Here is a 144179-nt window from a genome sequence, read left to right as displayed (position 1 = left end):
GGGCTACGTCCACACTGATTATGTATTTCTCTGAGAGTATGAGGGAGAGAACCTCTGAATATGAGAGGGGATGTGAGAGGGGTGAGAAGGCTCCATAAATGGCATCTTCTAATTGTGAGGGTAAGGGATCCTTTTATAGAATAATGACTCCTTACTTATTACATATTTGCCCCTTCCTTTATCACATAATTACATTTAAGTCCATTGAGTATTTGTACGAGATCTAAATACGAGGCCCTAAATATGGTATAAATAGTAGTCCCCCAAGTCTTCAATCAAGAGAGTCTTTTGGCTGGAGACTTGAAATTCAGTCCATGTGTGGGCTGAAGTAACTAGATGTTGTTTTGAACTGATGCTCGATATGAGGTGGTGTTCAATCTGAAATGATGCTCAACTAGAAGTAGCACATGCTGCGAGGTTGCTCAGCTCGTGGTTTATGTTGCCTTGGTTGGCTTGGCTTGTGGCGTTGAAGGTGAGGGAGTCTCTTTTATAGAATAAGGGCTCGCTCCTCAATACGTAAGTGATAGGCTAAGAGTTGATGCTCGTGGCGAGGCGGTTGCTCAGCTAGCGGCGATGCTCTTCAATGATGGTGAGGGAGTCCCTTTTATAGAATAAGGGCTCGTTCCTCAATACAAAAGTGATGGGTTAGGAGTGATGCTCGCGGCGAGGCGGTTGCTCAGCTGGCGGCGTTGCTCTATAATGAAAGTGAGGGAGTCCCTTTTTATAAAATAAAGGTTCGCTCCTCAATACATAAATAATGGGTGCTCTCTAATGAAAGTGAGAGATTCATTTTTATAGAATAAGGGCTCGCTCCTTAATACATAAATAATGGGCTAAGTCTCTCAAGTATATTTTATGAGGCCCAGTTGAGGCCCAATATATGGTACATAATGTAGTTCCCTAAGTCTTCGGTCAATAGAGTCTGTTGGCTGGAGACTTCAAATTGAATCCATGTATGGGCCGAAGTGGTGGTTGTTCGGAGGTGGTATTTGTATACCCTGCACTGAAGCTTTGTAAGTGAAGCTTTGCAAGTGAAGCTTTGAAGCTGGAGCTCTATAAATGAAGCTTTTAAAGCTAGAGCTTTTGTAAATGAAGCTTTTTAAGTTATTTGACATGAGTGATGCTCATGAATGTTTATGTTGATTGACATGAATGATGCTCATGGATGTTGTCATGAGTGATGCTCATGAATGTTAACATGAGTGATGTTCATGAATGATGACATGAATGTTTATGTATGATTGTCATGAGTGATGCTCATGAATGTTTATGTATGAATGACATGAGTAATGCTCATGTGTAATTTGGAGTATTGGGCATACTTTTGATCACCTGGTTGGTGGCATGAAGGAGAGTACGGGTTGTACATTTCATCACCTGGTTGGTGGCATGAATGGCTAGTTGCCAAATGATGTTAGAGTACGGGTTGTACATTTCATCACCTGGTTGGTGGAATGAATGGCTAGTTGCCAAATGATTTTAGAGTACGGGTAGTACATTTCATCACCTGGTTGGTGGTAATAGCGGCAGGTTGCCGAATGATTTTGGAGTACTAGGCGTACTTTTGATCACCTGGTTGGTGCTAATAGTGGTAGGTTGCCGAATAATTTTGGAGTATTGGGCGTACTTTTGGTCATCTGGTTGGTGCTATTTTGGGCTTATGGGCCTTCGCCCTCCACAACATACCAGCCCATTTATTTTAGGCTTTGCCATTTTTTTTTTACCCTCTGATGGGGTTTATACAGATGTCTCCGAAAGATAAGAAAAATAAATTACATCATTCATAAATAAGAAAAGTAAATCCCATCATTATGGTAGGGTGTTTATTCCTCACTTTTGCTTTCTCTTTTACTCTTTTCCTTTTACTTTCCACTACGTCTCTGTCTCTGTCTCTTGGCGAAACTGGAGGGCTAACTCCACTTGCTTTTCTTGGACAGCCTGGTCGTGCCCATCCATTCTCACTCATTTTTTCCTTTTTTCTTTTTCTTTTCTGTTCCCATTGCCTTTCTCTTTTGCTTTTGTTTTTGTTTCCCACTGCGCATCTCTCTGTCTCATCACCTGTTATTGGAGAAAGAAGAACTTGAATGCTTGATGGAACTTTGGAAGTGAGAAAAGATCCACATGCTAATGCCAAGGACGACGCCGTCTTAGACACAAGGCCAGCAAGCAAGGGAAGTAGTTAGCTATGCTCGTCCTTCTTAAGGCTGCCACAGACATTGCACTCCATGACATTCGAAGGACTTCCGTCATCTTTCGGGGGCAATGGGGCCAGGGTGCCTCAGCAATTAGTTCTGTTGCACATGAACCTGACAAAGAAATAGGTGTGTGGGAAATCGGCTTCCTCTTGGGCTTTGGCTTTGGCTTCTTCAATGTCAATCCCGGATTCGGGTTCTGATTCCAAGGATGCCTCCATTTCCTGGTCTTGGTCCTCATCCATACCCTTTGCTTCTTCCTCACCCTCTTCATTGTCAAACCAACTAGCTTCCACCTTGCAGCGATCACATTGACAAGCAAAACCGTAGTCCCTCGCCAAAGTCCTATGCCGGTTCGAATGACTCTGATTCACTGGGAAATAGCTCAGGCAGATCTCCCTCCATGCCGGGACATCATGAATCATCCTGATCACCATGTCCGTGTTGTGTTCGCTGTCTATTTCGATATAATCAAACCGGCAGGCATTGGGGAGGCAATCGTGGTTAAAGAACGAAGTTTTGGGATAAATGGCGTAGGCCCTGCTCGACCTCTACGATAATTCCGTGAAGGGTTCCATCAATCCAAAGGCGTTGAGCTTGTCCTTAGCTAGTAGAGCCGCCGAGAGCACCGCCGAAAACATCTGCTTCTATAGGAGAAATGGAAGAGAAGCACAGAGTGTTGAGATGAGACTGTGAAGAAACTGGGCAGCTGTGGTGGTGTCGGCACCGGTGGAGTCGTGCAGCTGGCCTTGGAGAGACAATAGAATCTGAAAATTGGAAAGGGAAACGACCGCGAGATTGTAGGCGGCAACCAAGAAACTGGCCTGGACCTGGCGATCAAGCGGTTGGGCGGAGAGAGGCGAAGAAGGGTCTTCGAGCCTCCTCCCTCGTCGTTATCTTCCATCTTAAAGGATTTGAAGCTTCAGGAAAACGTAAAGTGATTCGATCTAGAAAGTACGATCGGGGATCTTGTATGCAGAGATTTCTCGAGGAATAAAAGGGAGGGAGATGAAGAAGGAAACCGGTGGTTGCGGTAACGGTAAAGGGGTGGGGATCTTATATGCAGAGATTTCACACTGCAAATATCGAAGAGGCCCAAATGCCAAATTCAAAGCATTAACTGAAGTTGAAGAAACCATGGGGAGAGAGAGAGAGGCAGAGAGAGAATGGTGTTCCTGGTTTTTGTGATTTTGCAGATTCACGGTGGATGTGAAGAAATGAAAGAGAACAGACATAGTTTTTTGTGTCGATTCCCACAGACGGCGCCAAATGTTGATGCACAAAACCGGAGGTCTTGGAACAACGTAAATCCGACCGTGAATCTGCAAGAAATGTAAATAACACAAGATGTATCGTGGTTCACCCCAAGGTTTGGGCTACGTCCACACTGATTATGTATTTCTATGAGAGTATGAGGGAGATAACCTCTGAATATGAGAGGGGATGTGAGAAGGGTGAGAAGGCTCCAGAAATGGCATTCTCTAATTGTAATGGTGAGGGATCCTTTTATAGAATAAGGACTCCTCACTTATTACATATTTGCCCTTTCCTTTACCACATATTTACATTTAAGTCCCTCGAGTATTTATACGAGGCCCTAAATATGGTATAAACAGTATCCATTACCAATACCGTATCATGAAATTTCGGTACGGTACAATACCATACCATTATCGATTGGTAGAAAAAATTTGGCACAAAATCGGTGTGGCACAGTTGGCAATTCGGTTGGCATGGCAATTTAACAAAAAAATCCATCCCTAAGTACAATACATGCTCTAGCCAACTTATCGTTAGTAATTATTATTGTATTATTATTTTTGACACATACTCTATTAATGTTGGCTTCTTATAACTCCCTTAAATTAGAGAGCATGATTGGCCTAAAATTGTACAAGAGTTTCTATAATAACTTTACAGTTTTTTATTAGGGTGCTACTATTGCTACTCTGCATTCTTTCGGAAAAAAAATATATAAGAAAAATAATAGTAGGAGTGCATGATGACTTTTTGAAAGTGCTAATAATAATTTTCTTTAATTATTTTAACTTAAAAACTATGGAGCATGGTAGTATAATCTATGACCCTAAACCCTAATCCGTAATCTCTAAACACTAAACCCTAAATGTTAAAATCGTTCACATTTAAACTCGAAAAATCCTTATGTATGAAGGGCTAGTGGAGGATGGGAAAGTATGTAATTTTCGGAATGCCACAATCAAAACCGAATATTGAACAGAGAGTTAAAAACCTAGATCAACATGATAAAATAAAATGAATGGAAAATATTCTTTAGGCAACCAAAAAGCTTAGGTGTTGTGGGACTTTTATTAGGTCAAGGTGGACTTGAGCTTTGAGAATGTCCTTTTGTCTCCTTTGGTTCGGTTTCATACCAAATCCTGAAATTTCTTGAAAGAATTAGCATGTCTTAGGAAATATCCCGATAAGATCAATGACTTGAAGATAGGATGATTAAGCAAATAACTGCTTGCTCAAGTAAGGTGTGATGTGGAATGTGGATGCAAATTTCTACCTTTCTTTGATTGACGAATCTACACCTACAAAATAATAACACCTAAGATTAAGGCTAAAAGCCTCATGCGCCCACGACGAACCGGGGGGGGGGCTTTTGGCCGAAGAATCTTTGATGCCAAAGTTAGAATTCTAAAAAGAATGTGTTTAAGTGTTTGATGGAAGCAAAAAAGCCTCTTTTGGGGTAGCTAAAGCTTACTGAATTTCGGAGATAAAGGGGGTATTTATAGGAGAAAAATGGAGGAGATGGGTCAGTCCTCTAGGGTTTAGGGGTGGCCAGCCCTAGGCTTGTGTTTAAGTGAGAATATTCCAAGATATTTGTGTAATAAATATCTTGGAGTAATTAGGTAAATATCCTAAATAAATGGAATTAGGATTAATTACTTGAAGTAGGTTTTCTCTTATTAGGAATGTATTTATGATAAGAATAAGGGATTATTCTATCATAAATATCTTTGACTTTTCCTACGGGCAGGAGGGCCTTGAGCAGTCGTTGATCTCTACTTACTCTACCTCAGTTGAGCGTGGTGAATGAGACTGCTCCCTCCTAATTTGATAAGGGCAATCTTGTCTTTCTTGGGAAATAATCCATGTGTTAGATCCATGAATTTTGGCTCCACAAATGTCCCTACACCTACTGGGCTGCTCGTAAGAAAGGGTAAGAAGTGTAGGAATCCAAAGTTGCAATAGAGTTTGTGTCCCAATTTGATGTAGATTTCCTTTTTGATTTGGAATTTAAATTCTTCTAGGAAAGGGAATGTAATTACCACCAAAACCTATTTAAGTTTGTGTCAAGCAGGGGATTAAATAAATTTGGAGTGCAATTAAAACCCTGCAAGAAAGAGAGAAAGGCAGAGGATATTTGTTCCCCCACCCTTAGCAATCTTCTTCACTTGCCTGTGCAAAGAATTGTATTTTGTTGCTTCTTTTCTTCTCCAAGGTAAGAAAAAAATTAATTTTCTCTTCTTGATTTGTTCAAGTCTCAGAGCTTGAATTTTTGGCTCAACAGGGGTCGAGGAGGCGCCAAAAAATGGCAGCCGTGGGGCCGCCGTGCTGCTGCCGTGGTAGTTATGCCGCTGGGCTCGGTGTGCTAGTCTATGGAGAAGGAAGGATTGGGCCTTCCATGTGATGGCGTTGAGCTCGAGCCCATGCGCTGGACCTTAGCGATGGGGCGCGGGTCTTGGGTTATTGGGCTTGGGCTCGTGCAGTAAGGGAGACGTGAAAAAGAGAAATGGAGATGCGTGGGCGCCAGCCCCCTTCCATTTAGTTTAGGCCGTGATGGCTTATTGGGTTGCAAGGGGAAGAGAGGCAGTGCTAGGGCACTTGTCCCTTGCCATACAATCTGGGCTGTTACACCATTTGGGTTGAGGAAATGAGACTAGGCCATGGGGCATGGCTTGGCTACTGGTCTTCTGCGGTCTTGGTCTTAGAAATTTGTTTATTTTTTATTTCTTCTTCGAGTAGCCTTCTAACCATTTTTTCTTGCACTGTTGTAGGATTTTCGAACATATCTTCCTCAAGCTATAAAAATGATAAATTTATTCTACCATTGTATTGTCAAGGTGGATATGCAAGTAAGTTAGGCTACTTCAGGGCTGCTCACGTTAAGGTAGGTTCCGATGAACAGTTCAAAGACTTCCTCGAGATGTTTAAGTAAGCAATTCCATTTGGGGTTCGCATGAAGTGACTCAAAGATGGAGCAGTGAACTGTGTGGCTCTAGGAAAGCTATCAAGTTTCACCCCTACTATTTCGTGTTGGGGTTCCCTTTCCTATGCCTCGATTCTTCCAAGTGGTGATCTGCTCTATGAAGTGTGCTCCTGCTCAGTGGCCTTTGAGCGTGTCCATTTAATGGTGGGGTTCTACAACTTAAGCAAGTTCTTTGACTTGGACCTGATTGCCAATGAGTTTTGGTACTTCTTTAACATAGGCCACATCGATGGTGTTGGACAGCTAAGGACCTGCTATAGGCTATTCAATCATTCGAGCAAAGAGGATCATGACTTGTCTAGAGAGACCCTAAAGATCAGCGAAGAATGGGAATCCGACTTCTCGCTTGGGCTGCGCGTTCTGACTGCTTTCATCGATGGTAAGTAGGCTACTTAATCTCTAAGTTGCTTTACACTTTTGTTGAACTGTCTTCTTATTTTTTCTCCTCTATTTATGTAGATTCAGAATTCGGTTCAACTCCTAAAACTTCTCCAAACATGAAGAAGGTGCACATCGCTTTGAGGATCCCTACTGAATACCGCGAGTGGTGTTGGTTGCTCAGTCCTCTTCGTAGGAAGACATGTGAGCTGTCCCTATTAGAAGAGATTAGGAGGATCAAGGGTGAGGTGTTTGCTTGTTCGATCGTCATTGTGGAGCCCACTACAAGCGAAAGCGGGAGAAAAAGATCTTCATCGCCTATTTGAAAGCCTTTGGTGGAGAAAAAGTCGAAGACTTCCTCTACTACTTGCGAGGGTTCGTCTACTGCTGGGAGGCTCGTTATTGACTTGACTTTTTCAAAAGGGAAGAAAGAGGTTGTTGGATCTAAGCCTGTGAAACCTATTACTCCAATGATTGCTAGAACTATTGCTGACAGGATTGCACAGTGAAATAGTTCTGCTATGACTTATGTGCTTGGGTATATTTCAAAGCAGCTTTCTGTGCCCAAGTCCGATTTAACTTCAGAAGTGCGTGTAGCGGTGAAGAGGGAGGATGGCAATTCCACTATCAAGGTGATGCTAAGGTCAGTTTCTCCTGTTGAGAATGAAGCGTCTACCTGCATAAGCAATCATGATCAGCCTGCCAAACCAACCTTAGGGAAGTTTTTTGAGATCCATGCATTGTTGAAGCCCGATCTACTTGAGGACACGAAAGCATGTGCCAAGTTTGTTGATGGTGTGATCAAAGTTGGTGACTCTAGTTTCTTTGCAAGGTATGAAGCTTAGTCACGAAGGGGTTCTCTGCTTGATATGCTGTAAAAATCTGTGATCTTGGTAGTCGAGTACACTCATATGGAGCAGGATGACGCCAAAGTTGCTAGGGAGATAGCAACAACCATGGTAGCAGAGGCTTGCTCGGCTACTGATAAAATTAAAGAGTTGTTGTCCGAACTTGCCTTTTTTAAGGGATCTGATGTGTCTACCCTCACTGCTCAGCAACTTGAGACTTCTCGCTAAAAGATTAATAATTTGAAGGCTTAGCTTGATGATATCTAGGGGAAATATGGCGTTGTAGATAAGAAGATTGAAGTCCAAGCGTTGCTATGCAGGACCTTGAGTGTGCCATTTCAGAATTTCAGTCTTCTCGCGATGTTAAGGATGTAGAGTTGTTCGCTATGCATAATGGCGTTGTTTGATTTAAAAAGGTCGTCATTAGACTTGAGTCCAAGAAAGTAGAGCTGCAAGGAGTATTGTCTGCAAGTGAGAACCTGAAGAAGGAACTAGATGACTTGCAGAATGCTCGTATTGATCTGATTGAGGAACATAAGCAGCTAAGGAGCAAAAAGTCTAGTCCTGAGCTTATCATTACCCAATGTCAAGTTGACTTCTACAAGCTTGGTTACATAGATCATTTCTTTGGCATGTCATCCGACTACGCCACTCCGATAAAGTCCTCTGGCTTTTTGCTATTTCTTCCGAGGACCTCCTTAAGTTTTCCTTCGAGAGCGTTGTTGGTGGAGCAGTTGAGGATTAGGCTACGTAGATAGGTACGGCCGAAAGTGGTGCTGCCCAGTAGAGGTGGCTAATGACAATGCTACCCAAGATTGGGCAACTGTAGGTGAAGTGTGGGAGGTTGATGCTGCTGGGAGCAATGCAGCTGCTGAAGAGTAGTCTTTTTAGATACATTTTAGGATTTACTTTCTTTTCATTTCATGCTTTGTTTTTTCCTTTGCTTGAACTCTGTTGGCCTTCGTGTCGGTTTAGCAATTTGCTAGAAATTAATAAACTATTTTTCTTCGCCTTGCTTCATCCTTGTCTTTTTGCCTTGCTTCAAGGTTTTGTTGTAGAATGAACAATTGAGCAAGCTGCTTTGAACAAAGTAGTCAAGCCCATCTTTATTGTTTTAGGCCCCAACTTCGAGTTATCGGGTGTCAATCTTTGCTTGCTTGAGGCATCTTTCAAAACTTCTAACTTGCTGGGCCGAATGACCTCTGTAGTTGCATATTTTGTATCGGTGTTCCACTAGATCTTAAATCACAAGGTCATTAGTGAAGCGCGCTACTTTTCAATAAGCAGATAGGCTTGCATGACCTATATGATTGCCAATCTAGGCTTAGGACCTCTGCAAAGTTGTTAACCAGAGAGTCAGTGTAAATCCAAAGGGTTGTTCTGTGATAGGCAGTGCATGTTCGCATTAACCTGTTAACCTTTCACCAGATTGTACGGTTGTAGGTTATGCGGCTAACTGCTCAAAGGGTGTATCATAAACAGTCTTCCAGAAACCGTAGGTTGCTCATTGAATTGGCAACGACTTTAGGTTCCCAAGGATCTTCCAGAAACCGTAGGTTGCTCATCAAATGAGCTGCGCCTTTATGTTTTCCAAGGATACACAGAGATTGTTGGTTACATACAAAATGTTCAGCTTCTTATGCTAGCTAGTCACATCAAGGATGCTCAATCGCATGCACCCCACGCATGTAGGCAAAGCTAAAATTCTGTACCCTCGTGGAGATCACCTATGTATTGCACCGGGGATGCTTAGTTGCGAATGCTAGTTGGTCACATCGTGGATGCTCAAAAGGGATGTTCCTCTACTAGGTAGAGAGAATACTATTCTGTAACATAATAGGTGCATTATTTATCATATTTTCATACATTAGAAAATACAACCTTTAACATTGGCATGGTAATTGGATAGTAGTTGGCCATAGGAAAAGTAAATAGGATTGTTGTTGGTGTGTGTTTATTTTAATTAATTTTTTTTTTCTTGATAATTTTAGTCTTAATCAATTACTCAATTATTCAATTCAATCTATCCTTTGTTTGTTTAATTAAGTCTAGTGTGACTAATCGGTTAAATTGGCATTAAAGCAATCTATGTGGGATCGACCTTATATTTGCATATATTATTACAATTGATTCGTGCGCTTGTGTGTTTAATTTGGTTTAAATTAATATATTATTTAGGTTAGTTTAAATACACATCAAGTTTTTGGCGCCATTGCCGGGGATTGCCCCTTAATTCCAATTTGGCTTGTTAATTGCGCTTTTCTTAATTTTTCTAGATTAGTTTTCATAGTTTATTTTATTTTGAAAAAAAAACAAAAAGAAAAAAGTTGCGGGAGTTTGTTAGTTTTCAAACCCATTATAGGATTCTCTTTGTGGTGGAATTAAGTTCTTTCCCTTACTTTTCTATTTAATTTATGTTTATTATTTTCCTTTTCTATTGTTACTTTTTAATCCCGTTTCATTGTTTCCTGTAGGAGGAAAGAGATGGCTTATCAACAATTTCCAACAAAACCTTGGCTTTATAGTTCTCAATTTTCAGAGTTTATACAAAAAGCCACACCTGTGCACTAGTACAAAAAATAGTTTGTGCGATGCAGGTACCTTCGTCGTGCAAAGTAAAAAAACATTGCCAGAAAATTTGCCCAACAAAATCTTCGTCGTGTGCCAACCGTCACGCAAAGGCAGTGAAAGCAGGGTTTGTGCGACGAAGAGACAACCTGCGTCGCGCAAAAGGACCTTGCGTGACGGAAGAACTTGCCTCGTACAAAAGGTCTTTGCTCGATGATAGAACCTATGTTTGCATGACGATAGCACCTACATCGCGCAAAAGGTCTTTGCGAGACGACAGTACCTGCATCGCGCAAAAGGTCTTTGCGCGACGCAAGTTACTTATTCGTCGTGCAAACCCTTTTTTCTTTTTTCTTTTTTTGGACAAAATATTTTTTATTTAATTTTTTTATAAATATTGTAATTAAATTATAAACAATAATTAATAAACCAATGGAAATTGAGGCAAGAAATATATGGTTTTTGGTAAAATTTTCACTGACCGTTGTTTAAAGAATATTTTGTATTATCATTAATAAAAACAAACATATATAAGATCAATGTGGTAAAGCCAATACATTCATTACAAACCTAAGATATGTGTTTGAACTTATTAACACAAGTCCTTAAACTCTGAAAATACAAATTTGAATTCTTTTGAAGACGTGCAAATAAAAGTATCTTCCCTTTTGTACATACAGTGTATGTGGCTCTTTCATCACTCCTTCATATAGCTCCTTCATGTATCTCACTACTTCATACAGCTCGCTACAGTTTATGTAGCTCCTTCATCCCTCCTCATGTCTCACTACACCAAAACCACACAACCATAAGTTTAATTATGATACAAATATCATAACAATTCAAAGAATATATATGTGTGTATATGTGAACAAAAATGTCAAATTAAAGATGATAGGTTGCATGCCAGGCCTATCTTTGTCTCATGTCATTGTCTATGGAATGCATCAATTTTAGATCACAACTAGAAATATTGCCTGCACGTTGCTGCGGGATTAGATAAATCCCATGGATTTCAGGTTCTATCTTTCTTTTATTTTTATTTCTATGTGTAACTAAGGTTTTTCTAAGGTTTATGATGAAGCAATGACATGAATATTTGCGAAGTACTTTGTTAATTATTATCTGATTATATGCCATGTTATATTCTTAATCTTTGTGGGTATTTTATTCTAGATTCAGATTTCTAATGACTGATCACCTTTAGGAATTTTGCATCTAGATATTTAGATAAATCTATGTGGATGACCAATCAATTAGGTTTATTGGAACTCAGATTAAGAAGAGTAGACAAACTAGTGAGGATGACCAATATCAAGCTAGTCCTACTTGGTTGACACGATTCTTCTACACTTAATGGATTTTTATGTGTTTAATTGTATGCCTAACCAATAGGATATAATTATCATGTAGTTATACAAGAGTTGATGCCTGACCATAGATTAATTCATACATTAGAAAGAACAACCTTTAATATTGGCACGGTAATTGGATAGTAGTTGGCTCTAGGAAAAGTAAATAGGACTATTGTTGGTGGATTCATAACCTTAGGATTTCTTATGTTGTGTGTTTATTTTAATTAATTGTTTTTTTCTTGTTAATTTTAGTCTTACTCAATTACTCAATTATTCAATTCAATCTATCCTTAGTTTGTTTAATTAAGTCTAGAATGATTAATTGGTTAAATTGGTATTTAAGCAGTCACTGTGGGATCGACCTTGTATTTGCATATATTACCACAATTGATTCATGTGCTTGTGAGTTTAATTTGGTTTAAATTAATATATTATTTAGGTTAGTTTAAATATACATCATAACACAAGGATCTTTAGTTGGTCATATACAGAATGCTCAATTGGGGGTTGCCAGCAGTTGGTCACATCCTGGATGCTCAACTGCGGTCTATCTTCGTGGGCAGCCGTCCAAAGGGTAAGCTGCACAACGTGCCTTCTCCGGCTTTGAGGCCCGAGTCCCCGCGGATCAAGCTAATGTCCTAAAATCCTTTAATCTAGCTAAGCCTTGAAAATGACCATTGTGGCTACTTCTAGGGATGTTGATGCAGGCCATCGTGCTCTAGTTACACCAGCGCAGCGTGACCCATCCACGTCTGGATATTCGGAGTGCGTAGTTTACCTTCTTCCAAGAGGAGAGCAAGGTTAGTCTCCAGGGGGTGCAATGCCTACAGTGGGTCCCTGATTGGGCGCAATCTTTAATGAGAGCAGGAGTAGACAGTTGTTGTACATACGCAATCGAGCCAAATGATGAATAACTTGGGAAATGTTCATTGAAAAATGAAAGGAAGGCTATCAAACTTAGTTAAAAGGTAGAAACTGTGTAACAATTGGGTCGTCATCGGTTTGTGAGGTAATGCTCATCGAGCTACTTAAGTCTTCGAGCTTTATTTCGTCTAAGCAGCGCTCAGGGAAAAGTGGGAGATTATGCGTAGTACTTTCGTAGATTGTAGGCATTCCACTGTTTATCAATCTCTTTGTCGTTTATGGTGGTAATGGTGTAGCCATCCTTGTAGCCTGCTCTGCTGACTTTGTACGGACTTTCCCAGATTGGATTCATTTTTTGAAGCCTTCTCTTTAGGTAGTGACGAATGTTTTTCTTAGGACTAGATCTCCAGGTTGACACTGCCAGATTTTTGCCCTTTTGTTGTAGCTGGAAAGGAGATGCTGCTGGAAGGCTGCAATGCGAGTGATGACTTTCTCGCGTTCCTTTTCTGCCAAATCTAGATTTATGGCCATTTCTTTACTGTTCTACTCTAAAGTTGGTAGTATAATGATGATGCTCGGCATAATGACATTGGGAAGGATGATTGCTTTTGAACCAAATGCCAAGAAGAAAGAAGTTTAGTTGGTTACTTGTCGTTTGGTTGTGTGATACGCCCATAGGACACCAGGAATTTCGTCTGGTCACTTTCCTTGCTTGTCTATGAGGGATTTCTTAAGGCAGTCCAGGATTATCTTGTTAGATGCCTCCGTCTGCCCGTTGCCTTAGGGATATATAGACGTAGATATGTGCTGCTTGATGCTATGTTTCTGAAAGAATTTCGCCAAGTCTTTGCCCACGAATTGCGGGCTATTATTCGTCACGATAGATTAAGGGATACCGAATCGGCAGATGATGTTCCTCCATATGAAGTGCTCTATAATTGATTGAGTAGTGGTGGTCATAGGCTCGGCTTCTACCCATTTGGTGAAATAGTCGGTAACCACGATCATCATGCCCCCGCCCCTAGTAACGGGTGGATGAGCCCTACCAGGTCGATTGCCCATTGCATGAATAGCCATGGGCTTGTCTATGGGTGGAGTTTGTTGGCTAGCATTACGGGTACAGGCTTGAAGCGTTGGCAGCTATCGCACTTTTGAACAAATTCCTTAGTGTTTTGATGCATGGTGGGTCAATAATAGCCAGCATTAAAGACCTTATGTTTTAAGGATCAGCCTCATAAGTGGTTTCCATAAACTCATTCATGGATCGAGCTCATAACTTTCAAGTCATCAGGAAGCGTTAGGCAACGAAGATGTGGACTTGAAAATGATCTTCTGACGAGAATGCCGTCCCATATGTAGTAGCGTGCCACCTTTATTTGGAGCTTCCTAGCTTCCAATCTTTATGCATGGAGTATCCTATTGACTAGATAGTCAATGATGGGGTCTTGCCAACTTAGGTTTATGTTGACTTGTAACACCTCAGCTGTTGGTTCCTCTTCCTTGCTCGACTTTCCCAAATACTCGATCGGGATAAAGCGTCTAAACTAGTAGTCCAAAGTGGAGCCTAAGGCTACCAGGGCGTTTGTATGAGCGTTGTCTGCCTGTGGCACTTGTGTGAGGGTATAAGTTTGAAATGCCTCAAGCAACTATCGTACCTTCTCGACATATAGTGCCATCTTTTGATGCTTTGCTGCATACTTCTTGATAGTCTGGCTAGTGATGAGCTGAGAATCAGAATGGATTGCGAGCTTATTGACTACCAGATTTTGTGCCATTTAGAGGCCTGCCAATAAGGCCTCGTACTCTACTTTGTTGTTTGATGCCTTGAAGCCTAGAGTGACGAGAACTAAGCCTGCTTCAGAACCCTTATAGTTGGATGAATCGTCGATGTGCAGGCACTAAAAGTTCTTGTCAACAAGGGTTGGTGTGGTCAGGGCATGCTCGGCTGCTTCGAAGGTACCTCTGGGCTATGATGCTGTATCTTTTAGGCCGAAAGTGAGTTATGAAGTCTTCTAAGGCCTGAGCTTTTATCATGGTGTGGGGTCGGAAAACCAAACCATATTGGCCAAGTTCCAACGCCCACTTCATCACTAGTTAACAAGCGTCTGGACCATGTACGATAGATCGTAGAAGATATTAAGTCATAATGATGACCGTATGGGCCCGAAAGTATGGTCTGAGCTTCTAAGCTGCAACATTTAACGCCAAAATTAGCTTTTCAATCCTCGGGTATCTTGTTTCCTCATTGAGGAAAACTTTATAAGTGTATAATACTGGTAATTGGGCCTCCAGTTCTTCTCGTATGAGGGCAGAGCTTATTGCTACGTCTGAAACTACCAAATAGATGTATAATTCCTCGACTACTTTCGACTTGGATAGTATCGGATGTGATGTCAAGTATCTCTTCAAGTTTTGAAATGCTTTCTTACACTTGTCATCCCATTTGTCTCTCTACACTTTCTTAATAGTCCTGAAAAAGGGCTTACGTTGATCGGTTAAGCATGAGAGGAAACGGTTGAGCATAGTTGCTCGTCCGGTTAGAATTTGGATCTCCTTCAAAGTGTTGGGGATTTCATCTCTAAGATTACTTTGATCTACTTGGGATGTGCCTCGACTATTCGCTGAGTTACGAGGTACCTTAAGAATTGGCCTGATGAGACTACAAATGTGGATTTGGCAGGTTTGAGCTTCATCTTGTGCACCCTAAAGATACTGAATGTATCTGCCAAGTTTCTAAGTTAGTATGACCACTGCTTTCCTTTTACCATGATGTCGTCGACGTAGACCTCCATGGTAACCCCAATTTGCTTATTGAACATCATATTTACTAACCTTTGATAGGTAGCTTCTACATTCTTGAGGCCAAAAGGCATAACTTTGCAGCAATAGGTGCCTTGTTCTATCACGAACGCAGTTTTCTCTTTGTCGGGCTCAAATATGGTGATCTGATTGTAGCCAGAATATGCATCTAAGAAGTTGAGTAGTTAGTTCCTTACAGCTAAGTCCACCAGTAAATCAATTCATATGACAAGGAACATATCTTTCGGGCAAGCCTTGTTAAGGTCGGTGTAGTCTACACATACTCTCCACTTGCCCATTTCTTTCTTTGTAACCAGCACAACGTTGGTTAGCCATGTTGAATGCACCACCTCCTTCATGAATCCGGCTGGTGACAGGCTATCTTGGAGTGAAATGTCTATCTCTGGATCACCGGTTTGGCAGCGGGGTCGACATGTAGCTGGTGACAGGCTATCTTGGAATCAGTGTAGGGTATGTCGAAGGGTGACTATGCAAAGACATCACGGTTTTCCCAAAGAAAGGTCGTGAGTTCTTTTTTCTTTAGGCTTAATCGTGAGCCGATTCTAGCCGTCTTCTCCGGTTGCTCAGGATAAAAAATGATGTATTCGATGTCCTCTTCCGGCTTCCATCCTTTTTCCTCTGTCGGTGTGTCATCTTAAACGTCATTATCTTAATTTGCCTGTTGTAGTTGCTATTTGGTAGCAAGCTTGTTATTCTCAACCTCGGTAGCTCATATGGGGGTGAATGACTTCTTCTTTTACTCTTTCAGTATTTGCATCGTGCATAATTGGGATGTGGCCTGGTGAGACTTAATCTCTCCGACTCCTCATCTTGAGATGCGGAATTGAATTTTTTGGTACTCAACGAAGGTTACGGCGCCCAGTTTCACTAGTCAATGCATTCCTAGAATCCCGTTATAGAGAGACGGGTCGCTGACTATAATGAACGTCTACTTTGAGACTATTGGTTGTGTTTTCACATCGAGTGTTATGTTGCCAATAACAGTTGAGGTGTATTTGTTGAATCCGGTGAGTACATCTGCTTGGCGTATTATCGTGATTTCTAGGCACATCTTCTGAATGACAGATATCTAAAGTAGATTTACTGTGTTGCCGTTGTCCGCCATCATTCTGTCGACTATAGCGTGTACCAGTAACAGACACTACTAGAGTATCATCGTGTGCGAAATCAACTCCCTCAGCATCAAGCTTGGTAAAATCAATGATATGACCAGGTTTAGCATCAACTGCCTAAACTTGGAAGATTGCTATAGCCCGCTAGATCTTCCTTTCCTTGGAGTTGTTTGTGGCCCCTTAAGTATTCGAACTCGACAAAGATGTCGTTGATTTTGATAGTCTTGGCAACCGACTTCTTGTCTTTGTCTGCGTTCCTCCTAGGCTGCGCAGTTGGCTTATCTAGGTATATGTCACATTTACCCTCATTCACCAGCTTCTTTAGGTAATCCCTTCAGGTATATAGCAGTTGTCGGTCGTGTAACCAAGACCTCGATGGAACGCACAATACTTGGTGTGATCTAGCTTGGAGGTGCCTTATTTGGATTAGCTTGAACCAAGGCACATTCTTGAGGTTGTGGAAAATCTAGTTGATCGGGATCGAGAATTTGGTATAGTTCTTGGTGGCCTAACCTCCTCTTGCCTAGGATCGATCTTTACGCTTGGCCCTATGCTTGCCTCGGTTGTTGGACTTTTTCTTGTCCACTTTCTTCTAAGTCATCTCGGACTCCTTCTGAGACTGCTTAGGTGCCTTGTTTGCTTATCGGGCCTCGTCCCAAAGTGCATGTTTCTCTACTAGAGTAAATGAGACTCACTAAGGCGTCGTGAACTGCACGTGCCAATTCACCACTCTTGAATCAAATCCTTAAAGATCAAGCCACCAACGGTCCTTGAAGATATCACAAGCCCGATTCAAGATCAAGTGTCCACCACCCTGAATCAAATCCAGTTCAAGAATAAACCTATGGAAAGTTACTTCTTCAAAAGAAAAAGTATCTCATATCATCTCTTCTCATTTTTCTTCCCTTTATCCTTCATAATGCCTGCAAGATAGGGAGAATGAGAACAATCAGCCGGAACTCGAAATCATATATTTGATCTGGGACTGATTGCTTGGAGCTCTGATTGCTTACCTTGTCTATCACCTCTTTCGGCAGATCTCCTAGCTCGGCGACTTAGAGGACTCATACTACATGGTTTGTATCGCGTTTGACCAAGCTTAAAACTACAAGTAAGCTTCAAGTGAAAATGATACATTACCTTGTGCATCTCCACCGGTTAAAGACACCACCCCTGAATGGAGGAAGCGTACTTCCAGAGAAGATGCCACATCTACCTATGAGAAAGATAAGGCAAGTGAAGACGATACCACACCTCGGTACTTAGAAGTTTCGTGATTACTCAGCGGCTTGGATCTTGCAAGTCCCCAACCGAGGAGCTTCCCTCACTCGGGAACTTAGGGGAGCACTGTTTGTACCATACTTGACCAATCTCGAAACTACTGAGCACCGGTCAACGTTATACCGTTAAGGACCCAGAAGAGCTTCCCTTCAACCAGGAGGCCAATCACAATGCAACACGTGTCGACATCAGAAGTCAATCACAGCGCGACACGTGTCAACATCAGAAGCCAATCATAACACGACACGTGTCAATGTCAGAACAAAACTAGAAACTCTCTTCTATAAATAGGGATCATTCTCCCACAATAATCTCTAATGTCATTTTGTACTAAACTATTCACTAGAACTCACAAAAGGAGAGCTTGAACCTATGTATTTGTGTAAACCCTTCGCAATTAATGAGAACTCCTATACTCCGTGGACGTAGCCAATCTGGGTGAACCACGTATATCTTGTGTTTGCTTCTCTGTCTCTATTCATTTACATACTTATCCTCACTAGTGACTGAAGCAACCAAGCGAAGGTCACAAAACTTGACACTTTCTGTTGTACCAAAATCCTCACTGATTTTGTGCATCAACAGACACAATAGAGACATCGGACTCGTGGCTAGCAGATATATCCCTTGTAATTATACACTCATTATTATAATATTGATTTCACCACACAACGCCTTGATTGACTTAGCTAGTTAACTCTTCTCCAAATCTGTAAAATACAACATTGTAGATCAAGGTGACATTGTAGTAATGGTGGTGCTAGTTGCTAAACCAACTTTTAGCAGAAAGTAACCAAAATTCTTAATGAGTTTCGGTTGCTAGCTATGAATGTATACACAATTTTTTTTTTATGTCAAGTGATACACTTCGATTTGGATAACCAAGTGGATACTAAAATCGAAACATGTTGACCAACACTTAAAAGGTAATGAAGTCAAAATATGCAAATGATGGGACATTAACATAAGTGGGTGTGAGAAACCGCCAACGAACCCTCGCTCGCTGATGGGACAATTTCATATTATATATTTTACCATATTCTTAGTATGTTTTGTTCATTATTTTGGAAATTTTGACTGTCGAATCAGTGTTTTTAGAGGAAAAATCCTTGTACAAAGTTGTTGGGGACATCCAGATCTTTCTAACGCTACCTTTTGGGCAAGATTTGATGATGATATGGTCATAAAACGTGGAGATTTATTCGTTGCCTAGATTACCCGATTTGAATATGATTGAGTTTACTAGTTTTATTATTTTATTTGGTTTTTTGTATTTGTTGGGAGACCTAAATTAGTAGGATTCAGATTTCTAAGTCTATTTATATGTGATTTAGGAGCCCTAGAGGGCCAGAACATTGTTGGGGGGACTAGACCTCGGTTTAGAGAGCTTTGACAATTTGTTTCAAGAGTGTTCTCTATCTTTACTTCTTTATTAATATTTTTCTTTTTATTGTAATTGTGTGTAACTTATTTCTTTTGTTAGGACCAAGCTATGAGTCTTAACATGAATATGTGATTCTTATTAATTTTCATATGAATTGATGTTTTCTTGCTTTGAATTATTAATAACTATGTTTAAACTATCTAATATGACTGTCCACCATTAGGGTAATTATACAAGAAATTTAATACAATTTTTGTTGGAACGTCACCCTAAAATTAGGAGGGCTTCTTGTGATTAATAAATGTAATTTCACTTAAGGCGAGCATCACACTCTTAAAGGTTGCATGATTTTTCAAAGAGTTTTTCACAAAGCTTAATGAGTTTTTGCATGTTTATATTTGATCTGAACATCACACACAAATTGCATGTTAGATATACATTTTTGCTTGAACATTAGGAGGAAAATATGCATTAGCGAAACACTCCCGCTTGAACATCACTTAACCTTCAAATCATGTATACAAAAATTCATTAGTAATTGACAAAATTATATGGTATTGTTAATGGCAACGGCTGAATCCTAGTATGTCCCATAATTAATTGTCAATAAAATTTGTTTTGGGAATTGTTATTAGCACTCTAACAATCTCATTCTACACTCCTTAAAATTGTGTTTTTCTTTCTAATTATAGAAAATTTGGAGTGTAAAATGAGATTTTTGGAGTGACAATAACAATTCCCTTTGTTTTCTTAAGTTTTATTTTCCTGATATGTTTTCTTTAATTTAAAACTGTTTTGTTTCTTATTTTTCTTTTAAATTTAAATCTTAATTTTTTTTCTCAAATCTATTTTTAAATAGTTAATTAAGGATTAGTTTAATACAAATTATTCATATCAATTCATGTGGCGAACGATCTTGTTTGAGTCATTTATACTATAATTACTTTGTTCTCTTACATGTATTTTTATCCCACTTTTGAAATTTCTTGATTGGATTTTTGTCACTTACAAAAATAGGTATAAAAACACTTAAAAATACTTGCAAGAGAACAAAGTAATTATAGTATAAACAGTTCAAATAAAATTGTTCTCTATATGAATTTGTGGGCCCTATACTATATGTGTGTTACATGAGCAGACTACCATAATAATTTACAAAAATCCTAACAGAATGATCACATTAATTGTGTGGCAATGATTGACTCATAAATTAAAATGAGAAGTCAATTTCATTGACCATTTACAATAAAAAAGTCATTTCTTTATATTAAAATGATTCATGTAGTAAGACCTACTCTAATATAAAACTCAAATTTTAGGTTCTAAATCTATCCTAATTTGCTCTAACCCTTGGGCTAAATATGAGTTTTAACTCAAAACTCATTTTTGGGGCAAATTTAGCCTAGAATTTCACCTTGGTTAGTGGGTTGGCCCATCATATATGTGTATTTTTTTTTTGTTTTATATTTATAAATTCATTGAATCTATCGGCTAAAAATCTAATAAATCCAATAGTAAGAATAACAATCTAACGGTCCAAATTTAAATTCAACTACTTAATTAAAAAAAATTCTTTCATACACGAGTTTTATGGTGTTGGTTTAGCAATTTTTCAATATTTATTGAAATATAAATATATTTAGGTTAAAATGTTCTTAAAATTAAATTAGAATAGTCTACGTAATTGTTTTTGGAAAGTTACTTTAAGAAAAAATTATTCTAAATTCATAATCTTAGACTAAAAATTTAAGGGTAAATTAATTTTTTCTTTTTCACACATTTGCAGAAGTAAGTGGAAATTAATTAATTTTTTCTTATTTTTTCTGTTCACACTTTTGCACTTTGGATTGAGTTTGCCAAGTCATGACGGTGAGGTGGGAAAGAGACGAACAGAATGTATGTTGAAGAGTATATTGTAGCGATATAGTTCTTTAACTTTAATCAAATTGAATCCCTTAACTAAAAATTCATTACCATTAGTTTTTCAACTTATAAAATTGTGTAGCTATAGTCATTTTTATCAAAATTTTGTTAAAATAAGTTACATTGGAATGACCATTTATACAATTAGAGTCCCTTAACTCATCAAAGTGTGTAATTATGATCATTTTTGTGAACTACGTCAAAATTTTTGTTAAAACGAGTTATGTTGAAAGGACCATTGTTACAATTAGGTTAAAATTAAAAGATCATTTCTTCAGTTGAATTAAAATTGAGGATTAATGGTAATAAATTTTTAGTTGAGTAACATTGCTAGTAAGCAAGGTATAAAATATTGATGATATCGGAAATATCGGTAGTTCAAAAACACAGAAATTTCGATGGAAATATCGGAATATTATCGATATCGATAAAAATTGAATAAAAATCACGGAAATTGTAAGAAAAACTTGGAAATTTTTATTGAAACTTTGCAAGATGTTTATTTAGTTAATTATCTATTAGTTTATCACAAAAAATTGGAAGGAAATGTATTGCATGATAGATATAACTTATTTAAGTTAATTATATAGCGAACTGGCAAACATTGTAAGTATAGAAAATATGTAGTAATTAATGAAAGAAGTTTATACATACCATAATCATTTCTATATAATGAATTAGTATAATATTTTATACTTTATACATTGTATGGTAAGATACATGAGTGACGTACTAAGGTCTAAAATATTGATAATATCAGAAATATTGGTAATCTAAAAAAATATCGGTAATCTAATAACACAGAAATTTCGATGAATCTATCGGATATAATTGATATTTTAGATCATTCTCGTAAGTAACATAGCTGCAATTTACTCGTACATTGAAACCGGGAAGGGAGAGTTGTCCTCCATCGCGACCCAAATTGAACCGGCGGCGACCTGATTCCCGTTCAACAACGGCGACGCTTCAACAGTAGTGTCGGTCAACCTCCTGAATCTTATCCCTCCCCCGGTCCTTCCCTATCTCTGCTTCCTCTCGCACCCTCTCTCTCTCCTCTCCGCCACCACCAGCCTCGACGACTGCAGCCCAACCAGAAGGTAAATTATCTATCTTTTTTATTAGTTACTGATTGATTGGGGAACTAATGAGCTTGGCTTTAGCCTTTGGATTTTCATGAAACCAAACTCAATAGTATTTTTAAAACTGTTGTCCAACTTGCTTATCCAATGCAACACCAAACTCATGAAGGATTGGAGAAGGACAGGATCTAGCTCTCCATTTCTCTCAAATCCATTCCAATACTCTTTGATAACCATCTCCAGTCCTTTCCAATCATGTGTACCAAACGAGCCCTGTTTGTGTTTTTTTTTGTGATTGATTGCTTTGAAAATGTAGGAAAGGGAACTCATGAGACATTGGTTTTTTATTTGGATTAGGATTGCGGCTTTCAATTTAGAGGAAAGGATAAAATACATTGTAGGCGTAGAGGTGAAATGGTGGATGAAAAAGGTATTATATCTCTCCCTCACTACTATTCTGCAGTGAAATGTTTCAAATCCCAAATTAATAATATAATTAGAATTGGTATTATGGAATCAATTTTTTTGTTTGTGAAATTATGATAAGTTAATTTTGATGGAAGTGATATGAATCGTTCAAAGAAATATACCCGTGTAGGGTTGAAGCGATTGTGTGATACATATATTCCTTATATATGTACAGATTACAATTTACAATTAGACTGGTTATTAATTTTACATATTTTCAATACTGAGGGTTGAAGTGATTTTATGATACATAAACAAGGATTGTAGTGTGCCTTATAAGCCTCTTGTTAGAAGGGACTCCGTTTAATGAGATCCCCTCTGAGAAGAGGCTTGTAAGATATTGTACTATTTCTGAGCTAGGCTCTTCTTATTGCTGGTTTCTTTTTTATTTGTTCAGAAATTGTCAGCATATATAATGCTTTTGCTGCTTGAGTTTGAAAAGATTTGTGATCATGTCCATTTTATATTTTTTGCAATGCATTTACTGGTGGAATTGGTGCCAAAGGGATTTGTGATCATGTCCATTGTATATTTCAACACAACACCATTGTGTGTGTGTGTAATATATGTGTACACACTTTTGCGGCATTTAATTAATGGGTTTCTTGTCTTTCCTTGTGCAAACTGGTTATATCAAATCCTCATTAACTTGCTATCATGTTGTTTGAAGACTAATACAATTGATTATTAATTTATTATACACTATATAATTGTGAATTAGTTTTATTCTCTATTTTTTTTGTAGGATTTTGGGAAAACGATAGGAGGCTTGCGTGTTGTTCAGGATCATGTGAAGTCCCGCTAAGCTAGAAAAAATTGGGGTTACTTTTGTTTTATTTGGGTGGTGATGTTCTTCAGTAAGCTCAAACCCTTTCATATTGCTCCATCTTTGAGTTTCTCATCAGCCAAACTGCATCGTTCAATTCCCATGACCATTCAAAACCCACCAATGTCTTCTCCTTCCCATGTTCAAAGCTACAGTTCTTCCATCCCTCCATCCAAGACCCACCTCTACGCATCATTCTTCTGCACCCTTGTACACCTTTACTTGACATGTGGCAGATTTTCCAATGCTTCTGGTGCCTTCCGTTCTATGCGAAATCACGGCCTTGTTCCTGATTTGCCGCTTTGGAATCAACTTCTTTACCAATTCAATTCCTCAGGTTGGGTTTCTCAGGTATCTCTTCTTTACTCTGAGATGCTTTCTTGTGGGGTTATGCACAATATTTTCACCTGAAACATATTGATTCATTCTTTCTGCAAAGTGGGAAACTTGAGTTTTGCACTAGATTTCCTGAGAACTGGTGAAATTGATACTGTTTCCTATAATACTGTCATATGGGGTTTCTGTAAAAAAGGATTGGCTTATCAGGCTTTTGGGTTTTTGACTCAAATGGTGAAGAGGGATATACCAATCGATTCGTATACTTGCAATACACTAGTTAAAGGGTTTTGTCAAATTGGGTTGGTAGAGTACGCAGCACGGGTTATGGATAATTTGGTGGATGGTGGAATTCCACAGGATGTTGTAGGTTTTAACACCTTGATTGCTGGACATTGCAAAGCTGGACAAGTTAGTCAGGCACTTGAATTGATGGACAGAATGGGTGGGGAGAGTCTGTCTCCTGATATTATTACTTATAATACTCTGATTCATGGGTTTTGCAGCACGGGTGATTTTGCAAGGGCCAAGAGTCGTATAGATATGATGTTGAGATCTCAGACAAATGAAGAATGCCCTCATGATGAAAGAGATGATGGCTAAAATCAGACTGAAGATAAGAATTTGAAACCAAACCTTATAACACACACCACACTTATTAGTTCTTATAGTAAGCGGCAAGGACTTGAAGAAGCTCTGTCTTTGTTTGAGGAAATGGTTATGAATGCCATTTATCCAGATGTAGTTGCTTATAGATCCATTATAAATGGCATTTGCAAGTATGGGAGGCTATCAGAAGCCAAAGTGCTTTTAAGGGAGATGGAGGAAATGGGTGCGGATCCTAATCATATCTCCTATACTACCCTTGTGGATTTCTTGTTTAAGGCAGGCTCTTCCATGGAAGCTCTTGCCCTTCAAAGCCAAATGGTTGTTCGTGGCCTGCTTTTTGATTTGGTAATCTGTACTGCTTTAATTGTTGGGCTCTTTAAGGTTGGGAAAGCTGTTGACGCTAAAGACCGGTTTCGAACAATTTCAAAGCTTGGCCTTGTTCCAAACTCCATCACCTACTCTGCGTTCATACATGGACTTTGCAATTTAGGAGACATGAATGATGCAGAATCTGTACTTAAAGAAATGGAGAAGCGCCACATTCTCCCAAATATTATTACTTATTCTTCAATGATGAATGGCTTCGTGAAGGAAGGGAAGCTTGGGGAGGCCATGAGTTTATTAAGGGAGATGGTGCAAAAGAATATCCTGCCAAATGCTTTTGTGTATGCAACACTAATTGACGGGTGCTTTAAGGCAGGTAAACAAGAGCTCGCTCTTGATCTTTACAATGAAATGAAAATGGGAGGAGTGGAGGATAACAATTTCGTACTTGATACTTTTTTGAACAACATGAAAAGGCGCAGAAGGATGGAGGAAGCTGAAGGATTAATTATGGATATGACTTCTCGGGGTTTGTTTCTTGATCGCGTTAACTACACATCTCTAATGGATGGTTACTTTAAAGAGCGAAAGGAGTCAGTTGCTCTGAACTTGGCCCAAGAGATGATGGAGAAAAATATAGGGTTTGATGTTGTTGCATACAATGTCTTAATGAATGGTCTATTGAGGCTTGGGAAGTATGAAGCAATATCTGTTTGTACTGGAATGAAAAAGTTGGGTTTGGCACTTGACTATGCCACATACAATACCATGATTAATGCATTCTGTAGAGAGGGTGACGTTGAAAATGCTGTCAAGGGTTAATTCCAAACTCAAACACTTGTAACATTCTGATCCGAGGACTTTGCGATGCAAATGAGATTGAAAAAGCCATAGATGTCTTGAATGGAATGTTGTCTGTTGGTTCTCTCCCTACCTCATTTATTCATAGAATTCTGCTTGATGCATCTTCAAAGAGTAGAAGAGCTGATTCAATTTTGCAGATGCATCATAAGCTTGTATGTATGGGGCTTAACCTCAATCGGGATGTTTATAATAATCTCATCATTGTCTTGTGTAGGCTAGGTATGACCATGAAAGCCACTTTAGTGTTGAAAGAGATGACTGGAGGAGGATTTTTAGCAGATATTGATACTTACAATGCCTTTATATGTGGATATTGTAGAAGCAGCCATATGAAAAGGGCTTTTGCTACTTACTCGCAAATGTTGGCTGAGGGAGTTTCTCCAAATATTGAAACGTACAATCTTCTTTTAGGTGGACTTTCAAGTGCTGGTCTGATGACAGATGCGGAGGAGTTATTTGGTCAAATGAAGAACAGAGGTTTTGTTCCTAATGCTTCTACATATGATACTTTGGTTTCTGGTCATGGTAAGAAGGGAAATAAAAAGGAAGCTATAAGACTTTATTGTGAAATGGTAAGCAAGGGTTTTGTTCCCAAAACGAGCACTTACAATATCCTTATTAGTGATTTTGCTAAGGCGGGAAAGATGGGCCAAGCTAGGGAGCTTATGAATGAGATGCAGACAAGAGGGACCTCTCCTAACTCTTCAACTTACAACATACTAATTTGCAGCTGGTGTTGGCTATCAAAGCAGCCAGAGCTGGAGAGAAGTTTGAAAAAGTCATATCGGGCTGAGGCAAAAAGATTATTAACTGATATGAAAGACAAAGATTATGTTCCATGTGAAATTACCCTTCTATGCATCAGTTCTACCTTTGCTCGACCAGGAAAGAAGGCTGATGCTCAGAGGCTATTGAAGGAACTGTATAAGAAAAAGTCGTATGACCAAGAAATGATGGGAGTAAAATAATGACACTGCATCATCCTCTCTCTATGTTGCTGGCCCCTTCCCTCCCTGTCCTTAATATAGTTCAATAAATTAGGTATACAACACGTTATCAGCACGGTCTTGCCAAAAGCTAAGGAACTGAAGGTTCATGGAGGAGGCTCTTCCACACAATCAAAGGCTCAATTGTTTTCTACCAATCAGGTTCTTTTAAAATAAATTAAGATATTTGAAACGACCTTGAAGCATGAAAACATTCCCCATGATGCATGAACCCCCTATATTTATATTTTCCTTCCAATTATATATATTGCATATGTTTTGCATATATTTTGTCAATATATATACTTGTTCATACAATACACAATTATGCTATGTGGAATTTGTGACTCAAAGCGTCGAAATTAATTTAGAAGCAATTAGGATTTTTTAACCTTAGAATTCGAAAAAATAATGGTCAGGAGAGTTCAAAGGCAGCACAAAGCCTACATGAATTCCCTGAAGACCCCCGCAACATCTGAAGCCTCCAAAAATAAAAAATTGGAGAAAACATCATCTGGGGAAATAGTCAGCTCCGCTGGAGAAGTAAGAAAGGGGTGGAAAAAGCCAATAGCAAGACGGAAGGCGAGGGGAATCACGTGCCGCAGAGCCAGCACCCCGGGAAGTATCGGAGCTTGAGGAGAGCTCAAGAAGATCTGGTCATGGTGCCAACCCCCGGGTGGAAGCCAGAGCCTACTTGCGTTGGAGCTGTTTCATCTGAAAGGAGACCACCTTCTCTGCCCTTGGTGGATCCTTTTGGTGAAGTTCCAAGGCAAACGCTGTATGCGGGCATGAATCAACAGGAGGGGGCACCAGAACCACTACTTCCAGCCGATGCAATGGCCTGGTTGGACGAATTCATGGACCAGATTGGGGGGCAATAAAGAAGATCTGCCCGAGCCTAGTAATTTTCATATCAACATGGCATATGTATTATCCGCCATGTTTGGTGCCAGACCTGATTAGCCCGCTACTATGGAAGATGATTACTTGACAACTGAGCCAATGATTGCACATGTCAATGTGGAGGTAGTCGAAGAAAGAGAGTCGGGCAAAGCTGAATCCACTGAAGCATCCAAAGATAGTCCTTTCAGGATTTACACAGACGAAATGGTGTTTAGCCGCCCGAACAGCTCGTTAGTCAATCATCTGAAACCCATATATGTTGCTGCTCATTTAGAAGGTGTGCCCTTCAAAAGAATTCTAATTGATAGGGGAGCAGCTGTTAATGTGTTACCAGCCAAGCAAATGAGGAAAATGGGAAGAGGCACGGAGGATCTTATTCCCACAGACCTCACGGTCTCTAGCTTCTCAGGCGCTATCACCAAAACTCATGGGATATTGCCTTTAGAAGTTGATTTGGGATCTAAACAGATCATGCTGGCATTCTTTGTGGTGGACTGCACTTCCACTTATGGGGCCTTACTCGGAAGAGATTGGATCCATCAAAGCCTGGCCATACCCTCCACTCTTCATCAACAAGTGGCTGTTTACCATGAAGCGGGCACAGAAGGACCAGGCTTTTGGGAGATGGTAGAGGCCGAATCACGGCCATTTCTCCCCACAGCCAATGTTGCAGAAGCAAGTTTCTACAACCCCAACGTAGGAATCTTGAAGTGTTCAGGAGCTGATGAGAACGGCCGCCATTGGCACCGATGAACGCTGAACGCTAGCTGGCCTGCAGCCACGCTGTGCTTGGACGATGTTTGGACCACTATGTAGCAGTCCTTTGGGCTTGCTGCGCACATCGGACAGCCAGGCATTCGACCTGGTTAGGGTTTTGAAAAGGGCCTACAGCCCTAGCCCACTCCAGCAAAGCCTGAAGCTTGGCTGGGCTTATTCCCTTCATCTTTACCTGCCTGCAGCTGCTCCCTTGGGTGCTAGGCTCGCCACGCCACAGCCCACATACAAAGCCAGCCTTCGGCTGAGCTTTGTACCACACCAACCCAAGCCAGCAATTGCTGGGCTTGCTAGTGCCTCGGCCTGCAACCAAAAATCCAGCCCTTGTGGTGGAGCTTGCCTAGAATCGGCCAAAAAATTGAAGCCAATTCTCAGTTGGGCTTCGTGCGCACCCATCCAAGCCAGCCTCCATGATGGGCTTGTGCTCCCTGCGCCCTTTTATCCCACAAACCAGCAACTCTTGCTACTGGGCTTGTCCGAGATCTCGGCCCGTGGCCTGCAGCTATGATTAGGTTGCTTGTAGTCCTTCCCCGTGGCCCAAATAGGCTTGCAGCACCTACAAAGCCTTGTCCCGTACACGACAGCCATGCATTTTTTTTGACCCTGATGCCATGTTTTTGGCATCCTCGCTTAATAACCATAAACCTATAATTTTTGGGACGTTATTCGTTAACACTTATCAAGCTCTAGTTTTATTGTCGCATGGCCCGAAGCAAAAAATTCAAGCTAATGCTACTACGATCAAACCCGGATGGTTTTGATCTATTGAATTAATTAAAGTGACAAGCAATCCATTAATCTGACAAGACATCCAAAATTATTTGCCTGAAGCCTACTATTTGGCAATTAACGGTTCAATAAATTATTTCTTTTCTTTGAACTGTTGACTATCTTTCGTAGTCCCGATGCACTCACACTTAGGTTCCTGAAGTAATTCCCAAATTCACTACACTTAGTTGTATATTGTATTCTATGTTCTTGTAGGTACCCCTATATATGAACCGAAAGTTCATAACTAAATTGAAATGTAGTTTTGAATTTAGCGCGTTTGAAACCCGAAGTTTTCATTCAAAACTTACCTCATGACACCTGTAGGTTTCATGTTTAAATTAAACATAAACATGTCATTAGAACCCGAATGTTCTACAATGTATGTTTGGCCTTCCATATGACTAACCACGTTTTTGTTGTACCCTTTGTTTTAAGGACTTGTCGAACTTGAACAAGCTCGATTTCACCTCTTTGGAAGTATTTGGAAGAAACTACCTAAAGTGGGTTCAAGACGTGAAGCTTCATCTTACCGCAAAGAGTCTTCGAGCTACTATTAAGGAACCTACGAACGACCTGGTCGGCGAAGCTCCGAAAGCTACTGCTATGATCTTCATCCGAAGACACATCCATGATGTACTACAGATCAAGTACCTCGCTCAGGAGGACCCACGTACCCTTTGGCTCTATTTGGCCGATTGTTTCAATCACCAGAAAGATATTTATTTGCCTAAAGTAAGACATGACTAGCAACATCTTCGCTTCTAAAGTTCTAAGACTTTAAGCTGTGAATGAATACAACTTTAAAGTTTGTAGAATCTGATCATTGCTTAAGTTCTGTAAAGGGGACTTAACCAAACAGGATCTTCTGGAGAAGACCTATTTGACATTCAATGCCACCAATATTATCCTGCAGCAACAATAAAGTGCATAGAAGTTCACCAAATTTTCGAATTTGATCTCAGTTTTACTTCTGGCTGAAAAGCAGAACCAACTTTTGATGAAGAACCACCAAGCTCGACCCATTAGCTCGAACGTTCCGCCTGAAGCGCATGCTATTAATTCTAGCAGCCACAATCGACAGAAACCTCGTTATGGTCGTGGAAATGGGTGGTAGCCCAAGCCACGGGCCCAAGGTCAACAGAGTAGAGGTCCTGCCAAGGGAGGAAATTTGACCCATAAAAGCCAAACCCTTGCCCCAAAGGCCTCAAATTTCAAGAACAAGGGAAAAACTACCATTCAATCGGCTTTTACTGAATTGGACATGTGCTACCACTGTGGATCAAAGGATCATTGGTCACAAGCATACCGAGCTACCCCGAGGCTATTGCCAAGTATCATTCTTGTCGAGAGTCTAACTTTGAACATGTGGAAAATCCCGATGATACTACCACAACTACGGAGGTTTTAGATTTTCAGGAGGCATCCACTCCCATGGAAGAATAAAGTTTTATTTTTCTAGACATGTTAGGGTGTTTTCACCCTTAGTGGTTGAACCCACCAGGTGTGGTCGAACCTCCTATTTTTCTAGGTTGATGGTTTAATTTTTTGGATAATTTTTTTAAGTCTTTGGAATAATTTGTTTGGTTTTGGTTTAATTTGAATTATGGATATTATTTTCTTGATTAATTAATTGAATGAATGAAATTATATTTATGCATGTGACCGATTTAATTAATTTATTTCTAGGCATGACTAGTGGGGAAGTTAGTTGTCTGGCTGATAGTGCTACTACGCACACCATCTTGCGTGAGCGACACTATTTTACTAACTTCGTATAATGTCCAATGGTACCGAATTAATCATTAAACATGCACTTTATTCTCCCTGTTTCAGAAGAATGTTACTGAGTTTTGGAGATATTTGAGATAATCAATATCATGTTCAAAGGATTCACAACCTCGGAAGAGGAAAACAGCACAAACTATTGAACCTAGTCTAAATCCGACCATCGCTTACTCATCTGTTCCAATGCATGAGGTTATTCTAGATTACTGTGAAGTCTTAGATGAGACAAACCGACCTCCCGAGAATCGTGAGATTTTGGTCCATTACACAATATTAGATGAGGTTTGGAATTAGAATGAGATGATCGTCGTTGATGCATTTGCATACAGTAGCTACTGACATCATGCTTAGCGATGACATTGAATCACGTTCCGTTGATGAATGACAATGTAGAACCGATTGGTCAAAAGCAATCCAGGTTGAACTTGATTCGCTCGCGAAACGAAAGGTGTTTGGGCCTGTAGCTCCTACTCCACCACATATGAAGCTTGTGGGCTACAAGTGGGTTTTCGTGAGGAAGTGTAATGAAAAGAATGAAATAGTGCGGTACAAAGCACGCCTCGTATAGCACAAGGCTTCTCTTAACGCCCTAGAGGCGCAAGGCTTTTTTTCCGCTACCTTATTAGTTTGGTAGTTTCCGAAAAACTGAATATGTAGCTTATGGACGTGGTAACCGCGTATCTCTATGTGAATCTAGATACGGAAATTTACATGAAAGTTCCAGAAGGACTTCCTTTGACTGGTTCAAATAGTTTTAGACCACAGAACACCCTCTCAATTAGATTAAGGAGATCACTCTACTGATTGAAACAATCCGGGCGGATATGGTATAATCGTCTGAGTGAATATTTGACAAGTCAGGTTTATGTGAATAATGAACTATACCCATGCGTGTTAATCAAGAAGTCACATTTCGGATTTGCGATTGTTGCAGTTTATGTCGGCAACATAAACCTCATTGGAACTCTTGCAGAGCTTGAGGAAATTGCCATTCACTTAAAATCAAAATTGAGATGAAGGATATTGGGAAAACTCGATATTGTCTCGGCCTGGAGATTGAGAACTGTTCGGATGTAATCCTAGTACATCATTGAACTACACCCAGAAGGTGCTGCGACGTTTTAATGAGGATAAAGTGAAGCCTTCAAGTATTCCTATGGTCATTTAGACTCTAGATGCTAAATGAGATCCCTTCCGTCACGAGGAGTAGGGGTGGGTTCGGTTCAAATCGGTTCGGTTTTTTGCCAAAACCGAAACCGAACCGAAATTTCAATTCAGTTCGGTTCGGTTCAATTTTTTTTCGGTTCGGTTTTTTCCTGTTCGGTTTCGGTTTTTTTTTTTCAAAAAATGAAAAAAATTGAAATCTTAAATTTTAACATATCCAACAAAATCATAACATAAATATTCCGACTAGACTTAAAGATAATGAAAATAAACATTTAAAGTTCAACTAGAATTATAACATAAAGGTTTTTTTTTTAAAATATTTTGGGTTTAAAATTTAACTGTAAATAGATTTCTTTTTAGACGATGATGATGGAGTACGACCTTATTCATTCCTCTCTTTCTCTCAATCTCTCTCTCTCTCTCTCTCTCTATATATATATATATACATGTATTCTTCACTAGCAATAAGATAAACATTCTATAATATACTATTTATTTTGATTATTGTCTAGGCAACAATTTTTGATATTTTCTTTATCTTTATGGTCCAAATTTTTTTTATCCATATATGTGGTTACATAATATAATTTCTACATTCTGTGTTCAGCTTCTACCATCAGCAAATTTTGAATAGGTGTTCATCAATATTTTTGAATATATTGATATACTTTTCAAAATTGTTGGGCCACGGAAGCTACTATACTTGGCCATAGGTGAGAAAGTTTGAATTTTGTTTTTGATCTCGTAGTGTTTAATAAACTCATGAGACTTTTATACGCTGTTTGCTTTCCCTAATCAACTGCAGTGCAGTTGAGATATGTGTTCTTATATATGTGTTGCACTTAATGATATAAACTAGAAATATTGCATGTAATGGTATAAGTTCTAATTTTTGTTGTAGATGGAGAAGCTGAGAAGACAATTTGAATTGGAAAGCAAACAAGTCCTACCAAAGTAGCAGTCCGAAGTATCATATTATAATATAATAAAATCAAATAATTAAATAAATAAAATTAAAAATATTAATTTAATTATTTCCGTTCGGTTCGGTTTGGTTATGTTTCTAGACCACCAAAACCGAACCAAACCAAAAGTGTTCGGTTCGGTTTTTTCAATTCGGTTCGGTTTTTTCGTTCGGTTCAGTTTTTTCGATTTCGGTTCGGTTCGGTTTTCAGTTTTTTTCGGTTTTCGGTTTTTTGAACCCACCCCTACCGAGGAGGATGAAGGAAGAGATTTTGGAGCTTGAAGTTCCATACCTAAGTGCAATTGGTGCTTTGTTGTAGTTGGTTCAATGCACTGGACCCGACATCTCCTTCGTTGTTAATTTTTTGGCTAGATACAACAACGAGCCTACGCGCATACATTGGAATGGTATTAAAGACATTTTCTGTTACCTCAAGGGTATGATAGATTTGGGCTTGTTCTACACCCACGAATTAATCCTCGAGAGGAGCCGCCCCCTTCGGTCCTCGGGTTGATTCTCGCCTCGTTGGTTATGAAGATGCTGGTTATCTATCTAACCCACATAGGGCATGTTCTCAAACGGGTTATGTCTTTACCGTTAGAGACATTGCAATATCTTGGAGGTTTACGAAGCAAACGCTAGTTGTGACTTCTTCTAACCATGCTGAGATTCTCGCTTTTGCATGAAGCCTCGCGTGAGTGCTTTTGATTAAGAGCGGTCATGGAACATATTTGATGCACTAGTACGAGCAACTAAATAAGGGATACAACACCAAGAATATTGCGCCGAAGTTCTTTTACCCCAGCAACAACAACATCAGAACATTGAAGCCAAGCAAATCCGTTCCTAGGACAACATGGCTGATCTCTTCACCAAGTCATTGCCCAAGTCTACTTTTTAGAAGTTCGTCCAAGGAATCGGTATGCGTAAATTATCTAAGTTGAATTGCTTGTAGTTCTCTTATTTGGAAGTTATGTCTAACTCAGGGGGAGTATCCCGAAACATACTTACTTGATCTTAATGTATTCTTTTTCCTACGATTAGGAGCATTTTCCCTACTGAGTTTTTGCTATCTAAAGAGGTTTTGATGAGGCACCCATCCTGGGATGATCATACTCCATTGACTTCACTTTTTTCGTCTTGTATGACGTTTGTTTTAGACATTATGCATACTTCTCACTTTTCTCCTTAGTCTATGAGTTTTGTACCTATCGTAGGTTGTACCATAGCGAGGTTTTGTGAGTTTTACTACAAATGCATACTTTCTTTAATTTGAGACTCGTGTTCGCCCGTTGTGCCGAAGACTTCAATTGTTCTACTTCATTTGTTGAAGACCTGATGTGATGTTTTGTTTGAGTATTTACACACTCAAGGGGGAGTGTTGCAGTCCTAAAGTAATCCTATTAGGGTAAGGATTTAACCTTACTTACTACTATAAATAAAGGCACAATAGGATGAGATAATGCACACCTCACAAATACATATCCCTCTCTTCTCTTTGTGCCGCCGGCTCCTCTCTCCCTATCCTTAATACAGTTCAGTAAATTAGGCCTACTACAAGTTTACTTTTTATTATTTTTGTGTGCTAGTTTTTCATAAGATGTTAGATGAAAACCTCTATATAAAGATAAAAGAAGAAATCAATTAAGGAAGTTTCCCTTACTTCCTCTACTTCTGTATTTTTTAGAACTCTTGTGGGATAACTTATCAAAAGATAAGAAAAAAATATGTTATATGTTATGAATAGAAAAAAATAGGGTGGGGTGTAATTAAATTAGGATTTTATAAGATTTTAATAGATTTTGAAATTATGGTGTAGTCAAAATAGGTTTAAGAAGATTTTAAAAATACATCCAAATCTATGAGTAGTTAATTGAGATTTTAATGGATATAACAAGAGTGATTATAAATCTAGGTGTATTAAATAAAAAAAAAATTTGACAGTATTTCATTAAGTTGTGGATTTTGTTGGATTTGTGAGCACAAATATATATAACCAAGAGAAAATCAATCTCACCTCACCCCCTAAGGTTTCAAATCAAGCTTATGTTCTTCTAACCCTCTCTCCTCATTCCCGACTTCTCAAGCGTCACTTTTGTCTCCCATCTTCCCTCCAGTCCATTTCTCCCATGCTCGACCAATAGTGATCACTTGCCATTTGCCCGAAAGAAATAAGAATTTCATTGATTGCTTGGATAGATCAAATGAATTAAGGTTATAATTCTTGACAAAAAGATATCTTTTTATGGCTGCTCATAAGGTTTTTCCTACAGTTCGACTGCGTTTGGTTGGATTTTTTTTTGCATTATTTGACTTTTCAATTCAGGTTATTAGCTCCTCGATTTCTCATCATCACGGAACATATTGGGATTCAAATGAGAAAAGGAAAGGCATATTTGAATTTGTATTTTCTTATATATACATATATATATGCTGATATGTTCCTTTCAAATTGTGTATTTGGAAAGAAATTTATTTTATAGTTTAGAAGTCAACTAAATCCTAAGAAATTTATGAGAGAAGTCTATACAAACTCATATAAATCTATATAAATCTGCCAAAATTAATATAAAATTGTAAAATCTATTAAAAGATTTTGAAATTTGTCACTTAAAAAAACTATTAAAATCATCTGAAATCCAAATTGACTACACACTAGTTGGGTACTGCTGTGCTTTTTAAATTTTTTTTTTTTTTTTTTGCTGTTGAGTGTTTGGTAATAGTGTCTAAGTGTTTGGTAAACTTCTATATAAATTGCTGTGAATATATTAAATGATTAAAAATAATATAGTATTTAATGAGATATAATAATTGTCAAATAGAATAATGTAGGAGCAATGATTGTAATTTTATAAAATATGTGGGAATATACTTATCATTTGAAATTTTTATTAAATGAATTAAATAAGTACTGATTACTATACTTTAGAAGAACATTTTTTTTTAGAAACTTGATAGATCCTACTTATACCTTCTGGTTTGAGTTCTTCTGTTTTTTGTACTTCTATTTCAAGATTGAGTTACTTATTGTAGTGTGTACTTGTGCATTAATCTTTTTTTTTGTCAAAATCATGCTTTTTGACTAAATGTTATTTTATTTTTATCCCAATAAAAAAGAAAAAGAAAAGAGGGAGTGAGAAGAAAATTGCAGAAATAAGTAATAATGGAAAAGTGTTAAGTTCGTGTGGATTCTAACTTCGTTAGTGACTAATTTAACATCTAATCTAATAAAATTATGGATTGAAAAAAAAAATTTGCAGAAATTGAAGCACACACCGGCATACTGCTTGCGTGCGGTGTAACGCTTATCTTATTTACTTTCTTATAAGAATCTGAACACGGATCTTTGATTCCTCTGTCTACTGTTTCATTTCATCTTTTTCTCCCCCAGTTCTCTCTCTCTGTCTCTCACATACAAAGAAACTACATGGATTGAAGTTAATTGGGTTCTGAGGAATTGAAAAACCACAGAAAACAAAATTATGGGATCGTTGAAGAAGGAAGAGGAGGAGCTGGAACAATTGGGGGAGTACTCAAAAGAGGCCATACTGTATGTCAATGGAGTTCGTAGAGTTTTGCCTGATGGGTTGGCCCATTTGACCCTTCTCGAGTATCTCAGAGGTATGATTTTTGATCATTTCTTTTTATCTTTTTAATTGTAATTGCAACTTGGTTTTCCCAGTTTTGTTTGTTTGATTGCCAGGAAAAGTGGGAAGAGAAAAAGTTCAGATTAGTTTGGTCTTGTAATCTGTTTAGTTTGTTTTGTTGTTGTTACAAGATGCCATAGTTCTTGTATTCCTAGTTGTGTTTGTGTCTTTGGTTGTCTTTGGTCCTTTCCTTTGGCTTGAGATTTGGTTTTTCTTAAGAAACTTCAATCACTTTGGAATTGGAGATCACTGATGGATGAGTATTCGTGGAAATCAATGGATGGTTCTTCTGGCAGACTAGTCCAGTTCTGTTTTCACCCCTCTTGCGCAGTTTGGAAGGTCAATGGATGCCGAATATGTAGATTGCTTAATGCTCCGTTGATCCTGATGCCTACTGTTTGTGGATGATTAGGGGGTCGAGTTTGGGCAACCCCGGAATCTTTTAATGCATTACTTTGTGAGAAGCCTAAGTTTTATCCAAGGGAGGAAGGGGGAATGATGCATTGAAGATGGACTATCTTGGAGATATTTTGGGTTGTTTGGATGGAGAGTAATAGGAAATTTTTAGGCCACTAGGCGGGATGATGCATGCAGACCGTTTGTAGTACATACTTTGTTTCTGGACATTATTATGGACTTCATTTAATCATGTTTAATGTTGTGTATTAGTTTGTTCTTTTGTTTTGTTTTCATTTGGTGTCTTCTGCTTTGTCGTTCTTTAGTTGGGAACTCGGGCATGGTTTAGGGATTGCCTTGTCCCTTGTGTTGTAGTTTCTTTTATACAAGAAAGAAGAGTATTCTTGAACTACGGAGCTGATTGCTGTTAATAAATGTCAGAATGGTCAATATTTTTTTGTGCTGCATAGCATTTCTTACATTCTTAATTGCTGATTTCTTCCAGATTTTGTTGTCCATTTTGGTTCTTTATGTCAAAAAACATCTAATTAGGTTCGATTGCCTTTTTGGCAATACAGATATAGGTTTGACGGGGACAAAGCTTGGCTGTGGTGAAGGTGGTTGTGGTGCTTGCACTGTTATGGTTTCTCATTATGACAAAGAACTGAAGAAAAGTTTGTGAGTCTCCCTTTCTCTTAAATATACATTCGCTCACATACATTTGGATCAAACTGAAAATATTTTGTTTATTTTCTTTTGTAAAATCTTTTTGCAGCCACTATGCTGTGAATGCATGCTTGGCTCCTTTGTATTCTGTAGAGGGGATGCACGTAATTACTGTGGAAGGACTAGGGAGCCACAAGCAGGGCTTGCACCCAATTCAAGTAATATATGCTTCCTTTCTTTTTGCTCCCTGTCTCTGTTATTACTTTTAAGTTAATCAGAATGATACTGCATACATTACCTAGTTTAGCCTGTAGGATCTCTTGTTTCATACATGAGGCATGAGTTGTTTAAGTAGAGAAAGGCTATCTCTTACTGTGTACCATCGATCTGCAATGTGAAATCAAGGGGACCCTGGAGGAGCACCTGAGGTATTCCTCTGTTTAGTTAAATTGCGAAGAGGATTAAGCCTCGTGGGCATGTGATTTGTTTCACTAAGGTCAAACAACGACATTTAAGCTGGGGTTTTGATTTCGATTCTTTATTATTTTGTAGAAAATCAAATTCCTAGCTGCTGCTAAGTCTAGATCCCTCCAGGTCACTCTAAAACCTAATAAACGCCCGGCCCCTAACACACAACCCTCATAGATGGGATACTCAGTAGCTTGAAGGTGCATCCCACAACCGAGTTGCTGTCCTTATACATTCCCCTGTTGGCCTGCATTTTTTAAGTTCTGCCATTTATTTCTTCATCCATTCCCCTGCATGGTGGACTTTGCTTTGGTGAACAACTCTGAAGTACTCTTGCTGGGGATTATTTCAGTAATCAGCCATGCATAGGAAGGATTTTGATTGGAAGCATGCAAAAGAAATTGGAGGGAGAAAAAGGAAACTTAAGGTGCATATTTTGTAATCCCCAATTGGGTGAGGGCAGTTGTAGGCTTACATCACTTAGCATATTCTGTAATCAACAACTCAGGGAAGGTGTTTGAAGCCTTAAAATCACTTAGGTCGCACTCATGATCATGTACAGTTTCACAAAAGTTGTAAAGTTGAGTTCCATACAGTTTTGAAATTTTGATAGAACAGAAAAATTACAAACACTGGAGACCACCTCAGTGTAAGCAGTATCAATATGTGCTTTAAGAATTCCTAGCTGTAATTGTGTTGCGTAAGATAGGAATTCATCCTGTATACTGATATATACCACAAGATTGATAAGTAGATTGCCATTTCATGCTCCAGACTTTTTCTGATTTAGTCAATCTTTCTCGGGCGAAATAGATGATTTCTCAATCGTCAAAACACCATATGTTTTATCTGACAACTTTGTTATACTGAATTGCTTTTTTGAGATTAGGGAGGGTCTTGGGCAGGGGAGTCTGGAGTATGGCACCTCCATTAAAGTACGTAACCTGCCTAATTGAGATTCTAACCTATGCCTATTTTCCTTCATGTTATCTAGGAATCATTGGCACGATCTCATGGTTCACAATGTGGATTTTGCACCCCCGGTTTTATTATGTCCATCTATGCCTTGTTAAGGTCAAGTCAGAAACCACCTAGTGAGGAGCAGATTGAAGAATGTCTTGCAGGAAATTTGTGTAGATGCACAGGTTACAGACCTATTGTTGATGCTTTTCGTGTATTTGCCAAAACGGATGATACGCCATACATTAATACATCTACACTAAGCTCTGAAGGAGGTGAGTTTGTGTGCCCTTCAACTGGAAAGCCCTGTTCATGTGGATTGAAAAGTGAAAGTTCATGCACCACTCATGAAAGTGGTACTCATAGTAAGAGGTATGCACCTGTCTTGTACAGTGAAATTGATGGAAGCACATACACAGACAAGGAGTTTATTTTTCCTCCTGAGCTATTATTGAGAAAATCGACATATTTAAGTTTGACTGGTTTTGGTGGATTAAAGTGGTTCCGACCATTGAGGCTTAAACAAGTGCTAGAATTGAAGGAAAAATACCCTGGTGCAAAATTATTGGTAGGCAATACTGAGGTGGGAATTGAAACGAGGTTGAAGAAAATTCAATATAAGGTTTTGATTTTTGTTACGCATGTACCTGAACTCAGTAAATTGACTGTGAAGGATGATGGCATAGAGATAGGTTCAGCAGTAAGACTTTCTGAACTACTTAAAGTTTTAAGAACAGTCATAACAGAACGCACAGCTCATGAAACTTCTGCTTGTAAGGCCTTTGTTGAACAATTAAAATGGTTTGCTGGGGTGCAAATAAGAAATGTTGCGTCTGTGGGTGGAAATATCTGTACAGCCAGTCCAATATCAGACTTGAACCCTCTTTGGATGGCCTCTAGAGCAAAATTTCAGATTATTGATTGCAAAGGGAATATTAGAACAACGCTGGCAGAAAACTTTTTCTTGGGTTACCGAAAGGTGGATTTGACCAGTGGTGAAATTTTACTCTCTGTATTTTTACCTTGGACTAGGCCCTTTGAGTATGTGAAAGAGTATAAGCAAGCTCACAGAAGGGATGATGATATTGCAATTGTGAATGCTGGGATTCGTGTCCATCTTGAGGACAGAGGTGGTTGGGTTGTGTCTGATGCATCCATTGCTTATGGTGGAGTTGCTCCACTCTCTCTTTCTGCAATGAGAACGAAAATTTTTCTCATTGGAAAGAGTTGGAACCAGGAGGTGTTGCAGGGTGCCTTGAAAGTCCTGCAAGAAGATGTATTGCTCAAGGATGATGCTCCTGGTGGAATGGTGGAGTTTCGTAAGTCATTGAGTGTTAGCTTTTTCTTCAAATTTTTTCTTTGGGTTTCTTATCAAATGGAAAGGAAGAAATGCATTAAAGAGAGTGTACCATTATCTCATCTTTCTGCTGTACAATCATTTCACCGGTCATCTGTTATAGGAGCTCAAGATTATGAAGTTATAAAACGTGGGACAGCTGTTGGGTCTCCCGAGGTTCATTTATCAGCAAGACTTCAGGTATATTCTTGGATATACTGGCAAACTGTTTTTTTATTTTTTCTGATATACCAATTATTCAAATTTGTATTGTTTTGGGCCTATACTACCAAAGTTTGTAATTAACATTTGAGAGTTGGACGGTGCAATTATTTTATGTATTGCTTATGTGAAATTAAATGGTGTGAAGGTCCTTTTTTATTTGGAAATCGGTATAAATTTGTGCACAGTACATGAATTTTTTCTTGTAGAGAGTAGCAGTATGGTGTTGGTATTGATACGATAATTTCTACCAGGTTACAGGAGAGGCGGAATATGCCGATGACACACCATTGCCTCCTAATGGTTTACACGCTGCTTTAATACTCAGCAGAAAGCCTCACGCTCGTATACTTTCAATCGATGATTCTGGAGCAAAGTTATCACCTGGGTTTGCAGGCATATATTTAGCAAAGGACGTTCCAGCTGATAATAACATTGGACCAGTTGTTGAAGACGAGGAACTATTTGCTTCAGAATTTGTCACTTGTGTAGGTCAGGTATGATGGTTAAAATCTCTCTCTTTCTCTCTCTCTCTCTCTCTCTCTCTCTCTCTCTCTCTCTCTCTCTCTCTCTCTCTCTCTCCTGCATGAATCCAAGGCTATGTAGGATTTTTTCTTGCGTGGTACATTTGGTGCCATGCTACCCTGCTATCCTCTTTTAGGAATTTATCCTTGGTATTATTCAACATTTTATGCAGGTTATAGGAGTGGTAGTTGCTGATACAAATGAGAATGCAAAACTAGCAGCGAGGAAGGTTCATGTTGAGTATGAAGAGCTACCAGCCATCTTATCAATACAGGATGCCATCGATGCCAAAAATTTCCATCCTAATACGGAGAGGTGTTTTAGGAAAGGGGATGTGGATATTTGCTTTCAATCAAGTCAATGTGACCATGTCATAGAGGGGGAAGTTCGAGTCGGCGGACAGGAACACTTTTATTTGGAGCCAAATAGCAGTGTGGTATGGACAATGGATGGTGGCAATGAAGTTCATATGATCTCATCCGCTCAGGTATGTTAGAAACCCCCTGAAAGAATTGCTTCTTCAACCAATTTAGATATGACGGAAGTGGGAGTCTTAAGTTGTACCTTTTTCCTCCTTTAATAAAGTTTTATTTCTTATGAAAAAGAGGACATCCTGTTTTACTCAAGGGTGCTTTTAAAAGCGCTTGATCCTCAAATTGACAAAGCATAGCTCAACATTTCTTGTCTTCCATTGAATACTGCAAAGCGTCAATGGGTCAATTAAATTAGCCACATGTTTTGACATCCTTCCCCCACTTGGGTAAGAATGTGATGCTCCCGGCTGGGCAATTAATTCAGAATTACAGCAGAACAGCTCCCTAAAACCCAGTGCCCTATCTGCTGTCACCTTACCCTCACGTGTGCTAGTTGGCTTATGGTGCCATCACCTTGCCTATATCTTCACCCTACCCAAATCTTCCACTCTATCCTTGATATTGTTGAAGCAGGCACTTTTGGGTTCCAAAGTTAACCTGCAAGCCCAATTATTTCCCAAATCGATCCACCCTTCCCATCTTTAGCCAAGCAGCTAGAGTGTCCCTTTCTTCATGAGGAGGTGCTTAAGGACATAGTTGACTAGTGGAAATTGACCTCTTCTTGATACAACCATATGAATTTCTAAACTAGCAGACATGTGCATTGAAGTTATAGTACCGCCGATCCCATTCAACCTATTGGATAATACCATGGAGATGATTTGAGTTGCCACATTGCCGAGACTAATTAGCCAAATTGCATCATGTTCATTGGGTCTAAGACCGATGCTAGTGTGATTCAGCTTTTAAGTTGAATACCCTGGTGGAATAACCTTACACTTAGCCACCTTAACCACCTCCCAAACTCTAGAAAGATTTGCTGGACCTTTCTATTTTCCCAGTTACTTTGGTAGCGTTTTAACGCTCCATACTTAACTTTCCAGTCACTTTCTCTCTCCCTCCCCCCTTTCTTCAATTACTATTGTTCCTAAGTACTGGTTGTATGTATTACAAGTACTTATGTGTTGGAAAAAGTTTGTTAGGGACCAGTGTCAATTGAATGTCTATGACTTTATTTTAGTACTTAATTTTTTAATGCAATGTAAAATGAAATCATCAATCTGCAGGCCCCTCAGAAGCACCAGAAATACGTTTCTCATGTTCTTGGTCTTCCAATGTCGAAAGTCGTTTGTAAAACTAAGCGCATTGGTGGTGGTTTTGGCGGCAAGGAGACTAGGTCAGCTTTCATTGCTGCTGCAGCCGCTGTTCCAGCATATCTGTTAAATCGTCCAGTTAAAATTACATTAGACCGTGATACAGATATGATGATAACTGGACAACGCCATAGCTTTCTCGGAAAGTACAAGGTTTACTTCTGTTACTGTAATTGTATTTTCTGTTGGATCACCACATTTATGTCCTGCTCATAGGTTTTACAATCTGATGTTAGCAGTACCTCTTTTTCATTTGTTCAAATTGTTGGTTCCTTTTTCTTTTGTCAAATAAGTGACAACGGACAAGCGCTGCTATATAAAAGAAATTAAGAAAAGACTATTCATGCCACAAAATACACAGTGGGACCTTGGTATCAAGCAGTAACAATTTGGCCCCTTCTATGGTTCATTTACCATGTACAAAATTCTATTACCTGATTTAACTTTGATTAGGCGAAGAAAAATATTAAAGACTCCTTTAATTCAAGGAAAAAATGGAGAAGAAGAGGGAGAAGGTTTAGGGTTTAGCGTTTAGGTCAATTATTGTTTAGTTGGATTTCATTTTTTTCTTTGTTGAAGTTACATCACATGTGATAGAATGAAAGAAAAGTATTGATTTCATATATGCTTTTACACAGGTTGGATTTACAAATGAGGGCAAGGTGTTGGCACTGGATCTTGAAATCTACAATAATGGTGGAAATTCGCTCGATTTGTCTCTTTCCGTACTGGAACGTGCTATGTTTCACTCAGATAACGTCTATGAGATTCCAAATGTGAAGATTGTAGGAAGGGTTTGCTTCACTAACATTCCAAGTAACACTGCTTTTCGAGGATTTGGTAGTCCTCAAGGTATGATTATTGCGGAAAATTGGATTCAGAGGATTGCTGCAGAACTCAAAAAAAGCCCAGAAGAGATGAAAGTACTTTAAGAAATTTTATCATGTTGTATTCCTTATGTTGCACTTGCACCTTCAGTTCATAAGCACCACAGTCCTCTTAATTTGAGCTTGTTATATAAATTTGTTTCAGGAAATTAATTTTCAAGGTGAAGGATCAATATTGCATTATGGTCAACAACTTAAACACTGTACATTGGGTCCGCTCTGGAATCAACTGAAGTCATCTTGTGAATTTTCAAGGGCTCGCTACCAAGTTGACCAATTTAATATTCAAAATCGATGGCGGAAGCGTGGTATTGCCATGGTTCCAACAAAATTTGGCATAGGCTTTACGTTAAAGCATATGAACCAGGTAAGTTTTCATAAACCATGTTTTTTTCGCTATAAAACTGTTAGAAAAATAGAGGTTGGACAACAGGATTTTTTACTATCTTTTTTTTAGAACAATTTTATAAGGGGAGTGGGGAGGGTTTGAAAATATTACAATAATTAAGGGAAGGGAGGAGTTTCGAACCCGGGACGCATGAGCAGAAACCCAACACCCTATCCAATCTTTTGTCTATAATTGATTTTCATTTCTATATGCTATGCAATCATGCTATTAAAATCCTGATTAGGCGTTCTTGAATGACTCTTAGGCAGGTGCTCTTGTTCATGTCTACACAGACGGAACTGTTTTAGTCACACATGGAGGTGTAGAGATGGGGCAAGGTTTACATACAAAAGTTGCTCAGGTCGCTGCTTCCGCCTTCAATATCCCTCTCAGTTCTGTCTTTATTTCGGAGACAAGTAGTGACAAGGTAATTGACAGTGTTTCATTTCCTTATTGGGAACTTTGGTTTGGTGGTTAGATTTTGCACCTCGTTTATTCATCAAAGCTAAAGATAATGTAATAGATGTATCTATTTATTATATGTCATATGGGATGGAAACCTTGTGCACACTTTGGATCTCTTATTGCTGCCTAAAGGGCAAGGCGCTGTTCCCGTTTCTGCTGTTTTATGGGTCTTTAGGATACCTGTGATTGTCCTAAAGGGATTCTTAAGCTTTGTTAGAATTAGACCATCCAATTCAACCAATTGCAACGGATGGAGAGCGTCGGGACTTTATAGATTAATATGTAGTAGGGCTCATAACTCCCTATGTAGGATTCCACGTTCTCCACAAGTTTATTGCATTATTATATCAAGGAAGTTGCTGGAGTGCTGTTTCTGCAGTTAATGTTGAAATGTGTTTGATAATAGTAAAATTTACGAGAATGTGTGTACGAATTAGAGCCTGTAATTCTCTGTAGCACTTATGATTGGATAGCTTTTGAAATAAATATTTAAAAAAATTAATAGGTGTGAATAACTGGTTTAGATTCCCTTCCATTTCTGCTGTTTTATTTTTTCTATATGCCCTACAAAGCTGATGATCCCCATGCTCGTATTTTGTTGGATTAATAAACTAGGTTCCTAATGCATCGCCAACATCAGCTTCTGCAAGTTCTGACATGTATGGAGCTGCAGTTCTAGATGCATGTGAGAAAATTAAGGCACGTATGAAGCCTATTGCTTCACAGCAAAATTTCAGCTCTTTTGCTGAGGTACTCTTTCTGTCATAGTTTCTAAAGACTGTTCCATAATTTGGTAATCGTGTCTTTCATACAAGTTTATTTCCTTCGTTCTCTTGAGGAGCAAATGACTGTAGCATTTAGGACGCTTTGGCATTTACTCACAAGGAGCGTTCCAAAACAAAGAAGTTAATTATAATCCCAACGCAAAAAAGAGGAGAAAAACATTGTGCTTGATTAGAAGTAAATCAATAAAATTGTTAGGCCATCAATTATATATCCAAAAATAAACTGAAAATGACGGTCAGTAAGATTTAATTGTTCCAAGATAAAGTTTTTGTTGCATGGGTTATTAATTGCTTATACCTTAGGGTGATCTATAATATTTTATTGGTCACAAACTTCTGTGAACATTTTCCTCCCCTGAATCCTGAACCCTAAACCATACTTGGACTCGTATGTGAGCATTTTGCACTGAAAATTTCTAATGGTACAAAACTTATGTTAGCTTCATGTTTCATAATTATTGTCAGCTGGCAAGTGCATGCTATGTGGAACGGATAGATCTTTCTGCTCATGGGTTTTACATTACACCGGAAATTGACTTTGATTGGACAACTGGTAAAGGGAACCCATTCAACTACTTCACATATGGGGCTGCTTTTGCTGAGGTTGAAATTGATACATTGACGGGAGATTTTCACACTAGAGTGGCTAACGTATTCTTGGATCTTGGTTACTCTCTCAACCCCGCAATTGATGTTGGGCAGGTGTTTTTTCTTTCTCCATTTTTCTTTTTAGTATCATTATTTAATTTATCAGTAAAGATCCTCAAGATATGGAAAGTTTAGCACTATCTCAAACAATGCTTACTGAAGCCCATTTTTTAGGGATCTCTATGTTGCAAACTTGCAATGGGCTATATTTCATAAACAGAACTGCGTCTGGTATTCTTAAGTTATGTTTAGTAATCCCATGTTGGGTATGGTTTATTTCAATAGGAATAAATCGGGCTAGAACTGATGCTAAATGTTGCATAACTATAGATATACATAGACACATAAATACGAATATGTAAGAGTGAAAGAGAGATTGATTCTTGTCAGAATGTGTAGTCCAGATTCACAGTATGGCAACATAACCATTTGTCTGGCAAGAGACGAGGAAATAATCAATCTGATCTCTGGCCTACGTTTCATACAATATAGGCACTTGCCTAGAAAGAGAACATTTCCATTTTATGTGGTAAACTATTCAGTGTATTTGTGATCTGTTACTTTAGTCATCTAAATTAATGCAGATGCTAACAAACTCCTGGATCCCGATCTAGTTTCAGACTTCCAATCTTGCTGTTTTTTTAGTGTTGTTTATGAAATGGGGGAGGGGGTGGTTGAACTTGGTGATTTATTTCAATTCGACCGCAATAAATATTATGTTTCTTATGCAGATTGAAGGAGCATTTGTACAAGGTTTGGGATGGGTAGCTCTAGAAGAACTAAAGTGGGGCGATCCTGCTCATAAATGGATCTCACCCGGTTGCCTCTACACATCTGGGCCGGGAAATTACAAGATTCCTTCCATTAATGATGTCCCCTTCAAATTCAGCGTTTCACTTCTGAAGGTATGCTGATTACTTTAGAAGAGCATGTTATCCAATTAAAGGTTACTCTGGAAGGTAATTTGTCTACGAGTATTACGGGTGCGGTTCTAGATGTCAATGAATGTCCTTGGGTTAATTTGTCTATCATTAGCAAGTAGCTTGGGTTTTGTGGTTGGTGAATGTCCCTTGAACTACTTGAGGCTTCCATTGAGTGGTAACTCGTGTGCTTCGTGTTTTTGGGACGCAGTGATAGAAAAACTATGAAAATAGTTAGTTGGGTGGAGGAAAGGTTTCCTTTTGAGTCAGTTAATTGGATAGGATAGTTAGCTTCTGTTTGGAAAAGCTTTAATTCTTTGCTTAGCAATTGTATTTATCGAGATCGAATTTACTTGGCCACCCAGCGTAGGTTAATGATTCTTTCTGCTGACTTGTTTGTTGTTTCCTTTACTAATTGACAGGGCCATCCAAATGTGAAGGCCATCCACTCATCTAAGGCTGTTGGTGAGCCACCATTTTTCTTGGCATCAGCCGTCTTCTTCGGCATCAAAGACGCCATAAGAGCTGCAAGAGCAGAAGTAGGGTCTAATGAGTGGTTTCCACTTGATAATCCCGCGACACCTGAACGGATACGGATGGCCTGCTTAGACGAAATTATTGAACCATTTGTAAGCACAGATTTCCGCGCCAAGCTTAGCGTTTGATTGCTAATTTCTGCTTTCCTGTATTTCGTCTATACGACTGGTATCGGACTTGTGCTAGACTGTTCAGTCTCTCTCATGTTTTTAGCCAATTACAACAGATGCATGTAAACTGTAATTATTTTTGGCTTACATGAGATGTATACTCATTAGCCGACCCCACTTAGTGGGAAAAGGCTTTGTTGTTGTTGTTGTTGTTGTATGAGATGTATACTCATACAGAATTTTTAAGGAGACGATATTCAAATGGGTAATGATTTCCGCTTCTGCACTTATTCCGTTGTTTATGCCCGTTGATTCTTCTTTGATTAGCTTACAGAAATTACAGTTAAGCGTTACGTTTGTGTGCTACAACAGCTCCCATTGTAATCTACTCATATCATTTATCATGCATGACATTTTCCAATGAACATGTAGGCATTGGACTTTTCATGTTTCATTTATTAATATATAAACGAACTATGTGATATTATAGACAGCTACCTTATCTTCTTCCCAACAAAAACAAAAACTAGCTTATCTTGCTACATTACTTGAGACCCACGTTTATTTTGTTGATTTCTGTGGTCCAAATTTTGTATATAGCAGTTGTTATGATGCAAATGTAAAACCATGTTAATTAACCCATAAACTTGAATTCAAAAAGTAAATATAAAAAGTTAAAAAGTTTAGAGAATATAACTGCAGTGGTGTACTAAAAGATGTTGAACAAAAGTGATTATATTTTCTGATCATGCAGCCCTTCGATATTTCTTAACCAAGAAGGATGCAAAGCCCAGACTTCTAAGATGGATTCTACTAATGCAAGAGTTCGATCTTGATATTATAGATAAAAAAAAAGGGTTGAAAATGTTATGGTGGATCATTTTTCCAGATTGGTACATGGCAGGGATGCTGTTCTTATCAATGAATCATTCCCAGATGAGCAACTATTTTCCGTTGTAGAAATCCCATACTTGGCAAAGCAGTTTCTGTCGCTGGAATGGTCAAAACAACAAAGGAAGCGGTTTCTATTAACTGTGAAGCAATACTATTGGGATGATCCCTATTTATTCAAGCATTGTTCGGATCAGATCATAAGAAGGTGTGTGTCTCACTCTGAAGTTCATAGCATTCTCACTTTTTGTCATTCTCATGCTTGTGGAGGTCACTTTGGTGCAAAGAAGACATTGTTAAAGGTATTACAAAGTGGATTCTATTGGCCTATGTTATTTAAGGATGCATATGCTTTTTTCATTGCTTGTGATAGGTGCCAAAGAATGGGGAATATTTCTTCGAGAACACAGATGCCATTAACCAACATTTTGGAAGTTGAACTGTTTGATGTGTGGGGAATCGATTTCATGGGCCCGTTCCCTATGTCGAATGGATATTTGTACATCATTGTGGCAATAGATTATGTCTCTAAATAGGTGGAAGCAATGCCTACAAAAACTAACGATCATAGGGTTGTGTTAAACTTTTTGAAAGAGAACATCTTTACTTGATTTGGCACACCTAGAACGATCATTAGTGATGGTGGTTCTCACTTCATCAACAAGCCGTTTGAAGCTTTCATGAAGAAGTATAACATTACTCATAAAGTTGCTACTCCATACCATCCTCAAACAAGCGGACAAGTTGAAGTTTCAAATAAAGAAATAAAGCATATTCTCGAGAAGACAGTGAGTCAAAACCGCAAAGATTGGGCCAGTAAATTAAGTGATGTATGTTGGGCATATAGGACAACTTTTAAAACTCCCTTAGACATGCCTCCTTCTTGGCTTGTCTTCGGGAAAGCATGTCATCTTCCAGTGGAACTGGAACATCGAGTATTCTGGGCATTAAAGAAGTTGAATTCCGACATCAACCAAGCAAGGACTTTGCGAAAGGTTCAATTAAAAGAATTGGATGAATTGAGGAATGATAACACGTCCCAATCCCGATGTCTGAATAACAGCGGGATGGCCACATGCTGGCCGACACTCAAGGGTGACATTAGCCATTTAATGAATGCATATGCCAAGAACATGAGAAACATGCATATAAATTTCACGCGAACTACGCAATGTAATATTCAGATACAAACCTTACCAAAATTAAGTAATAATATTCAGCCGTTAATAAAATGATAGTGATAATGCATGACATGTTCAGAGCATACATCTAATTCATAATACAAGCGGAAGGTATAACAGAAAGTGTTATTACAAGAAATGTCAACAACGTAGAGGATGACACAGAATCACTGGTAGGGGAATGCCTCGTTCCTAGATCTTGAGGGGGCGCAAAACAAAACATGAGTAGACCAAGTTGATATCTAAGTAATACTAAAACAGTTAACTTCAACGTACTAACCCCAAAAGTTTATGAAAACCCGGTAACATAATATGTAATAGGTTTTCCAAAAACCCTAGCATGCCTTAAAACTTCAAAAAACATATATCATATATAGTGTGCTAAGCAGTGGTATCATAATCTCCCAAAGGCAGTATCATTCACCCGTAGGCCCTACATAACCTGACCGAAGCCAATTAATGATTTCATTTGCACGTAGGTAGGACCATATCTTCATTCGCCTGTAGGTAGGATCATTCGCCAGTAGGCAGTATCATTTGCCCGTAGGTAGATTGTATGAGTAACCACTAAATAAGCACAAAAATTATTGAACATAATATTTCCAGAATATAATATATATATCTCAACGGAGCTCAGCTCAAACATCAGATTTTAAATCATGTTCATAGTATATAATCATCATATATACCACAAAGAAAGTCAAGTTGATAAAGCGTGATAGTTCATAAAGCGTGAAACCAATTTACTTATAAACGTTTCATAAAACGCAACCATTCAATCATTTTTTTCATGTATGCATTTCTAATAGTAAAATCGTGCATTTTGGAAAAGGTCCACTCACAGATACTCCGTAGTCAAAGAACCATGCGAAATAGGAAGAACGGAAACACCACTAACAAACGCACCTAAACACATAAGGGTCCATTTAATAAAACTCTACTATAATGATTGAATTTCATAAAACAAACGTCATAAACAAATTCAAGACGTTGAAAAACATAAAGGGAGACCTTGGGTACCCCCACGCACTGCCGCCCTCACGTGATGCCACAGGGCGGCGGCCTGGACGGCCATGCGTCAATTTGGGTCACCGGAAAGTTGGCCGAAAAAGTCATCGGCGCCACCGTGGAAGGCAGCTAAGCACATTATCTCTGATGGAGGTGCGTATGCTCCATACGCAGGCCAAAGCAGGCACTTATGAGCAGGCTTACGTGCCGACTAGGTTCAAGGTTGGGTTGGTTCAGTTCTGGGTTTTTTGGGCTTGGTTTTGGTTTGGGTTTGGTGGCCTGGCCCAAGGGAATCTGGGTTGGGTTGCAAAGGTTTATGGGCTAGGCCTATTGAGCCGAAGGCTTGGGTTGCAGAAATGAGTTTAGGCTTGGTAGCCCGACGCAAAGGTTTGGATCGATTTCTGGGATGGGTTTGGATCCGAGTTTGAGGGTTTGGGTCGGGTCGATCCGGTTTCAGGCCAAGGGTTGTCCGGTTTCTGGGTAATGTTTCAAACGCTCATAACTTCTTCGATACTCAACCAAATCAAGTGATTCAAAAATGAAAGTTGTAGTACTCAACGAGATGAAGAGAATGGTACCTTGCACGACAACTAACTTGCCATGGTTTGGCTGGAAAACGCCTCAAAAGTTGCAGTGCTTGCCAAAAAACTAAACAAAGCTACTCTGAGCTATTTTCTTTGATTAACATGTATGTACAACTTAAAACAAGCTTTGATCTAACCTTAAAACACATCCCAAGAGTTTTTAGAAACTTACCTACGTCAGGAAATTTACAAAGTACGTCGAAGATCGTCAGGGGAGTATGCACTGTGACTATCACGGTGGAGTACCAACTTGGCCTGGGGTTTTCAAGGTCTCAAGTCTAGGTGGTGGTGGTGATTGTTGTGTGTTTGATTTTCAGAGAGGGGAGGGAGTTCTTGCAGAGAGCATTCGGGGGAGAGGGGAGAGAGTTAGAGAAAAATAGAGAATGTGATGGGGAGAGAGAGAGAGTTAATAAAGAAAAGAAAATCCATGAAGTGAGAGGGGGGGGGGGGAATCCGAATAGGGTGAAAGGGTAAGGGGACAAGAATCCCAAGTGGGTCCCCTTGTTTCGTAATTTAAGAATGTAAAAGACAAACTGCAAAATATTTGAAAACGATCAACGGTTCAAATGTAGAATCTTCGTTATACATCCGAATTTGAATCCGTTCGCATCTACATTCGTGATGATAAGTACATTAAGAATAATTTAATAAAATTAAAACTACACGTTTCGACGAGACAGTCAAACAAAGTCAACTCAAGGGCAAAATGGTAATTTCATAAGTCCGTTAATATGAAAATACATCAAATCTGGGACGGGGTTTCACAAATGAAGCTTATGAGAATGCTAACATTTATAAAGAAAAGGCAAAGATTGCTCATGACAAGGCTTTAATTCCCAAACATTTTGAGCCACATCAAAAGGTGTTATTGTTCAACTCAAGGCTTTGATTGTTTCCCGGGAAGCTGCATTCTAGATGGTCTGGCCCTTTTCTAGTTGTTCAAGTATTTCCACACAGAGCAGTAGAAATTCAAGACATAAAAACTGGTTCCATATTCAAAGTGAATGGGCATCATCTTAAACCATATTTAGAGAATCTAGAAACTTTGTCAAAGACCAAAACTATTGAGGTAGCATACCTTAATGATCCTCCATTCATTTGAAGGTTGCTGAGTCTGGCTGAAGACTTTAAATTTAGCACTTCTTAGGAGGCAACCCAAGCATTCGATGCATGAAGATGGAGCTGGTGTGTGCGGCAAGTCTCGTTTTAGCGATCACTTAGCCAGGGGAGTTCTAAAACTACTCTTTATGTTTCATATTATTTTTATTCAATTCTACTTTTCCTTGCTTGTTTAACTCATTGCATGCCTTGTATTTCACTTCACATTGAGGACAATGTGATATTCAAGTTTGGGAGAGGGATCTCATTTTGATAGTTTTTTAGTTAGTTAGTTAGGTTTTTTTTTTTTTTTTTTTTTGTCAATAAACGTAGGCTCTCTATTTTATTAAATTCTGGAACAATCTGTTGCCGTTTCTGAGTTTTGGTTTGCGTTCCGTTCTTTAATTTTTCATTCTGAATCCAACCATTTAAAGAACGTTGAATTCTGCCAACTAGTTTGCAAGATATATGTAAAAAACTGAACAGAGGTCAGAAATTGGTTATTACTAACATGAAGTCTTCGTTTTCAAGTCTTAAATTTTAGTTTTTGTTAGTTGTTCTATTGTGTCATTAGTGTCTAAAAAAATTCATAAAAACAGAAAAATTAAAAAAATATATATATATTTTTTCTCTTCTCTCAGTCGTGTTGGCTAGTCCTTTCCAAATTCAATGATAATAACTTGGTTGCTACTTAAATATGGTTCTAAGAAATCGATAAGCATTGTTTGTGTTCTTTGTTTGATTCTTGGGTTAGCTATGCTTTATATGATCACTCTTTACACCCTTTTCATGTACATAGCCAATGTTAATGCAATTGTTGCTTGCTTAGAGAATTATATGCGGATTAAGTAATTATAAAGATCTCAACGAACACTAGAACTTGCTTCAATATCTCTCGAGGTGAAATCCTAAGTCATGTAACATTGGGGAGACGATTTTGGCCATTTTTGGACTGTTTGATCCTTTCTATACCCAACCTTTTGTGTTATCCCTAGTTAGCCATTTGAAGCCAAACACATAGCTTTTTCTTCCATCACCACATTAAACCCTACCAATTGAACATGTATTAGCCATACCTTATAGCTTGAGATAATACCAAGATTATAAAAGAGATCAAGCCCGAGTTCTACATTTAAGAAGAGGCGTGTACCGAGGTACCATGTGTCATATTACTACTCAACTTAAAAAAAAAAAAAACAAAATGAAAAGTTTGAAATTGTTCCATTCCTACAACATGAGTCGTGGACGCCAAGACTCATATTTCAAAAGAGGCTCGACCAAATTACATATGAAGAAGTCTTGGTATATCTCAAGTTCTAGCCAATAACCTAGCCTAACGTTACAACCTTTGTAAAGTCCATTTGATCTTTGGTATTGCATTGATTTACATTAGTGGAGAGATGATATGAAGAGCAAGCCTATGAGGTTTGATACATTCATTATCCAGAGATCACTCATATCACACTTGTTTCCATATACCTATCCGAGTTGCAAGCGTTATGCTAATTATTGGCTAGTCATATACATAATGGAAGAATGGTTGTGTAAGGTGTTGTAACTTTTGAATCATGAGTAGAATCCTTACAATGTTTCTCTATTCTTTGAGCTATATTTTACAGAGGAATCTCTTTGGAAAGCTTATATATTTTGTGTTTGTAAAAAAATATATATATTTGGAGTCATTATTGTGTTTGCTTGAGGACAAGCAAAGTCTAAGTTTGGGGGTATTTGATATAATCATAATTGCATACATTTTCATTCCCCTTATTTTAGATTCTTGTTATGTTTTTGAGTGAATTTAGTTTGTTTCACTTAGTTTTATGTTTTTCTTAGATTTGAAGGGTGAAGATGAAGAAAGAAGAAAATGGAACACTTTTGCGATTGAAATGAGTTTGGCATGCTGGAACCAGAAGCTGTTTGTGCAGATCAGCCAACTTTACGAATTAAACTGTACTTCCTCAGAATGAACCATCTGTTCAGCCTTGTACCATTGGAAAGATATGGAAGTTAGCTTTCAGAGGAATTTTACGGTTCATGATTCCAAGTTTCCTAGAAGATGTTATAATGATTCTTGTACCGGACGTCTGCCAGCAATGCTTATGCGGGATTTTGCAAAGAGATTTCAGAGTTACAAATTTTAATAAAAGGAAACGTGCGGAGTAAAAGGAGAGCTATTAGAAGAGCTCAAGACTATCCTAAAAGGTTCATAGTTAATATATTTACTAGTTTGCTGTGCCACATCATCAATATTCCAATCCCAGTAAGAAGAGAATTAAAGAGTCCCATTTAAGTAAGGATTTCAGACTTTTATATAAAAAGGAGACAGAGGGATATTTTGGAGAAGGTTTGGGGAACGTGATTTTGGGAGTCCAAGGAGCAAATGAGAGATCACAGCCGCCAACCATCTTTCATATCCATCTTCATCGTTCGAAAGTTTTTCGTGTTTTTAAGATTTTTATTTATGTTTTCGTATTCTATGAGTAATTAAACTCTTTTTCTAGGGTTAGGATGATGCTCTAGCATGGATGTTGATGGTTTTTAATGTTATTCATTGGATTTCTAGTTTCTTTCAGATGAATGCTTAATCACTACTTGAATTGCTACTTTTTGTTTGAGTTCTCTGATTGATTACCTTAGAACTTTGCATCTAGTAAGATTGGAAGATGAATTTGAGGCTGAACTAGCAATATAATTCAATTAGCTTCTTGTTGTTTAGTGTGTTAAATTACAATATTGCTTGACAAAGAATAATGGTTCGCTTGGTTCCCTTGTTTTCTAAAGCGTAAAGAGTCATACTTGTTAAATTTATGCCATAATCAGGATAGACTGTATGTTAAGATATACAATCTCTGCCTGAATTTGGAGAGAATCATTCACTTAAGGAAAACTATGGTCTAATGTGCTTGACAAGGACTTAGATATGGGAATTATCATCTAAAGAATCGAACGATCCGTTGAATGCATTGAAACCTAAACCTGATTGCTTTTGGTTGATTCTGAATCCCTAGACTTTCTCCATTGTTTGTCAAATCTCAATTTTCAATGTTATCATCTCATACTACTTTCTGTTTACTTTTCTTTTTAATATTGTTTTCGTTTGCTTAAAATCAAATATTCATTATTCTCTACAATTTCATTGAAATATTTAGTTTAGATTGAGTCTGTCTAATTGGTGTTTGTTTAATTAGATTTTCTTTAGGTTATCAAATATAGATTAAGTAAGAATCTTTGTGGGAACCACACTTGGACTTGTAAGCCATTATATTCCGATATTCTTGTGCACTTGCAAGTTTACACCAGCCATGATAAAGTTTGTGTCTTTTGTATGTTTTGATTCACTATATGATTAGTTTTCTAAGGATTTGAAATGAACAAGGGAGATAAGGAATGTTACAAGTTTGTGATGGCTACAAGGCTATGCAAATGCATGAGCCATATTTTGATTTATATAGAGAATGTTTGCAGGGTTTTGGTACATTGTCAACTCACAAACTTATCTCTAAATGTGCTTGGAGACAAACATGTATTATGAATTACGAACCTAGATCCTCTCCGGATCTAAAAAAACTGAGCCTAAGGATCAAATGATCCGGGATGTTGAAATTTAATCCAATGGCTACAAATAGGGGGCCCTCTAAAAGTTATAATAATTATAGCCGTTGGATCAAATTTCAATGGCCCGGATCATTTGATCCTTAGGCTTATTTTTTTAGATCCAGAGAGGATCTGGGTTCATGAATTACACCAAACCTTCTCCAAATTTAATCATAGCCCTTCATTGAAATTTTTAAGTGATTTAAGCTGGAGTGTACATTTGCCCCTCATTTACACAAACAAAAGCTTTAAGAAAAACTAGTCGTTAGAGTCAAAACCCTTGTTCTTCCTCTTTCTTCTTCGATTATGCAGCAACTCATTACTTGGAGCTTCACTTGCTGCCTTCGATCCTTGGAAAAGCAATTTAGGTTCCAACAGTTTTCTACATAGCAGTTCCATTCAGTTTTCAAACCCCCCACGCCCTTTTGTCGTAAATTCTCCGCTTCATTTGTTCAGTTACAAAATCTTGATCTTTGTACATCACCCAAGGCCGGCTCCCAATTCGAGCACTCTTCTCCCCTCTAATTCTTCGTCTTCGTTTAGAATCAGGTTGCTCTGACTCAGCCACCCCCGCCAGTTCGGAACCGCCACCACCGCCCCTTGTACTAGAAGGACAGGAGAGATACGTTTTTCACCAAAGAAAGCATTTTGTATACGTCCTTTGGCATGCCCGATAAGGTTTCTCAAGTTCTCTACAACACCGGCCTCGGCCAACTGTCTCTGGTCAGGTGCCAAGTTCAGTCATAACCTTAATTTGTTCTTTCATTCCTCAATTTTCTCCGTCCAAGCAATGAAAAATCGAACTGGGTTTTAAGATTATTGATCCCAATTTGTGAAATCGCATCAAAGTTTGAATTTTTTAGTGATAAGTTTTGCGTTTTTGGGATTTTAGGCTGCTAGCATACGGTCTATACTTTCAGGGAAGGATTGTACCTTCAAGGAAGGATTGTTCTTTCAGGGAAGGATTGTTGCAGCTGAAACTGAATCACCACGTTCAGGGAAGGATGTTGTTTTGATCACTGATTCCCCTCATTGGGTTTTCATTGCAGTTCAGTTTTACAGTAAATGCAATTTCGATACCTAAAGCTTAAGAGAAGGTCGACAAGGTATGTTTATAGAGCTATATGTCGTGTTTCCTTTGAGTATGTGATTGGGCTTTTGTCTCTCTTCCATTTCAATCATCCGCTTCCCTTTCAATTTTCATGGAAAAAAAAAATTAAATATCAAATTTTTCCGGGCACAGGTTCATTTATAATCCCTCATATCTGTAATTGAAGTTTGTAGGGTTTATGCTTCGATTTATATGGCTGGAAATAAAGTTGTTGCGATGGAGACCTCCCTCACTCTCTAAAACCCTAAACGGAACGAAACAGAAATCCTTGCCTTCTCCTTTTCCATTGAAGAGTTTCAATGCTTACTTTTCCTACGTTTTTCTCATTGAATTTTCTTTCAATTGTAATTATTTAAATGGGATTCACACATTTACCGGAAATATGAAATTGGAAAATTTTTCAATACTGGGACTGTGTGACACAGTAGCCAATAGTCAAAAGGGCATAGATTGGATTTGTTGGACTCATTTTTTACTGCCTCACTGCAGAGAGTATGACTTCCCTCTCCAACTTTTTAGTGATCGCTGTCCACTTCGTCTAGTTATTTAATGCCTTAATCTTTTGAATGCTTCTTCTTCGCTTTTTGGTCCATTTTTCGATTTTTATACTGTATTATTTGTTCCCTATATATGACATTTTGTATTTTCTTGCAGCTTAAGTCAATAGGATTTTCATATGACTGGGATAGTGAAATTTCTACAACAGAACCAGAATATTATACATGGACCCTGTTATGCCTTGGCCTGTTCATCAGTGCAGAAGCAACATTCAGATTATCTCACCACCAATATACAGACCTATAATTGAACAGTTTAAAATACAAGACATAAAGACACCAAGAGAATTACGATGTTCGGCAAAATCCTGCCTACGTACGTCCCCAGAGAGATATTACTCTTCACTATGAGAATAACAATATAAGTTACACATGAGTTAAATCGACATAACCCAATCCCGAATCCCTTGTACACCCACTCACGGAATTTTCCCAAGAGCCTCACTCTCCACAAGAGTTATTTCACTAGAAGACTTTTAACTCTAGCTCTCTTGATTTTCTCTCAACCCATGTTCAACCTTTCCCATGGGAGAGCCGGATGCTCTCCCCCTTGGATGCTTCCATGATGCTTGCCTTCCCACTTTCCAAGCATACTACAACAACAACAACAACAACAAAGCCTTTTCCCACTAAGTGGGGTCGGCTATATGAATCCTAGAACGCCATTGCGCTCGGTTTTGTGTCATGTCCTCCGTTAGATCCAAGTACTCTAAGTCTTTTCTTAGAGTCTCTTCCAAAGTTGTCCTAGGTCTTCCTCTACCCCTTCGGCCCTGAACCTCTGTCCCGTAGTCACATCTTCGAACCGGAGCGTCAGTCGGCCTTCTTTGCACATGTTCAAAATCACCGGAGCCGATTTTCTCTCATCTTTCCTACAATTTCGGCTACTCCTACTTTACCTCGGATATCCTCATTCCCAATCTTATCCTTTCTCGTGTGCCCACACATCCCACGAAGCATCCTCATCTCCGCTACACCCATTTTGTGTACGTGTTGATGCTTCACCACCCAACATTCTGTGCCATACAACATCGCTAGCCTTATTGCCGTCCTATAAAATTTTCCCTTGAGCTTCAGTGGCCTACGACGGTCACACAACACGCCGGATGCACTCTTTCCATCCAGCTCGTATTCTATGGTTGAAATCTCCATCTAATTCTCCGTTCTCTTGCAAGATAGATCCTAGGTAGCGAAAACGATCGCTTTTTGTGATCTTCGCTAGATTGCTTCGGTCATTAGTGTGGATAAGTATATAAATGGATAGAGATAGGAAAGCAAACACAAGATGTACGTGGTTCACCCAGATTGGCTACGTCTACGGAATAGAAGAGTTCTCATTAATTGTGAAGGGTTTACACAAGTACATAGGTTCAAGCTCTCATTTAGTGAGTACAAGTGAATGATTTAGTACAAATGACATTAGGAAATATTGTGGGAGAATGATCTTGTAATCACGAAACTTCTAAGTATCGGAGTGTGGTGTCGTCTTGACTTGCCTTATCTGTCTCATAGGTAGATGTGGCATCTTCTCTGGAAGTACTCTTCCTCCATCCAGGGGTGGTATCTTTAACTGGTGGAGATGCACAAGGTAATGTATCAATTTCACTTGAAGCTTACTTATAGTTTCAGGCTTGGTCAAGCACGATACAAACCATGTAGTAGGAGTCCCCCAAGTCGCCGAGCTAGGGGGTCTGCTGAAAGAGGTGACAGACAAGGTAAGCAATCAGAGCTCCGACTGATTGTTCACCTTCTCCCCATCTTGCAGCAGCATGAAGGATAAAGAGAAGAAAAATGAGAAGAGATGATATGAGATACTTTTGCTTTTGAAGAAGTAACTTTCCACAGGCTTATTCTTGAACTAAGCTGGAGGGTTTTCTGGTTTCCTCCAGAGTATAAGGCCGACTGAAGAATTTGAGGGTCAAAACAAGTCCATCAAATCTAGAGTACGTTCCACCCTGCTGATATGGGATACTTTTGCTTTTGACAGAGTAATGAATGTATCGGCACGTGTGCTGTTACGCTTGTCTCCACATGCTTCCTTGTATCCTTCGCACTTGCCCTATCTGTTCCTCAAGCAGATGCGGAATCTTCCCTGGAAACATAAGATGTTGAAGATGAGTACTCGAGAGCAATGCCAGGTAAGTAATCAGGTAAGGGGTTCCAGGCAGTCAGTTCCTGGCTGGAAGCTTGATTCCAAGTGCTGACTGATTGCTCTCTTTCTCCTTGTCTTGCAGGTAAAAACAAGGCCAAAAGAAAAGACAGGGAAAAAGCATGATATGGGATACTCTTGCTTTTAACCCTGATGATATGAGATATTCTTGCTCTAGTATAGCTTGTTTGCAGAGGTATTATCGGGGGGAAAGAAAGCTGAATATTTCGAAAGGCTTCGTTGGGAGTGCCCTCTCAGATATGATGAAGGGTTGAGCATTTTTGCAGGTCTGCCTGTCCGTTGGGGATGGAGGTCGACATATATATGAGTCTCCCTAACAACAAGTAGTAATGCTATTCCTTTACCCTGCTTGGTCATAGCACGGTAGTGGGAGCTGCCAGTTTCACATGTTTTAACTCTGTCAGAGCACTTTGAAAAAGTGGTCTGTGGTATCTGGCTCTCGAGATTCGGAGAACGATGCCTCTTCGATTTTTGAGAAAGCAATCATGCTGGGGGTATGACTCTCGAGATTCGGAGAGCAGTGTCTCTTCGATTTTTGAGGAAGTAATCATGTTGGGAGTCTAGCTCTCGAGATTCGGAGCGCGGTGCCTCTTCGATTTTGGAGCAAGCAATCTTGTTGGGAGTGTTGTCTCGAATGTGAGTAAAGGTTGGGCATGTTTGCTAGTCTACCTTGCCACGAAGCACAGAGGTTGACACACAAGGACTTTCCAATTATCCAGCAGTGGTACTGTTCCTTTACAGTTGTGGGTAATAATATGGTAGCTAGACCTTCAAAATTTATGCGTCTAAACTTTTGTTAGTGCTGTTTCTTTGCTATTCTTTTACCTTTCTTGGTCAGAGCGATGTAGTGGGAGCTGCAAGCTTCACGTGCTCAACTTTGGCAGAGAACTTTGGCAAAGTTATTTGTGGTACCCATGAGCTATTGTTGCGTGTGGGAAGTGGGTGATTGAATAGTAAGATTCATGTGCTTTCTACTTCATCAGAAGTCTTCGACAGAATGCCCATAATTTCTGCAAAGCTGAGTGTGCGTGTGACAGGTGCTGACAAGGCTAGAAAAGTAGGTGCCTCTTCGATTTCTGAGATCGGCCCTCGTGGTCTCTGAGCAGCCCAGCTTTTGAGAAAGCGAGCGCCTCTTCGATTGATTCGGAGAACGATGCCTCATCGATTTTTGAGAAAGCAATCATGCTGAGGGTCTGGCTCTCGAGATTCGGGGAGCAGTGTCTCTTCGATTTTTGAGAAAGTAATCATGTTGGGAGTCTGGCTCTCGAGATTCGGAGGGCGATGCCTCTTCGATTTTGGAGCAAGCAATCTTGTTGGGAGTGTTTTCTCGAATGTGCGTAAAGGTTGGGCATGTTTGCTAGTCTACCTTGCCACGAAGCACAGAGGTTGACACACAGGGACTTTCCAATTATCCAGCAATGGTACTGTTCCTTTACCCTCTCTTCGATTTTTAAGAAAGTAGTCATGTTGGGAGTCTGGCTCTCGAGATTCGGAGGACGGTGCCTCTTCGATTTTGGAGCAAGCAATCTTATTGGGAGTGTTTTCTCGAATGTGAGTAAAGGTTGGGCATGTTTGCTAGTCTACCTTGCCACGAAGCACAGAGGTTGACACACAGGGACTTTCCAATTATCCAGCAGTGGTGCTGTTCCTTTACCCTTGTGGGTAATAATATGGTAGCTAGACCTTCAAAATTTATGGGTCTAAACTTTGTTAGTGCTGTTTCTTTGCTATTCTTTTACCCTTCTTGGTCAGAGCGATGTAGTGGGAGCTGCAAGCTTCACGTGCTCAACTTTGGCAGAGAACTTTGGCAAAGTTATCTGTGGTACCCATGAGCTATTGTTGCGTGTGGGAAGTGGGTGATTGAACAGTAAGATTCATGTGTTTTCTACTTCCCCAGAAGTCTTTGACAGAATGCCCATAATTTCCGCAAAACTGAGTGTGCGTGTGACAGGTGCTGACAAGGCTGGAAAAGTAGGTGCCTCTTCGATTTCTGAGATCGGCCCTCATGGTCTCTAGGGAGCCCAGCTTTTGAGAAAGCGAGCGCCTCTTCGATTTTTGAGATCGGCCTTCGTGGTCTTTGAGCAGCCCAACTTTTGAGAAAGCAAACGCCTCTTCGATTTCTGAGATCAACCCTCGTGATCTCTAAGCAGCCCAGCTTTTGAGAAAGCAAACGCCTCTTCGATTTCTGAGCAGGCGCCTCTTCGATTTCTGAAGCTTCGTCGAGTGCAGATTTTTATAGGGGCTGGCATTAAGTTCCAAAGCACACTTGAATCTCCACCAGTAGAAGCTTCATTCTTGCACTTCTAAGATCTTGATTTGTCCGACCTCTTCTCTCTTCAACACCTTTGAAAATGTCTGGCCCCTCCGACCGTCGTTTTGACTTGAACCTTGTTGAAGAGGCAGCCCCGCCTTCTCCAGACAACATATGGCGCCCATCATTCGTCTCCCCTACTGGTCCTCTTACCGTTGGGGATTCCGTGATGAAGAATGATATGACCGCTGCGGTGGTGGCCAGGAACCTTCTCACTCCCAAAGATAACAGACTACTTTCCAAACGGTCTGATGAGTTAGCTGTTAAGGATTCGCTGGCTCTCAGTGTTCAGTGTGCAGGTTCTGTGTCTAATATGGCCCAACGCCTATTTGCTCGAACCCGCCAAGTTGAATCATTGGCGGCTGAAGTGATGAGTCTCAAACAGGAGATTAGAGGGCTCAAGCATGAGAATAAACAGTTGCACCGGCTCGCACATGACTATGCTACAAACATGAAGAGGAAGCTTGACCAGATGAAGGAAACTGATGGTCAGGTTTTACTTGATCATCAGAGATTTGTGGGTTTGTTCCAAAGGCATTTATTGCCTTCGTCTTCTGGGGCTGTACCGCGTAATGAAGCTCCAAATGATCAACCTCTGATGCCTCCTCCTTCTAGGGTTCTGTCCAGTACTGAGGCTCCAAATGATCCCCCTCCGGTGCCTTCTCTTTCTGGGGCTCTACCGACTGCTGAGACTTCTCCTAAGCAACCTTTGTGAAGGCTCCCTCTTGTGTGCTTATTTTGACTCATGTATATGTACATATTTGTAGCTTATCGGGGATATCAATAAATAAGCTTTCCTTCATTTCAACGTATTGTGTTAAATACCCCAAAGCCTTCTTCGCTAAGTTCTTTGAATTTTCTTTTGTTAAAGCTTGTATGTTGAAGCATACACTAGTAACTACGCCAACAACCAAGACCAAAAAATCTTAAGTTCACATGACATAATCATCACCTACCCTACCTAGCATGCACCAAAGTCTATACCTAGCCCTTAGAGTACAACTTTTTCTCCATTTGCCATTTAATGCATAGAAGAGAAATCATGCACAATTGCATGCAAGCAAACACAAAGTCACGGTTGCTGCCATTTTCTTGTAGCATTCACATGGTCTTCAATTGTTGTCAACACATGACTCATAATGACTCACAAATGTACGAGCTGGTGACCTGTGTGGTGGCGTCTTCGATGTCCTATTTTCCTTTGCTTCTGTTGTTTGGGTGTGCTGGGCATCCCTCTGCTTGTAATTATGAACCATTTCTTTCAACCCAAAAAAAAAAAAAACCACAACAGACCCAATGGATCTTTCTTCAGCTATTAAAGATAGGATTGGCGTATCAGGTATAAATGAGATATCAGCGGTGATGGTTTCTATCATTTTCACCATTGCACATATCTAATACTCTACTTTGTTACATTCATGCTGAAGTGCTAGTTAATTGGTGCCCTGCTCTTGGTACTGTCTTGGCAAATGAAGAAGTGATGAAGATGGTTTGAGTGACCTTGGGGGTCATTTAGTTATACGAAAGGTACATATTGATTTGGTTCATTTTCATTTTACAAACCATCTAAGATAAATAACAAAAAACAACTTCTTGGCTTAATTCAAATTTTCGGATGGTTTTATAATTTTACAGTCCTTTTTTGGTGTCATTGTTTATTACTGAGCAACCACTGCAGAGATTATCACTTCCCTCCCCAACTTTTTACTGATCTCTGTCCACTTCATCTAATTATTTAAATACCTTAATCTCTTGAATGCTTCTTCTTTGCTTTTTCGTCCATTTTTTGTTTTTAACACATTTTGTAATTGTGAAACTAGTATTGGATTGATTTTAGCAAGTGGGATTTTTTGTTAATGTTGATCATATTCAGACCTTTGTGTCGATCGAAGTCATTGTTGTTGGGTTAGCTAACGTATGATTGCTAGCTTTCTCTCTTAGTTGAATTCAAAATGTTTTGAGTTGTTATATGGACTTAAGATTTAGTAAGTACTTGCCGAAAGTCATGGGATTTTGAAATATCGATGTCTTGCTTGCTTATTAACTTAGAAATTGCTTATTAGCTTAAACATCTAAGAACCAAGGTAGTCCTTTCACTGCCTCACTACATACAATGTGTTGATGATTTACACAACAGAGTCGTTCCCCACATGTGTGAGGAACTGTGCGTGCAACCTCCTTGGTTAGGCATGCCTTGGTGTTTATTGTTTGAGGCAGTGTTTAATCGTTTTCCAGTGGTGCTCCACTTTGTGATAGTACAGAAGAGCAAGAAAGGAAATAGAAGAGTTTGACTGCATAATTACTCATAAAAATAAGTTTATGTATTTTTAACTATTCTGAAGTGAAATCAGTGATCCTCTACTGGTCCGATTCAATGTTGTCCCAATTTACATGGGACGATGGAACGCTTATATGATAGTTTTCTTATCAGCTGTATGTGAATCACCGTTGTCTTATGGATAATATATGCATACTTATGTTTTGATTCCTGTTAAACTTTGTATTATTTTCGTGTTTGTCATTGGCAGGTAGCTTTGAAAACATTCATATTTATCGATAGGACCTTGAGGGAGGGTGGTCCTACTTAAAGAGAAGAACTAAATTTCTCTCAGAGAGGACAAATTCTGCTGCTTTCTAATTTCAAAGACGACTCCAGCCCCATTGGTGAATTCAAGTGCCTTAATCTCTTGAATTCTTTCATCTCTTTGGCATGTCAATTGTCATTATTAGCTATTAGATGAAGTGCTTGAAATTATGACGTTGATTTTGAACTCAAAATTGAAGAAAGCTTGAAATTATGACGTTGATTTTGAACTCAAAATAGAACAAACACAAACATACCTGTAACTTCTACACGTTATATTATGCAACATATATATTCTAACCCTTGCACTGTGTTGTTGCACGCACAAAAAAAGAAAAAAAAATAAAAGAGACTAATGTGTTGTTCACTGTAATTTTATTAAATTGATGAAAACACATTTGTAGCCTCTCTGCACACACTAACGTGTGTGCAAGAGGCATTTTTGCATCACGGGTGCTACGCGCCCCAAAGATGTGTTGTTTTAGATATTCTTATATTTCTTAAGTGATTATTTTATAAATTGTGGGTGTGTGTCCATCACAACAATTTTTTATTATTTTCAATCATCTAACTTAGTCTTTTTGCACCCGCCCATTGTACAGAAAAAATGAAATTTATGAATTGCAAACCATTCCACATTTTTTTTTTGCTTGCTGATTATTATGGTGTCATTTTTTTTTGTTTGGCTGATAGAATTTGGTTTCATGTACTGAACTATGCTTGGTCATTATTATCACTTTGGTAATTACTGATTAACAAAAAAAAATTAAGTTAATCAATGTAGTTAGAATTCTCTTATATCCATCAATATCATTTTACCCCTATATATTGTATAGGAATAAAATCGAGAGTTAGGTTCCTTAAAATCAACAGTTGGGTTCCTTAGTCAATGAGGGATTAAAAATGGTGGATTTCATTTTTGTTTACTATGATAATGTTGTTATCATTATGCATGCCATATTGTCATATTGCCACTTCTGTTGAAGAATTTAGCAACATGTATTCCATCCAATTTGCACATATGTGAGTAATCTCTCATACAATTTTTACTATTTTTCCTTTAAAACAACAACGAAGATAAAATGGGAAAACATAAACTATTAAAAAAAATCTAAAAGATGATATGTAATTTCATTTCTAAATACATGCTGATAACATTTAATGTCCTTAAATCAAAATTTTTTAGATTTATAAGTTTTCAATCAAAAACTCCGCCGTGTAAGTTTATCTTACATTGCCGGTCCCAAGCCCGGATAAAGGAGGAGGGGGAGGGCATCAGGTAGTCGACAGCCGGCACTCCATGATCACGTCGAATCCTTATGAAAATGAATCCAGAACGAAATCGCGCAAAAGCTAGGGCGTCACCCGTAAGTGGCGCGCTGTGTGGCCCGAGCACAGTGATAAGTGAGCAAGGGTCGCTGTATCTCCATCGGCACCCGGATGCAGTGTTAAATGAGCAAGGGGGCTATAGAAACTTCTTTTCGAACGACTCCACTCAAAGTTGTTTGGGAGCATATGCTCCTATCAACTTTACACGGGACACACAAAAGAAGTACTTTGATCCTATTAGACGGGGAAGGGTGAAGAAGCTAGGACAGAAAGGTAGAGTTCAAGAGAGCAAAATGCGTTTAGGAACGTGGAATATAGGAACCTTGACGGGAAAATCTATGGAAGTAGTAGAAGTTATGGTGAGGAGAAGGATAAATATTATGTGCCTACAAGAAACTAAGTGGGTTGGTTGTAAGGCAAAGGATCTAGAAAACTCAGGGTTTAAACTATGGTATTCGGGCACAAATAGAACGAGAAACTGTGTTGGCATCATCGTGGACAAGACCTTGACACAAGATGTTGTAGATGTCAAGAGGGTAGGAGATAGAATCATGGCAATCAAGATTGTAATAGGACAAGAACTTATCAATGTCATTAGTGCGTACGCACCTCAAGTAGGGTTGGATACGAGTTCGAAGGAGAAATTTTGGGAAGACCTTGGAGACTTGGTGCAAGGAATTGCTCAGACGGAGAAGTTATTTATAGGAGGAGATTTAAATGGACACGTGGGCAGGGAGACAGGCAACTATGGAGGTTTTCATGGTGGCCATGGTTTTGGGGAGAGAAACGAGGATGGGGAAGCTATCTTGGATTTTGCAATGGCATATGATCTCTTCTTAGCCAACACCTTCTTTAAGAAGAGAGAAGAACATGTGATCACCTACAAGAGTGGGTCGTCAAAAACACAAATAGACTTTCTTCTAATGAGGAAAGGGGATCGTATAACTTGTAAGGATTGCAAAGTTATACCAGGAGAGAGCGTGGCTAATCAACATCGCTTGTTGGTGATGGATGTACATATCAAAAGAGTGAGAAAAAAGAACAAGACTTGGAAGTGCCCAAGGACTAGATGGTGGAATCTAAAAGAAGAAAAACAAGCCATTTTCAAAGAGAAAGTAATCACCCAGTGTGTGTGGGATAGAGAGGGGGAAGCTAACCAAATGTGGGATTCCATGGCTAGTTGTATCCGAAAAGTAGCAAAAGAGGTATTAGGAGAGTCCAAGGGCTTTGCCCCACACCAAAAGGAATCTTGGTGGTGGAATGAGGAGGTACAAACAAAGGTGAAGGCTAAGAAGGAATGTTGTAAAGCCTTATACAAGGATAGGACCGATGAAAATGGTGAAAGGTATAGAAAAGCGAAGCAAGAGGTGAAGAAAGCTGTGAGAGAAGCTAAGTTAGCGGCTTATGACGATATGTATAAGCGACTAGATACCAAAGAAGGAGAGTTGGATATCTATAAACTAGCTAGAGCAAGGGAAAAGAAGACAAGGGACCTAAACCAAGTGAGGTGCATTAAGGATGAGGATGGAAAGGTTCTTGCTACAGAGAACGCGGTTAAAGACAGATGGAAAGGTTATTTTCATAATCTTTTCAATGAAGGACATGAAAGGAGTGCTTCTTTAGGGGAGTTGAGTAACTCAGAAGAGTGTAGAAACTACTATTTTTATCGTAGAATCCGGAAGGAAGAAGTGGTTGTAGCTTTGAAGAAGATGAAACATAGAAAAGCAGTAGGCCCAGACGATATACCAATCGAAGTGTGGAAAGTTTTGGGAGAGACAGGTATAACATGGCTCACTGACCTTTTCAATAGGATTTTGAAAACGAAGAAGATGCCAAATGAGTGGCGAATGAGCACTTTGGTGCCTATCTACAAGAATAAGGGCGATGTACAAAATTGCATGAACTATAGGGGTATTAAGCTAATGAGTCATACAATGAAGCTCTGGGAGAGAGTCATTGAGCATAGATTGAGGCAAGAGACACGGGTTTCGGACAACCAATTCAGGTTCATGCCAGGGCGCTCAACCATGGAGGCAATCTATCTCTTACGAAGATTGATGGAAAGATATAGAGATGGGAAAAAGGATTTACACATGGTCTTTATAGATTTGGAAAAAGCGTATGATAGGGTCCCAAGAGACATTCTTTGGAGGATTTTAGAGAAGAAAGGAGTACGAGTAGCATATATCCAAGCTATACAGGATATGTATGAAGGAGCAAAGACTGCCGTAAGAACTCATGAAGGACAAACCGAAAGCTTTCCCATAACTGTAGGATTACATCAAGGCTCATCCTTAAGTCTTTACCTTTTTGCGTTGGTAATGAATGAGTTAATAGGACATATTCAAGATGATATTCCTTGGTGTATGCTTTTCGCAGACGATATAGTGTTGATAGATGAAACTCAGGAAGGGGTAAATGCAAAGCTTAACCTTTGGAGAGAAGTGTTGTAATCTAAAGGTCTTCGCCTAAGCCGATCAAAGACAGAACATATGGAGTGCAAGTTCAGTGCAAATGGAGGCTAAAACGAGTTAGGAGTGAGGATCGGAGATCAAGAAATACCAAAGAGTGACCGTTTTCGTTACCTAGGATCTATCTTGCAAAAGAACGGAGAATTATATGGAGACCTCAACCATAGAATACAAGCTGGATGGATGAAGTGGAAGAGTGCATCCGGCGTGTTGTGTGACCGCCGTATGCCACTGAAGCTCAAGGGAAAATTTTATAGGACGGTAATAAGGCCGGCGATGCTGTATGACACAGAATGTTGGGCGGTGAAGCATCAACACGTACACAAAATGGGTGTAGCGGAGATGAGGATGCTTCTTTGGATGTGTGGGCACACGAGAAAGGATAAGATTAGGAATGAGGATATCCGGGGTAAAGTAGGAGTAGCCGAAATTGAAGGAAAGATGAGAGAAAATCGGTTACGGTGGTTTGGACATGTGCAAAGAAGGCCTACTGACGCTCCGATTAGAAGATGCGACTATGGGACAGAGGTTTAGGGCCGAAGGGGTAGAGGAAGACCTAGGAAAACTTTGGAAGAGACCCTAAGAAAAGACTTAGAGTACTTGGATCTAACGGAGGACATGACACATGACAGAACACAATGGCGTTCTAAGATTCATATAGCCGATCCCACTCAGTGACTTGGATTTTCCAAGTCTCCAACCGAGAAGTTTTCCTCACTCGGGAAATTAAGGGAACACTACCTCAACCTACATGCTCCACTCACAAAGCTTCAACATACAAGCTTCAACAAAAGAAATTTCAAAGAACTTAGCGAAGAAGGCTTTGGTGTATTTAACACAATACGTTGAAATGAAGGAAAGCTTATTTATTGATATCCCCGATAAGTTACAAATATGTACATATACTTGAGTCAAATAAACAAACAAGAGGGAGCCTTCACAAAGGTTGCTTAGGAGAAGTCTCAGCAGTCGGTAGAGCCCCAGAAAGAGAAGGCACCGGAGGGGGATCTTTCGGAGCCTCAATACTGGACAAAACCCTAGAAGGAGGAGGCATCAGAGGTTGATTATTTGGGAGCTTCATTACGCGATACAGCCCCAGAAGACGAAGGCAATAAATGCCTTTGGAACAAACCCACAAATCTCTGATGATCAAGTAAAACCTGACCATCAGATTCCTTCATCTGGTCAAGCTTCATCTTCATGTTTGTAGCATAGTCATGTGCGAGCCGGTGCAACTGTTTATTCTCCTGCTTGAGCCCTCTAATCTCCTGTTTGAGACTCATCACTTCAGCCGCCAATGATTCAACTTGGCGGGTTCAAGCAAATAGGCGTTGGGCCATATTAGACACAGAACCTGCACACTGAACACTGAGAGCCAGAGAATCCTTAACAGCCAACTCATCAGACCGTTTGGAAAGTAGTCTGTTATCTTTGGGAGTGAGAAGGTTCCTGGCCACTACTGCAGCGGTCATATCATTCTTCATCACGGAATCCCCAACGGTAAGATGACCAGTAGGGGAGATGAAGGATGGGCGCCATATGTTGTCTGGAGAAGGCGGGGCTGCCTCTTCAACAAGGTTCAAGTCAAAACGACGGTCGGAGGGGCCAGACATTTTCAAAGGTGTTGAAGAGAGAAGAGGTCGGACAAATCAAGATCTTAGAAGTGCAAGAATGGAGCTTCTACTAGTGGATATTCAAGTGTGCTTTGGAACTTAATGTCAGCCCTTATAAAAATCTGCCCTCGACGAAGCTTCAGAAATCGAAGAGGCGCCTGCTCAGAAATCGAAGAGGCGTTTGCTTTCTCAAAAGCTGGGCTGCTCAGAGACCACGAGGGTCGATCTCAGAAATCTAAGAGGCGTTTGCTTTCTCAAAAGCTGGGTTGCTCAAAGACCACGAAGGCCGATCTCAGAAATCGAAGAGGCTTGCTTTCTCAAAAGCTGGGCTGCTCAGAGACCACGAGGGCCGATCTCAGAAATCGAAGAGGCACCTACTTTTCCAGCCTTGTCAGCACCTGTCACACGCACACTCAGCTTTGCGGAAATTATGGGCATTCTGTTGAAGATTTCTGGCGAAGTAGAAAGCACATGAATCGTACTGTTCAATCACCCACTTCCCACACGCAACAGTAACTCATGGGTACCACAGATAACTTTGCCAAAGTTCTCTAACAAAGTTGAGACACGTGAAGCTTGCAGCTCCCGCTACATCGCTCTGACCAAGAAGGGTAAAAGAATTGCAAAGAAACAACACTAACAAAGTTTAGACACATAAATTTTGAAGGTCTAGCTACCATATTATTACCCACAAGGGTAAAGGAACAGTACCACTGTTGGATAATTGGAAAGTCCCGGTGTGTCAACCTCTGTGCTTCGTGGCAAGGTAGACTAGCAAACATGCCCAACCTTTACTCACATTCGAGAAAACACTCCCAACAGGATTGCTTGCTCCAAAATCGAAGAGGCACCGCCCTCCGAATCTCGAGAGCCAGACTCCCAACATGATTACTTTCTCAAAAATCGAAGAGAGGGTAAAGGAACAGTACCACTGCTGGATAATTGGAAAGTCCCTGTGTGTCAACCTTTGTGCTTCGTGGCAAGGTAAAGTAGCAAACATGCCCAATCTTTACTCACATTCGAGAAAACACTCCCAACAAGATTGCTTGCTCCAAAATCGAAGAGGCACCGCCCTCCAAATCTCGAGAGCCAGACTCTCAACATGATTACTTTCTCAAAAATCGAAGAGAGGGTAAAGGAACAGTACCACTGCTGGATAATTGGAAAGTCCCTGTGTGTCAACCTCTGTGCTTCGTGGCAAGGTAGACTAGCAAACATGGCCAACCTTTACTCACATTCGAGAAAACACTCCCAACAAGATTGCTTGCTCCAAAATCGAAGAGGCACCGCCCTCCGAATCTCGAGAGCCAGACTCCCAACATGATTACTTTTTCAAAAATCGAAGAGACACCGCTCTCCGAATCTTGAGAGCCAGACCCCCAGCAGGATTGCTTTCTCAAAAATCGAAGAGGCATCGTTCTCCGAATCTCGAGAGCCAGATCCCCGACAGGATTGCTTGTTCGAAAACCGAAGAGGCACCGCTTTCCCAACTTCAAGAGCTGGATCTCCTTGGATAAAGCTTGTCTGTAATCTTCACACGCAACATCAGCTTTCCACAGGCTTATTCCAGATACCACAGACCACTTTTTCAAAGTGCTCTGACAGAGTTAAAACATGTGAAGCTGGCAGCTCCCACTACTGTGCTTTGACCAAGCAGGGTAAAGGAATAGCATTATTACTTGATGTTAGGGAGACTCCTATATATGTCGACCTCCACCCCTAACGGACAGGCAGACCTGCAAAAATGCTCAACCCCTCCTCTTATCTGAGAGGGCACTCCCAACGAAGCCTTTCGAAATATTCAGCTTTCTTTCCCCCCGATAATACCTCTGTAAACAAGCTATACTAGAGCAAGAATATCTCATATCATCAGGGTTAAAAGCAAGAGTATCCCATATCATGCTTTTTCCCTGTCTTTTCCTTTGGCCTTGTTCTTACCTGCAAGACAAAGAGAAAGAGAGCAATCAGTCAGCACTTGGAATCAAGCTTCCAGCCAGGAACTGACTGCCTGGAACCCCTTACCTGATTACTTACCTGGCATTGCTCTCGAGTACTCATCTTCAACATCTTATGCTTCCAGGGAAGATACCGCATCTGCCTGAGGAACAGATAGGGCAAGTGAGAAGGATACAAGGAAGCATGTGGAGACAAGCGTAACAGCACACGTGCCGATACATCCACTACTCTGTCAAAAGCAAAAGTATCCCATATCAGCAGGGTCGAACGTACTCTAGATTTGATGGACTTGTTTTGACCCTCAAATTCTTCAGTCGGCCTTATACTCCGGAGGAAACCAGAAAACCCTCCAGCCCGGTTCAAGAATAAGCCTGTGGAAAGTTACTTCTTCAAAAGCAAAAGTATCCCATATCATCTCTTCTCATTTTTCTTCTCTTTATCCTTCATGCTGCCTGCAAGATAGGGAGAATGTGAACAATCAGCCGGAGCTCTGATTGCTTACCTTGTCTGTCACCTCTTTCAGCAGATCCCCTAGCCCGGCGACTTGGGGACTCCTACTACATGGTTTGTATCGCGCTTGACCAAGCCTGAAACTACAAGTAAGCTTCAAGTGAAATTGATACATTACCTTGTGCATCTCCACCAGTTACAGATACCACCCCTGGATGGAGGAAGAGTACTTCCAGAGAAGATGCCACATCTACCTATGAGACAGATAAGGCAAGTCAAGACGATACCACACTCCGGTACTTAGAAGTTTCGTGGTTACGAGATCATTCTCCCACAATATTTCCTAATGTCATTTGTACTAAATCATTCACTTGTACTCACTAAAGGAGAGCTTGAACCTATGTACTTGTGTAAACCCTTCACAATTAATGAGAACTCCTCTATTCCGTGGACGTAGCCAATCTGGGTGAACCACGTACATCTTGTGTTTGCTTTCCTATCTCTATCCATTTATATACTTATCCACACTAATGACCGGAGCAATCTAGCGAAGATCACAAAAAGTGAACGTTTTCGCTACCTAGGATCTATCTTGCACGAAAACGGAGAATTAGATGGAGATCTCAACCATAGAATACAAGCTGGATGAATGAAGTGTAAGAGTGCATCCGGCGTGTTGTGTGACCGTCGTAGGCCACTGAAGCTCAAAGGAAAATTTTATAGGACGGCAATAAGGCCAGCGATGTTGTATGGCACAGAATGTTGGGCGGTGAAGCATCAACACGTACACAAAATGGGTGTAGCGGAGATGAGGATGCTTCGTGGGATGTATGGGCACACGAGAAAGGATAAGATTGGGAATGAGGATATCCGAGGTAAAGTAGGAGTAGCCAAAATTGAAGGAAATATGAGAGAAAATCGGTTCCGGTGGTTTGGACATGTGCAAAGAAGGCCTACTGACGCTCCGGTTCGAAAATGTGACTACGGGACAGAGGTTCAGGGCCGAAGGGGTAGAGGAAGACCTAGGAAAACTTTGGAAGAGACCCTAAGAAAAGACTTGAGTACTTGGATCTAACGGAGGACATGACACAAAACCGAGCGCAATGGCGTTCTAGGATTCATATAGCCGACCCCACTTAGTGGGAAAAGGCTTTGTTGTTGTTGTTGTTGTATAAGTTTTCAATCAAAGTTATAGGCTAGCTAGGGATGAACTCCTAATATATGAAGCAAAGCAAAATATGTAAAACATGTACATATGTAAACATAGCGTCTACATGTGAAATCAAAGTCATGCTTGCTTCCCATTTGCTTGCACTTGATGCTTTAGATTTTCATGGTTAATCTGCAATCAATGATGATTAAATAAGAAGTCTAACTATAATGCACAATCTCAAATATAAAGGTTGTAAGCAATTTAACCGAAATACCTTTAACTTTGACAATTTTCTCATGGCAATACTTTTACTTCAGTTACTTTTAGGATATTGAAAGATAAATAATTTGTCAAGTTTGAGGTAATAAACTGTAATCGTGTTTACAAAATTAAATGGTATGAAATGTTACCTAATCTTGTACTTCAACCTTTGTACTTTGAGATAGGTGTGATGCTTGTAAAACTGACAAAAAATGCAATTTTATTTCTATTTGAAAATTGAATGCAATTTGAAATTATAATATACTTCCGTATGAAAATAAGAGAAGACTTATTGTATTTAGAAAAGTTGTTTGGTCACTATTAATCTTTTTTGACACACCCCGATCCTAGAATCAAGGCGTGTTGGCCGTCACGTGAGTGTGACGTAGCCAAAAGTGCGACACGGAAGCAAGATATAACAGAAATATGAAGGAATTTAAACCAACCACTAGCAGCATAACCTACTAGCATACAAAAGAGAGTTATAAAGTAAAGCACACGAATTCAGAGCGTAGGTATAAGTGCAGTCAAGTAGGACCATAATTAAAGTACAACACCCGCAGGTGAGTCCTACATGCAGAACGTCTGTCAGAATGCCGAAAAAGACCTCGTGAGCCACCAACTGCTAACTAGAACCTGGAGGGGCACAAAACAAAGATGAGTGGGTCAGTAAAACCAAAGATTTTCCAAAACATTTCATTTAAAACATTTCTAACCCCTCACCGTAAAACCTGTATACTTTCCCAGAAAAATAGTATATAAACATATATATATACATAAATCATCAAAACTCAGCTTACCATCTATCAACATAACATCTCAGAAAGTATATGCCATGCCATGCCAAAATATAATATGAATGCATCAATATAACTCAGGTGAAATAATAAATCAGCCGGAGACCCTGCAGTGGTCCTATACGGCTGATTCTATAGCTCAATATCCCATCCAGCCGGAGTCACCAACTGTGACCTGTACGGCACTACACTGCACATAAGTCGGAACTACCTAAAGTAGTCTGTACGACTAAGATGGTGAAATAATACGCTATAGTGCTTCTCTCATCAATCATCTGTGCACATAATCTAAAGTCACCCACCAGTCGGAACCCCTCTAATGGTCTGTACGACTGGCATGTCGGAACCACCTCTAGTGGTCTGTACGACATCCACTTACTTGGATCCAAGGCGAGCGTGCGGTGTGGTGAATACTATAAGAATTAATACCAAAGGTGCAGTTTATGAGCTCACAACGCAATCACATCATCATTCATTCATATAAACCATATAAACTCACCTGATACTCACCTGTGCGTCCACGGCACCAATTCACACATATATATGCATCAATTATCAATTCGTAACTCAACAATTACATGCATGGCAATTTAAATCATATTTTCATATAAACGCATTTTCTGGGAAAAACAGTAGTATATAGGTAATACGAAAACAAAATTGCCTACTCACTGGTAAGTCGATGGGTCATAACCCCCGTGACGTCCCTGGATGCGCTCATCCTCGGGATAGGTGTCACCTATATGCGAAACAACTATAAAAACATTAATTTAAACACATAACCAACAATTCGAAATAATTTCTCATACGATGCTCAATTTGGGTATATGAATATACCACATCGACCTACTCGACGTCACGGACGTCGAGAAATTTTTACATAAATTTTTGGAGGCCGCATGCGCCCCCACGCGCCGGGACAGGCACGGGGACACGCGCCCCCACGCGCATCATCCCTAACCTCGGCTCGCCGGACTGAACTTTCCGATGGCCGATTTCCGGCCAACTTTGAAACTCCTTGTTCTCCTTCGTTTCTCAACCATTTTCTTCGTATTTTATACCAAAATGAAGCCCCAAACATGTAGATTCACGATACACTACTTTTAAGTTCCAAAAACAACTAAATCTCACGGGAAAATTCCAAGCAAAACCGGCCAAAATCGAACCTAGTGATCCCGACGTCCAAAACCTTCAAACGAAGCACTCCGAGCTTCCTTGGGACCTCATTAAGCTCACTATAAGCTTAGAATTCCCTGAAACACAACATTTCACGTGTGCATGAACAGTGACAAAAAATGGGGGTTCGGGTTTCACGTTATATCGAAGGTTTCACTATCTAAAATTAGTACCATTCAACTCAGGACGACGAAAGGATGAAGAATCTTACCTCCATAGCTTCGATCCGCTGAGTTTTGGAGGGTTTTGGGTGAGGTCCATACACTTCGAGAGTGAGAGAGAGAGAAAGCCGTGAGGGATGAGAGAGAGAGTTACGGGAAAGAGGGAGAGGACAGGGAGTGTGTGAGGTGTCCAACACCAATCCTCACCATCCATTTCATCTAATTCCCTAACCACAAAATTTTATAAAACTAAAATTTAAATCCAAAACTTATATAGAATTAATCCAAATAATGTCACACACACGTACCTTAGCCCCCGCTAAGGGCAAATCCGACATTTCACGTCCTTAATAAGAAAATCTCAGGACGGGCTGTAACATTTTTCCTGCACCCATATATTGTTTTTTTTATAATTTGAGAAAATTAATTTGTAGATTTTTTTTTATTTTATAATTTGAGATAATTAATTTGTAGAATGATACAGAGAATGCCATTAAAAATAAATAGGTAAGAAATGGTATTGTACCTAATTTGTTGGACTTTATTCCAAATACGTATGATGTGATCATGTGAGGAGTTGTTGAAGGTTTTAATTCTTCTACAACCTTTTTCATGCGCCACCTATATATTGAAGGTACATATAATGTTAGAATTTTTATAACAAATTTAATAACGAATTTAGAATAGATACTACTCATGCTTCTTCTTTTTCCACTCTTTGAGAATCAGTTGGCTTAGATCAGTAGTTTTTACTCCGATAGATATCTCCCAACCAAGTGTAAAATAGAGACACGTTTTGTTTGGGATCTTATCAATAGGTAGTTCCTTCTTCTTTTTTTTTGTGGGTATTCTTGAAAATATCCTGAGAATGAAAACAAATATTTTTTTTTTAAATTACCATAGCACATGTGTAGCACATTAAGATAATCAAAATTGAAACTCCTAATCTGACCAAAATTTAAAAAATGCACAATGAAGATTTCAAAGGAAGAAGTAAAAAAAAACTAAAATTGACTTAGAAATACTAAATACAAACGCATATATACATCCTCAAAGCTACAGTAGAGCGCATCAAATTCATTACCTAAAAGATAAACTGTAAAAAAACCTAAAAACTGAAAAGGTAAATTTAGATTGAGATTTACCCAAAGTTACTCAAACCTTTGAACTTTGGAGCCACATAAATTCGTCTTGACACTATAACAAAAAGGAAAGAGAAAGAATAAGAAAATTGAAATAAAAAGCACCAAGATTTCACAAAAGATGGATATGAATGGTTGGTATAAGCCTTTTGAGTCAAGAATCTCACCAAATTAATTCAAATAGCATCGCATGTGAAGAAGGCAGTCGAAATTCATGCATCAAGAAATTAAGGTGAATAAAGAGACAAATAACTAAAATAGAAGCCCGGCCAATCGATTTTTTTTAGGCGCCTTCCCATCGATATCCATTTAAAAAATCAAACGATAACTACTAACTTTTAATTTGTTTTATTTTTAATTTGTTTTTGTTGCCTTTATCATTTATCTTTCTCTCCTCTCCATAACTGTTAATTTTTAGAGGATAATTATCATGATTTTTTAATTTTAATTGCCATGTTTTATTTCCAATACGGTTTTTGATAAGTTAAGTTCTTTTTTACATTTTTGTCCTCGTTTTTTGGATTTTTTGCATTTTAATTGTGAAGGAAACATAGGGATATTCTTGACATTTTAGAATGCTTCACTAAATTGAGGCTCTCACTTTGTATTATTAATCTATATATATAAAGGGAGAAGGCCATTTTGGTGAAGCATTCGGAAATGCCAAGAATGCCCTCATTTCATACATAAAGCACACGGATAACTGCTCACAAAAATAAGGTCAAATTCGTAAATATGTTACTTCTATCTTTAATATTAGAAAGTCAGAATGAAAGTTTGGTGTCTCAAGGCTTCACTAAAAAGAATTGGACTATAAAGCCTCTCAAACAAAAAAAAATTCACAACTAGCTGAAAATAATACAAACAAAATAGCAGGGATAATTTTGTCATAAAAACAAAACAAAAAAAAAATTAAATTAACAAAATAGTATAAACAGTTTTCTTCCCACTACCTTGTGAGAAGAACACACGTAATGGAAGGAAACCGCAGTCTCACTCAGATCCAACCGCACCAACAACTTTCATGTAAGCTTCGATCTTCCTCTCACTCTATCTCAGTTACCCATTTGTTGTTCGTCTGGATCTTGCTTCGATTAAGCTATTTGAAACTAAAACCGTCGCCTTCATTGCCATCTTTTCCAAGTACCCAACTTCCCAATTTAAAAAACTAGGGTTCATTTTTTGGTTTTTTTCTGTCGTTAATTTTGGAATGGTGACTATCTTACGCAATGGGTGAGATTGTGTGTGTCAAAAGAGATTGGGCATCTACAGAGCCACGGAAAATCCCCAAGTCCAGTTCTGATTTTTCACTCTTTTCATCTTCTTTGTTCCTTGCAGATTCGGGAAAAGGATTAGGACTACAGAGTTGAAGCTCTGAAAAATTCCGTGGAACACAAAAAGGGAGCAGCAGAGTAATTGATCATGGTCTTTTTCCTTCTTCATTTACATGGTTGCACTGCTCGAAAATTTTCTCATTTGTTGCTTGGACTTTTGATCAGCATATATTTTTTGTACATACTTTGTAGTGGGTAGTTGGTGGAGGGACGTTGGTCTCTCTTTTGTTTATCTGAGTATTACATTGGATTTGATTGTATTGCACTTGGTTTGATGTTGTTTAGGTCAGCAATGTAGGGATAGAAGAAACAAAGAGATCTAGATACACGGAAGGAAGAAACCACCATTCTTCTTCAAATTTGGATCACAAGGAGCAGCAGAGTATCATGGTCTTTTATCTTCTTCATTTACATGTTTGTTATTCAATTTTCCCATTTCATTTTTAATATTTTTCAATGTTTTAAAGAACTCACCTCAGGGCGCGCCTAGGGCGCTCTTGAGGCTGGGCGACGAGACAAAACGCCTCAGTTTTGATGGAGTAGGCGAAATGCTTCGCCGGAGACGCCGAGGCAGTGGAGGCGTGCCTCAAGGCGTCCAGGCGCCCTGGTTGTTTTTTTTTTAAAAGCCATCCAAACCCAAAACGACGCCGTTTGGGTAAGGATTTTCAGCTTTATACCTGTTATTCATACATACCTTCGATTTTCTTCAGTCTTCTTCGCATTCTTCTTCTTCTTCTCCCGTGCGCCAGAATCACGCCGCCCACCGCTCGAAGCAGCAACGTCACGCCATCGCTTGGAGCAGCACCGACACCGCTATCATCCAGCCGCCGTCACCGCAACACTGTCACCACAGCGCCGTCAGCAAGATCGCAAAGGTTAGGGTTTGGGTTTCTGAAATTGAAGTCACAGAAGCAAAAAAATTGAGGATTTAGGGATTTATTTTTCTGGGGAAGTCTCTGCCTCTGTTTAGGGATTTAGTTTTCTGGGTAAGTCTTTGCCTCTGTTTTCTGGGAAGTCTCTGCCTCTGTTTTTTTTTTTTTTTGGGAAGTCTCTGCGTGCAGTGCACCCATGTGCTGCCTTTTTTTGTTTTTTTTTATTTGGTAATCTGTGCTGTTTATGTGATAATCTGCCACGTGTGTTTTCATTCTTTGATAATCTGCCATGTGTTTTTATGTGATAATCTGCCATGGTATATAAAATTATAAATACATAAATTGTTGGTTCATTAACTGTATGCATGCATCGTATGTTTATTGTTTAGGGCATTGAAGAATATGGCTTCTTCTTGTAAGAAAGATTTTGCTTTGCAATGGACAAAGAATTTTGATCCTGTCACCAAGCACTTCTATTGTGTTTTTTGTAACCACAAATGCACGGGTTCAATTTCTAGATTCAAACATCACTTGGGTGGTGTAAGTTAGGGAGGAATGATAAATTGTAAAAAAATCCCACCCAATGTGAAGGAAGAATGCTATGCTAATGTTATGGCAACTAAAGAAAAGAGGAAAGCTAGCCATGAGTTGTGTCGTGGTGGGGGAGAAGAAAGTGAAAGTGTCGATATGGGTACAAAAGGGACACCATATGTAAGTAGTGGGAGTGGGAGTGCCACATATTCACAACAAACTGGTTCTTTTCTACCACCTAGGTCAAGGGGACCACTTGATAGGTATGTTACATCGGAAGCTCATCAAGCCACATTGAATACACCTTTCAAAAAAGAGGAAAGACGACAGGCATCCCGAGCACTTGCGCGATGGTTCTACACTAGTGTCATTCCATTCAATGCGGCAAACAATGAACATTATGTTAATGCAATGAAATTGGTATCCAATTTTGGTCCCGGCTTTAATGCTCCTACAAGCCATGAATATAGAACTTGGATGCTCAAAGAAGAAGTTGAGGATGTACAAACTATGATGAAAGAACATCAAAAGGCTTGGAAGAGATATGGATGCACTATTATGTCGGATGGATGGTCGGATGGCAAAAGTAGGTGTTTAATCAACTTTCTTGTCAATAGCCCGCAAGGTACTTGGTTCTTGAAATCGATTGATGCATCGGCTTCTATTAAGAATTGAGATTTGTTGTATGATTATTTGGATGATGTTATTCAAGAAGTTGGGGAGGAGAATGTGGTTCAAGTTGTATCCAACAATGCTTTGAACTACAAGAATGTCGGGTCAAAACTTATGGAGAGGAAAGAGAATGTGTGGTGGACTCCATGTGTGGCTTATTGCATTGATTTAACGCTAGAAGATATTTCTAAGATGACATGGTTTGATGACACACTCAAACGTGCTAGGTGTATTTCAAAGTATCTATATGGGCATCAATGGGTACTAGCTTTGATGAGAAAATACACCAACAATTCGGAAATTCTTCGTCCGGCGGTCACTAGGTTTGCCACTTCTTTCCTTACACTACAAAGCTTACAAAAGCAAAAGGATAATCTTGTTGCTTTGTTTGCCTCTCAAGAATGGTCGGAAAGTACCTATGCAAAATCCCGTCAAGCAAAGTTGGCTAAGCATCATGTGTTACATGATCGTGAGTTTTGTGGTCGAGTTTCCTTTTGCATTAAGGGTGTTCTTCCTCTTGTTTGTGTTTTGAGAGAGGTTGATTCGGAGGAGAGACCTCCCATGATTTTTATATATGAGTTGATGGATGCTGCAAAAGAGAAAATTGCAAGCAATCTTAACAAAGTGGAGAAAAAATATATGCCTATTTGGAGAAAAATAGATCGTAGGTGGGACGAACAACTTCATCAACCACTACATGTGGCGGGCTATTACTTAAACCCACAATTTCGATGTGAGGATGGTTTCTTAGCTACTGATGAAGTGGTAAATGGGTTGTTTGCTTGCATGGATCGGATGCTTGGGAAAGGGAAAGAACGTGAAGAGGCCGATTGTCAATTGGATTTATATAATGATAAGCATGGTCCATTTGCGGATTCTATGGCTATGTAAACTAGGAAAAAGCGAACACCAAGTAAGATTTAATTAGTCAATTGTTAATATCTTTTTATCATTAACCCTTAAATTACTTACCTTACTAATATTATTTTTTTAGCGGCTTGGTGGGAGCGCTTTGGGCATAAAACACCCGAGTTAAAGAAGTTTGCTGTCTGAGTTCTAAGCCTTACTTGTAGTGCATCGGGATGGGAGAGGAATTGGAGCACATTTTCAATGGTAAGTAAATATATTATTAGTATCTTAAGTGTCATTTTTGCTTAAAACGATTAGACTTGAGTAATAGAATTGATTTATTTGTAGATTCATACAAAAAGAAGGAATAGGCTTGAAGACAAAAGGCTTAATGCTTTAGCCTATGTCAAGTATAATTTGGCTTTACAACAGAGAAGTAAGAAAAGGAGGGAGAAGTATGATCCTATTGTTGTAGAAGAAATTGCCTCCGATGATGAATGGATAACGGAGATAGAAAATCCCGTTCTTCCCGAAGATTCTACATGGCTTGAGGATGAGTTATTGTATAATGTTTAGGCCATAAGGAATGTGCCACCCCCGGTTTATGAAGGTGTCCCATACATTCGAGAGCCTAGAGAGTCTTCTCCTCCTCCTCCTCGTGAGCCTACTCCTCCTCATGAGCCTACTCAACCTCGGGATCCTATTACACATAAAAGAAAACGAGGTAATGAAGAATCCTCAAGTCGAAGAAATGTGGAGTATGATTCGGAAGAATCTTTTGATGAATTGATGACATACCCTACAAGGTCATTTAGAGTTGGCAATGAAGAGGATGATGCCTTTTATTTAGATGAAGAGGATTTGGATGATTGATTGATATCTTTGTTTGTATTTTGATTTCTATGAAGAGGATTTGGATGAATGATTGTTTTCTTTGTTTGTATTACCTTTTGAATGATGAATTTGGATGATATTACCTTTGAATGGTGAATTTGGATGATATTATCTTTTGAATGACTATGGATTTGAATGAAAAATTGAGAATGGATGTTTATTTTACATACTATTATTTTTATACAATCATATGTATAATATATAAAACATATATATAAATTAAAATTAAATCCCGTGAGGCTTCCCCTCACGCCTAGGCCGGGCTTCGCCTCGGACACCTCGCCCATGCCTCACGCTTTTAATACATTGATATTTTTCAATTCTCACTCTTCCCGGAGATTACATCTACTTCAAGTCCCAGGTCCCTCTTCACAAGATCCCATTACGTTTCTTTTCACCTCCACTTCTCCATTACCTTTTCAAATTTCTCCATTTTTTTGTGATTTTGTTACTGGGTTTGATTCTTTACTTTGATTTTACTGCTGGATTTTTTGTTCTTCTGGGTTTAGTCACACCTTTTTATAAAACGCAATTGTAAGATAGTTCATATGTTTGTGCATAGTTTTGTATTTTCAACTGTATTATGACATGGTTTTGTATTTTCAACTGTATTATGACTGGATTTTACTGCTGGATTTTTTGTTCTTTTGGGTTTAGTCTTACCTTTTTATAAAACCCAATTGTAAGATAGTTCCTATGTTTGTGCATAGTTTTGTAATTTCAACCGTATTATGACATGGGTTTGTATCAAGTTTGTGAATTTTGATGTGGGGTTTTTTCTTTCTAATTTGCTCAATTGTGAGTTGAGGTTCTGCATGGGGAGCTTCTTATGTATGTACCCTTATTGAGCTGTAAAGCTACATGATTAATCAATTTTAGGCGTGTTGATAAGCAGGTTTCTGCTTATTTCTGTTTTCTTATTGATAATTGGGTTTACTTTTGAAATAATGTATTATTTACATTGAAATACTGTGTATGCAGATTTTTGGCCCGAAAGTAGTACCTCCTCTAATTTGTCTTCCTAGAACAGCAGGGATAGCTAATGACTGCTACAAGCAGATTATGTCATTGTCCATGAAGGTAGTTGTCTAGCCTTCATGTAATCTTCATTGTATGTATCACATAAGTCTTTGCATTACTAATATCAATTCCCTGTCTACATTCTCCTTATTTCTTTTTCGTTAAATAGCCTTTGGTGCGGTGAATTAGTGGAGCATTAAAACAGAATTACTGCATTACTAACGTATTTCCCTCATTTCATTACTAAGGTATTTATATTTGTCATTCTTAATTTTGTTAGATGGTAGACAATCGCACAGCATGTTTAATATTTACTTGGAATGTCGTCAAAGGCATCACCTACTGTATTAATTTTGGTTATGGTGGTATATGTTTGGCTCCCTCCTATTAGTTTGTGTTTTTTTTGAGTTATAAAGCTACATGATTAATCAGTTTTAGGTGTGTTTATAAGCAGGTTTCTACTTATTTCCGATTTCTTATTAATAATTGGGTTTACTTTTGAAATACTGTGTATGTTTACATTGAAATACTGTGTATGTAGATTGGCACGAAGCAGTGTCGATACTATGATTTTGGATTAATTATTTTTACTTGATTAATTGTTCCATGGTTGGTTTTTGATATGGGAAGGTGTTGTGTGGAAGGAGGAGGAGCATAAGATGTTCTTGGTGGATTAACTTTGTTGGTACCATACATATTTGGCCTCAGATTTTGACACATTGGGCCTCAACATTTGGGCCTCATCACCCAGCCCATAACTATGTAAAAGGAGGAGCCCCTTATTCTATAAAAAGGGACTCTCCACCCTTACAAGGAGGACTCGGTGAACCCAACAGAAGGCAATACCCTCACAAGCACAACACTCTCTTTCTCTGGGGGACTCCCCCTCACCCTTGTAATCCATACATACAGTTAAAGAGAAATACAATCAATATCAGTGTGGACGTAGCCCAAACATTGGGGTGAACCACGATACATCTTGTGTTCTTTACTTTCTTGCAGATTCATAGTCGGATTTACGTTGTTCCAAGACCCTCCGGTTTTGTGCATCAGCATTTGGCGCCGTCTATGGGAAACGACACGAAAAGTTGTGTCGGTTCTCTCTCAATTTTTCATCTTACCACTGTGACAACCTCACCACCGTCCACCATGGATCTGCAAAACCAAGAGACACTCTCTCTCTATCACTCTCCCTCGCCCCCGTAGATCCTTCTTCTCATTTACCTCAGTCTCAGTCTCTATTTTCTTCCACCCAGCAAATTAGCTAAGCCATATCATGTTTCAATCCACTGAATCCCCCTTTTCCTGGATCAGAAGTTAGCAAAACCAGCAAAGCAAAATTATGAGTTTTGAAAATGAGGACCTTGATCTGGTGTTGGTCCTAAGTGGATTGCTCATCATGTTTGTCTATCACATCATCCTTCTCTACCGATATATCCATCTCCCTTATACCACAGTTGTTGGCTTTGAAAACAATGACAGAAGAGCTTAGGTTGAAAGAATCATGCAGGTTGATAAAAGAGATGTAGGAAGAGATGTAGGCATAGCCCTAAGTGTGATTTCATCAAACACATCAGCAGTAACTTTTCTGTGTTCCATCTCCTTAACTCTCAGCTCCCTCATCGGAGCTTGGATCATAAGTAATTCGAGTCAAACAGTCTTCCAGAGTAAATTAATTTATGGAAGCACCGACCCATCAATCCTTACAATGAAATGGCGGTCATAAAGGGAGTCCTTCATTACCTTAACACAAACACCAGGCCACTGCACCAGCACCAGCTTTTCGGAAAGGAGATCGTCAAACACGTCAGTGAAAGGATCTCAGAGGTGCAAGTCTGACAAGTTCGATTCCCAAAGCTATGTCCAGTCAGGATGCTCCCTAAAAGAGAAGACGGTGTGGCTCCGCCAGCAATATGGCCGGCAACCCGCGCAGCCCTACATGATGATGCCAACGTCGAATGCCCAGGAACCTGCATGTGGGCCCAGCAGTCGCATGTGGCACCTTCGGCTCCGCAGCTCCCCCAACCCCCTCCGATGACGACTACTCCATGGATGTAATCTCATGAGACCTACGCCCTGTCTACGTGGGTTAGTCCTGAAGACGTTACCTTGTGGCCTCCAACATCGTAGACCACCCAATTTTCAAGGAGCTGGCCGACAGGTCAGACGACGACACGATCAACGTCGCATGCAAGGTCATGATGTTCGAGCACTTGTTGTGGATGCTGTGATTTGGGGCCTCTATGCACAGTTCACTACGAACTAGATATTGGGTTGGAGCTCGTGACGTCGAGAGGCCGAACAGGCAGGTGAAGATTGTTGTTGCTTATGGTGGAGCTTCATTATCTCAGCAGGAAAGGTGTCGTCTCCGACAACCATCCATCAGAGAAGATAAGCACTTCATCTTCTACAAATCATTTCTGTTTATTTAATATCTCATTATTATTTTATAATATTTATTACATGATTGCTGACACTTCACTAAAGCTTTTACTATTGCTAATGGAATAATAAAATTGAAAGGTTGGAATCAATCATGATGTTGGGACAAAGAAAATAATAAAAACACAAAGGAGTTGTAAAGTGGAGTTTACCTCCATGTATCTTTACTTAAAGTGAATACATCCCAACTTTTGCTTTAAACCTTCCCCACAAACAGCATGATGATGTCTTTATTTTTTATTTTTTATTTTATTTGCTGAAAGTGGATGTGAGTTGGCAGTCGAAAATATACAGGCTAGTTCGCACAATGTCTTTATATCACACACACTAGGAACAGCATTATAGGCTACATACTAGTTGTTCACGCGCTGCTTAATTCTCTTATAATATCATTAGTCTTTGTATCTTATTAATGGTTTATCACATGACTATTTCTCATAACATGTTACAAGTTTTACCAAATTGGATATCAACAACTTGAACAAAAATATTATATATATATATATATATGTATATGTATTATTCATCACCTAGTGACACATATTTAACCCAAGTACATGTGCAATATTTATTCATGGCCTAGAATATTGTGACTGCCTTTAAACTATGTCACTTGTACAACATGTGCTTTATCAAACAACTGAATAAATCATTTATTCATGATTATATATATATACACACATTTAGGCAATACCTAATATATTGTTCACTTATACAACATATGATTTACCACACGACTGAATAAATTATTTATTTATAGAAGGCACATAGTACAATATTTTGCCTTGACAAACTTTGTCAATTTGATGTATTCATTATACGGTCGTACTTATACTGTCATTTATTGTTAGGAATTATTGAGTAACTAGATCCACTGATCAACATTGTTGCTGATTAAAGAAGTTTACCAACTTATAGACTGATGAGCCACATGCTCATGATGATCTTTTGTCTGACCGGACACCCACTTGCTCGGACATTCGCTTATTAGGACACCTATGTGCCTGGACCCAACTCGATGACCCTACAGATAGCCCCAACTCAATGACCCTACGTATGGCCCCGACTCAAAGACCCGATCTGCGGATTCGACACATAGACCCAATATGCGAACCCAACAAGCAGACCCGAGTCATGTCGAGAATCAACTCATACTGAGTGCATATTGACATAAAGTAGATACTTGCAATCAGGAATACCACGAGTCGAGCCGCCTCGTAGCGAGCATAGCCTCTAGCCGAGCCGCCTCACAACGAGCATCGCCTCTAGCCAAGCAAACGCCTCGCCGCGAGCATAGCCTCTAGCCGAGCAGCCTCGTAACGAGCATTGCCTCCAGCTGAGCAGTCTCGTAACGTGTGACACCTCTAGCCGAGTATTGCTTTATGTTGAGTATTGCCTTAGGTTGAGTACTGGTTCAAGACATGATATTTCTCCTTACTCTATGTATTGAGTAAACATACAAACATCACGGCCAAAAACATTCTTAATCTTCAATTAATTTCACAATCCCCATTTTGCCCAAAGCACTTATGCCTTAGGTAATCATTTTTGTCGTCTATTCAATATCTATTCTTACATGATTGTTATAATTTTGTGTATTTTGGGTTGTGAATGTTCATATTATAAATCTTAATTATAAGAAGGTTGACTTCATTTTTACGTTTGTAATCGGTTTCATTTTCTCCCCAGTTGCGTGAGATTTCACTGTATAATTTATGTTGCTTAGATCTATATATTAAAAATTCGGATAGACGCTAAAGGCTTCATATATGTTTCCTGCCACTTGGATCCCATCAAACCAAACTATGATCATGGTCTTTGCACATAACATGGAAGTTTAGTTTGTTTCCCACAATCCACAACACAACTCCACTGAAAAATCAACTACAACATCAGTTACCACTAAATCCGAATTTGCATTAAAAAATAAATAAAACAAAATACAAAATAAAATTCATCCCCTACCCCAAGTACAAAAAGCACCACAAACATAATATTTTACTGCTCTCCCACATTTTATTTCACCTTTGTTCTACATTTTGGTAAAAAATCTTTTCCCTTATTAACGGAGTCCTTCAGCAAACAAAGAGAATAACTCATGAGTATGAGTATGTGTTTTGTCCTCTACAACAATACATTGAGGTCTTCACATCATCGTGATCCTTTGCAATGAAAACATTATGAGCTTTCCCAAGTAATAAATTCCCAAGTTAATTGATTTTAAAATACAGGGAAAAGGAAAATAAGTTATATTGTACATGCTTCATGCTTGCAAAGGTAATGTTAGAGAATACCGTGATAGGCACTGCTATGCGTGAGAGAATATCCAGGTCAACAACTTCAAATTTATTACTTCCAGTTATGTGCAGCCATCTTCCAGATTTCAACCCTCAACTCCATACTTGGTATCATATTTTCTGAAATATATACATTGACAATTACAATGGAAAAAAAAACTAACACAATACATATTTAGGGGCTCGTAGTGCCTGTGATGCAAAAATGTCTCTCGCACGCACGCTAGTGCAGAGAGGCTAGTATATATATATATATATATATATAAAGTGAGAACCTCAGTTTGGTGTATCTATTCAAGTCATTAATTCATTTCTTTTTAAAAAAAATAATTTTTTTAAAATATGTAAATTAATTATTTAAATAAACAAAGTATAAAAAGGTCAATTGCCACGTGCGTATGGACGTGGCAAGAGACTAGTAGAGATAAAGCTAGAGCCCAAAACGGTGAAACATTCGAAAACCCCTAATGTACCCTCACTTCATACACAAAAGGAATGAATAACTGTCTAAGAAAACAGGGTTTAAAACGTAATAATGTGCATCACAAGAACTCTATCTATCGCAGGTTCAGAACAGCAGTTGCAGTGGTTTACAGAACGGAGATGGACCAGCCCTTTATCCCACGTTCTCGATCCTGACAGAGCATAAAAAAGAGAAAATTGGTGAGGATTTCCCCACTCTTCGGGGGGTGTATTCAATTAGGATTTTGAAGGATTTTAATTCTTTTAATGAATCTAGGGGTATTCAATCAGAAGATTCTCTGAAATTCAATGTGTATTCAATCAGAATTTTAAGATAGTTTATGAAAATCCTTAGAAATCCGGGTGTATTCAATTAGAATTTTAAAGAAGTTTATAAAATTCCAGGTGTATTCAATTAGAATTTGATTTTAAAGAATTTGATAAAGTTGAGGAATTAAAGGGAATTGGAGAGATTTCGTAGTGTATTTTGAGCATCCACAAATCTGACCTCCCCCCAAGAGATTTTGAGGGAATTGAATCAAAATTTTACATGGAATCTCTACAAATCAATTAAACTCTATAAAAATCCATGGATTTATAAATCCATTAGAATCTCTCAAATTCTCAATTGAATACAACCTCCTTCATCTAAAACCGGCAATCCAAAAAAATAAATGCTTGGATTTCCCACTCTTTATTCAATTTCTGTTTATTTTTAGATCTAAAAACCCACAAACCCCAAAAATCCCTAACCATCAAGGACGATCTGGTAAGCATTTTCTCTGATACTCTCTCTCAGATTTTCTGTGTTTTCCTTGGTTTTGTGGGGCTTAATGGGTTTTTGGTGCCATTTTTTTAAGGTAATTTTTGGTGGGTTTCCCAAAATTAACCGACTCTTCCTCCTCAGGTAATCTAAATTTGCATTTATACGTTTGACAATGATTATATGAAGCTCAATTTGTTTATGTTTTGGTAATTTTGTAATAAAAATGCAGGAAATCGATACTGTACCTTTTCCAGGAATTAGTTTCGATAGTTTGAATGTGTAAGTCGATTACGTTTTGGTGCTAAGAAAAGTGGAGGTTGTTTACTGCTCTAATTGTGTGCTACATGCTTGGAATTTAGGAGCAAACTAAAAAATAGTGGTAATTCTTTTAGAAAATAAATTATTTTTAAGGATATCATTTCTCCCCCTCTTAATCTGACTATATTTGTACACAGCAAAGGTTTGGCGGATTTCGGTTTGTCTGACGTATTAAAGTGTGGCAGTTTTATGTGGTTTATGTGTTTAATCAGTAATCCAGTGAATTAGGGTTGCTGTAATCTATGAAAAGAATCAGATGGTCGTTGAATTTTGAATTTCAGTGATTGGGTGATGGTGTAATTGGTTGTTTAGAGATGCAAATTGTATGATGAACTAGGCATCCGAGAAATCTCAGGAGTTTAGAGCCTCCTCATGCAGGGGAACAGCACATAGAACCCGTGAATAATCACAAAGGCCCTAGGCTAATTGGGCTTAATAGTTTCATTAATGTTACAAAACAGAAACAATGACATGCCAATTTAGCTGCAATAGAAGCTGTAGAAAACTTGGAACAATTCGAGAGAACACCTACTGATTACCTAAAGAGGCACAAGATGAACTTCTTTATCTACGGAAGGAAGTAGATAATCTCCAATTTAATTAAGCCCTTAATCTATCCTACCACGTGAAGCAAAGGAATAATGAAGAAATATGGATCAAAAGAGGTATGAGGAAGAGAGAGCTCAAAATGTGTTCTAGAAATCTTTATTTGTTTATGGGTTTTATTATGTTAGATTTTAGGGTTTCAATCTTAGAGTTTTTCATTTTAATTTTGTCAATGGTATTGAAGATTTATGGAGTTGTGTTGGTAGATTTGGCTTTGTGGGGTTGTTACAAAATGCTCAATATTTGTTAATTTTGTTATGAACTTGCAAATTTTTGTGAATTTGATTTGGAATCAATGTTTGTTTGAAAATGTTTGTGAATTACAAGTCTTAGTTCAATATGAAAGAAATTGTACATGATATGCAGATGACATGCACATGATATGCACATAATATGCACATGACATGCAATTTTGTCATCTCCATATGATTTGCCCTGTCCTTGTATATTGTTATCAGAATATACAAGGTGTTGGATTTTGGGTTTCAAAAGGTCCTTCAAAGTTCAAACGATGAGTTGAAACCATACCAATGGGTTTAGAAATAAAAAAATAAAAAGAAAAAGATGTAAAGACCTCCAAGTTTCGAACCCATGTGTTGTTGAACAAAATAGTTAGATATGTCTGGATCAACCCATGCACATCACGATGTAGGGGGTATGAGATTTGATAACACACTAACCTTTATGTTGGAAATGAAGTAACAACATTTGGAATCATCTTCTGAGTGAGGGGACAAAAAAGTACTAGTGGGGATTCTTACAATTTTTCAAGGTCACATGCATCACATCCTCACCACATAAACACTTCCAACACAGTCCCTCTTTTACCCAACTGATTTCATCCTCATTATGGTAGACTTGTATATAAATATGCTTCTCACACATAGTTGCAATAACCATTAACCCTCCTAAAAAATTAGACTTATCAAATAGCCAAAACAATTGCGAACACAAACATGTCCAAATTCCAGCATGAAACTGCGGAGTTCCATGGGTGGTACACACATGGAACTTCCTCCACTTCCGCGGTCGCCGAAGCCAAATCCTACGTCATCGTTTAGCTCTGTGGACTCTGAGGTGCGGCTAAAAAGTATAGATCAGGTCTGCAAGAGACTCAACTATGAGACGGGAGTTGCCGAGTATAGGAACTACAAGCTAATGAAGGCAGAAAAAGAGCTTATGGACCTCAATGGTGAAGCCAACGAAGCGTTTTACCGTGCAAGCAAGCAGAAAACGAATGCTGACACGTCTGGAGAAAAGATCACATTCCTAAATTTTGAATTGTTCCAGAAGCGTCGGGGTCATATTGAGTCGTACGAGCGTTCTCGGGAGGGAAATGCCCAAATGAAGGAGGAACGCAACAAGGACTTTGAGGATTCTCGTCGACTAGTGAAGGAAAGGAATCGCGTCAACCATAATGGGATTACATGGCATTTTATTGTTGTATTAGCCAAGTATTTTATGATAATAAACATGCGTACTATGTATTCTTGTTATATGCACACAAAATGCACATTAAATTTACATAATATGCATATCACCTTGAAATATCGTATAATATGCCATGCGCAACACATGCAAACCTTATTTACACAACCTACACAACATATGCATGTCGTGTGCACACATTGGGAAAATTTTGTGAAATTTCTGCAATTGAACTAAAACAAAAATTGGAACATACCCAGTATTGTACCACGTCAAAAATCAAATTTTTACCACACGTTGCTGTAAACCCAGTCGGCATTAGCATGTTGGCCTTGAGATTCTCTTCAAGACTAGGCGCCAAAAGGGACGAGACTTACCCCATTCTTTTAGGGTTTCATATCTTCAAAAATGCACCATCCTTGTATTAGTGAAATCCCAAACAAAAAAGTGCAAATTGGATAGCAAATTTTTCCTTCCATGCTTTGCTTCTAAATGGATTGGTTGGCAAACTAGTTAGCAAATTGACAAGACAAGGTAGATGCGGTGTAGATGAGGTGTAGATGTGGAGTAAAATAATTGACAAGACAAGCTAATTTATTGACCAAAAAGATTATATGCAGTCGCCGAAAGGAGACAAGCTATTTGCAGAAGTTCGTTTTGATGTTTGTGGGTGGGACTCTGGGTGGTTACCTCTTCATCTGTGAGAAGGTTTCCGCGGCACTGCCCTTCTTAGGTACATTACTATCCTTTTTATTGACATATCTGAACAGAGGTTTTAAACTAGTTATCGCATATTTGCATTCTAACTGGAAGCTTTATTGTTTCCATTTTGGTGTCTTTTGTTGAGGACGTGCTGCCACTAGGTTTTCATTAAGACTGTTTGTTTATAAAAACATCATGTCCAGTAATATTATGCATGGTTAGTTGTAATATCGAAAGCTGTAGGGGTTGGTAATTCGATCCACAGCTCCCCTGTTGCCATATAAGGAGATTTAGTGCTAATGAGTTAACGCAGATCAGTTGAAACTTAAAAGAAGAGATGGTGATTTTACAACCTGGTTGATATGTTCACAGGGTCAAATATATGTACATGTTCAAAATTCTTCCAACTGTTATAAATAACTAGAGCGGTGTCTTGTGGCCAGATTCATATTCTATTATTGTTAAGGTATCTATCCGCACTGTAGAGAGCAAATTGGCCAGTTTCATATGTAAAAAGTCTATGTTCTCTGTCAGACTGTCTTAAAGACCTAAAACTCACTCTGTGTTTGACAGTACAGATCTCCATACTGACCCGGAAAGGACTGCTTTAGGGTTGCATTTGGACCCGGAAGCGCTAAATTGGTGCATGGAGAATGACATAAATAAAGCTGCGGTCGATGGACATTGCAGAATGTCCCTCTTTCACGGGAATGTCTTGCAACCTTTTGAGGCCAAACTAATTAAGTTTGAGCCGAGAAGCAGAGGAGAAACATTTCACTCACTGTGAACAGAGATGGTTTGGAGAGTGGTGGATTGAAATCTACTCTTGAAGAGGACTCTTCTTCCTCACATCATGAGAAGTCCTTGAGAAACCATCTGTTGCCTGCTAGAGGATTGTGTGTGCTTTTAACTACAGCTGTTGTCTCAATCAACGTGCTGAACTGGTTCTGTATATCAAGCATGTTCTTGATGCCTTGTCAAAGAAAGGTGGGATATTTGTAATGGATTTGTATGGCGGTACATCCTCGGATTGCAAGATAAGGCTTCAAAGGACATTTACCAATTTTACGGTACAAAACTTCAATTCATTGTCGACATGCATTTTCATGCAGCTGGAGGCTGTAAGTCATATTTTTGCAGTTTTAATGTATTCTATATCATGAAAAAAAATATTGAGTGTAGGCTTCGTTATGAAGTATTGATAAGTATATCCTGTTCCTGGTAACTTCTGAATCATTTGGAGACAATTAGGGAAATCTGAAGAACAGATGGTCACTGCCCGAGATCAAAGACTACTTAGAAGAGGCAGGCTTTAAGTCTGTCCATTTTTGGCTGCGAAGGATGGAAGACAGCAGAGAAATCCGAAGAGCAGATGGTCTTGGTGTCGGGCGAGACATAAAATATGAAGAGGCGAAACATTTTCAGCAACATGGTTCTTGGAATGCAGACATCGTAGGTGTTGCATTGCTCCACGCACCAGGCAAGCTTTGCGTCGAGGTTGGATTGAACATGTGCATTTGGTTACTTGTTACTGTTAACTGTGAAGTTGTGTACCTTTTACTTGCATCAAATTATTCAATTATTAAAACCTGATTCATGTACTTTTCCATGATTCCTCATCAACGTCGAAAGAAAATGAGAAATATGTTGTGGTGTATGGTGGCTGAAAATCTGGACGAAAATGGTTTCAATGGTGGTTGCGATGAAAGTGGAGGACGATGGAGATCGAACAAGGTGGAAACTGTTGGTGTCAAAAATTAAAATGAGTCTAACTGAGGTCAACACGTGATTTGCTCCGAGTTTTCTTTCAATTTTAGTGCCAAGAGGAGGCTTGAGAGAAAGGATGAATACTGAATACAGGGGTATCAAGTTGAAGGCTGTCAACGGATAATGCGTGTAGAGATTTGTGGGATTGCGCTGGATTTGACTTCTGAACCAAACAATTGAGCATTAAATGGGACGCTGGTTCAGTTAGTGTGTCACGGAAGAGAGATTTTTCAGTGTGATTGAAATACGGGATAGTACATCACAGATCGCTACAATTTCTCAGGTTCGGTACATCATTTATATAAAAACACGAGATGTATCATCCGTGTCATTTGTCTATGTAGTAACTGCGTTTTGTGGGTGGGCCTTTGCATTCTGGGTTATCCATCTTCCACGTATTCTTCAACCCTACAAATTTATTGCTACGGTGGTGTTCGGTATCAATTAAAAACATGTGGAAATTTTTGTCCATACTTTCATTTTATTAACACATAACACCAAATAATTATAAACTCGTATCATATAAATTGTTCTCGTGCTTCTCACCATAATCGGCCGGACATAACAATCAACGTACACGTAATTCCACACAAGATTTTGTCGTGCATGTGACACTCTTATATCTAATAAATAACAATCAATGATAACATGTGTTGCCACCTCCGCCCTCCACCACCTCTGTGTCTATGCCTCTCTTTCCCGGCTGCAATAATCCTAATATCTCATCTCGCTCGCTGTCAAAAAACACACACCCACTGAACCAAAAAAAAAAAATTAAAGTTATAGGGTTACCGTGTCAGGGTTGTAATCCAACTTCAATCCACCTCAAACCCATTCCAAACTCTAGCTCCCTTTCTCTGCCTCTCTTCCCCTCTGTTTTTTCTCACTCGCCCAACAACCCCTTTTTCCCTCTTGCTCCTTGTTTCCCTCCCTAGACAAAAGACACCAACTCAATAAAAAAATTTAAAAAGGCATCAGTCACAGCAACTCGGCTCTACTCCTGAGCTTGTCCCTTCTCAGCCGTTATATAGTTGTCCACACGGATGGTCAAAACGTTTTGTCCTCATCTTAGAATCGCCCAAAGACTTAATATGTCTTTGCATTCTAGATTATTCGTCATCTTCTTTTACGTACTTCTATAGACCACAAATTTACCGTCACGGTGACGTTTTACTAATCAAATTAAAATATGTGAAAGCGTTTGCCATACTCTCATTCTATTAACACTAAACATAATGTGATAATAAATTCATACCATGTAAACCGTTTTCGTAATTCTTGCCGTAATCGGCCGCACATAACAATCAGCACACACGTAACTCCACACAAGATTTTGTCGTGCATGCGACACCGTTACATCCAATAAATAACAGTCAATGATTATGATTACAAGCGTTACCACTTGCAACCAGCAGTAGGCTTTGTAACTTTCAATGGCCAGCAACACCCCGATGATAAAAACTCAACCCCGGGACCCACTCCAGCACCACCACCAAGGCCCACATGAAAACGATACGGGCGGCCGGGTCGGCCCATACGGCGCTGGTCCAAATTGGCGTGGCGATTAAACTATCAAAAGCCCTGCCGTGGCCTAAACGACTTCCACCAATTTAATTAAATAATTATTATTTATAAAAAATAAAAACTTGTGACTTTGCTACGACTGTCCACCTTTTCAATGTCCTGAAAAGATTAACATTTCAGTCTTTCCTGATTATTATTGTGAGATTGACCAGCGTTGACCATGTAAAATACAAGTTTAGAATTTATCATAGACTACTTAGCCATCCATAGTAGTTAAATAATTAATTACTAAGGAATTTTTAATTAATTATTTGAAAACTTGAAAGGCCTCAATAAAAGCCCCTTTTTTAAATAATTTACGCGCATTAATAAGAAACAGATTGGGAGAGGAAACCAGCGGTTGGTTGGAGAGAAAATTAAAAAAAAAAAAACAAAGAAGAAGAGAGAAAGAGACAAACTCTCTGGAATTTTCTTTCCTTTGAGGACCAGGAATCCCAATCCCCAAGGGACCGCCTGGTTTTCCTTTTTCTCCTCTTACTTCTTTGTTTTTGTTGTCTTTGCTATCCTCTCAATAAATACATTCACCCTTACAATTCTCTTGGGTCTTCTCTCCTCCTCTTCTCCCCAAATTCGTCAACAAACGAATCGATTCTGCGATCGCGTTCTTAATTCCGTTTCCAAAACAGGTATTTTGTTTGTGTTATTAATTGGATCTGTTTGTTTTGGGCGGAAATTTGTATGATTTGTCGAGATTTTGATCGGACTCGGATATTTGATCCCGGAAATTTTTTGAATAATTGTTTTGGGATTGCAGAGGATTGAGATCGTAATGGCGGAAGAGCATCGCTGCCAGCCACCGCAACTATGCGTTAATAACTGCGGCTTTTTCGGAAGTCCGACGACGCAGAATTTGTGTTCCAAATGCTACCGTGACTTGCAGATCAAGGAACAACAGGTGCTCGCGCTCAACCAAACTTTGATCTCCTCCTCTTCTTCTCCCTCTTCCTCATGTCCGCCTTCATCTCCGCCGGTCTCCGTCTCGCCCGCGCACGAGGCGCAGGTGGAGCGTGTGATCGAAGCGAAGGAAGAAGAGAAGGAGGCGGCGCCGTCGTCGGCAGGGGCGCATGCAAACAAGTGCATGACGTGCCGGCGGCGCGTAGGGTTGACGGGGTTCCAGTGCAGGTGCGGGATGACGTTCTGTGGGACCCACAGGTACCCGGAGCAGCACGCGTGCGGGTTCGACTTCAGAGGGATGGGAAAGGAGCAGATCGCCAAGGCCAACCCGGTCGTCAAGGCGGATAAGCTGCAGAAGATCTGAGAGGAGGCGGCCGTCAATATCGTTATTGTCGCGGTTGTAATGGTCATTTTACTTTTCGTGGTTTGGGAAATTTGGGTCGGGTCGGGGTTGGTTGGCGAGTGGTGTGGGAGCGATAATGCTGTTGCTTGGTCTTTGTAAATATTTAATCATAATTTAATGGTTTCTGGTTTTATTCTTTGACGGTTTGGTTTTAAACTCTGTTAGTGGTTCACTTAACAAAATTTATCGTTTTATAAAATAAAAAAAATAAAATAAAGAATTGTCCATATTCATTATGTAATTGCCTAAATTGATGTCTCATCTCCCAAAACGACACGCACTTGAGAGAAAAATACTAAAACACAATACTCCAAGAGCATGTCTATAGGAATGAAAGGGTATGGTTCTCTTCAATTTTGGGTCGGTAAGAAATAAAAATGAATGTGTGAACTACATTACCCATTCTCTTTTAGCACTCACATGAATTCAAACATACACGCACTTGGATTGGAGGTGGATTGTCTGTCCTCCCATTTCCATACTCTTCTCATCCCCTTCTGTTTTGTGTGGTCACGGTTAAGTCACGTCAACATTTTATATTCCTATTACTTTTTGTTTTATTATTTTTATAAAAAAAAATCAATATAAAAGATTGACGTGGCTTAACCGTGATCATACAAACATGATGAAATGAAAAGAGTATGGAAATAGGAGGGCAAACAATCCACCTCCACTTGGATTAGTATTAAATGAAGACCATATGTGACCTCTTGCTTTGCAGTTGAGACACGTTTGTCGAACTTGCGTATTGGATACATGTAATCCAACGCAACGAACCTCGTTAACTAAGCAGAATATTGAGCCTAGTGGCTTAGCAAAGCGAAGCACCTTCCTTAAAACCTAATAAGACATACTCTAATTTTTGGAGTAAAACTCAAATTTTAAGTTATAAATTTATCCCAACTTGCTCCAACCATTAGGCCAAATATGAGCTAAAACTCATTTATGGGGCAAATTTAGCTAAGGTTTTACCTGGGTTAGTGAGGCTACCCACCATATATGTATAATTTTTTTTAGTTTTATATTTATAAATTAATTGAATCCAACAATTAAGATCTAATTTGATCAAATCCAACGGTAAAAAAAAAAAAAAAACTAACGGTCAAAATTTAAATCTAATGGCTAAAGTAATTAAAAAAAAATTATTTTATGCATTTCATATTCTTTCGTAGTGTTCTAGGGTTTCCTGATGTCGGTTTAGTGATTTTTAATATTTATCGGAATCTAAATATTTTTAAGTTAAAATGTTCATAAAATTAAATTAGGATAGTCTCCATAATTGTTTTTAAAGTTACTTTAAAAAAAATTATCCTAAATTCATTCTTTAATCATCTCGGGCTAAATGTTTAACATAGAGGGATTGGAGGAGAAAAATTATTTCTGGGTTAAAACCTAAATTTTCTGGGCTAAAAATTTTAGGTTTTAACGCAAGAGTGGAGATGGTCTATGGCATGACGAATGATTTAGCCTAACATGATTAGACAAGGAATGATTTTGTAGAATCATTAAAGTTATAACAATCCTTACGATCGTGTCTAGTCGTAACTCGCAAGGCGTTTGATGTAGTTAAGAGCCTTTCCTAAACGCAACTCTTAATTTGATTCTTCCATCATGTCTCAAGTCAAACGTCTATTGACTTGATGAGTGAGAGATAAAAGGATTAAACCAACCAGTCACTAAACGATACAAGTGCTTCAATGAATCATCTTTAAGTTCAAACTTGCCAATATACATAGACATGCTAATGCAAAGTAATTGTTCATTTACCAAGAAACCAAGAGCTTTTATATTCATTCCATCCGCTAGGTCCATAGGCATCAAAGAGTTCTTGACTCACACCACACTGGTGTGACAAAGTCCACTACCTTTTCATTTCTTGGTTGCAGGAACACTTGTTCTACGCTTGTGTGAAATTAATTCCTCACAAAATATGAATCAATTAAATGTGTCGAGCCCTAATTTCTGTTACCAGTCTTGTGATCTCATGAAAGCTCATCGATCCAAGACCTTTTTGATCAACAGAAACCAAGTCTCTTGAACCAAAGCTTTAACTTGACTCACAAGTACAAAGTCGAGTGCGTAATGTGTATTGCTTGTGAAATTTGGCAATGCAAACGTGAACTCGATAGATTAATGTTTTTATATTGGAACATACCTTTTTCGCTTTACGTTGATCATACTGTATAGTACAAACTAAGGAGCTAGTATAATAAATATTCATCCTAAGAATATATATATGGAGAGAGCACATCACCATTTGGAAGAGGACTATAAACTGAAATTTTATGGTCATAGAAAAGAAAGATAGGGAGCTGATTTTCAATCTTTTTAACTTCTCATACCTCCTCTTTTATTTTTTGTATTGTTGATTGAATAAATCAAACGAAAACAACATACATAAATATAAATATGTGTGAGGCTAAAATGGTGTGGTTTATCATTTTCCTAAAATATTCAATGAGAAAGAATGCACAAATGAACGTTCTTTTTAAATGTGAAAGCTGTCTAGTTTGTGGGCCTATGGCTAGGGCTTATTTTTTTTTAATATAATGATATTGGAGATGATAATTTAGGATAAGACACACAATCTACGAAATATATATAATTTAATATCAAATTTATTATTTAAAGGTGTTGAACTTAAGAAATTTTACTAAATTGTAGTGCTAGTGGCAACCAATGGCGAAGCCACATAAGAGCAAGAAGGTAGGGTCGCACCTCTGGTTGTTACCCTAAGAGCAAGAATTTGCCCCTCTGAATCCTTTGAACATGCAAGGAACGGTTCTGTTTTCTACTTTTTCTACCCCACAACACGATGATCTTTATTGGGGGACTTTTAGAACAAGGTGGACTTGCGCTTTGGGAACGTCCTCTTATCTCCCTTGGTTCGATTTCGTACTAAGTCCTAGAATATCTCGAAAGAATTAGCACATGAAAAAGGCAAGCTAAGAAAAATACTCAAAGGGAAGCTATGGAAAATACTAAGGTTGCAAAGTGATATTTTTTCGGGGTTTCTTTGGCTTTATGTGTTATGCTAGGGGATTGTTGGGGGGGGGGCGGGGGGGTTGGTTTCTCTTAAGGTTCTCAACCTATGGTTGTAGTTCCTTTCCAAGGAATCTCTAGTTAGGGCTTGTTTCTCCCTCCCCTTCTCCTTAGTTCTCCTGCTACCCCCTATTTTAGTGTAAGGAGGCTAGACTCTAAAACCTGTAGCATATCTTCTTCCCGAGGCGCGATTTTCCAGGTTAGCTTTCCACATGCGCTACTTTTGGTTGCGCACCTCATGGCTTTCGCATGTTGAACTTTTACGTAAACTAGGAAGGGAAAGTTATCATTAAATGCCTGTTCTGGTGGGCTTTCATGTGAACGTAGAGCTAGAATTTGGTTTAGTCTTAACTGAGCTAGTTAGCTTGCTAGGGAAAAGGGTAAACTAGGCTGGTTTTCTCTTAATACCTGCCTACGTGGACCACAAAGATTATGGGCTTGGATCTTTGCCCCAAGCAGCCCAAAGTCTTTCATAATTTTGACTCCACATAGGCTCAGTAAACTCCCATAACCATCCACACCATAATTCACTTCATAAGACTCCAGCATGTGACTTGGGCTTGTTTTAGCGTGACAAATAGGCATGGGCATGGCGTGATTTATATAAATGTCCAGCTTAATAACCGTAGCATGGCTTGGCCATGAATATATTCCTTCCTTGATTTGTACCTTTGCATGTATTTGGGCTCTACTTGAGCTTGTATAGCAATTGGGCTTCGAGACTTGATTGGGCTATCATGTGACATTTTTGGGCCTCAACACTCTTGTTCTCTCCCATCACATGACTTCATATGACTGTGACCCCATTTGCTGAGATCCCTCCCAGTCTCCAAATATTGAATCTTTCTACTTTTATGCTTGTTGGGTTTTGTTTGTTTGGCAGAGTTGATCATGAGCTTGTACGTGTACAGATTGGATGAGGGGAAGAGAAATAAGATGGAGAGGGAGTTTGAGATCAGAGAAAATGGGGTGTATGTGGAGCTGCCAGTTGCTCCGCTTTTGAGACTGATGAAATTTGTAGCTTCCTAAGTGCTCCAAAGGCATATCAATGACTGCTGGGTCTGCATTTTACCATTGCATGAAAATTCACCTCCTGATTTTGCACGCATTCCCTCTATTCTTTTAGTCTGCAAGTATCTTTTCTGGCCTAATGAATTTAGTCTTTTGTTGTTTCTCTGTTTTTATGTCTTTCATGGCCGTGTTCGTTTAGTTGGGGGTTGTCATTATTTGTGTTTGTGTTTGAGATGTACTAATTGAAGTATTACCCGATTATGAATTTGTAAAAATGTTATTAGAATGATTAGCTTGATGTTTAAAATTTGGTTGTCTACATTCTTTGGGACTTTTTACCCTTTTAAATTTTGACTCTCTTCTCGACTACTCCTGACTTCGCCACTAGTGGCAACTATAGATTCTTCTTTAGAAGAAAAAAAACAATGAAGAAATTATATTTCTAGCTATATTCTTTTCCTAGTTATTTGTATACATATGTTATTATCTATAGTATGCGGGTGGAGAAATGAGTTAAGTCTCACACTAAATTAACTATAATAATTGATTCGAATTCGCCAAATGATGAGCATCGAACTTAAAAATAAGTGAGGATACCATTAGACCTTGAAAAAATTGGCACTCTTTTCCTAGTTACAAATCAATAATATATCTTTAAAAAAGTGTTTGAATAGTCCTTTTCATCCCTAACTCAACTTTAGTATCCATATGCACCATAAAAGGCACATTGAGGAAATCTACAACTTTATCTTTCAATGGCCACAAAGTAGAATTCCAAGTCGATGAAAATCTCTATTGACCCTTCAAAATATATTAGGCAATCAAGATGTTGTGGACTGAATCTATGAGCCATTTTCTATAGGATTAATGGATTAATAACATTTTAAAGTAGATTTAAGAATAATGCCTTTGTGTTAACCCACTCCATACGATATGCTTTATAATATACAAAACCCACCCACCTAAACTATTTCTTCTCAAAATGCTAACCCAACAATTAAAGATTCCTCCATTGAGTCAAAGGCAAATGTGGTGGTTTCCTTCTTGGTTTGTCCTTTGTTTCCACCCTACATTTTGTCGATTTAATTTAATATATGATCTCTAATCTTATATTATTTTATTTTATTTATAATAGTGTAAGTGTCTCTCCTCTCCAAGCAAAAACAAAATAGGTCTCCAGTCACCATCAATTTAAGTGCCATCCCCTCCCTAATTGCTATATCAAAATTATTCAACTTTTGTTTGGATGGAAACGATGGACGTCTCTTTCGCAAAAGAGGTTGGACCCAAGCCAAGGTGACACTCGGTGGTGGTCCCTCTCGGTGGAGGCCCCTCCTCCTCCTCCTCCTCCTCCTTATTGGCATTAACGTTTGATGAGTAAACCTTTTACATAGTTAATAATTTTTCAGACGAAACCAATTTTATAATTTTAGAGAGGTTATTATTAAGAGAACTTTAACGAAAAGCACCCGGTACTGTTCACTTTAACGAAAAACCACATTTTTACACTAAAAAGTCAATCCTGGTACTATTCACTTTACCCTTTATTTTGTCCTTATCATTAAAACTCAAAGTTTTCAAGCCATTTTCATTAGTTTTCCTTATTATTAAAGGTGTACTTAAAAAATATTATATTTTGTTTTAGATCAATGGATACAAAGAATTAAGTTAGTACTAGAGCATGCCAATTTTTAAGAAATAACAGGGAAAAGAAAGACACCTCATTTCTAAAAGCTAGTGCATGTATGTATGTATGTATGTTGTGCTCTCTTTAATGCTTTTCTTTCTAGGTAGACTTTATAAATACATATAATATTTTAGTTCATCTTAAATTTTAATTTGTGATATTATATATTTGTGTATTTATTGACAATTGTGAAAGCGAGTTTCCTTAAAATAAGACCTAAAAAATTTATAACTTATTATAATGTGAAGTTTATTCTTATACGTAACTAAGTCTGGATTGAGACCAAAACTGTTATAACTAAAAAAAGATTATTCGTTTATAGAGTATCACTACATTTTTATTGAACACTATAATTTTTTCAAGCTCTCAAAACCTACTCTTAGTTTCACTCTCCATGATAACAATTAAAGACACAAAAATCAAACACGTTTGCGGAAAAAAAAAAACTTTTAACGAATTTGATGTCAAATTGTCTCTTTAAAGGCTCTACATGAGATAAAAGAGTTGATAATGTCCATTTCACATCAAGAAGAGTCTTCTCAATGCAAATCGAGTCTTAAAATGAAAATAGAATGAGGCCTACCTATAATTTAGTATTTTAATATATTTTTTTTACTTCGATTAGATCCGATTTCATGACAACCTCACTGACGTCTTCATAAAGTTACTGTCAAAGTCAACCTTTCAAGAGCTTGTCCACATTGTTAGTATGCTTAAACTGTCTGAATTGCATTACTCATAGTTCTCTTAGGGACTTTTGTTGATCACAGGGGAGTATTCGAAGATACTCATTTGACCTTAATGTACTTTTTTTTTCCTTCGATCATGATCATTTTTTCCACTAAATCTTTGCTACCTCGCAAGGTTTTATCGTGACACCTACATCTCATTGGTCATACCCTTGTGTGCGTTTTCTACCACTTGATACGTCTGGAAGATGTCAAGTATTGCATGGCTTATCTTTTTCTCTTCGACCATGGTTTTTTCCCACTAGATTTTCCTTGTCCAGGTTTTGGTGAAGGTACTCCTATGTGCATCCCCAATGAGACTCATGCATCACTTGTCTACCAAGACGCTTCATCAACTACTTAGACATTTGTCTAAAGACCTCATATGACTAGGGAATGTATAGTTTGTTAGCCTTATAAGGTTATACAATTAAAACACAATCGAAGGAGTCACTGACCTGATTCCAACGGCGGCCATGGAAGTCGAACACGAAAACAGGCAGGGCACGGCAACACCAAGATCTTCTATAAACTCCTAGCCGAATACAACTACTCTATGGGAAGCATTATGTTGTGTGTTCTAGGGCTTATAGGGACCGGTGTTTTTATATAGGCTAAAAGCTAGGGTTTCCATCCATAAAGGAAACCTAAACTTACTTTATTAGCCTCCAAGTCAAGTATCATAATCATATTCAATTAAGGATTCCATCAATCCTATTTCCAATATAAGACACCTTATATATGACTGATATCTTTAAGAGATCAAATCACAATTAACATTATTCTCCAATATTACATTCCTATTACATGTAGTAGACCACTGAAAGGTTGATTTATATTGGATAAATCCAACATTCTCCCACTTGGTCTACAAAATGTAATATTCATGTTTATACTTGAGATTGGAGACTAATGTCACTTTAGTGGCCATGTAAGAGTGATTACATCTCGTCCTTAATGCAATTTCTGTCAAATGCATTTCTTAACATGGAACTAACAAGGTTGTAGGGTTGACACAACCCAGAACCTTCATAATCACACATGCTAAGATCCTCATTCACATGAAACACAAATTATGATCAAGAGATGAAACTTTAAATTGAACTTTAAATTAACCAAAATGTCTTACTTTATATCATCTCAGGTCCACCTTATTGTAACTCACAAGTTACACTTTATGCTTCTTCGAAGCCTTAAATCTGCCAATGCAGATATCCTTCATCTAATGAAGCCACCATAACCTGCAGGTCTGAATACATCTCCAAAACAATCATGCATCACTTTCATTAGATCAGTAATAATACAAACAATGTTTGTAGCCAACGGACACAACTGAAAATACCAAATAGGCACATGTCCAAGTAAAATATCCCAAAAACTTCATAAAACAAATTAATTCAACACTTGTGAGCAAGATGAATTAATATGTTTTTGACACTGATCTATGCACCATACCAGTTACTTTCATAGTGATTTTCAACACTTGCGGGCAAGATGGAAATCCTCACAACTGAGGTACACTAGTACAAAAAAGACTTTGCGCGACGTAGGACTGTCGTCGCGCAAAGTAAAAAATACGTCGCCCAAAAATTAGCCCAACGAACCTTCGTCGCGCAAGAACCGTCGCGCGAAGGCAGTGAAGGAAGGGTTTGCGCGACGCAGTGACTACCTACGTCGCGCAAAGCAGCTTTGCGCGACGTAGGTCCTGCGTCGCGCAAAGCAGCTTTGCGCGACGTAGATTCTGCGTCGCGCAAAGCTACTTTGCACGACGTAGGTCCTGCGTCGCGCAAAGTTTTTTTTTTTTTTTGTCATTTATATATTTTTTTTTAATTTTTAATAAATATTATAATTAAATTCTAAACAATAATTAATAAACCAAGAAAAAGTAATTAATTATAGAATATGTGAAAATGTACATTTGTCCAAACAAAAAAATAAAAAACTACAAGTCTTCTAAGTTTAATACATCATTCTACTCGGTATCGTCTGGGCGAAATGGCTGGGAAGTCGAAGGTGGAGCAACATTAGGTGCTGGCATCGTCGGGATTTGGAGGCCGGACATTGCTAAGGCCTGAACAATCATATTCATCCTCTCGTCCTGGGCCCTAATGTGGTCGCCCTGGGCCGCAACCTGACCTCTTAGGCGAGCAATCTCCGGAGATTCCCATAGCTGAAAATGCTTGTGAAGAGCGCTCTTCCAATCTTTGTACCGGCTTGCTAAGGTCTCCTCTAAGTAGGCACTGACCTCAGGGGATATGTCCTCCATTTCAAAAACGACCTACAAATATGAAAAACAAAATGACAAACAAAATGACCATGTATCAGAATGATTGACAATTATGAACAAAAGAATAAAGTATATATGCTCAATTATAGTAATGTCAAAAACATAACTTACTCTTTAGTATTCTAATACTGCACTATCATGCTGCACGTTACTCATAAAAAGAATAAAGTATGAAGTTAACACTAGAAACTTACCACACTACCTTTAGCCCCAGATGTGGTCATAAGATAGATACAATTCTTAACGGACGGTTTTAATAACCCTTTCAACAATAATTGTTTGAAGACGTCAGAGTTGGAGGTCTTGTTATTAAGCTGACTAATCATTCTCCTATCCAAGGCTGCCAAGGCAGATTTTCCATTACTCCGTATAAATTTTTCAATGTTCAATTGCAGTGCCACTAGATCTGCAAATTTCATCAAGATATCATGCATCCTTTAAAACAAATGAACTGAGAATAGTGGGGGAAAACACAAGGTGTAAAAACTTAAAAAGAAAGACTGATCAGAAATTATAGATTTTCATTTCAACAAAGTTTTTCTTCAGATTGAAATGCTCATCCGAATAGACCATAATTTGATATTGAATGGCATTTTAAATTATTTGAATTGAAGCTACCCTAGTAACTATTAGTACCGCTACCATTTTTCATAAGAAAAATCAGATTAAATACTCCGATCTCCCATGTTTTAACTGAAGCTGAAAGCGAAGATACTATATATATTAGGTACAACAATAACATATGTATCTGCAGTTCGAATATGGGCTTAGTCTTGACTATGGGGCTATAGAGATGGGTAAGCTGGCTCAGTTTGGCTGATTCTGTTTTAAGAATGAGATAGCTTGGACTTCGGTGTCAAAGAAATTACGACACCTTAAGAATTCCAGAAATGGTTGTTATTTTCAGGAAAGACATGTTCTATGCGTGCATGAGATCAACAAGAAACCTTCTACTGTGTTGACCGTTAAAGGTAAAATTGGATTAGAAAAGTGATGAACTTGGAGGAATGAAAAATATCAGAACATTCAGAGAGGCAGAGAATGGAAGCATTTGTCAAGTGAGCCTAGATCTCTCACATTGTACAACGACCTCACAATCATCAACCTATATATGTTTTTGACAGAGAAATGTTTGCTACAGAACAATGGCATACCTTTTCTTTTATCATCTTCGACCTCGATAAAATCACGGAAAACTTTTTCACCAATCTCTTCACAACTTTCAAGTTGTTCCTTCATTTTTGTGTCTTTGCTGGGCATCACCAGAAGATCATCAACACCACATCTGAACCCATGCATCTGAACCATACACAACATAATGCAAGCTTATATAGTTGCTACTTGTTAGAGAAAATAAATTAAGGGTTAACAGGAAATAAAATTAACTACATAACAGCAAAACAAATATTGAACCCAACTAACCTGCAAATAAACAGTAAATAAACGACTCAATACAGAAATCAATATTCCTGCAGCATCTGAGCCATAGAGCTCCTGCACTATATATTACTATAATTGAGCATCTATATATTACTATAATTGCTGCCATTTCCCCATATCGCGAATTTAAAAGTTTCACCAAATGAACTAAATTTCACAGTGAAATACTGAAGAACAAGCAGCAAGTACAAAACCCCACCAAAAAATATGAAAAAACAGAGTACAAATGGAGGTTCAACACTCACCGCCACCGGAAATATCGAAAAATCCAATCACTTGGTCTTCACATCCACTCCATCCGTGCCAGCAATGATCACCGCCGTCGCCATGTCCAAGAACAACCCATGTTCCACAACACCTTCGAATTTCAAAAAAAAAAGCGTGGAATTGGTTGAGGAGGATAGTCGGCTGGAGTTAGGAGAAGGATTTGGGTTTGTTTGGGAAGAGAGACCGAGTGAGAGAGATGAGAGAGCGGAAGGCTTTTGGTTTGGAAAATTTGGGAAATTTTTTAAAAAAAAAAAGCGCCTATTTTTTAGAATTGCCCCGCCAAAATAATGACAAATGGCTCGACGCAGGTATACATTTCGACGTCGCGCAAGGTTTTTTTTTTTTTTTTTTTTAAATATAAACTTTACTGAAAATTTACTTAATAAATATATATACCTTTGAACTTGATGGAATACGCATTGTACGAAACTAATTTCAACGATCCAACCGTCAAAATTGTTTGTATATATTCCGAGATCACATACACCAAAAATTGGAAAAAAAAACATCCAAATATCAAGTAACAGGACAAAACATTTTGACGGTTATAAACGAAAAACACGATTTAACGGTTATTTTAACTCCGATTTTGATGATTTTTTAGAGCTACACTCCTTGAGCCTATATGAATACAACGAACCGATTCAATCCTCAATTTAAAATATTTACACAAGCGGATACCACAAAATGTTATGTTAAACTTAATGATAGTATAAATAAACTCTAAGTGTTAGGGAATCTATCGTTTTAATGGGATACGCATTGTACGAAACTAATTTCAACGATCCAACCGTCAAACTTGTTTGTATATGCTTCGAGATCACATATACAAAAAATCGAAAAAAAAGGGGTTTAGAGATCAAGTAATGGGACAAAACTTTTCGACGGTTATAAACGAAAAATCACAATTTAACGGTAGTTTAAACTCCGATTTTGATGATTTTTTACAGCTACACCCCTGGATCCTACATGAATACAACGAATTTATTTGATCGTCAATTTAAAATATTTTACACAAGTGGATATCACAAAATCTTATGTTATACTTGATGAAAGTATAAGTAAAATCTAAGTGTTAGGGAATATAATGTTTTAATGAGATACACATTGTACGAAAACTATTTTTAACGATCCAACCGTCAAACTTGTTTGTATATGCATCGAGATCGCATACGCAAAAAATCGCAAAAAACAAACCTTCAAAGATCATGTAACGGGACAAAACTTTTCGACGGTTATAAACAAAAAATCACGATTTAACGGTAGTTTAAACTCCGATTTTGATGATTTTTTACAGCTATACCCTTGGATCCTACATGAATACAACGAATCGATTCGATCGTCAATTTAAAATATTTTACACAAGTGGATATCATAAAATCTTATGTTATACTTGATGAAAGTATAAGTAAAATCCAAGTGTTAGGGAATCTAACGTTTTATTGAGATACACATTGTACGAAACTAGTTTCAACGATCCAACCGTCAAACTTGTTTGTATATGCATCGAGATCGCATACGCAAAAAATCGCAAAAAACAAACCTTCAGAGATCATGTAACGGGACAAAACTTTTCGACGGTTATAAACGAAAAAATCACAATTTAACGGTTATTTTAACTCCGATTTTGATGATTTTTTACAGCTACACTCCTGGATCCTATATGAATACAAGGAACTAATTCGATCGTCAATTTAAAATATTTACACAAGTGGATACCACAAAATCTTATGTTATACTTGATGAAAGTATAAATAAAATCGAAGTGTTAGGGAATCTAACGTTTTATTGAGATACGCATTGTACGAAACTAGTTTCAACGATCCAACCGTCAAACTTGTTTGTGTATGCATCGAGATCGCATACGCAAAAAATCGCAAAAAACAAACCTTCAGAGATCATGTAACGGGACAAAACTTTTCGACGGTTATAAACGAAAAAATCACAATTTAACGGTTATTTTAACTCCGATTTTGATGATTTTTTACAGCTACACTCCTGGATCCTATATGAATACAAGGAACTAATTCGATTGTCAATTTAAAATATTTACACAAGTGGATACCACATAATCTTATGTTATACTTGATTTAGGCATTATGGCTATTCCTAGTAATTCAAACTTCAAACCTGATCTGGTAGACGGTTTTGAAGAGAGAGATGGGCGATGGAGGTAGCTGCTGCAATTGGGTATGTAGTTTCTGCCTCCCAAACAGATCAAATGAAAAGAAAAAAAAGTTGGTGACTTTGCGCGACGCATGCCTACCTACGTCGCGCAAAACAACTTTGCGCGACGTAGGTGGGAATGCGTCGCGCAAAGGTGGGAAAAAGCGGTAAATTCTTAGGGTTTGGCGCCAAAAGTTTGCGCGACGAAGAACTACGTCGCGCAAAACTGCTTTGCGCGACGTACATACACCTACGTCGCGCAAAACGGCTTTGCGCGACGTAGTCCTTCGTCGCGCAAACTAACGTCGCGCAAAGCCGTTTTGCGCAACGTAGGCGTACGTACGTCGCGCAAAACGGCTTTGCGCGACGTGATTTTATGCGTCGCGCAAGTTTTCGTCGCGCAAACATGTTTTTGTACTAGTGGTAGTACATAAACCATGTCATGCCATTTAATATGCAATTTGATAACAACTTGATATCTGATATATATTTCATCAGATAATTGACTAGCACACGAAAAATGTGACTTAATGAATCCAACTGGAGATTAAAATGAATACATGGATTCTATACATACCTTATAGGTCATCTGCAAATGTAAGGCATTACTAACATGAAACTCAAACTCCCACTGATCTGCAACATCATCACTTAATTTGCAAATCAATACTTTAATCATATTTTTGAAATATACCTTTGGGAATAGCCTTACTTAGTCAATGAATGCATATTACCTCAATGAAAGGTACAATTAAGCATGAAAGCATTCATCACTGTTACACAAAAACATACATCCAACAACCATCTTATATGTATTAATAAGTCCACATTTATGCTAAGTCCTTATGAGCCTCAAAACAAATGATCAACCAAGAAATCCAAATGATTGCAAGTAACAGAAAAATGTACGCATATATTAAGTAGCCATTTGTGCAACTTAAACATATTATTATTATTCGAGTAACACAAATACATGGAAGATAGAATAATGCTTTAATAAATTCATGCAAATCCGCTTAATGCTCAAAAACTCCCACTAAGTTTTCAGAGTTTATACTTGCAAATAAGTTAATGAGTGTGAAACCCAATTTTCGTTCATTAATTCTCCCACTTGGGCAAACACTCATTAATATATTCTTTCAGAGATGTACCTAAAGAAAATTGCTCTATATTTTAGACATAATAAAATAGACATCTCAACCAACATAAAGTTATCAAACAGAATTTCAGCAATGAGTTACACTTACTTTAGAATTTATCATAATTAATTTACAAGCTTGATTGCTACCAAAGTTATACTGATCAAAATAGACATACTAATCTTCAAAAAATAAAATATAGAGCCGTTTTGGGTCAAACTAGTAGTCTAAAATCAAGTCTCAAAAAGACCAACACAATCTGCCAGTAAGACTGCCTATACGAGCATGGGTTACTAGTAAATTCACCATAATTAAAATACATGGAAAAAATTACGAAAATTTTCAGACACATAGTAGACATCTATATGTTGAACATATCCAAAATTCATGTCATTTGATGACCATTAGACGTGTAATTTACCCGATTTAAATCAAGACACGTAATCTGCCAGAAACAATTATGTGTATCTATCATGAATTTATGCATCCATAACAAATTCAATTGCATATCATTTCAATTTCGATGTCCAAAGGAAACTTTAGTAGTCAAATTTCATCCTCTAAACCGACATCATAGTTCAAATTGAAAAGATTTACAAACATAAGATTTAAACAATGAGTACCTTAGCAATCCTTGATTAACCTTCATGGGTCCAATACTTTGCATCAACAAGTCTCATGAAGAGACACAAAATACGTCATGATGCAACCGATTTCCATGCCTTCAACCCACAACCTTTTATGGGGCTCATTGTGGAAATATTTGTCACTAATGGCATGGAACTTCATCCCAATAAACTTCATGAAACTAAATTAATTTACACCTGTAGGCAAGAAAATTAACTAGTTTCTAGTACTAGATTTTATGTCACAAAAGTACCTTCATGAAAAACTTCAACACCTGTAGGCAAGATGAATATTTTCACAACTTCGATGAAATAAAACCCATACTATGCCATCTGAATTAAACTAAAAGAAGTAATCCACACCTGTAGGCAAGAAGATTATCCCTTTTATTCTAATTAAGATGCAAAGTTGACCGAAGTAACTCAAAAACATAGTCCCATCGTCAACTAAACCGTTGCATCTCGCTTAGTTGAAAAGGCATTGGTCAACTCCGTCCTGAAACAATACAAGAAGTCATATGGATTAATTAACTGTAAGTGACAAAATTATGATAACATGATTCGAGCTTCGAGTCTTGCCAACAAATGACACTAATTCCTTCATGACTCCCTTTGATATTAAATTAATCCCAAAAAACTGACAGCAGACTTGAAGGAGATTAATCACATATAGAACAAGTTTTCACCACAAGAATGTCAATACTTATCATTACAGAGTCAATTAGAAATACTTTATGTAATGTGAGAGAACAATACATTCCTTTAATTTAAAAGCTAAATCACTCAAATGTTTGCTTAAGTCAAAACAGGTTCCTTTTCTTTTGTACCTTTCTTTCTGTAGTACAAGGCTCCTAAAACATTAGCATCAAAATCGTGCATTAGCCTTGTAAATACCAAATTAAATAAAAGGAACCAAAATTATTGTCTTCCATAGAAAACATTTCCAATATATGCCCTACATTAGCCTTGAAAAGTTTCTTTTCTTCTCCCCTTATGGCATATAAAAACTACTAATCAAATCACTGTTTAAATTCTTTAGGCATAGGAAAAACCATAAACAATAATACATGTTTGAAAATTCATGCTTGTCAATTAAGCCACATACTTTGAATGGATTACATACCTCATGCCTTCATATGTTCACCACTTCTTTGTAAACATATATATAATCACATGACCAACCAAAATTCTCATATAAGAATAAAAATACAAATGAGAATTGTCACATAACTACTACAAACCTTATTCATTTGTATAATACCCTTGTTCTTGTCACTGGATGCCTTCTGTCATTCTCAGTCAATCGACAAATTATACATCAATTTTTATAGTTAACTAGTCATGTATAATTTAAATGACTATTGAGATAAGAAAGCAAATTGTAGACAAACCTGATTGATTAGTCATGCATATTTCTTGTGCTATTAATGGCATAAAAGTTCATTCTCATCTTGTGAAAATTAGTGGAAACAAAACTACAATTCGCTATAGTCCAAAACCCACGACAATATTGAAAATATGTAATCTCATGCTCGAACCAAATTAGCCATACAAGCAACACTATACACGCCATTTGCTTAACAAATGTTGCCAAAATCTGTATGACTTACTTTCATGTATGGGAATTTTATCAAATTCATTAACATACATGTATATAGTTGACATGTATAAAACTTAGCGTATGCTTCCCTGCAACACTATTGTAATATATGTTATTACAATCATAGGCATAACATATCCCAATAGTATTGATAAATTATAGGATATGACTAATTATGTCTCCTACAATCAGAAAGACGTCACGAGATGGTTGGATTTTGCAAGAACAATATAACACTTCATGAATCCAACATAACCATTCCTTATATAATTTATCATGAAGACCAAAAGGAAAGATCATACCAGAATTTCATATACCGATGTAATACGAACCTCTTCATTGGGTTTGTTCCACTGAGGAATCTTAAGAAATTCTCCAATGCAAGGTTAGAACAAATGTAAATACATATACATGCTATGCGAACTGTAGATACATAATTGGCTTTAGAAAATTATATATACTTGCTTGATCCAACAATTGCTGGCACTTATGCAATTGTTTCTTGTCACATTAACGTATCACTCGTAGCAATTCATATAGAATGCAATTCATGGAAAATAATATTAGTTCTTATTCAATAAGCATATGCCCATTTAGATACGTATTGCCAAAATATATAATAATTGGATCCATATTCATGACATACTTAACCGATACATGGTAATCAATGTATGTACATACTCTACAATAATTAGTACATCACTCATGCAATTATATCTTATCTTATTACCAATTTAAGCTTTCAAGGATCAACCCAAATATATATCAACCAAAATACCATAAACCATTATGGAAATCAAAGTCAATGAAACAAACCATTTTGCTTTGGTAGATGACTTCGTTCTGCTTGCTAATCGGAGGGACCTCTTCAGTAAGGTTAGAACAAATATAGCATGCTTACAAAAATTGAGATCATCAGTGGCACATGGTAAATCAATTCAACCAAAACACTAGCATGAAGATTGAAATAGAACAAAACTGTTATTCTTCTTAGTGCCATGGTTTCCACTGTAAAATACATAATATAATACCACGCCTTACATATATGCTTCTTTACGTTCCTATTTGATTATAGGATTCCAATTCCTATATGGTTTTTAAATTTCATGCTTCAATACTATAAGAATATTATATAAATTCTATGCTTCAATTCCATAATTTAAATCATGCTTGATCAAAAGCACCTCTAAGTGTAGTTCAATTTCCAATTGGCAAGCAAAGCTATGTGGTTATATATAATACACCGCATACAATATTATGGATTCGTGCTATAATCAGGCAACTTGTCTTACTGATAATAATCAAGGTATCAATTAGCATAGTTCTTAATAAATTTCCCTTGACTGCAACCATAATATTAGTGAAAAATATTCTTGATTAAAACTGAATAATTATGCAACCTGATCATAATTAACAATTGAACTTATTCAAATCGCATGGTGATGTTGCCGCGTATATGCAATGAGAATTTGGATTAAACACGCAGTTCAAGAGAATATTATATAACATTAAACCTAATAGGTTTTAATTATATAACCAGTGGCTCTGATACCAATTGTTAGCCTTATAAGGTTATACAATTAAAACAAAATCGAAGGAGTCACTGACCTGATTCCAACGGCGACCATGGAAGTCGAACACGAAAACAGGCAGGGCACGGCAACACCAAGATCTTCTATAAACTCCTAGCCGAATACAACTACTTTATGGGAAGCATTATGTTGTGTGTTCTAGGGCTTATAGGGACCAGTGTTTTAATATAGGCTAAAAGCTAGGGTTTCCATCCATAAAGGAAACCTAAACTTACATTATTAGCCTCCAAGTCAAGTATCATAATCATATTCAATTAAGGATTCCATCAATCCTATTTCCAATATAAGACACCTTATATAGGACTGATATCTTTAAGAGATCAAATCACAATTAACATTATTCTCCAATATTACATTCCTATTACATGTAGTAGACCACTTAAAGGTTGATTTATATTGGATAAATCCAACATAGTTAGTACTAGCAAGGGTGCTCACGCGTTGCTGCAGGGATTGAAAATTGTATACCACATGTAGATGTTGTAAATATATATATATATATATATATATATATATATATATATATATATATATATATGGTCTGCATGAAGTCTTTCCATGCCTTATGGATTTCTAATTTCTCTTCAGTAGTATATTTACTTCTGAAGATGTTTCGTCGAGGGACATTTTCTAAGGCTTCAATGTCTCTACAGAGTTTCTTACGATCATACTTAAAAGGTTCTTGTCTGGTTAAAACCAATAGTTGATGGTGAACTGGTTCTGCATCAAAATCAGAAGCAGTTGGGGATGTTTGTTCTTCCTTAGGAGGAATGGATGGGGTATGATAGGTAGGCTGGACTACTTGAGCGTTTGTCTCAAGTGATTGAAGTTTGTAATTTAAAAGGTCATTTATTAATTCTTGTTGGGTGACAGATGAGCCTGTATCTACTGATTTTAATTTCCTATTAACTAGGGAATTGACTAATTCTTGATCTCGACCTTGCCTATCGGTTGGCATAGATCCAGAGAAAGAATTCCTATTGGAAGTAAAGGATTTAAGTGATCGATTAGAATCACAGGATTTCCTTGCAGGACGATCAAAATTAATTTTAACCGTTCCGTCAAAGTATTGTTCTACATTGTCTAAATTAACTAGACTATTTTGGATGGCTACTGGCCGACTCTCGTTAATCAGACACCAATCTGAAGGCAGATTGATTTCTGACCACCTAATGGTTCGAGGTATTTTGATATTGGCATTCTCTTGATCAGTCTGGATCAAGAGAGTATGATCCTTCGGACTTTTGGTTAAAGCCTGAAAGTTCATATTTGTGCCAGTGACTTTATAATAAATTCTATAAATTAAGGCCAAAGGCTGTGTTCCTTCTAGGACTTTATATCCTGAAGTTTTGATATTTAGTGTAAGTGCTTTTAACATATGTGGGTCAGATAGACTTATGGTAAGATCTGGAAAGCAGTCAAAGTGGATAGGTCCATTACAGAGGCTGGATTCAACCATACCAAGTATACTATCACTGAAGTCAGTGAATCTAGCATCTCGGAGACATAAGAGGATAGAGGTATTAAGACCTCTACGTGTTAATGGTTTGGCTGCAATTTGCACTAAACCTATATGAATATAATTATGACCATCTTTCCTATGGGAATTAATTTGTTCTGGGGTAAACAATTGGCAAGTCTCATGATCTTTACTAAGAGCATAAGCTTGTTCAACCGTTTTGACATGGTGTTCAGTTTTAAAAGAGGCGAATGCCCATTTCTTTTTATAAATATTTTTTGAAGATATTTTTGGAATATTCCATTCAGCAAAATCTAGACTACTGTCTGTTTGAAATTCAAATTTTTGTTCTTCATTGACAATATCAGGTATAGTTCCTAAATTTGATCTAGAGCTAGTGCTGGCCATAGAATTAGATCTAAACAATCTACTCATACTTAAAAATTTAAACAATCAAAATACAGAAACCTTAACAGAAAATCTTACTAGTGCTTCTAAACACCAAGCTCTCTGGGTCATGCGCGCCGCTCAGGCCCTATCCTCCGGGACTTACTGTTTGGGTGACGCCTTACTGCTCAGACCTTATGGAGATCAGGAGACACTAAAAGGTTAAACTGAAAAGATTAACTATAAAGAGACTGAATAAATCAAAAGTATAAACAGAGTATTCAGACGCTAATGGTATAACCAACCACACTTGGCTCTGATACCAAATGGGTGCGGAAGTAGGGTAACATATGAAGCCGGAAATATCCGATATATGTATTTGGAAATTCAAAAAATTTGATTAGTATCAATATAAAATTTTTAGGATTAATAACAAGAGCATATATAAACAAAACTAGATTTAAAATAGATTTAGTATTCATGATAAAGTAATGAATTAAAATTAATGATGCTGATATTCGATTGAAAATATATTTATTGAAAATTAAACAAGACTTACAGAAGTTTCGTCTATTGACGATTTGGAAAATTAAAGACTGATCCAGGAGCTCGCAGGCATCCTTGATTACTTAAAATTAAAATATATAAGTATTACAATATTTTTGCTGAGAAGCTGTAGACTCTGTTCGATGTGAATACGCAGAGTTTTCTTTTTTCTCTTCCGAAGAAGCCCCCTTTCCTGATGGCTTGAGAGTCCCTAATATAGGCGAAGGAGATGATCCGGAATGATTGAAGGCTGGAAGCGAGAATTCCGCTCTCCATGTGCTACTGCTGTAAAGAAGCCGAAAGCAGAAGATGCTGTCGGAGACTGTGGCTTTCACGAGGGTGAATACTGTGAATGAAATGATGGATGAATAGTAAAAGTGATTTTACTATTCATGAATAGTGCCATGTCTGCTACTGCTGTTTTCACTTGCGGCTGGCATTGTCTTCATATGCAGCATTTACAAAATACTCTACTGAGTCTAGATACAATGTATTTTACTTAGACTATAATCATACGAGTTTAGAAATTCCTATACATGCTATTACAAGTTTTAAAATTCGTATGGGTCTTGGGAATCCGGTGGGAAAACATTTCCTTGTGTGGCTACTGCGCATTGTGACGAAGCATCCGAAGAATTGTCAGAGTCTGAACAATCTTCATTTTCTTCTTGCAGTTCCTTCATGAGGATTTTGGCTAGAGCCTTGAGCTTTGATGATTTCTTCTTCTTCGAACTGCTCGAAGATTTGGATGACTTGGTCTTGCCCTTGAGAGAGGAAGAAGGACTAATGTCCGACAATGAATCGATTTCTTCCTTGGTTGGTTCAGGTAAGGCTGATGCTGGAGGAGCTGCTACTGCAGGTACTGGATCAGAACCCATGGGGAAGTCTTTGAGCACGACCTCAATGATCTTCTGGTAGTTGAACTTATCCCACCATTTGATCATTCTCTGTCGGAAGACTTGATTGGATTCAATCTCGTAATTCCAGCGGAGAATCCAGGGGATCTTGTATTTTGCCATGAACAGGGCGAACAAAGGGATTCCTTCATCAAAACGTGTTCTATCGAACTTCTTCTGGAAAGTGCCTGATAAGACTTGCTTGAATTCGTCTGGCATGAGGTCAGAGATAAGGCCATGTTCTGACCACCATCTGGGAAACCATGCAGGAAAATTCAATCTGAAACTTCGGTCAAAGGTTATGAACCATGAATGACTAAAATCTTCGGATTGGTGCAAGAAGATGTTAGTCCAAGCTTGAATGTAATCAAAATAGGTATAATGGTTTGAGTGACTGGGAAAGCTACTGCTTTTAAAAGGCTTAGGCTGGAAGAGTGGAACTTGCCATTCTGATTCTAATAAGAATTTATTAATGGTAAGGGAATGATACAGGATTCTGTTTTGGTTGCCAGAGGATTTGTCATGGATAGGTTTTATGGTGATGGATGAAGTCTCATTGAGAATAGTGGTATAGTATTTGAGGGTTTTGTGAAATTCACTTGGCTGAAAATGGGAATTGGTTGGAAACATCTTTTTGGCTATTACCTCAGGTGTTTTCAGGTGTTTGAAATTGAAAGGGATACTGAAGAGATACTCTTTGGAGGGTTTAATAATATAAGGGGATGTTTTTGTATAACTTACTGAGGGAGATGGCGATTGCCTGTAGGTAGAAGAGAAAGGATCATATTGGTTTACTAACGCTGTTTGGTAATTTGGTCGGATATTTCCTAGAGTTGATCCTAATGGAGTAAATCTATTGGTAATGGCTAAGGCCGAGGAACCGGGAATAGGTTCCTGTTTTGGTGGTGGTAATGAGGCGGGAAGCCTCCTTTGCTGGCTACTGCCTTGTAAAGAAGCTGTGTTCTTATTAGACATTCTTCCCCTGCAAAAATTCTCTGGTTAGGAAATCTGGAATGCAGTTATGGCTGCCTTTAATGTATTCGATTTCAAAATCAAAGATTGATAATATGGCTTGCCATCGTGCAAAAATCTGTTTTGATGCAATATTTTGAACATCTTTTTGTAAAACATGTTTTGCAGATTTGCAATCAACTCGAAGGAGAAATTTTTGATTTAATAAATCATCTTGAAATTTGCTAATGCATAAAACTATAGATAGTATTTCTTTTTTAATAGTACTATAATTAGTTTGAGCAGGATTCCATACACCTGAATGGAAGCGAACAATTTGTTCAGGTGATCCGGAGGAAGTTTGCTGTTTGAGGATACCTCCATAACCAACGTCAGAGGCGTCAGTTTCAACAATCTTAAAAGAGTTGGGAGTTGGAATGCCAAGACAGGGCAAAGTCTTAACATGATTTTTGATCTGTTTGACAATAGAAGTATGAATGGTAGACCAGGCAGGAGGATTCTCCTTAAGGCGATCAAACAAGGGTTTACATTGTTGACGCAAATGAGGATAAAATTCTGAAACATAATTCAAAGATCCTAAGAATCTTTGAAGTTGGGTTTTTTCAGTAATCTGGTCTGGAAATTTATCTACAAACTGGATGACACGGTCAATAGGTTGGATGGTAGATCTATGGATATTATAACCTAAGAATCTAACCTTAAGTTGAAATAATTTAATCTTAGGGGCTGACACAACCAATCCATTTGATCTAATGATCTTAGCAAACAAATGTAAATGTTTCCAGTGTTCATCTATAGATCTAGAGAAAACAAGAACATCATCAATATAAACAATTGTAAAATGACTATACTGATTAAAAATCTCATTCATAATATTCTGGAATTCAGATGGTGCATTTTTTAAACCAAAAGGCATAACATTCCATTCATAATGGCCGAAAGGCGTTACAAAAGCAGTTTTATACTTATCAGATTCATGGATTTGAATTTGCCAAAAACCTGATTTCATATCAAACTTTGAGAAAATAGTTGCTTTACTAAGCCTTTTTATTAAATCTCTTTTGTTGGGAATTGGATATCTAATCCATTCCAAAACTTCATTCAAAGGTTTGTAGTTAATAACTAATCGGGGAGAACCCCTTTCTAGTTCTGCACTTTTCTGAACATAAAATGCAGGACACGACCAAGGTGATTTGCTATTACGGATAATTCCTTTATTAAGAAGATCTTGTATTTCTGCTTTACAGAAATCCATTACTTCTTGACTCATTTGAATAGGTCTAGCCTTAGTAGGGATTTTTGACTCATTAAATTCCTTGATATAAGGTAATTTAACGATATGTTGTTTGCGGTGCCAAAAGGCAGTGGGAATATCAGAACATACTTCTTTAACAAGTTGTTCTTCAAAATTAAGGATTTTTTGAGATATAATCTCTTGTTTGAGTTGTTCTTCAGTTCTTTTGTGATGAATATCATCTTTCAAGAATTGAAGGTGTTTAGTCTTATTAGAAATTATATTTAAGGATCGCGAAGTGCTATCCTTTTGGAGATGCCTAAGTTTTTTGAGGTCTGTTTCTAGGCAGAACTCAAAAGTGACTTTCTGTCCTAAGACTTTGGAGGTAATCCTATTATGATGTGTCTTAAAAGGATAAAGGAGTGCTATAAAGGGTAGTCCTAGTATGACAGGGTCAGATAAGTTCTTAATTAAGACGAAAGGTGTTTTGAAACAAACTTCATCTTGGCAAACATGTGCCTTAGGAAGTTCATATTTGATCTCCATTGGAGATTCATTAGCAGCACTAAGGATTTCCTTGGACTTGTGGAAATACCTAGTGGGAATCAATCCTTCTTGAATACAATTCAAGTCTGCACCTGAATCAATTAAAGCAATGGTTTCGAAGCGAAAGTCTTCAATTACTATTGTTACTTTAGAATACCATTTTTGGATTCTAATTTTGTGAAGAAGATTCAGAACTAATTGTTCTGAATGGGTATCATCTTCAGACTCATTGTGACCACTGGAAGAAGAGGAACTGAATAGTTCTTCTTTTGGAGGAGTAATGGCTCTAGTGAGTTGTGTACGAATCTCGTGATTATCAGATTTTAGAAGTTTAATTTCTTCTTTTATCTGATTGATTTCTTTTTGAAGGTCACTGACCGTAATTTCTTTCTTAGGCTTACTAAACTTTGCTAGAGTAGTACTAAGAGAGATTTGGGGTTTTTGGATTTGAGATTGGCTAGTGCCTACTTCTTCTTGGGAAACTAAGTTCTTAAGCTTTTTGAGGTAGAACCTTTTGAGTTCAGTGTCCTCAACATTGCTTATTAGTTCTAAGAGTAATTCTTCTTGTTTTTCTTGTTTAGTTAGTACTGATATAGTTTTACAACAAGCATCAGGACATCCGAGCTTGATGTTAGGGATAGAGTGTTTACTGGAGGCAGATTGGTATGAGGATGAAGAGGTTGAACCGAGATCATCATCAAATGAATGACTACTGTCAGTATTTTGGAGTTCTAGGGCTTGGATAAGTTGAAGTTTTTCTTCCTCAGAAATCTTCAACTGACTTATGGTCTTCTTAACTTTGCATTTATTGGCATAATGGCCTTCTTTGCCACATTTGTAGCATTTTCCCTTGTGACTATTGTCTTTAGAATGGAATTTTCCAGAGGATTTTCTCTTTCCTTTCCAATTCTTGGATCTAGGGTTTTCATAGAACGGGTTTGGTTTGGCATACTTGCTCTTATGGTATTTGGAGTAGTTGGTCCGTGGCTTAGAGATCTTAGATCTATTGAAGGTAGTTGATCTCTTTTTAAGGTTGGAAGGAGCTATGGGTGGTAAACCATATTGCTCACAGAAGGTTCCTAATTCATATTTGGCTATTGCCTTATCAGATTGTGCTTGTCTAGATATTTTCATATCTATACACATTTTCATACCTTCTTTTTGGATAGTACTTATGATATGTCCATAAGTAAGATCATTATATGGTATAACACCATCTTCATTTATTAGGGTATTCCTGATTTTGTGTGCAAAAAGGTTTGGTAATCCATTTATAAATTTTTCTTTCCAAAATGGTTGATTACTATCATCTCTGAGCATAACTCTTGACATAAATACATCTTTATACCATCTAAAATCACTTAGGGTTGGACACCTTAAGTTGCTTAGTTGGTCATGGATTCTAGATGTGATGTTGGAAGGGACTCCTATGAAATGTTGTATGATTGTATAAAGTAAGGTATTGACCGCATCTGGGACACCACGTCCTAGATGTTCATCAAAGATAGGTATTCCTTCTTCATCTTGTTTTACAGCATTTCTTATTAGATTTCTGGAGTCTTCAGTGAGATGTTTCTCCCACCAGGAATGAAGCATTCCTGTGAATCCAGAGACAAGGATGTCGACAATTTGGGTTTGACTAAGGTCATGGTTAGTGATATAGCTATTTGCTACCATGGAAATGTGTTGGAGTTTGTTTAATAACTCTTGTTCTGATAATCCATCTATATTCCATTCATAGAGTTTATCAGATGAAACAGTGAATTGGGATTGGAAATTCCTTTCTTCAAATTGAAGATCAGGAGGTGTTGGTCTGGGATACCAGTTTTTAGTTAAGGATGTAGGATTAGTCCTTTTAGTGTTAAGACGTTTTAATTCAAGACTCTGAAAGGCTTGTTCCATTTGATTGATGGACTCAATACTTTCATCTTCTGAATCTGGAATTGAGGAAGGTGTTTCAGAATCATGTGGGTTATTAATCACACGAACTGATTTGTCCTTTTCTAGCTTATGAAGCATTTGTTCTATCTTAATAGATGTTGAGGTTTTTAAAGAGGGTGACTCTCTAAAACTAGTTAAAGGTATTTCTTTGCTAAGTGGTTTAATTGACAAATTGTCAATCTTAGTTTCGATTTTATCCAACTGTTTTCCTATGATATGTAGGCTTTGGTTGGTAAAATTGTTTTGTTCAATAACAGGTTTGACACCTGCATCTTCCTTCGGAAGTTTGAACGGTGAGGCTGGGACCTGCGTATTCGCAGTACTAATAAGTATAGTTTCTTGTGGAGGGTGACTGGAGGAGACAACTGTCTTGTCCTCTCTAACCCAATTTTCTTTGGTGATTACCTTTACTTGGTTTTCAGACTCGTAATGTTTTTCTACGAAGTCGAAGAATATATATATATATATATATATATATATATATACACACATTAGACAATACTATTCACTTACATGTGCAAATTTATTTACAACTCTATCAACAAGAAAGAACAAAATAGGTGTCCATGGGCAAAATGAAGTTTATGGTTATAAATTGTCAAATTCCGTACATGTCAAACTTCATTTAGGAAGCTGGAACCGTAAAGAATAAAGTGATAAACACACAAAGACAATTCACAATATGAAACCGTTGCTTCACTAAATAAGCAGTGCCAACAAAATCATGCTTGTTTTGCTGCAAAAGAACAAAGTAGAAAAAGGGAAACAAATATTTATTTCTTTTTTTATATTCTATAGAAAAAAACTTGGAAAAAGAAGCAATAGTGAAAAGATCTTATTTATTTCAATTTTTTAGGTAGAGAAAAATAGTACAGAAACCAATAATGAAGGCACATTCTGAGAAAGAATTGATGAAAACACTTGGTAACACATACCTTCTTAAACCTTTCCTCCCTTTGCTCAGCCTGTCTTTGGAGTAGATTAGACTTAGGCATAAATTCAAAAATCAGTTAAGAATGAAACCCAAAAGTAAATTGCAGTTTCTTATTATCATTTCTCTTAGAAAATACTAATAAAATTGTTTCTTAAAATAACAATATGTATATAAGCAGGATTTTGCTTAATTTTCTCTAATTAAAGAAATGGTTTGCACAATTTAGAACATGATATAACAAAAGCATAACAAAAAACAATTTCAAGAACTTGAAGTGCCTTTTGAAGGCTCGGTCCTATTTCGAAAATCTACAAAGAAAAGAATTGTAAACCCAAATTAAAGTTTATTCCCTCACTCAAAAGAAAAATGGAAACTTTATACGGAAAAAATTGAAATTCTACATAATCAAAAGTCGATCAAAACTCAAATGGACCCGACCCCAAATCTCACTTTCCTTATATTATTCTCACATTCCTTTTCGACCTTTTTCCTTGTTCAGCAGATTGATGTGGGGTCTTAAAAATAGCAAAAAAGCCCAAATGGACCCGACCCCAAATCCCAGCCGCCCTGCATCGTTGCTTTGAGCTGCAAAGGAAAAGCAGCCTATAAATTCCTTCCCGTTGCAAAAAGGGGAGGAGACCATGCCTCCACTGTTCCACAAACCTCTCCCTCTCCCTCTCCCACTACAAAAACCCTCAACAAATCCAAATCACAGATTTCAACTGCCCAATCAATAACCTTCAATCCACCACCAAATCTAAAGTGGTCAATTGTATTTCCACTGCATTGCATCTCCCACAACTCACCAGAAAAAATAAAACCAAACCACCTTTCAAAGTCTCAAGCTTTTCACCTCCGATGGGGTTTGTCACCTGCTGGTTTCTCCAATCCAGTTCTTCTCTGGCAGCACCTCCAAATCCCTCCGAGGTCCAAACCCCACAACCCCTTTAGTATTTAACACTATGAAATTTTCATTTTTCAGCCAAATCCCACTCTCCTAACCAAATCCCACACACCCGTTTTCTCACCCTCACTCCCACTGAAACACTCATCAGCAAAATCGCAGATGCAAATCCCACTCTGAAAATCAAAACTTCCCTAATGCCAAAGTCTGTAGAAAACCAGGATGAACCCAACACGCAGAGCATCAAGATCTGCACTCCCATCTATTTCTGGCCGCATTTACGGGCCCCCATCAACCCTTTCAACGATCTCTTCGTTGTTCCCATGAAGCGCTCGGTACGCCCATTATTCAGCATTCTCCTTCTCATTGTGTTCGTCGCCACGCTGACTTGCCGGAACGCCGTCCGCCATACCTTTGAGCTCGAGAAGAAGGTGCTAATCCAACCGCCAAAGCCGGTGTTCAATGCCACTCTGCTCAGATTCGCCGCCGTTGATGCAGGCGAAGCTGAAGCCAAGAAGGAGATAGAGCAGCTGTTGGAGGGTAACCTTCTCGGACGGTACCGGACTTTTGCTTCGTGGAGGCGATTTAATCACCAGGATATCAGAGCAAGGACGTCCGTTGGATTGCCGGTAATGCTCCGCTCTCCTCAGTTCTATCGTTATTGGTTGGATTTTAGGAGGGTTTTGAGTGACTGGTCGAGAAACAAACGGTTTCATGCTGATGTTATGTTGGATTTAGTGAGACTTGTTAGGCCGCCCATTGACAGGCACAATGGCTTGGTGGGTTCGGAGCAACGGCGTTATTCGTCGTGTGCAGTTGTTGGAAACAGTGGAATTTTGTTGAACAGTAATCATGGAGCTCTCATTGATAGTCATGAGGTAGTCATTCGATTGAACAATGCTAGAATTGAGAATTTTTCGGAGAAAGTTGGGTCGAAAACCAGCATTTCGTTTGTAAATAGTAACATTTTGCATCTTTGTGCTAGGAGAGATGGTTGTTTTTGCCACCCTTATGGACTAAATGTGCCAATGATCATGTACATTTGCCAACCGCTGCATTTCTTCGATTACACGATATGCAATGTGTCCCATAAAGCGCCTTTGCTGGTGACCGATCCGCGGTTTGATGTGTTGTGTGCGAGGATCGTGAAGTATTATTCGTTGAAACGGTTTGTGGAGGAGACGGGGAAGTCGTTTGAGGAATGGGCTGCTGTTCATGATGGTTCCGTGTTTCATTACTCTTCCGGTATGCAGGCTATCGTGCTCGCTTTGGGGATTTGTGACAAAGTTAGTGTTTTTGGATTTGGGAAGTCGGATTCAGCTAAGCATCATTACCATACGAGCCAGAAGGCCGAGCTTGGGTTGCACGATTATCCAGCGGAGTACGCTTTCTATCACGATTTAGTTGAGAGACCGCAGGTAATACCGTTCCTTTCGGAGAAATTCAAGATTCCTCCTGTGGTTCTATATTAATGACATTATGGCAGTTGAATCACATGGTTTTGTGGAATTAGGTGGTTTGAATTGTTGTATTGTTGTTGTAATACTAGTCCAATTGTTTGAAGATTTATCTTTAGCACTTTGACCTCTACTATCAAAGATAGTTTTGGGAAATGTCCACTGTAAAATTCGAATTCGAATCTGAATCAGTTCTCTGTTTTTCAATTGTATTCGAGAATTATATGCGTGCATAGCAAATCATTGTATTCCGACTCTAAAAGCACAAGCATGAATTCTCGGGAGGAGGGGCGAACTTATATGCGTGCAAGGTTAAAGAAAAATGGCAACCAAATCTTTTATATAGGAATGTCTTATATAATTAATCAATACAAATAAATTACAGTTGTTGTCGGCGAAGTTTCATGTTATGAAAACGTCGCATAATAGGATCATTATCAGTAAAAGCAAATACATCTCTCTCAATGTAAACAACCATGTTATCAATCAACCATTGATCTCCCATTTTGTTACGCAATGATGTTTTCACAATCTTCATAGCAGAAAAAACTCTCTTCACCGAAGCGGTTGCAACCGGTAACACTAAAGTTAATGTAAGAAACTTATACATTAACATGTAGCTTTCACACCTCCTGATTCATTTTGTGAGATTTAGGTTAACAAAGTTCATTTTAGAGGTAGTACCTACGAATTGCTTCGCGATAATTAGAGAAGGATTTAATTAAGCATTGTTTCTTATAGTATCGTTCCATTACGTAACTGTATAACAAAAGAAAAAAATATATCTTAGACTCTTAATCCTAGAGTAGACTATAGGGTAATATCTAATCAAATCACGAATTAATTAATCAATACTAACAATCATATGAATAATCAAGAATTCAATTTTTATTCTAAATCACAATTAAAAATTGAGTAAGTTGATTAAGGTTTATAGCGGTTACTGCAATCAATTTTTATTACTAGACCATGTGTGATTCAAGTTCCTATAATATATATAATGTATGAATCCTCTTTTATGTACTTCAAAAAAAAAAATCAATAATCATAGTATTTATATGAATAATCTATAATCGATAACCATAAATTTAAAAAAAAAAATTAAAAATTAACCTCACTTGGAGCGGCTGGCGTGGCGTCTGGAGCTTGGTGGGCAACGGAACAGGACTTTCTTGTGTTCAATCCCGAGATTTGAGTCAATTTTGAAAATTGAAATTTGGGAATAAAGGTGGGGGGATGGGATTTGTAATTTATGGGCAAGAGTGGGGGTAATAATTGAAACGGGTGGGAGGATTGGGATGGGTACCAGTGGCTCTTTAAAAAAAAAATATTTGATTAATGTAAAACGACGTCGTTTACCAAACCAAAATTAAAAATTAAAAAAAGAACCTGCAAGCTCACAGTTCCCAGATTCGAACCATGAACCACCGTGGTTCCCAGATTCCGGCCGAACCAAAGGGGTTCAAGCCTCGCTCCTGCCTTTGTTTTCCGGCGAGCGGAGGGGCGGCCGCCCCCCTTCGCTCCTATGTAGCTTCGCCACTGCCTACGTACTCGTTTGATAACTATTTCGCAGTTTTCAATTTTGGTGCTTAAAATCTGGAGAAAATAAGTGGGGGAGAAAAAGGACGCCATCAACATTCAGTTTTGAAACTTAATTTGCTTTTGTTGAAAGCCCTTGAACAACTAGGTCATGTGTCTTGAGGTTGTTTTCAATCGCGGTGCTCATTTGAGGAACTTGTCATAAATGACAATGCATTGTTCTGAAAATTCTCGCCTAGACGGCTGGCTATCTTTTGGATTAGTCTTTAGGCGTTTGAAAATTAAGAAAGTGCACCTAAACCCACAATGTCCGCCTAGGTCGCGACTTTGACTTAAACAGAAAATCGATAACTTTCATATTGCATTTTAATTTTTCAATAAAATGTAAAAAGACTTGTTAAATACTTGGATAAAAACTCATTATATGCTTGTCTCCATATATTCAATATATTCTAGAACTTTATAATTTATGTTATATTATTTTGTAATGTATGTATTATATATTATTATGTATGTTTTTTAAATGTTATGAGCTACTTATTTACACAATATACAATAAATTTACTTAAATCCACCTACTTCGCTTAAGCTTCCGTCTAGACGTTAGGTCCCAACTTGCCGCTCGACTAGCACCTAATGTATTTTAAAACCCTGTGACAATGGTACGCCGATGATTGCCTGTCACACCGATCACCTCGTCTGAGGTGGGTCTGAAATCGCTCATCTCAGACTACTAGATAACACCTTTGATCAGACCGATTTTATGTACACATACGGCTGCACACACAGATTTACATTGAGGTAAAGAGTGAAAAATAATTTAAATGTTTCGTACTAAAGTAGAAGTATGCCACCTTCGAGGCTTCAGATACATATATGCTTTCAGAGTTCAAAGATGCCGAGAAACACCATTAGTACATTGGCTGGAAAGATTTGTAATGACATGACGTTACATACAACAAGGTTCATCTGCAATTCTTTCCCATTCCATCCAAAAGACGGCAAAAGAAAAGGTCAAAAAGGTCACTGTCTCCTCGGCTTTACTTCCAGCCACCCTTCACTCCTCCGGCTCCGTCACTGAATCCTTCTTCATACTTCACTGCCACCAAGAACCTTATGCTTACCTGAAACAAAAGAAAACAGAGAAACACGACTCGAAAACTTAGCTGCGACCGCCCTCTATCGAGTATTGATACCTGTTTCGGACTGTAAACAGCATACTCGTTGTACTCGAGAACGGAGTCTTTACTTTCTCAAGGTACCAGGAGGCCACAAGGAACTTTAATGTCGTCTTGCCAGAGAAAGTGCTCTGATTCATCGGTTTTCTTCCTCCCCAAGCCTTTAACTCCTACTTTCTTCTCTTCTAAAGACTTGATATCCTTCGTCATTGAGTTGCACTCCGTTTGAGTTAAAACTGAAAGGAAACATCTCACAGAATTCGAATTTAAACCATATTCTCGGATTATACCTCGGGCGGTGTCTTAACCTCAAGTGATCTGGTCTCCCTGAGAAGCAACAGCTAAAACCAAGAATCCTTCTGGTCTGTCCACGGCAGTAAACCCGTACCTAGCAGCTTCTGGGGCAGCATCAGAGCACACGATAGCCCCTTCCAAACTGTAAGTCAAAATCCATACATTAGTATACAATTGGAGAACATCAAGCACATTAAGACCCCGTTTGGGATTGAGGTGATTTTAAAAAAAGCCACTGTGAAAAAAAGCTGAGGGTCATTTTTGTGTTTGGTAAACTGAAAAAAAATGGCTTATTTTGGAAGCTGCTGTGAGAATAAGCTGAAAATCAAAGGAAAAGCTGAAGCTGCTATTTGCTGCTTTTAAAAAAAGCCAGTTTTTTCAAAGCACACGGAGCTACAGTGCTCCTTTAATGAAAAGACACACTATCATCCTGATTTTTTTTCCAAAAGCACTTTCACAAAAAAGTTTACCAAACACTCTACTGGCTTTATTTCACAGCCGCTTATTCTCACAGCACAGCCGCTTATTCTCAAAGCAGCTTTTTTTCAAAGCACAGCAATACCAAACCAGCCATCCATGCATTAGTATACAATTAGAGAACATCAAGCACATTAAATCATGCCGACATAGGACTTGTAACTACAATACCATATAGCCTGGAACACGGAGAGAGCATATTGCAGGCAAGAAACCCTTATGCAAGTGCCTAAACATATTTGAGCTCCGTGTTCTGCGCACGAAAAACCAAAAGTAGGGTAAAATCCTCGTTTTTGTTTAAGCTTTGCAGAAGTACTACGAATTATTATTCTTTGTAACATGTGGGATGTTAACTTATTACTATCACGTAAAGTTCTTTTTAAGTCTTCACTAGGTTACCAGCTGCTCACCCTATCGAAGCCTCCGTCGCATTTCAAATTTGCCTTATTTCTTGGTTTGCAAGTGCTTATTCATGTAAAGAAACTAATTGTTTCGAAGGAAAGAAAAGGAAAGAAACAAGAATAGGCATCTTACCACACCATAAGAGGACTTTGTTCGGCAACTTCTTTATTTCGTCCAGAGATGGGCTAGCACTTGACTCGATGACAAATATGTTATCGACAGAGACCCCATATTCCTGAAAAGAATTTGTGATCACTACCAGCAAAAGTTGTCAATTTGTATAGGTGTCTAGAAATCATATATTATAATGATTTCGAAACTGTTATAAACATGCATCCTTACAACATCTCCAACTTTGACAGGTTCGTAGGTCTTCTCCATGTACTTCAAGATCATCTTGTAGTCATCAGATTCCTTATCCAGTGGAGAAATTGAGCAGCCCAATTTGTTATACCGCTCAGACAAGGGGTCATCAAGGTAGAACCACCCATGTCTCCAATGAGACGTGAAGCTACGTTTATGTCTCGTACAGTTTCAAGTGCAGCTGCAGCCTGCAAGTTTTGGCCCAAAATCATTTCTCAGCGAAGTGGACATTTCCACTATCAAATAAGTGACATATGATTTGGTTCTGCTTACATTATCTGCAAGTTCCTGATGGTCCTTGAAGATAAAAGGCCTAGTAGAGTGCATGAGGGTGAACCATGGCTAAAATCTGACCAGACAGCCACAGCCTTCGGCACTGCATCCTTTATTGATTTCAGTGTCTCCACGAAATTCTGGAGAACCTCCTCACCTGAATGCACACCTTTTTCAGTACGTCAAAGGGGGGACAAGGGCACGTGTTCGAGGAAGTTCCTTACATCGTTTTAGATGGACGTCGGAAAGCATCCTCATTGGAAGTTCGGGTGGGTCATATCCCATCTCCATCAAAGCATATCTACATTTGAAACAGCTGGTTTGAGGACTTCAGAGTAAAAAGACAACAGATAGTCAAATAACTGGAAACCGAACCATACTTGTGAATCTCTTGACTGCATAAAACCTTCATGAAATTTGCAAGCATCGACTCAAGTTTGCAATGTGCGGCAGCAAATCCCAATTGGCGAAGCCCAAGCCCTCCATGCCTCACATCCTGTTCAGAATAACAAACATTTCATATGGCAGAATAACACTGCATACAAAAGGAAATGAGTAGCGCTACCATGTCTATAGGGTAAAACTTCAATGGCTTCTTCTGGATTTTCTTCTTTCTTTCCCATGGTTCAAACTCATTTCCAGTTGCTTCCTCAAAGAGCCTCACAAACTCCTTGACAGGGTCCTCCACAATATCCCACTCTTCAAGCCTTTCCTCAGCATTGGGGTCATCGCCAACTTTCCCTTTCTTGTAGTACAAATTTAGGTTGCTCTCTGGTACTGTAATAAGTTGGATGATGCAATAACTGCAGAAGAAACATGAAAATTAAGGCTACTTGACATCATCACATCTAACTTCAGATAGATGAAGAGGAGGTCTAATTTACTCATTCAGTTTTCTGCCTATATCACAACGAGAAAAAGCGCAGTTGTACAATTCTTTCTCAAAGATTTTCCCGCCTTGCTCCTGCAATTTACTATCTTTGTGGACCCTTCTCTCAGTCAATACGATATTGTTGTGATTACAGCTATAAATACAAACATGAAATTTCAAACGGAGTCTATAGATATCTTTGAGGGAAAAATTCGGTACTTCTGTTGAAAGGGACTCAAGTGCCTCTTTGCTTGGATCCATTTTGTCCCATGGAACTCCTCTACCATCGGGAGCAAGATCACTAACAATGTCATATGCTTCAAGAGGCTGGGGTTCTTGTTTCTCGATGCTGTCTTTCAGCCATGCTTCGCTTACTACAGGAATGCCTCTTTCCCTGCAAAAGATCAGAACTCTCGAGTCATACTTCTCAAATTAAAATTCTAGAAGACTGCTATTCTCAATAACATTGCTACTCTCATTGCGGAACTAAAAGGGGACAGAATTAATGGACATTGTAGAAACGACATCCACATATACTATCCTCCTTATGGGAAACAATAATAGCAACACACTCAAGAAGACCTATTGCATAACTCGAGAGAAATGTTCAATGCTTAGGGCCAAAGAGAGAAATCATTACACACATTGCTTCGGCTAGTTTACCCGTGCCACTTCTGTCTCTCTCCGCAGGGGATGCAATCAGGCAAGTTACACCTACGTGTTTTTGTAATAACAATAAGACGGAGTACAGTTCCATGTGCAGCAAATATCTATACAAAACAAATGCCAATTACCAATCACATGGTTGGCAACTTTTCCTCCATGTTTTTCTATTTTTTTTCTCCAGTATTGCTGCAAATATTAATACATAATCAGTGAGCACCGCATATTGGCAAATGCACTAATACAACATGACCGCAGGTTACATACATGAGATGCACTAAGACGGCCCATGAATGGCATCATCATCCCAGTAAAAGGCTTATCTGGCATGCTTAAAACCTTACGAGGCCGGCGACTTGGGTCTTCATAATTCTTTAGCAACTACACAATGAGCTCATAAGTTGACATCATCATCCCGGTAAAAGGCATAACATATCAGATGGACTAAAAAGAGTAGAAGAGGTAACTGCGAATTACATCGGATACAGGAGAGATGAGGACACTATCTGGCAACTTGATTGGCTCTTGTTTCCTTGGTGGATCCTTTGTGACAAATGTACAAGTTGCCCACTCACTATAAAATCCAGTACAAGAATAGCGTATCCCATCGAACTTCAAATCGCCATCGCATGCTGGACATTTATCTAGTGGACCATATAACAGAAAGTCTTGGCTGTCTAAACATCGAATCGAATACATAATCACGCAATACTCCATTACATGTGCAAATAAAATTAACTGCAAACAGAAACAGACTAACCATTTTCGGAGAATAGCGGCACCAGAGCCGGATGAGCCCTGGCCATTAGCTTCCAAGATTTCGCGCATCTGTTCGGTCGAAAGGTTGTCTTTGACCGCTGTGTAGAGCTTCTCATACTCAGCAACTACGTTCTCTGAGGACTTTCCATTTGTATAGCCGTTGTCACCTTCAGACTTGGCCTTCTTTGGAGACTGTTCTGCCTCATGAGCTTTGTTCTCGGCTTTCTGTTCCCGTCAACACTTCGTCCTCCTCGGCATTTCCATGAGAATGAGACCTTGTCCCATGTACCTTTATGACCTTTCATTTACAAAGAACACATAGTTAGTTAGCTGATACGACCACCACAACTCCTATATTTTTTTTTTGAACAAACAATATTATCTATACTAAGAGGGAGAAGCTGGCTTAGCCTCAAATGGAATAACAATAATGTGATTCAAACTCGCTTTTAGCGAGAATCAAACCTAAGACATCAAAGGAGAATATCATTAGACCGTAGTACCAAGTGACTCCTAAACTCTACTCTTAGAAAAAGGAAATAAATGGGAAGAAATATTAACAACTAAAAGACTTAAGGTGCCATTTTACTACATTACATGCAAAAATTGGCGTAATTGGATTAAGAAAGAGGAATAATAAATTAGGCATATGTTTTAAATAATCCATCATTTTAAACCCTCCGTACTTCTCTAAAAATATTCAGGAACATTTTGTTCTTCCTTTTGTTTTGATTTTTGGCTGTCCTTTTGTCTAACCTTCTGGAAGAACCACTAGCTGGCATAAAACACACCCTTCCTAAAAAAAGTTCCCTTAGGTTCAAAATACATGGTTTTTAAAAAAAACTCAGTTTCAAATTTGTCTCAGAAGAATGTAAGAAACTCAGGTTCAAAATTCACACAAACAAATTAGCCGAAATTGGTGTAGCAATTGTAAAACTTAAGATTGCTTAAGAGTTCACTTCAATTGCATGCCCCTTCAAAGAGAGGCTGCATGTATTTATATTGCATTTCATATTACATCAGGGAAAGAAATCCCTATTTACAAGGCTATTCAAAATTCAAATATTACAACAACCTATACAAAAGAAACATACCAGAGAAACAACAAACATTTAAAAGAGTTGTAACCTAAACTAACTCACCCCTATCACCCCTATCACCCCAACTACTCATCGTAGCAGAGCCGTCGTCCCTGACAAATCTCTCAACGAGCCTCGTATCCCCGACCTTGGGTAAGGACCATATCACGTCGTTTCATTTTAGTTTTTCTATTCCTGGGACGATCTTGAGCTTGCACGCGAGTTTGTGTGAGTTTTATACAGAAACCAACTTGGTAAAACCTTTTCCAGATTCTGGCGAGGAACCCGTCACTTTCGAGGTAATTTCTGACTAAACCACTGCGATTTGGTCGGCGTGCAAGGTATCAATCTATTCATCTCGCCGAGTACTACAACTTTCCTTTTTTATTTCACCCAATTTTGTTGAGTATTGAAGAAGTTATATCCATTTGAATCTTACCTAGTTTCCGGCGACCTCAGTGGCTTTCGAGGCGTTTTCCTGTCAAACCACAGTGAGTTAGACATCGTTGAGGTACCATTCTCTTCGTCTCTTCGAGGGCTACAATTTCCGTTTTTGAATCACTTGATTTCGTTAAGTATTGACGAAGTTATGAACGTTTAAAGTTAGGGAAGTTTTCGGCCGAATTCCGGCCTTCTTCTTCGGCGGGACCAAGAAACCAAGGCCTTTGGGCCTAAACCCATTCGAACCAGGCCCTTGGGGCCGTGTAGAATGTCGACCTTTGGCCCGTTTCCACTAAAGCCCAAGCCCTTTTTTATTATTTGTTTTGTTTTGTTTTAATTTATTTATTAAAGGCCTTTGGGCCATTCAACCTAACCTAAAAACCCTTTATAATCCAAACCCTTTATTTTAAATTGTTTTTATTTTATTTATTAAACCAAAGCCTTTGGGCCTTATGTAAAACCCTAAACCCTAAACCCTTTCGAATTAGGCCCTCGGGCAGTGTGGGTCTTGGCCCAAGCCCAGAGATCTCTTAACCCAATCCTAAAACCCCTAAGCCTAACCCACCTATTTATCTAAACCCTAAAACCCAAATTCTAGACCCTTTTCCCTATTTCCCATAAACCCTAAACCCCTAAGTCCAACCCTATACCCTAAAGCCCTAAACCTAAGCCCTAACCTTAAACCAACCGATCAGGTTTGACCAAACCGATTGACCTGTTGACTTTGATCCGTTGACTTTGACTTTGATCTGTCAACGGTCAACGTTGACTTTTAGGGTTGACTTTTCAGGATTTCATCCGGAACCCCTCCTATGCTAACTTTGACGTCCTGGATCCATTTTTGAAGTCTGTTTTCCCAAATTCAATCGTTTGAGTAGAGTTTGACTAAATGTACCGTTTATGTGCTTAGGGGCAATATTTGTGATGTTTCCGTGGTAGCTAGTTTTCGTGGCTCTTCGGCGGCTAAGTATCTATGAGTGGACCCCTTCTAAAAATGCATGTTTTAATAGTAGAAATGCATACATGAAAGACATGATTTAATGATTATGTTTTATGAAATGCTTTGAGATAACATGCTTACTAAAGCTAGTTTGAATTATTACTATTTTTCCTATAACCCATGTTCTTATAGAATATCCGATGGATGACGATATGATATTTAGAACATGTTTCGAACACCTCTTTATAGTATAGATGATGAATGACTTTATACTATGAAGTTGCTTTTCAATATATATATGTTCTATGGTTTTGTACTTACCTAGTGGTCCTTTCCGCTACGGGATGTAGGGATAGATTCTGGTCCGTCCCGGGCGACGGTTTGGTGTTGGCATAGGGCCTGGATTGTGTTTCCTCTGGCTATTTAGCACAGGGACGGAGAGCCGGCATGGGGCTTGAAGTGTATTTTCCTCTGACTGTTTGCTCAGAGACGGGGAGTTGGCATGGGACCTGGGGGTTATCGGACAATTCACTAGTGATTATTATATATACAAGTTATGATTTGAGACATTGCACGGCATGCTAGGTTTTTGAAAACCTATGTTTATCATGATATATATATGTGTTTTCATAAAACTTGGGGGTTTGTACGTTGATAACTGTTTTATTATATATATATATATATATATAAACTTGGTCCACTCATGTTTGTTTTGCGCTCCCTTCAGGACTTAGAATCGAGGCATACAATTTCGACGTCCAGGCACTTCCGCATCAGCATCTTTTAGTCTTCTCGGTGTAGGATTCATCATTTGTTTCATTCAATTTTATATTATTTCTTTTAGTGTTCTAGTTAGTTGTATGCTCTGAACACGTTCCTTAAATGCATATTCCTTATTCTTTTACAATTATGAATTTTATCTATTCTTTGTTTTCAGCAATTGCATTCAATAAATGACTTTCGTCACCATTGGGTATCGGCCAGCACGTGCCTATCCTAGTATTCAGGGAAATATCAGGATCGGGGCGTGTCACAAACTCTGACTTGGTCTAACATCCCCCCGCAAGCTAACAGGTGGAGGAACAACAGGAAGCTAGGAAACAAGAAACTTGAACCTTGTCGATGACAAATCTTTTGTGAACAGATCAGCAACCTGATCTTAAGAACATATGAAATTGACAAGTAATTCACGTCGAACCACATTCTCTCGAACATAATGATAATCAACCTCCAAGTGCTTTGTCCGTGAGTGAAACACTGGATTAGAAGCAAGGGCAATGAAGGAAATATTGTTGCACCAAATTGTGGGTTTGTCAAGGTGCAAGTGTAAGTCTCGAAATAGAGACCTGAGCCACGAAAGTTCTGTAGCTATATAAGCAAACTGCCTATATTCAGCTTCTGAACTCGACTTACTAATTGTCTTTTGCTTCTTAGAACTCCATGACGCGAGATTGGACCCAAAATAAATACAGAAACCACCAGTTGAATGTCTTGTATCAAGATTGCCAGCATAATCAGCATCAGAATAAGCCGTGAGATGTGCAGTACCAAGTTTATAGACAAGGCCATGATTGTATGTGGCCTTTACATAATGAAGAATTCGCTTGATTGCCTGCCAATGTGTGCTCCTAAGAGAATGCATGAACTGACACACCTGGTTCACAACATAGGAAAGGTCCGATCTCATGATTGTCAAATATTGTAATGCACCCACAACACTGTGGTACATCTTTGGATTGTCGTGTGGCTCACCATCATAAGCACTAAGCTTGTGATTGCTGGGAACAAGAGTAGAAATCGGTTTGGCATCCAAAAACTTTGTACGTTTCAATAAATCCAAAGCATACTTGGTCTGATTGAGATCCATTTGTTGCCAATAATAATTAACTTCAACCCCCAGAAAGTAATGTAGAGGACCTAAGTCTTTCATCAAGATTAAAGTACCCAATTTCTTGATTAAGCTTGACATTTGACGAGGACTATTTCCTGTCAACAGGATGTCATCCACATAAATCAATAAAACCAAATAGATCCCACTGTGATTGAAAACAAATAAACTGGAATCACAAGTCAAAGCGTGAAACCCTAGTTGAAGAAGAAACTTTGAAAAACGTTGGAACCATGCTCAGGGGGCTTGTTTGAAACCATATATGCTTCGTTGCAATTTACACACATGATTTGGATACTGTTGATCAACAAAGCCAACAGGTTGTCGCATATATATGTCCTCTTTTAGAAATCCATGCAAGAATGCGTTCTGTACGTCCAGTTGCCTTACATGCCATCTTTTTGAAAATGCTAAACTGAGGACAAGTCTGATGGTGCTGTGCTTGACCACAGGACTGAAGGTCTCTGTGTAATTAATTCCAGGCTGTTGATGAAACCCATTGGCGACCAACCTGCCTTGTGCCTCTCCACCGAGCCATATGCCCATTTTTTGATCTTGAATACCCATTTGTTTGGCAATAAATTCATTTTAGGATGATAAGGAACAAATTTCCAAGTACCACAACGTTGCAAAGCATTGAATTCTTGAACCATGTCATCCCTCCATGCTTGTTTCTTTACTGCCTGACTATAACACATTGGTTTAACACAAGAAAGATCAGTAGAAACATGCAACACATATTTAGGGTTAGGTTTGAGTATTCCAGACTGCAAACGAGTTGTCATTTGCTGCAGTGGTACAGAGGGCACCAAGGGCTGACTCATCTGAGTATGGGCATGATCTAATGATGACATAGGGTGATCTATATTTGACTCATGAAGTACTGCTCGCTCATTTAAATTGAGATCGGTGGAGATAGGGTTAGGTAAAGATATAATGGGTGGTTGATTTAAAGGCTGTGGTATGATGGGGTTTGAGGGAAGATTTATCAAATCTGAAGGAGTGAGATTTGGTTGAGGCAAGGACACTAAGGGTTGAGGTGAAGTCTGGGAGTTGGTGGATGAGTTTGACATTAATATAGGAAAAGTAAACAAAAGATCAAGAGATGTAGCACTACTTGTTGGATCAATGTTTTCCAGTGGAGATGTGAGTTCCTTAAATGGAAATAAGTCCTCATTGAATAGGACATGGTGAGACAAATAAATTCGTCTCGTGGACAAGTCCAAACATTTGTACCCTTGATGATTCAGTGAGTAACCTAAAAACACACATGGTTTTGACTTGGGTTGAAGTTTATTTTGTGCATGAGGCACAAGCAAAGGAAAACACTTACAACCAAATACCTTTAACATCTCATATTTTGGAATTTTGGCAAACAGTTTTTCATTTGGTGACTTATATGACAAAACCTGAGTTGGCTGATGCGAAATAGATAAGCACACAAATTAAACCCTCTTTTTGTCAAATTGTAGTAAAGATGTAAGTAGGGATCGTTCTAAACCGGGGATTAGGAGGGATTGCTAAACACTTGGAAACTGACTTAAAACTCAAAAACAAAGTTTAAAAACACTAACTTAGACTCAAAGAATGCAAAAGTAAAGGTTAAAACACTTAAACAAACCTAAAACTCAAAACAGCAACTAGAAGGCTCAAAACTGCCTAAAAACCACTTTCTGGGCAGTTTTGAGCACCTACACTAATTTGGACGAAATTTGATGAAATCTTGAATCAAAATACTTAGAAACACAAATCAAAACACTTTCTAACTAATCTAAGACTTCAAATTAAAGGGGGATTTGTTTTGGACGAAAATTTAACACAAAACAGAAACTTTAACTAGCACAGATTGTAAAAACGATTTTGGTGAAATAGATGGATAAAAGGCTAGTTAGGAGGTTCTTCTCCACACATGTCACACTTGCAAACAAAACGATTTTCAGTTGTTCTTCCAATAAATTATAAAGACTCAATGCCCCGAATTAACCGTGAATTGCACTAATTAACCCTCAGTTTTTCCAGAATTTATCAAGTTGGATGATTGCATACGACAACCCAAAACATTCCCTACAAGTTCCCTACATGAATTGCATAATAGAGATACAAGCACGAATCATTAAGTTCTATGAAAAACATAAGCATTGACGAAGCATTCGTTACTATGAATTGCATGAAACTTATGCTAAGAATTCATTCAACGCGATCGTTTTCAAGCGATCTTCACTACTTGTGATTATAAGATTGTAACTATTAGGTGAAACTCCCTCATAATCTAGCATCATATTCATGCATGAAAACTAAGCGTGCACTCTCAATCAACATACACAAATAAGTTATCAATCAAATAGATGAACGAATTGAATCCACAACTTATGAAATAACAACTGAATGTAATCGAATCAAATTGCAAGCATGTACATGGTTTTGAATTACCCCCCAACCAAGGGGGTTTAGTTCCTCATACTCACAACATAAAGTTTATTGAATTGAAACATCGAAGACATAAGAAAGATTACACCTAAAACGCCCAAGAATTCCACTTTGAATTTCTGCACGTCAAGCTCCTCTTCTCTTCTCCTTGCTGCGGCAGAGATGGTTTTGGGGGTTATTGGATGTGGTTTTGGTTTAAGAATGGAGTTAGGATGATATGGTGGTGCGACAAGGTGTGTGGGTGGTGTAGGGAAGTGTAGAATGGTGTATGGAGGTGGATGATGGCTGCGGCAAGGTTGGGAAGTGGCTGGAATGGTTGAAGGCTGCGGCAAGGAGGTGTATGGGTGATGGTGGCTGCGGCAAGGTGGGGGAATAGGGTTTAGATGATTTCTGATTTGTGGAGAAGGATGTGATCTGCGGCAAAGGGGGTAAAACACCTATATATAGGCACCTAAAACCCTAATTAAATCAGATTGAAACAATGGGCTAGGGTTTAGGTGCGGCACTTAAGTGGACTAGGGTTAAGGTTTGTGAAATAGGGCTTCTAGGATGGACATGTGCGGCATGGGCTTAGGAGAAATGGATTTTGGGTTTAACATGGCAGAAATTGAATGATTAGGCCCTAGGATGCGGCATGGACTTAGGGTTCACAAGGAATTAGGGTTTAAGTCATCTAAAAGCCCAAAGCCGAGAATAGAAACTCACGAAAATGGAAACCTCCAAGAATAGAAACTTCCAACTTTAGAAACTTTGGTTGCCAATTCCGATTTAGGAAAGATCAACCCAAAATGGAAACTTTTAGGCTTAGCTTTCCTACTTCAAGTAGGAAACCTCAAATCTCGAACTCTTCAATTTCATCCCAACCTTGTGTTCCAAGCATGTCCTTTTCAATCCAAGCTCATATTTTGCTCCAAAAGCTCCAAATTGCATCATTTCATGTAATATGTCCTTTAAACCTGAAAACACATGAAAGTAGCTTAAAAGACTACTTTAACGAAGAAAACATAACAAAGATGCATAAGAACTAGCTAACTAAGGCGCATAAATATGCTCCTATCATTGGCAGTCTATTGATTAAATAAGTTGATGTTAAACAAGCATCAAACTAGTATTTGTTTGGAATTTGAGAATGAGAAAGCATGACAATATTAGTTTCAACAATATGTCGATGTTTTCTTTCTACAATACCATTTTGCTCGGGGTGTTTTGGACACGAAAACCTTTGAGAGATTCCATGTGTTGCAAGAAATTGTTGAAAAACACGACTCTTGTACTCTCCTCCTTCATCACATTGAAGAATCTTAATGGAAGTATTGAACATATTTTCCACTTTAGATTTAAATGTAACAAATATTTGAAACACTTTAGACTTATTTTTCATTGGAAAAATCCAAGAATATCTAGAATAATCATCCCCAAACAAGACATAATATTTAAAACCTTCAATAGAAACAACTGGAGAACACCAAACATTTGAATGTAAAATTTGCAAAGGAAATTAGGAAACAGACTCAGAAACACTAAATGGTAGTTTAGTACTCTTTCCTAGTGGACACGACTGACAAAACATTACATCAGAAGTACCATGAATTGGTAGTCGTTTATTTGAAATTAAAAACTTGATAATAGATGATGTAGGATGACCAAGTCGTGAATGCCATTTTTGAGCCAAGACTCGAATGCCTACACATATTGAAATAGTGAACTGTCCACCGCCACTAAAAAATGGGTATAAGCCATTCTCACATCTCCTGTGAAAAAGTGTCTTCTGGGTCTTAAGGTCAGATAAGTAAATAACAATTGTTATCTAGGGTAAACCTATGGGCAGAAATAATATTGGTTGAGGTAGTGGGACATCTTAGAATGTTTTTCAATTCAAATAAGCAAGACTTAGTTTGAATTTTATTTGAATTGAGATGAGATATAGAAAGACTAGTATCATTACCTACACCACCAACATTCTCATTACCATTATACTCTTTTGGGTTGATCAAATTCTGAAGATCTGGAGTTACATGTGCATTAGCACCCGTGTTAAGCAGCCACTGTCCATTAGGTTGCTTGTTGATTATGATGGGTGATATGGCCATAGTAGTAAGTCTCTTTGCTGGAATTCGCCCTTCATATGCTACATTCATTCTTTGGTAACAATCTAGGGCAGGGTGCCCTTGTTTTCCACAGATTTGACAAGTGAGTCGTTCACCTGTAGACGTGAACTTCTCACCATTGCAGGCAGAGTTGAGCCTCTGATTGTTGCTGCGAGAAAGAAACCCTTGCTAGTTGGTAGCACCACCACCACGTGTAGACGGAGACACACTACGTTCATTGCCTCAAAGTTGTCCACCACAACCTCTTGCAGTCATAAATGCATTCACGGGAGCAGCCTCCACAATAGGAGCAATTTACTCAACCATCCTCATTTCCGTTGTCAGTAGGAGAACTTCAAGTGTAGGGTACGTGATTGGAGTGTCACATGCATGTACAACACTCACAGTCATTTCATGGGCAAGGTTGTTAGAAATCGAGTTTATTCGATCAAGATAATCAGCAATAGACATATCTCATTTCTTGGTTTGCATCAGTTCATTCCGAAGAAACAAAATGCGATTTTGGGACAAGGAAGCATACCGTTGCTTGAGAGCCTCCTAGATATCACGAGAGGACCTCTTGCTTGCCACGACAGACAACATAAATGGCGTGAGGGAGCTATTTATCCAACTTAGTATCATTTGATCATGCTGCACCCAGGTTGTATATGCATGGTTGATGGCAGCAGCACCAGGAAGCTGTTTGGGAGGGCATGTGATGAACCCATCTACATAACCCATCAGGTCACGACTCTTGAGAATTGGTAGGATCAGAGTCAACCATATAGGATAGTTGGTTCAATCCAGTTTGATGTTGATGACTGTAGTCATGGAAGAGAAGGGGTTCATAGCAGGTATTGCTGGGTTAGGAATGAAATTGGTTGGGGTTGTAGCACCGTTCGAGGTATCAGCCATTGGAAAAAAAAAAGATCTGTGTCGTTGGACTGCTAGGGCTCGTATACCATGTAAAACTTAAGATTGCTCAAGAGTTCACTTCAATTGCACGCCTTTTCAAAGAGAGGCTGCATGTATTTATATTGCATTTCATATTACATCAAGGAAAGAAATCCCTAAATACAAAGCTATTCAAAATTCTAATATTACAACAACCTATAAAAAGGAAACATATCAGAGAAACAACAAACATTTAAAAGAGTTGTAACCTAAGCTAACTCATCATAGATAAGAGTTTAGGTTGATCACAACCTCCTGAAGTCTCGGGAGCAGGAAGCAAACTCTGACTTGGTCTAATAGCAATAACAGTAACTCTAAGTGCTTCAACTAGACAAAAAATTAAGGACTGAAAAATGAGATTAACAAACACACACCTTCATATTTCACAGCTACTAGTTTTTTTTCTGTAGCAACAAATATAAGATATTTTTTGTGCACCAATCCAATTCAACTTGCACTTTTAACAAAGTGGAATTGTTCCTTGTTCTTTTCAACAGAGAAACAAAAGGTCGAAATAGTTGAGCATGGCTGGGGGATATAAGCAGATGATGGCACCCTAATTAAAATGACACGTACTTTCCTTTTCTTCAGGGCTTTTGGTTTCTCTGTCGTTTCATTCAGACGACAGGTGCTGTGGAAATGAAACGTGTCGATCTCAGTGGGTTTAAGCTGCTTTGGCCGTTGACATGTGGAAACCTAACAGTTGAACGTAAGAGACTTTGCCCACTCTTGCATGTAAAATCCATGTTTTCTTTTGTTATAGAACACGGCTGGTCTGGTCTTCTTGGAACTTGTAGTTCATTAGAGTTTTCATTTAGGTAATATTGGAAATAATTTAATAGTATAGAACTCGCCATCGTTCTGGTGTCTCAGCAATCAATAAATGAAAAGACAGGTTAGTCCTCAATCCAGTGAAGTTAGCCAAGGGCTCTCAGATGTCCAGACCTGATGATGGAACGAATACTAAAGCTCTAGGTTTTTTGGCAGAGGAACAATTGTACTTCTATGGCTGATGGTCGTGCTTTTATATAATGGCAAGCATGAGATTAAAGGTGATTCAATGCATGTGTGGTGTTTCATGATTTGTTGATTCAAACTTTAGTCTCGAACCCTTCAAGTCAATACATGTTTGACACGATGAGATATGACAAATGGCGCTAATTAATAATATTTTATTTATCTTTTAATTCCTGTTCACTTGTAAATGAAAAAGTTTAGGTTCGAATCTCGTTAAATGCAAATTTGAAACATATTATTGCTAGCCTATTGTGAGGTTCAATCCATCCCCACTTCTTTAGTGTAAATGAGATCATTTCTTAAAAAATAATACCCTATTTAGGGAAGCCTCTTAACCATATATTGGGTATTCTGGCCTATGACTATAACGCGATAAGGACTGCTATCTCGTTATAGATCTTGCGGCCCATGTGTTAAATCATCAGTTGCTACAAATTAATTTATCAGTTTTCATTAAACACAATAGTTATTCTTGATGTCTCCAACTTATAAAGAACCCTATTTAACATCTAATTTTTTTTCTACACCCAACTAAATTATTATCTGCCACTTAGTACTACAGTAATATTTCTCTTCACTTACAAGTGAGTTCTTAGGTTCGATTCTCACCTGAATTTGAACCATATTATTGTTAGCTCATTATGAGGTTTAGCTTACTTCCCCACCTCCTTAGTGTAGACAATATTATTTGTTTAAAACTAAACTATTACCTAAAATATCAATTACAAATAAAATAACATTCTTCATCCTTAATATTAA

At 38.4% G+C, this 144179-nt stretch overlaps 9 protein-coding genes, 1 long non-coding RNA gene and 3 pseudogenes across 17 annotated transcripts; 10 read left to right on the top strand and 3 right to left on the bottom strand.

Annotated features, from left to right (window-relative positions):
- Window positions 1-1755: 1755 nt before the first annotated feature.
- On the bottom strand, window positions 1756-3863 carry LOC126590267 (histone-lysine N-methyltransferase ASHR2-like; annotated as a pseudogene).
- A 17964-nt stretch (window positions 3864-21827) lies between these two features.
- LOC126589823 (xanthine dehydrogenase 1-like) lies at window positions 21828-47631 on the top strand. 7 transcript variants are annotated; one of them, XM_050255244.1, is made up of 17 exons: window positions 21828-22065; window positions 22405-22477; window positions 23261-26622; window positions 36296-36445; window positions 37446-37545; window positions 37643-37751; window positions 38996-40498; window positions 40774-41016; window positions 41217-41531; window positions 42645-42884; window positions 43370-43654; window positions 43764-43985; window positions 44272-44433; window positions 45087-45221; window positions 45722-45958; window positions 46636-46809; window positions 47247-47631. In XM_050255244.1, the coding sequence occupies exons 4-17, from the start codon at window positions 36307-36309 to the stop codon at window positions 47487-47489; spliced, it is 4107 nt and encodes a 1368-aa protein (XP_050111201.1). In that variant the 5' UTR covers window positions 21828-22065; window positions 22405-22477; window positions 23261-26622; window positions 36296-36306; the 3' UTR covers window positions 47490-47631. The 7 variants fall into 7 exon arrangements, with proteins under 7 accessions (XP_050111201.1, XP_050111199.1, XP_050111202.1 ...); XM_050255242.1 differs by having other exon boundaries at window positions 36216-36445; XM_050255243.1 differs by lacking the exons at window positions 21828-22065; window positions 22405-22477; window positions 23261-26622 and adding an exon at window positions 32332-33744.
- LOC126590266 (pentatricopeptide repeat-containing protein At5g14770, mitochondrial-like) lies at window positions 24392-25432 on the top strand. Its single transcript, XM_050255763.1, has one exon. The coding sequence runs from the start codon at window positions 24392-24394 to the stop codon at window positions 25430-25432; it is 1041 nt and encodes a 346-aa protein (XP_050111720.1).
- Window positions 25519-27341, top strand: LOC126590265 (pentatricopeptide repeat-containing protein At5g14770, mitochondrial-like). The gene is made up of 2 exons (XM_050255761.1): window positions 25519-26396; window positions 26987-27341. Exons 1-2 carry the CDS (start codon window positions 25519-25521, stop codon window positions 27339-27341), a joined length of 1233 nt encoding a protein of 410 aa, XP_050111718.1.
- A 62-nt stretch (window positions 47632-47693) lies between the features above and the next one.
- Window positions 47694-48973, top strand: LOC126589836 (uncharacterized mitochondrial protein AtMg00750-like). Its single transcript, XM_050255267.1, has 2 exons — window positions 47694-48570; window positions 48736-48973. Exons 1-2 carry the CDS (start codon window positions 48341-48343, stop codon window positions 48896-48898), a joined length of 393 nt encoding a protein of 130 aa, XP_050111224.1. The 5' UTR covers window positions 47694-48340; the 3' UTR covers window positions 48899-48973.
- A 7074-nt stretch (window positions 48974-56047) lies between these two features.
- LOC126589838 (uncharacterized) lies at window positions 56048-58078 on the top strand. Its single transcript, XR_007611952.1, has 3 exons — window positions 56048-56555; window positions 56720-56933; window positions 57593-58078. It is a non-coding gene; the product is annotated as an uncharacterized LOC126589838 (long non-coding RNA).
- Window positions 58079-79959: 21881 nt separating this feature from the next.
- On the top strand, window positions 79960-81551 carry LOC126590264 (uncharacterized). Its single transcript, XM_050255760.1, has 3 exons — window positions 79960-80428; window positions 80480-81388; window positions 81470-81551. The coding sequence occupies exons 1-2, from the start codon at window positions 79960-79962 to the stop codon at window positions 81364-81366; spliced, it is 1356 nt and encodes a 451-aa protein (XP_050111717.1). The 3' UTR covers window positions 81367-81388; window positions 81470-81551.
- Window positions 81502-82484, top strand: LOC126590263 (uncharacterized; annotated as a pseudogene).
- A 6731-nt stretch (window positions 82485-89215) lies between these two features.
- Window positions 89216-93904, top strand: LOC126589835 (uncharacterized). Its single transcript, XM_050255266.1, has 3 exons — window positions 89216-89346; window positions 92178-92290; window positions 92838-93904. The coding sequence occupies exons 1-3, from the start codon at window positions 89273-89275 to the stop codon at window positions 93044-93046; spliced, it is 396 nt and encodes a 131-aa protein (XP_050111223.1). The 5' UTR covers window positions 89216-89272; the 3' UTR covers window positions 93047-93904.
- Window positions 93905-95938: 2034 nt separating this feature from the next.
- On the top strand, window positions 95939-97043 carry LOC126589834 (zinc finger A20 and AN1 domain-containing stress-associated protein 3). The gene is made up of 2 exons (XM_050255265.1): window positions 95939-96236; window positions 96365-97043. Exon 2 carries the CDS (start codon window positions 96380-96382, stop codon window positions 96866-96868), a length of 489 nt encoding a protein of 162 aa, XP_050111222.1. The 5' UTR covers window positions 95939-96236; window positions 96365-96379; the 3' UTR covers window positions 96869-97043.
- An 8203-nt stretch (window positions 97044-105246) lies between these two features.
- Window positions 105247-107570, bottom strand: LOC126589832 (DNA-directed RNA polymerase I subunit 1-like). 2 transcript variants are annotated; one of them, XM_050255262.1, is made up of 5 exons: window positions 107348-107570; window positions 107085-107156; window positions 106817-106961; window positions 105857-106068; window positions 105247-105653 (listed from the first exon to the last, which is right to left on the bottom strand). In XM_050255262.1, exons 3-5 carry the CDS (start codon window positions 106959-106961, stop codon window positions 105348-105350), a joined length of 663 nt encoding a protein of 220 aa, XP_050111219.1. In that variant the 5' UTR covers window positions 107085-107156; window positions 107348-107570; the 3' UTR covers window positions 105247-105347. The 2 variants fall into 2 exon arrangements, with proteins under 2 accessions (XP_050111219.1, XP_050111217.1); XM_050255260.1 differs by lacking the exon at window positions 107085-107156.
- A 16431-nt stretch (window positions 107571-124001) lies between these two features.
- LOC126588434 (beta-1,6-galactosyltransferase GALT29A-like) lies at window positions 124002-125975 on the top strand. The gene has a single exon (XM_050253518.1). The coding sequence runs from the start codon at window positions 124509-124511 to the stop codon at window positions 125781-125783; it is 1275 nt and encodes a 424-aa protein (XP_050109475.1). The 5' UTR covers window positions 124002-124508; the 3' UTR covers window positions 125784-125975.
- Window positions 125976-128103: 2128 nt separating this feature from the next.
- LOC126590262 (protein ADP-ribosyltransferase PARP3-like) lies at window positions 128104-137759 on the bottom strand (annotated as a pseudogene).
- Between the last annotated feature and the right edge of the window lie 6420 nt (window positions 137760-144179).

This window comes from Malus sylvestris, chromosome 11 (assembly GCF_916048215.2).
Source record: "Malus sylvestris chromosome 11, drMalSylv7.2, whole genome shotgun sequence".
Taxonomy (NCBI): Eukaryota; Viridiplantae; Streptophyta; class Magnoliopsida; order Rosales; family Rosaceae; genus Malus; species Malus sylvestris.
Note: the sequence above shows the minus strand (reverse complement) of the source record. Positions and strands in the feature narration are given on the sequence as shown.

Coding starts and splice junctions, on each gene's coding strand:
- LOC126590266 (XM_050255763.1), top strand. CDS start 24,392: ATGGTTATGAATGCCATTTATCCAGATGTAGTTGCTTATAGATCCATT.
- LOC126590265 (XM_050255761.1), top strand. CDS start 25,519: ATGTTGTCTGTTGGTTCTCTCCCTACCTCATTTATTCATAGAATTCTG. Junction 26,397..26,986: donor CAGAGGCTATTGAAGGAACT/GTATAAGAAAAA, acceptor CTGGGGAAATAG/TCAGCTCCGCTGGAGAAGTA.
- LOC126589823 (XM_050255244.1), top strand. CDS start 36,307: ATGGGATCGTTGAAGAAGGAAGAGGAGGAGCTGGAACAATTGGGGGAG. Junction 41,532..42,644: donor ATATGATCTCATCCGCTCAG/GTATGTTAGAAA, acceptor ATCAATCTGCAG/GCCCCTCAGAAGCACCAGAA. Junction 44,434..45,086: donor CGGAGACAAGTAGTGACAAG/GTAATTGACAGT, acceptor TTAATAAACTAG/GTTCCTAATGCATCGCCAAC.
- LOC126589836 (XM_050255267.1), top strand. CDS start 48,341: ATGGTGGATCATTTTTCCAGATTGGTACATGGCAGGGATGCTGTTCTT. Junction 48,571..48,735: donor TCGGATCAGATCATAAGAAG/GTGTGTGTCTCA, acceptor TGCTTGTGATAG/GTGCCAAAGAATGGGGAATA.
- LOC126590264 (XM_050255760.1), top strand. CDS start 79,960: ATGGGTACAAAAGGGACACCATATGTAAGTAGTGGGAGTGGGAGTGCC. Junction 80,429..80,479: donor TCTTGTCAATAGCCCGCAAG/GTACTTGGTTCT, acceptor TTAAGAATTGAG/ATTTGTTGTATGATTATTTG.
- LOC126589835 (XM_050255266.1), top strand. CDS start 89,273: ATGGGTTTTTGGTGCCATTTTTTTAAGGTAATTTTTGGTGGGTTTCCC. Junction 89,347..92,177: donor AACCGACTCTTCCTCCTCAG/GTAATCTAAATT, acceptor GATTATATGCAG/TCGCCGAAAGGAGACAAGCT. Junction 92,291..92,837: donor CGCGGCACTGCCCTTCTTAG/GTACATTACTAT, acceptor TTGACAGTACAG/ATCTCCATACTGACCCGGAA.
- LOC126589834 (XM_050255265.1), top strand. CDS start 96,380: ATGGCGGAAGAGCATCGCTGCCAGCCACCGCAACTATGCGTTAATAAC.
- LOC126589832 (XM_050255262.1), bottom strand. CDS start 106,961: ATGCATGGGTTCAGATGTGGTGTTGATGATCTTCTGGTGATGCCCAGC. Junction 106,069..106,816: donor CGAAGATGATAAAAGAAAAG/GTATGCCATTGT, acceptor TGAAATTTGCAG/ATCTAGTGGCACTGCAATTG. Junction 105,654..105,856: donor CTGGGGCTAAAGGTAGTGTG/GTAAGTTTCTAG, acceptor TCATATTTGTAG/GTCGTTTTTGAAATGGAGGA.
- LOC126588434 (XM_050253518.1), top strand. CDS start 124,509: ATGCCAAAGTCTGTAGAAAACCAGGATGAACCCAACACGCAGAGCATC.